Genomic DNA, 144,179 nt, shown 5'->3' with positions numbered 1-144,179 from the left:
ATGAGAGGGATAACGGAAGTGAGTTCCATTACACACCTGCAAACCCATAGATGAATCTGTTTTTCTGTTTTAATGGTGGATTTTGATTTCACTACACCGACCTTCAACCTTAGTTCGAGAGCTACTTAGAGCAGTTATCTGTATTTTCTACCCTTCATCATCATCTTCTTCTCCAGTGATCTAACAAAATTGGAACTTGTTACATAAATTTGCATCAACAACATTAGACACACTTGAAGATGGATTGAAATCAAGAGAAAGGTTATAGGATTGCCAAAAACAACATACCAAAATCTTCAAATTGTTGGAAGTTCCAGTCCAGTACCAATAGCATAACATCATGTACGCCACTGCTTACCAGTCAATTTGTCGATTTGCTGAAAAAGAAAGATTTTGCAAGACATGAAGAACAAAAAGGAAAAACAAAAAATCAGACCATGAAACCCCAGTTCTACTCGTCGACTTGCAACTATGAAAGTATGAAGCACAAATGCAAAACTTAGACCATCATCGATGTTGTAACCTGATCATGCCGCCTCTGGTTCCTTTATGCTCTCACTCAATTTTTCTTTTTGTAGATGTTCTTGATGCTCCGACCAGCAAACACAACCAACTGTGGATCTGGTTAAGTGATTCCATAGTCGTCGTTAACAATTTCTTTTCCGGCGAGACCAATGGGGCAATGGGAGTGGGAAGCAATAAGGGCTTCAGCTACCTGGTAGAGATGTATTAATTTTAACTCCGGCGATGGGTAGTGTGGTGGTGCAGGACACCGAAGATGGTTTTTAGGGAGGAGGGAACACAAATATGGGAAAGGTAAAAAGGAAGGTGTGGGGTGACGTCTAATTAGGGGTGGGGTAAGTTTATCTAATCTTTTAAGTTATATAATAATTAAATTTGAATTTTAAATAAATTAAAAAATATCGTTAAGGGTAAAATAGTCATTTTAAGTCGAGTAGGGACCAAACGCAAAACAAAAACAAAAAATAAGGGTGGTCCGAGTTAAAAAAAAAAGTTTTTAGGGATCAAACACACATATTACCCTAAACCACAGGGACCATCCGTGTACTTTACCCTAGAAAAATAAAGTGTTTTAGATACCAAACTTGATTTTAAAAGATTAAAAGTTTTTAAAAAAATGTTGAACATAATATGATCCAAAATGAGAACATTCAAAATATTTATGATTCAAAAAAATTATGATTCAACACGTTTATGATCTAAAAATATTTTGATTCAAATATTTTATGATATTTAATTATCATATCTTTTATGATTCAAAATTAAATTATTCAAAAAATATAATTATCCAAATGTTGTTATGAACAAAAATTTTATTTAATTAAATATATTATGATTCAAAATCATATGATTAATAATATGATCCAAAAATTTATGATTCAAATTACTATGATCTAAAAATAATATGATCCAAACTAATATAATGCATTATATTATTATGATTCAATTTTTTTTTATAATTGTGAAACATCAAAAACTAGAATCGATGTTTAATTTAGAAAAAGATGAAAAAAATCAAAAACAAAAAACAAAAAGAAACACAATAAACTTCAAAGGGGTAGTAAAAACGTTAAAAACTAAAAAACAATGAACAAAAAAAACAGAAAAAAAACGCAAAAAAATTGAAAAACAAAGTATGTATTTATCTAAAAAAATACATTTAAAAAAAAAACTAAGAAATATAAAATTGCAAAACCGAGTCTGCTTCTATTTTTTTAAATATAAAAAAAAAAACTCATTTAAATGATGTTCAATGAACGTTCGTCGCTCGTAATTATTTCATCGAATCTGTATTAATACGTTTCATGGACGTGCGCCGAATGCAAACGTGTCACGAACTAATAATTGAGTTTGACGCTTGTACCTTTGACGAAATGAGTAGTAGAGAATTGTACTCGCGGTTTCTACCATTTTATGGGTTCCTATCGGATCCGCACTCTCTCTCTCTCTCTCTCTCTCTCTCTCTCTATATATATATATATATATATATATATATATATGTATATACTAGTGGTGGACCCGCGCAAAGCAGCGACGATTAATAATTTGTTTAGACGATATTATTTTTTTACAAAAATATTATGTTCCAAAGATAATACAAATCTAAGTCAATAGAATCCAATTTTGGTGTTATTTACAACATGATACGTGAGATAATTGATAAAAAAGTAGCGGTTCAAAACGACACAAATATGAAATATTTTAGTCGTTCAAACAAAAATAATAGAATTATATAAAAATAGACAAAATATGAAATGTATTTACCGTCCAAATGCTCATCCTTAGCATCAATACATAATACCACAATATCAACTAAATTTATAAAACGTATATTACGTTTTAAATTAGGAAGTATATTAATGAAAATTAAATCTCATCAAAAGTAAAATTAATTAAATTAGAAATTTTATTAATGACAATTAAGTCTCACCAAAAATAAAATGAATTAAATTAGAAATTTTATTAATGACAATTAAGTCTAACCTAAGTTTTGTAACGGAGAAGAAAATAGGGGAAAGAAGAAATATAGTACTTGTGGGCTTCGATCTGTATGGATTAATCTTGTGTTCGATCATCATGGAAGAATTATGATTGATATAGAGATAAATTTTATTTTAATTCTACTTTAATTTGATCGTACTTTAGACCGATTTTGGTTAAGTTTTAGATCATGTTTATTTTATTCTGTTTCAACTATGAAGTTTCAATCTATAAAACCTTTCGATTTAAGTTTAGATCGATAATGGTTACGTTTTCTAAATCTGCTTCGATTTTTCTTCTTATGATCTGTATTGTTAATTTTGATTTTTTAAATTGTAGGTATCCGAGATAAAAAAGATGGACACAATAGCACCACTACCTCTTATCCCTTGATTTTTTAATTTATTTAAATAAACACACACTCAACCTTAACCTTACCCTCTCACCTTATCTTACCTACCCCACAATTTTTCTCTATTTAAAAAATAGTATTTTTACGTAAGACAGAGACCAAATATGTAACAAAAACAAACAGTAGTAACCAAATACATAACAAAAACAAATAGTAGGGACCTTTCGAGTTAAAAAAAATAAATTAGAGACTAAACATACAAATTACCCCAAACCATAGGGACCATTCATGTAATTTACTCTTTTTATAATTACCATACAAAATGATAATATCTTGTACAATATGGCTAGTGTCTTCAAATTAGTCGATTTTTGTCACCTAGATTTACTTAATTTGTTTTTGGATTGCCGCACGTGTTTCTTATAATTCAAAAACACCACTTACTCCTAAAATAATTAACAGGAAAAAAAAAACTTAATCTACATAATGAAAACAAATTTATAATCGAGGGGTTTGAGATAATATTGGATAGGGGCTGCACATAAGACCAAATTCTCGATCTAATTCTCAAAAAATCAAAATCACAAGTCCCTTTACACAAATGAAAACCAAAATTGACCTGCTACTTTAATTAGAAACTTGTTTATGTTGCAAGAAAAGAAATTCTAGATATTTCATCTGTTCAAAACTCATTCAATCATGAAACAAAATCAGCTCCAAAACACAATACCAAATCCAAACTTTAAAAAAAATATATATAACTTCCATCCATTATTGAGCTGAAGGAATCTATATTTAAAAAAAATGGTATAACATGTTTACAATACCTAAATAAATACATAATTGTGATATTTTATATTTATGAGAAGAATGAAAGACACAAATACCTCTATCGATCGTGCCAGTTTTAGCCTGCTTGGAGTAAGAGTAACTGATTTTGGATAAGTAAAAACTACATACTTGCTTGATGCTTCATTTGGAATTGTCCAAGAAAAAGATTTGACCTGAATCTCTCAAGTCCTCATCTAGATTCACTTACTTAATTTCCACCTTATGCCAAACTACCCCCTCTTTCTTCTTCTCGGGGCAGCAACAAGACTGGACATCAACCTTTTGATCACATGTGTTATGACAAAACCCCACAAATATGTGTTTGATTAGTGCATTAAGAAAACAAAAAAATCACACAACTGTAGGGTAAAGAATATAATTGGTAAATCATAAAAGACTGATAATGAAAATTAAATTTTAGCCCCATAAAACAAAAAAGACATTATTAATGGTATTTGTCTTCTTAATTGGATACATACCACACCACGTTGATGAAATTTACATCGTGTCATTTGAATTACATCTGGTCATTGGGTTTTATATGCACAAAACATCAAGTAAAACCGATTGTATACAAGAAAAGAATCAAATGATTCTTAGTAATATAAAACTTCATGAATCAACAACTAAGCCAGGAAACCCAGAAATACAATCTATTTAAGTATGAATTATGTTGACTAAAAAGATGAATAATAGAGTTCAAATGGAATTACAACTACAAGTTATCAACTTACCATGATAGGCCATTGGAGTGCTGCTTGGATCTAGGCCATTTTGTTTCTCTGTAGAATTGTAAAAAGAAATCAAATGCAACATCTAAGCCTTACTCCACCTGTCAACATATTGTTATGTGGTAATATGTACAAGGAAGAAACATCATGAGCAGAGCACATCATTTTTTCATTCCGATGTGTGTGTGTGTGTGTGTGTGTATATATATATATATGCATAATTGAATCGTATGCACCATAATCAAAGACTTACCAACAATCATTTTGTTATTAAAATTAGAGGTCATAACCTAAAGAAAGAAGAAGGAAGAAAAGTTACTTCTTGATGATCATCTCCACAAAAACACCTGAATAAAACATCAAAAGCCCATAAATATCTAATTATTCTCAAAATAAAATGAAATTGAATCTAACACTTGAGGTTTGGTTAAAATTGATAATTTGAGAAACTAAAACAATTAAGATTAGGGTTAGGTTTAAAATTAGGTTTACGAACCTAACGAAGTGAAAAGGTGATTTTAGAGTCTGTTTTTTTGGTGTCATATGAAGAATTCCTCAATTCACACTTAAATGTTGAACTTCTTTCAAAATCTCTTCTAACTTCTCTAATATTCTTCACAAAACAGATAAAGAGATAAACTTTCGTGTGCTTATCTATGAGTTCATGAGCCCATACAAGCAACTTCAAAAAACACACATGAACTCAGATTAGATCTACATCAAAATGAAACCTATCAGAACCAAAAAATAGATAGATAAGGGAAAAGAACCTGATGTGCTTCATCTTCTGAATTTTGAACTAAATTTATTCCAGATGACCAGATTTGTATCATCTTCTACAAAGAGAATATAAAAATCAACAAAAGAGAAGAAACATTTTTCAAACAAAATGATGAACATACTGAGATTTTATATGGCCAGGATAAAATGGAATACATCTTTCGCTCATTCGATTGTAGCAGAAAAAAACCCGGGGGTGGAGGTTGGTGAGCATAGGAAAAAAACCAGGGGTGTAGTGGTCATTGTTTGGTGGTATAGTGTGGTTGTTTGTGGTGATGAACGAAGGAAGGAAGAGCAGGGTGGTTTCTTCCGGTCGTGATGAGAGATTTAGAGAACCTTCAGTGAGTAGATAATTACAAGAGGGTTTTGAAGGATCAAGGGATTTATAGAACCTTTGAACCTGGTGGAAAAGAGATAAAGTAAAGGGGATAGATTTACTTATTATTGTAATATCTCCACCTAAGAAAACTTTACCTCATGCATCTTTCCACCTTCATAGAGATTGTCGTCATGGATTCAAGAAACAAAAACCAAAACGAAACCTTCCTTCAAAATAGAATCAACTTACATTTTCAGTAAAAGTCAAAATATTTGAATTGGGGGGAAATAGTTGAAGAGAAGAGAGATATTTGAGATTGCTGTAAGTCAAAATATTTGAATTGGGGGGGAAATAGTAGAAGAGAAGAGAGATATTTGAGATTGATGCCTGGAAAATTATATAAAGATGCAATATTGGAGATTTATGTGTGAAATAGGTTAACAGTGTGGTTGAGGACTCTTGATTCTAGCGATCTTTGTGTTTTACGGCTATTATTCCTATGGTATGGGAGTAGTAGGGTTTACCACAAAATAGATGAAGCAGAGAGGAGGAAGGGAGATATACGGGATGGAACCCGATATAGGGGCCTAAAAGTTTGGGATTTCAAATTTGAATCTCACAGAAAACGGAGCTCAAAGTATGCAAAGACTGGGTATATGCATAGGAAAATTGTACATTTAGTTTAAAGAGTCGGATTTTTAAGATTATATTATTATTTTATTGATGGTTAGTTGTACTTTAAGCTTAGAGATTTGAACGTCTTAAAAAAATATTATTATTATATTGAATCTATTTATAGAAATAGTGAGATTTCTTTTACAAGTAGTATATATATATATATATATATATATATATATATATATATATATTCGAGTCCCACAGATAGCGCCAAATGATGCGACCTTTGTACGGTACTCCTGGTGGAAGATGCTTTGCTTCGATGTAGTATGCGAGATCACAACAGGAAACAAGGCCGTCGACCGTTCTCCGTGAGGTGATCCCGGAATAACGCTCCGACGGTCAAGTCAGTGAATCATCTGAGAGTGAGTGTAAGAGTCTGAGAGAGATAACTTACTTTCTCGGGCGGTGGAGGAGGCCTTTTATAACAAGGTTTCATGCAAGTTTGTATATGAGACAAGGGCATCATATCTGGTAGGATTGGGCGCGTTGATTGGCTAATCGTGCTCCTATTTCTGTCAGAGCTAGCGATTGGTTCATGTGGTAATGCTTTGAGCTTACTCCTTGTCGCCTGAAGTTGTTGGATTTGTCGTAGAGCTAAGAGTGTCGTGGATTTGACTCTAGCGCGTGCGTTCTGTTGGATAGACGCCCGCGGGTATGAGACTTTGTTGGTGTGGCTGATTTGGAAGATCCAACCGTGCGACCCTCCTCGTGGTGTCTCTGGCGTGACTCTTGGCTCGCGCCGGGGCGCACCATCATATATATATATATATATATATATATATATATAGATATATATATATATATATATATATATATATATATATATATATATATAGGTTCAAATGTTTCTCACATCTATTGTGTGTTAGAATGCACCAATAAGAATTTAGTAAAAATTAAAGTATTATTTAATCAAATAAAGATTGATATTAAATGATTTCCAAAAATATGTATATTAAATGATATTGATAACTATAATTTTTTTTATGTAAACTAATTAAATTTGTCATTAATGTCAGCATAATATTCTTTCAGAATAAATTCGTACCAAAAATAATGAAATTGTATTCTACGATAATGAGAGTGTATTATAGTAGAATACACTCTCATTCTTCATATTCCATGTAATTTTATTATATTGTAAGTGAGTGTCCTGAAACAGAATACAAATCTCTATACTAATAAAAGAGTAATCTTTTTGCCAAGTGTCATAATATTAGAACTCCTAATTAATATGATGCCACTTGTCATTTTATTAATTCTCTATTTTAAATTCATTAAACCTCCTAATTAATGTGATGTTATTTGTCAATCTATTTATTCTTTATTTTAAATTTTAAATTTTATATTATTGTTTTCATTAGTCCACAAATAAAAAGAGTCTAATATATATGATAAATTAATTCCATATATTTATTTGAATCAATAATTATAATTTTACATAACTAATAAAAAAATCTCTTAATTAATAATATATTTAAAATTTTATATAAAATAATTGATTAATAATTTTGAATTTTTTACTATGAATATTTAATTAATTTTGTAACAGTGGTTTCCACGGGTTATAAACTAGTTCATACATAAAAATCTAAAGACGAATTAATTCTGAAAGAATGTTATTAATGACATTAATGACAAATTTAATTAACTTTCATAAGAGAAGAACTATAGTTATGAATATCATTTATAATACATGCAATTATGGAAATCATTTAATATCTATTTTCATTTATAGATGCATTATAACACACAATAAATACAAGAAACACATTAACCTATATATATATATATATATATATATATATATATATACACACACACACATATAGGTTTAGGTTCTATGGAAAACAAAAAACCTAAAAATCATTAAAATGCATAAAAAAATACTTAGAGATCACAAAACTTTTTTTTTAGAATTTTTTTATCAAAAAATCGCAACTTTTAGGTCAAAATCGCTGAATTTTTTTTTTAAAAAAAACCCTTTTTTTTACAAAAAAAAGATTTTTTATTTTTTTTAGCGACATTGTAAAAAATGCTGTGATTTTTTAATAAAAAAAATTCAAAAAAAAGTTTTGTGATGTCTTTGTATTTTTTTTATGCATTTTTATGATTTTTAGGGTTTTTTTGTTTTCCAAATAACCCTTCCCTATATATATATATATATATATATATATATATATATATATATATATATATATATATATATATATATATATAGGGTTAGGTTATTATGTTCTAACTATTTTCTATTGTGTGCATGTAGGATTAATTTTGGAACAATCATTTTAGTTATTTTAAATAATTAATTAATGCATATTACTTGTTGAAGATATAATGTGTGTTAATTAAACATTCAACATTTAATATGCATTAATTACTTTTTTAAAATAACTAAAATGGTTGATCTAGAATCAATCATACATGCATACAATAGATACTAGAAAATTTGAACCTAACACACACACACACACACACTCTCTCTCTCTCTCTCTCTCTATATATATATATATATATATATATATATATATATATATATATATATATATATATATATATATAGGGGAGGGTTCATGCGAAAATGCAAATAATTTGCGAAAACGCGAAAACAAGAAAAATCTATTATAATGTCACCTCAACATAATATTTTGGAAAATAATTCATCCAAACTTTGAAATACATGATGATAATCGATGATAGATGATAAATTGTTTCATATTAGCAAAGTATGATTTTTAACATTTTTATTATGAAAACATGAATTTAAAAATGATTAAGGACGTGAAAAAAAATATAATTATCAAAACCGTCTTTAAATTTATATTACAATAACATCATCCAATGTAAACTTATTATTTTTAACTTATTGCTAATAATTTTTTTTTATAGTACATGTGTTTGACTTTCATAAGATAAGATCTGTTTTTGCGTTTTTGCATGATATTTATATTTTCGCATTAACATATATATATATATATATATATATATATATATATATAATATATATATATATATATATATATATATATATATATAACGGAAGGTTCAATTGAGAAAAAAAAGATTGAAAACAAGGGAGTGAATCTAGGTCACCCATTTCGAATCTGCCGTTTAAACGCTCCAGCATACCGGGCCTACGGAACAGATCATATTCATATATGAATACATATATTCATATATGAATAAGTATAACAGAAGTGATTATTTATATATGAATGTGAAGGCGGTGAGTGCATTGTAGTGGATGTGGCAATTGTTGGTTGTGGAGGTGGTGGTAGCGATGGTGGTTGGTGGTGGCGGCGGTGGTGGTTGGTGGCTTAGGGTGGGGTGAGGTGGTATATTCATATATGAATAAACTTATATTTATATTCATATATAAATATTACTTATCCTTCGTCGGCCCGGTACGCTGGAACGTTTTGCTGCAAAAATAAATGATTGATATGAAATGATTCCACCAATCTTATTATTTTTTTTATTTCTTAATTGAACTTACCTTTCTTTTTCTCTTTAAAAATAAATGATTGATATGGAATGATTCCACAAATCTTATTATTATTATTTTTTTTTATTTCTTAATTGAACTTACTTTTCTCTTTCTCTCTATATATAGAGTCTTTATATATAGAGATAGGTTCAAATGTTTCTCACATCTATTGTATGTAAAATGCACCATCAAGAATTTAGTATTAATTATATGTATATTAAATGTTATCTATACTTATAATTTATTTTATGGAAACTAATTAAATTCGTTATTAATGTCAACAATAATATTCTTTCATAATGAATTCATCTTTAGAAGAATAAGAGTGTATTTCAACAGAATGAGAGTGTATTCGTTCTTCATATTCAATGCAACTTTATTGTATTTTAAGTGAGTGAGTCCTAAAACAAAATATGAATTCATATATAAAATCTAGAAGCAAATTTATTATGAAAGAATGTTATTGCTGACATTTAGGGGTGAGCAAACCCAGACCAAGAAACCGACTAAAACCGAAACCGAAAAAACCGAAACCGAAGCAAAACCGATGGTTCGGGTTTGAATTTTTTAAAAACCGAAAAAGTCGGGTTCGGTTTCGGTTTTTACTCAGAAACCGACCCATTCAACCCGAGAAACCGACCCATACTTAAAACCGACAAACCGCCCCAAGAAACCGACCCATCGAACCCAAGAAACCGACCCATACTTGATTGTTTTTTTGTTGTAATAGACTATTTCGGGCTTTGGTTGTAACTTGTAATAGACTATTTGTTGTAAGACTCATGTTTTTTGAAGTATTTTAACTTAAATTTGGTGTTTTTTGAAATATTTAACTTGTTGCTTCATTTATGGAAAATGAGGTAAAACCTAAAACCTATGGGTTTAAACCCAGAACCCATGAAGGTATGGGTTGAACCCAAGAAACCGAAAAACCGCCCAAACCGATCTTGGAACCCGAGAAACCGAACCGACCAGAAACCGATCCTATTGGGTTCTGAAAACCAGAAACCGACCACTTATGGGTTGGGTTGGCTTTAGGTCCAAAACCGATCCAAACCGACCCATGCACAGCCCTACTGACATCAATGACGAATTTAATTAGTTTCCATAAAAAAAATTATAATTATGGATATCATTTAAAATACAAATAATTATGAAAATCATTTAATATCTATATTTATTTAATTAAATAACTATTTAATTTACTAAATTAATATTGATGCATTTTAATTTTTAGCACACAATAAATGTAATAAACAAAATAACATATATATATATATATATATATATATATATATATATATATATATATATATATATATATATATATATATATATATATACTCTTTCACAAATCATTTTTTTGAACATTTAATGCTAACATTAACTGCTCACTCAATCCTATTGATTGTTTTAGTTTTATCAAACTTTATTATTTCATATATATATATATATATATATATATATATATATATATATATATATATATATATATATATATATATATATATATATATATATATATATATATATATAATGTTAGTGATTCGCTATCTCAAGCTCAAAAACTTAGAGAAGTTCGTGTGTGTTTCAACATTGAACGTCGTTTTTGGTTTCCCCCCAAAGATCATTTTAGTTGATCGGCCTCTCAAGTGGGCTTTTGGGGAAGTGGACTAGCAATCTAGTAACACCGGTGGACGGTTGTGATTGGTGAACCACTATTAATTCATCAAGGTTTGGTTTTCTTTCATTGCTCTTTTTTTTAGGATATATATTTGTGTCGTGGTGGAGTGGATTGTATCTGTCTCTGTCTTTGCATGTGAAATTTATAGACAATTTGATAAGTGTCTCATCATCTCATGTATGAAAGATTTAACGACACTTTTGTGCTGTATTTAATTTTAATCACAATTAATTCTGATTAAACTATGAGAAGTAATTCTTACATAAATGTTTTTTTTTTTTTTTTTTTTTTTTTTTTTTTTTTTTTTCATTTGCAACCATTTATGTTTTATAGACTTTAACAATATAACATTTTAAACAAAAATTGTTGTGTATAAAGAAAAATTACTATCTTGGAAAACTTTTATTAGTTTCTTAAATTGATTGTCTTATTTTCAAAGTCTTTGTAAATTGTATGTTGTTATTTTCTCAAATTTCATTTATAAGTATCGTATAAAATATTTTTAATAATTATAATATTACTCATTTTATTTTTAAAAACTACCATAATAAATAAGAATGATTTTGTCACATGTCATTTTATCCATCATTTTGACATTTGTCATTTTCTAGATTTTTTTTGAATTATTTAATATCCACTTGTCATTTTTATAGTTTTTTTTTCTTTTTTATTCAAATCTCAACTATTAAATGTCACCTCATATTAATTAATTTTATAAATATATTAATTAATATACATAATAACTTTCTATTTGTGAATTCCTCTTTGTATTATTAATATATTAATTAATGTAGATAGTCAATTCCATTTGTGAATTCATATTAATTAATTTTATTAGTATAGATTAATTAAGACCAAATTACATAAATAGTAAATGCGGTTTACAAAAAGGTCACAAACTCGATTGTTACTTATTTTTTTTTTTATGAATATGGTCTTTGTGGTTATTAAAACTTTCTTTTAATAAACCCGTATAATACACGAGTTTCACACCTAGTTTTAAAAATAAATGCATTATAATTTATTTTACCAAATTTAATTGCACGTTTATCTATATACTACTTTATTATTAAGATGTTTAAAGTAAATGAATATATAATTTTTTTACCAAATTTAGTTGCACGTTTATCTTTTCTCAATAGTACTAATATAAAATACGAAAATTATTAATTAAGGTCAACATCATATAAAATATTGCCATCAAATCAAATGCATTCACTAAATAATATGTAAAGTTTGATATCTTATTACTCTCTCCTGAAATAAATATTATTTTTATATTTTTGTTTTATTACTTTAAGTATTTTAACATAGTATGGTCGGTTAAAAGAACATACCTATTTTACCATATAAATATATTTCTTTTTATTCAATTATTTTTATTGGTTAGAATTGTTTTGTTTTTTGAAAAAAAAATATATATAAATAATTAATTATAGGTTGATTTTTGATAAAAAAATATATATAAATTGTTTATTTAGCATCACCCCAAAACTAATACAAAAGAAGATAACATTTCAAATTAAATTTATTCTTTTTTACATGATTACATAACAATAACATAATTACAAAAGTTAAACGTTTTGTACAACTTTTGCACCATCACCACGTGACCATATTTTAATGATACTCATGTAATCCAATAAAAAATAGATATAAGTAATATAAATTAATAATTGATTTGAAATTAAGATATCTTTCCTAAAAAGATTATGCGTTTGAATCTAGGGTTATGGGCATAATATTTTCTAAAAAAGGTTTCGTAGTTGAGTGTTATTGAGTTATGGGCATTTTATTTTTCTAGAAATATTGCATAGTTGACAATCGGGTTATATGGACTTGAATCTTTAAAATTAAGACATTGAATCACAAAAGAACTAAAAATATACAAACATAATAAGGTGAAAGATCTTAAAGATCAGAAAAGAAAAGATATGGCGGTTTCTCTCTCTCATCTTTTTTTCTTGTTTGGTTTCCAAACTGTAACAATAAACAAAGGAAATGAATAGAATACAGACAAGAAACACGAAAGAATCGCCACCAACTGCTCTTCAAAGGGTCCTCCGCGATAACTACATACACACGAATCCACATTCTAAACACCTTATAATAATATATAATTTAGTTATATACTATGCCTATAATTACTCACTATGGGCGGAGATACTTACAGATCCATTTATATCCATCTTCCCCATTTCTCTCACCCACAACACAGCGTTATCCGTAGCCACTTTTTCGTGACAGGTACGTTTAACTGTTCATCTTTTCGATTGTTTTCATTATATCATTCCACATTTCTATTGTACTTTTGATTTCTAAGTTTGAGATCATCGTTTAGGTTTGGACATTAAAACCTTATGGAATTTGGGGGAGATTGTAGACGGAAAACTGTTATATTAGTGAGGGAATTTAGTTATGTGTTTCGTAAATTAATTCTTGAGGGGAAGAGTGAAGTGATGAATAATGAATATATATATAGATTGTGTTACTTTAATTTGTTTACAGACTTGGATGTATAACATAAGCTCGATCATAAGTCATAACTAAGCAAATTCATCAAGTACTAGATCAACATAATTTGAATGCCTTTTTTGTTGCCAGATATTGGTGAGAGAGGGAAAGATGATATGGCAAAGTCTCTTTCTTGGGGTTACGTTTCAGTTCATTTTGGTATTTGGTGCTTATGATCTTAAGAATCTCAACATATGGCCAATGCCTGAATCAGTAGAATATGGCAACACATCTCTTTTTTTAAGCAAGGACTTTCATCTAAAGACTAATGGAAGCAAATATGCTGATGCATCTGGGATCTTGAAGGATGGATTCACTAGGTTACTTGATGTTATCACATCAAACAATGTTATTGAATTCAACTCTAAAGTCGATGATTCTCTCCTTTTACAGGGAATGAACGTGGTTATCCATTCAGAAAGTGATGAGGTATATTTTGCTTTTTCTTTTGGTTCTTTTTTTCTTGATACTTAACATTGACTCTTGATGCCACTTTTGGTTTCTGATATATACAGCTGCAATACGATATAGACGAGTCCTACACATTGTTAATTCATGCAAATGGAAACCAAAATTATGCAGAGATTGAGGTTGGCATTATTATTAATGATTAGTTTGACTTTGACCAAGTTGAAACTTGTAGTAGTATTTCTTCAATGCTTGTATATTAGTAATATTAATAATTGGACAAATCTTTAATGCAGGCAGCTACAGTTTATGGAGCTCTACATGCCCTGCAGGTTTGAAATTATTATTTTTTGAGATCCCTGAATTAAGGTCTTAATGGTCTTTTTGCTTTACTAATTCTTTTGACTTTTGATAATATTAATGACAGACATTCAGCCAATTGTGCCATTTTAACTTTAAATCAAGAAAGCTTGTAGTTACTCAGATACCATGGACCATTACTGATCGACCCCGTTTCTCATATCGAGGCCTCTTAATTGGTGAGTTTTTTTTTTCTTTTTCATTTTTAGGATTAATGATTTTTATTGTTCACCTAACCAATCCAATATGATTATACTGAGTTTTTATTGGCAATGGGGTGCAGATACATCCAGACATTATCAGCCATTACCAATGATTAAAAAAGTAATTGATTCTATGGCTTATGCAAAGCTGGTAAGTCTTACATGTTTTACTAATTTTAGCACAAAAAAGTTACGAGTATTTGAAAAAAAGTTTATAACGTTGTTTTTGTTTGCAGAATGTTTTGCATTGGCACGTTGTGGATACACAGGCTTTTCCTTTGGAGATACCTTCATTTCCAAAGCTGTGGGATGGTGCTTATTCCTCATCAGAACGCTATACAATGGCTGCTGCAGCTGAGATTGTCAGGCAAGTAAATTATCTATTTTTCTTTTATATATAATTAAATTTTAAAAACAAATTTCCATTTCTCTAATTTGCATTTCTTTATTTTTTTTTATCTTTTCCAGTTATGCTAAAAAAAGAGGGATTAATGTGCTTGCCGAGCTTGATGTTCCTGGACATGCTGTATCCTGGTATTTTTTTTTATGTTGATTAATATGATTATTTAATCACCTTTAAAAACACCTGACATTTTTTATGTCATTTTTTTAGGGGAGTTGGTTATCCTGAATTATGGCCATCAAAGAATTGTACAGAGCCACTTGATGTGAGCAATGAGTTCACATTCAAATTGATAAATGGAGTTCTTTCAGATTTCAGCAAGATTTTCACCTACAAATTTGTTCATTTGGGAGGCGATGAAGTTGACACCAGTAAGTTACTTGAGATTTCAACATACAGTTGTATTGTTTTTTTTTTTTTTTTTTTTTAAATATAACAAACAATGTGGTCAGGTTGCTGGAGCTTCACTCCTCGTATAAAAAAATGGTTAGAAAAACAAGGATTTAATGAATCCCAAGCATACGAGTATTTTGTCTTGAGAGCACAAAAGATAGCTGTTTCTCATGGTTATGAAGTTATTAACTGGTGTGTCATCTATCATGCCTTTCTTACATTTTTTTTTATTAAATCAATAAACAAAATTACATATATTTTTTTTTACAGGGAGGAAACGTTCAACAGCTTTGGTAGTAAACTGGACAGAAAAACCGTTGTGCATAACTGGCTTGGAAGTGGTGTTGCGGAGAGAGTGGTTAAAGCTGGATTAAGATGCATTGTAAGCAACCAAGACAGCTGGTATTTAGACCATCTGGATGCCACGTGGCAGCAGTTTTATACAAATGAGCCCCTTACAAATATTACAGAGCCTAAGCTACAAAAACTAGTCCTTGGTGGTGAAGTATGCATGTGGGGTGAACACATTGATGGGTCTGACATTGAACAGACCATTTGGCCACGTGCTGCTGCAGCTGCAGGTATTTACCCACTTCAAATTTATATGTAAATCTTATTCTTGTGTTTGTTTGTGTGCTAATTAATATTATGCATGATCTTTTATTGTTTGTGTATGTGTATGTGATTAAAGAGAGGTTGTGGACAAGTTTTGACAAGCTTGCAAAAAAACCGGAAGATGTGATGACAAGGTTAATGCATTTTAGGTGTTTGCTAAATCAAAGAGGAGTAGCAGCAGCTCCATTGGATGGGCCGGGTCGGGTTGCACCAATAGAACCCGGGTCGTGCTATGTTCAGTAGTTGGGATTAATTAAGGTGGATTTATCAATCATCGTGACAAAAAGGAAAAAAATTATATGTCGATTCTTTGGATAATTGAAATGAAAATTGTAAGTTATGCTGATGATAAAATCTGCCAGAGGGTGTGTATTTAATATATTATCATTATGGGAATGAAATTTCATTATATATAATGTGTTTATTTGGATTATGATGCAAATGTGTTGATTGGGCATGGATGGAGCAAATTGTACAACTTGCTGGTTATTGCTCATAGCAAGAGATATGCATGGTTGAATAACTTTATTTGACGAATCATATATAGCTGCTTTCAAATCTATGGATACAGTAATTGAAATTGTGTTGAAACCCCTTTGTCATTTATGGATTTTTTGACATTATAAGTTTTCGTGCAAAATTGATGATTAATCACATACACAGTTACACCATGATGTTGGTTGTAAAGACTTGCGCAAAGGTGCTCTTAGAGAGTAAGATGTTGATGTTGATGCGTTGTTGATGATGGATTGTTGAGAATGCGTTGTTGATGATGTGCTACTGATGATACACTGCTGTGAATGCAGTTTAAGGTGTATGGCAGGTGTCCATGCACGTCCCTCAAATTTGGAGATTCTAAAAGCAACTACATGACATCTTGTGATTCACTGATTCCATTTAGGGCATAATTATGGATGGGTTTGACTCATCGAAATTAGGGCATCCTTATGTTTGTCTATAAATAAGCACTCTCATCTCATTCAACATTTATGTGTGTGTCTGTATACGTGTGCATATACAAAGAAAATTCAAGAGAACAATCATTGTAAGGTTGAGAACATATTCAATGAAGCAGTTTGCTAGCAAGAGAGATTTCTTTTGTTTGAGAGCTCAAATGAGGTGCAACTTTTTGTGAGTGATTGTAATTGTTCTTGAAAGTTTAATACAATCCTCACTCTCTCATTCGCACGTGGCCGTATGTCACTTTGACCAAACCACGTTAAATATTGTGTTCATATTTTACAGTTTTTCAAAAGTTTTATTTCGTGTGTTTTACAGAATTTATTTACCGTTTGAACGAACCACATTAAATATTGTGTTAAGATTTTACAAATTTTCAGAAGTTTTATTTCGCATGTTTTATTGAATTCAATTAGTGTTTGTCTAAAGTTGCTTAACTTGTATTGATGAATTCCCAACAAACTGCTATCAAAGCTATGACTGAAGATGAGAAAGTTAAGATTGACAAATTCGAATTCACGATTACAAATTCTCAAGAATGCAAATCAAAAGTTATTTATACTAGACGAAACTACATGAATCATTGTCCAGAAAGAAACATATAGTAATGAAGTAGAGGAGTGATACTTATTATGTAACGTCCCAATTTAACAACCAAAATTTTCATTTTTAATTAGAGAAAAACTGCTCATTTTCAAAATACAAGACGAGAAAATCAATAGTTCCAAAGTACATTGTTTAAAATCAGTGTATTATAGTAAACACGAAATCTTCATTGATGCCGATGAATGTGTACTGTTACACCTTCGTCTTTCCACAATCACTGATGGTGCCTGAAAACAATAATAGTTGGGTAAGCACGAAGCTTAGTGAGTTTCCCCAAAATACCCCATACTACACAACATAATAATCAACTAAAGGTTGTCAGCAGCCTTGAGACTATTAACAGTATTGAATAACACATACGACACAACAATATAAACAACTATGGTTTATCAGCAACCCTAGGGATTGTCAGTGGTCCCAGTGGGCTAACAACACGCCTTGTAGATTAACAACACCCTCACGGGTTATCAGTGATCCTGGGGACTATCAATAGTCCTGGAGTATCAGCAACTTAGTTCACATATAGTAACAATCAACAAATGAGACCCAACTTGTCAGCATGCATATACTAACACACAGACAAGTATAGCGATAAGACTCACTACCACCTACTAGAATCCTCACAGCACACTGCTCCGCTACTGGTAAATCTCCATGGAATATGTATCCATAAGTAATCAGATGTGAGATGGCCACCCAAGCAGATGATCCTACTTTAGAGCCACAACCAAACAAGGAACATGCAAGAAAACCTAGATCAAGAGTTCTCAGGCTATCCTACATGGCTACATACGACCCTGAGGCATTCCACTAGAAAATAACTAGCCTACTGCTACTCTAAACAACATACCACTACTACTGCATCCTAACACATAAGGATATGAATATATCTAACAGCTCGATAACCAGCATACCACTATTGCTGTATCCTAACACATAAGGATATGAATATATCTAACAGCTCGATAACCAGCATACCACTATTGTTGCATCCTAACACATAAGGATATGAATATATCTAATAGCTCAATAACCAACCTACTGGTACTCTAACCAGCATACCACTAATGTTGCATCCTAACACATAAGGGTATAAATATATCTAATAGCTCAATAACCAGCATACCACTACTGTTGCATCCTAACACATAAGGATATGAATATATCTAACAACTTACCACAACACAACGACATCCTATACACAAGGATACATATCCAAAACTAGTGGGCCGACATTGGTGTCTTCGACCCACAGGTACAGTGAAGAAAACTTAGCTAAATCGAAGAACCCAGAAACGTTGCGACTCGCTCCCTTTTCTATACTGCTTGCTACCACGAACCTTCTAACACCATGTAACGACCAAAAATTTCAACCAAATTAAAACATTTTATTCCATTCAAAAACCATTACGTTCATACATCTTGTTTTCAAAATAGTTTAAACATCAGAGTATCCCCCAGAACCATGTCACATAAATCATAAAACATGAGGAGCGGTACGATCACGCCTTCGCTTTGCCACGATCTCCTGAAGCACTTGAAACAATAAACCACAACTGTATGCCCGAAAGCTTGGTGAGTTCCCCCAAAGTACCCATACACACATAAACATAGGCATACAGCAAAGAACAACATACTACGGGTCCAATCAACCTTCCGGTTGGAATACCCCTGGCTCTCAACCATCGGATTGGAATGCCTACAATACACGAGCCCAATCATCCTACCGGGATGGAATACTCTCGGCCCACAACCATCGGGTTGGAATTCCCAAACGCCTATACGCACAACAATAACTATTATGGGTCCAATAATCTCATAAGATGGAAGACCCCAGGCCCCTCAACCATTGGGTTGGAATGCCAACCTACTATGAGTCCAATAATCCTACCGGGATGGAATATTCCTGGCCCACAACCATCGGGTTGGAATGCCCCACTCCCTATACATACAATAACTACTACTACTATGGGTCCAATCATCTTGCAAGATGGAATACCCCAGGCCTACAACCATCGGGTTGGAATGCCAACCTACTATGAGTCCAATCATCCTACCGGGATGGAATACTCCTGGCCCACAACCATCGGGTTGGAATGCCCTACACTAGCAAACATGCACACATAACAGGCAACCACAGAATACTCTACAAGACCAACATACTAGGGCCCTATCATCCTATCGGGATGGAATACCCTCTACTACGACTCAACATACATAACCCGCAGGTAACCTCCTACCGGCATACATAAGCAAGACCAACTACAGGTCTATACTCATTACTGCTACCCAACTACCAGGGTGCCGATCCAACATAACTAGCCATCTCTTAATTATCCATTCCTCTAGGATACTAAGCTAACCAGGCATATCCTCATATCATCATCCCATATACCAGGGTACAGGCAAGCATAACATCACACAACATAACAAGCTCTAAAAAACATTTCTAAGGGTCGGCCTTGGTGCCTTAGATCCTTGAGTATAGTGAGGATAACTCACCTTGCAACTGTCGAAATCCTACAAATCTCTGACTACTGACTCACCAGAAATCCCAACTATCACATGCAAATCATCATATTAGAATCCAACATGACTTTCTAGGCCAAAAGCCCACAACACCCATTAAGTCCGTTATCCTCTTATTGGGCCAAGACTCAAAACCAAATCCTGATGTAAAGCCCAATATTGGCCCAATTTACTAAATTGGGCCCACCTTTCCAAACGGGCCTAGATCCAAGGTCCACAATAATTATTGGGTCCAATTTACTCCATCCATATTGTTCAGTCACGGCCCAAGCCCAGTTAGCCCAATAACATCCCAATTACTCAAGGCCCAAAATTGAAAACCCAACAGAGGGCGTACGCTAGGCGTACTCCTCTAGTACACGGGGCGTACGCTCGTCTGTACCAAAAATCCTTCCAGGTGCTTAATGGCTTAAGCACTTAAGCACATATGCTAGATCCAATGGCAAAAAGGGCCTAGGACTCATAAAGTCTCAATCTTTATCCTTTTGGACGTCCATAAATCTCTTAACTCAAGGTCTTAACCCATTAAGACCTTCCTACTTCTTACATGGGACAACCAAAGCCATTGGGACCTCATTTTTCTTACTCAAGACCTCTCCAATGGTCTGAAAGGACATCTCATCTTAACCAAAAAACATCATGCATCAAGATGGGGCTTTTGGGACAAGAAATGGTGTCAAAACTTCACCATACATAGATCTACACAAATAGATGTCAAGCAAGAAGCTTTATACCTTTAGGAGCTCTTGAACCACCAGAAAACTTCAGATCTACACGTTGGCCTTCTTCCTCTACTCACTAGATGCAACATCTTCTTCACAAAGCACTCCAAATTCACTTCAAAAGCTCACACACTCAAGAAGTTGGCTAGGGTTTGGGGGAAACAGCTCTAAACAGTGGAGGCTAGGGTTTGGGAGGGTTATGAGCTCTTAAAGTTGTTTAAATAGCCCCCACACCCGAAATATTAGGGTTTCTAGATGATAGACGTACGCTGGGCGTAAATCCAGTACGTTGGGCGTACGTCGAGGAACTCCGCGTTTCATTTACTCCATTACGTTGGGCGTACCCACGCGTGTCCCAAAGCATGCATGGCCTTTCCTTAACAAACTTTTTTTCCATTAAGTGCCATAAGTGTTAATATCTTCAAAGTTTCATAACCCTTTATTCTAAGTCCATTTCTGACAAACTTTATATCCACGAAAAGGTGGCGAGAAGCCCTACGCTTCTAGCAACACACCCCGACCCGAAGCCTTCTCGAATAAAACCCATTGCCAATAAAAGACCGAAACACCCTTACTCTTGATCTCGGGGATCCATAAATAATTACTTTTAGAATAGGGCGTTACACACCAAAACACGGTAGAATCTTAATCAACAACTCAAATCCTTTAAGTTTGACTCAATGTCAATCTGGTCAAAAAGTCAACAGTCAATGGTCAAGAAAACTCAACTACCAACTGCCTCTCCCAACGTGACCAGATATGGCTCACGTCGTGAGGCACTAAGGGACAAAATAATTGAGACTCTTGATCTTCACGACGTGAAAGGCAGAGTCTCATGTCGTGAGATCAGTTTGAATGACATTTTGTTGCAAAAACTCCTTAACCCATTAAACCACCAATCCATCTTCTCCAGAAGGCTTCCTAACTCCCTAAAGACCATAAAAATTGATGCTTTAAGGTCTTACATGTCCAATGCAAGACTTGAGCTCAAATTAGGGCATTCATGAAGAAAAAGAAGGTCAAAACTAGGGCTGTAAATGAACCGAACGTTCAATGAACTATTCGTGAACCGTTCGGCGGGAAGTTCATTTATGTTCGTTTATTTAATTAATGAACGAACATGAACACAAATTCTCGTTCGTTTAGTTAAACGAACGAACATGAACAATGGTCTCGTTTGTTCAGTTATGTTCGTGAACGTTCGTTTATGTTGTTCGTTTACGTTTGTTTTTGTTTGTTCATATAAGTTCCTTTTATGTTCATATATGTTTATTGTATCTGATTATATTACTATATTATATGTTCATTAATGTTTATATATGCTCGAATTATGTTTGTTTATCTTTGTTCATTTATGTTCATTCGTTTATGTTCGTTTAGCATGTTCACGAACATAAACGAACGAACATGAACAATGCAATTTGTTAAACGAACGAACATGAACAAGAAAACTCGTTTGTTTATCCGTTCGTGTTCGTTTATTTGTTTGACTAACTTAAACAAACGAATATGAACAATCCCCGTTCGTGTTCGTTTGGTTCGTTTACAGCCCTAGTCAAAACCTTAAGTCTCCAAACTTCATATCCATCACATATAAGCACCAAGGGACTAACTTTATGAAATCCTAACACTCTAACCCATCAAACCATGGATAAACATACATAAAACCTTAGATCTAGCAACAAGGAATCATAAAGCTTGAATCTATGTTACTTACAATGGTCCAAAGATGTTGTTAGAATATGCAAATGAAGCTTCTAAGCTAAATCTATGCTCCAATGGTGATCCCTTCTTCCTCAAGCCACCAAAACACCATAAAAAGCTCAAGAATCTCAATGAGAGGCTGGGATTAGGGTTTTTTTTGTGTTTGAGGATGAAGGAGGCTGTTAAGGAACCCTAAAATGAAATTTATTGGGTTTAAATACGAAAGGAACCCTAAAAGATCATGGGCTTGGAATGTAGCACATATCATGTCGTGAGCACATAAGTTTTGTAATTTGATTATACTAGGAAGTCATTAGGGTTATAGTTGTTGTTCATGGCATGTTACATTCAAAGTGTTAAACACATAGATCTTTTAGGTTACATGTGCGCTTAAATGTTAAGTGACTTCCGCAAGCACATAGTTATTGTAATCTATAAAACCCATCAGTGATATCAGAGCCTTGGTATGAATAACATTGTTTGTACATAGAATGAACTTGAACAAAACAAATTTTTTTCTATCAGATTGATCTCACGACATGAGATTTAATGTTAAAGTAAATTCAGAATTTTTGGTTTTTCTTGCTTAATTTGATTTATATGGTTGTTATTTAGTAATTATCTCTTATAATATCTGCCAAAACCGAATTTTGCTTATATTAGATAATTAAATAAAACCCTAAATGTTAGGAGATAATCTTAGACTAGACAATGATTGATTATAAGATTAATGACACAAAAAACACTCTTTTTACATAGAAATTCGATTTTGACACTGTGTTTTTTTTTTGTGTTAATTTTGACACTGTATTTTCCAGTTTGTTACAATTCTGACCACTTGACCGGTGAACCAGGTTGCATGCTGACGTGGCATGATGACGTGTCAGTTTTTGCTGACGTGGCATGCTGACATAATATGCTGACGTGGCAAAATTGATTTTTTTTCCACAAAAAACACTAAGTTTTCACTTTTTTTCGATTTTGACACTAAGTTTAATTTTTTATTTCAATTTTGACACTATGTTTTTTTTGTTCCAATCAAACATCATTTATCAAATTTTGTTCAATTTTGTCTATTTTCCATTTGAAACCGTATAAATATTTTTTTAATACATTTAAACCGTATAAATATGTTTTTTCTTTCATTTAAAAACCATAGTTTTGTATAAATACACTTTTTTACACTCAAACCTTATTTTTATGTATAAATATGTATTAGTTATATAAAAATTGTATTTCATATTAAATATGCAACTTTAAAATGTCTTTGGAGGTTTGGAGGTGTGTAGCCGATCAAAACTCGGATATCAATTTTGCAACCCATCATATTTTTACATCTTATTAGTAGATTATGGTTAGTTTGATTCTCATGATATAACTAATGCTTTGAATGTAAAAAAAAAAAAAAACACATTGTATTTAAATAAAAATGTGGTTTTAAACGAAAAAAATATGTTTATACGGTTTAAAATGTAATAAAAAAATATATTTATACAGTTTCAAATGGAAAATAGACAAAATTGAACAAAATTTGATAAATGATGTTCGATTGGAACAAAAAAAAACATGGTGTCAAAATTGAAATAAAAAATTAAACTTAGTGTCAAAATCAAAAAAAGTGAAAACTTAGTGTTTTTTGTAGAAAAAAAATCAATTTTGACACATCAGCATATCATGTCAGCATGCCACGTCATCAAAACTGACACGTCATCATGCCACGTCAGCATGCAACCTGGTTAACTGGTCAAATGGTCAGAATTGTAACAAATTGGAAAACACAGTGTCAAAATTGACACAAAAAAAAACACGGTGTCAAAATCGAATTTCTGTGTAAAATAAGTATTTTTTGTGCCATTTACCCTTAATATTATCCTTATGGGTCTTGTTATTAATTTAATTAAATGATTAATTAAAAGATAATTAATAAATCCATAATTTGGTTTAAATTTAGTTAAATTAAAGAGTCTAATTTATAAAATATTAAACCTTGTATTTTAAAATGTTTTAAAATACACCCTATACTACACTATATATATCTATATATATATAAAGGTTTAATATATTATATGTATAAGAATAGTCAGTTATATTGCTAGTACGTCTCATCCACAAAACCATGCTATAAAGAGGGTATAAGGAAACAACATATAAAATGGTCGTTGAATGGGTGTCCACTCTCACCTACCGCTCTCCTGTGTGGTAGATGGTCGTTAGCCGAATGGATTTGATAGGACATAATCTCAATAATAATTATAATGATATGAAGTAACTAAACTATTTTATAAAATCTTACTCTTAGTTACTTTAGGAAAAATGTGAAAAGTATGCTAATCCATGAAAAATGCACATCATGTTTTATATGTCGTTAGTGGAGTGTGTGTGGTTAACTTGCACACTAATAGGGACTGTAAAGAGATATGATATGCATCTTGAAAATTTGTCATTGTTCATGGAGTGTGTGTGGTTAACCGGAACATCAATGTGAGATGGTGGTGGTTGTCGAGGCCAACACAAATAATAACCCTAAATATTACACACTAAAATAGTGTATAGTGGTAAAGGGATCGAATCCACGGAGATTGGTTCAATTTATAACTCTATGAAAAATCTCTTTGTAAAATTACTTGTAAAATGACAATAAAAATAAAATGGGGGGTTTTGGTGTTTTGAAATACTTGAAACAAACTAGAATTAACTATGATTTAAATAGACAAATGCAACAAAAATAAGAGTTTGATGTAAAATCAATAAGGGAAAGATGGTTGACTTAAAGTTTCCTCACTTTGACTTTTGATGAACATATCATTAGAATCCAATGGTGCAATACTTTGATTTAAATCCTTAATTTGGCTATAGTAATCCAAGGAGCTTGAGATTACCTAGACTTTTCTTAATTGTTGAAATGGCTAGAGAAGCTCATAACAATTTCCTTAGTCAAAGTCACTAATTCCAAATAGCATGTAATTAGTGAAAGTCAACTAGCATTAAGAACCACAAAGTCACCAAATCCAAGAGGGGTCAAATGCTTTCACCACCATGTTGGAGGAAATGTTTTTATGATTGTGTGAAGCAAAAACAACACAAAAATCATTTGTTGCTTGCTAATTTGAGGATCCTTTACTTAATCAAGAAATTAGCCAACTAATCACCACAAACACATTTAAACTCATGAACTAAAACATACAAGTAGTGATAAGATGTTAAAACACAAAACATTCCCATAAAGATTTAAGAACATGTTCATGGATTCTTCAACATTCAACAAAAGTTCAAAGGATTAACCAAAAGTCAACCAAGATTAGTTTAGCCAAGCATGGCTAAACCCAAAGAAACAAAGTTAGAGAAAATTGTACCAAACATTAAGCAAGAATCAAGAGGTAAAAATATGATGTTCTTCAAGTGTTCTTGGCCTTCAAAAGTCTTCAAAACTCCAGAGAGAATCTCCAAAAATCGGATGTCTAAGAGTCCCAAAATATGGGCACCAACCTTCCTCAAATAGCTCAAAAGAAGAATTTCCGAAACTGCCCCTGCAGAGCCTTGCGCGACCCGCGTGCTGTTGCGCGGGTGGGTTGCGCGGGTGGTCCCTGGATGTAACATCTTTGAGGTTTTGGGCCTCCATAGCTTAGCCCACTTAGCCCAGATCGAATCCAATCACCTCCTAGCCCATTTTCTTCAAGTTTTTCTTCATTTTAAGCCCAATTTGACCTCTCTAAATCCTCCAAAGCTCGTGCACTCTCCCGATTAACAATCTATGCAAGCTTGAATAAACTCCCGTATCTTGCAAATTTAAAGTCTATTTCTCTCCAAGCCTTCAAATAACCATCAAGCTCGCTCCATGCATCATCTCCACAATCACCAAGCCTAACATCATTTTTGTCTACCAAATCTCATCGCTTCCCATACGTCCCGAACACTCCAGCTCCGCTAGACCCGAAAACCTGCAATTATGCTCACAAGATTCGAAAATACCTGAAATAGTCATAAAATAACAAAAGGGAAAATATGCATGGAAATTATCTAAATTATGAATTAAATATGCTAAAATAAACTATAAAAAGAAGTAAACAAAACTAACTATCAGATGGTAAATGACATCAAAGTTGTCAAGTAGGTTTTCATGGTTATTTAGATCTCGTTTATGATCCTCGACATCCCAGTCACAAAAGTGAGAGCATTATCCGAGACTAAACAAGCCATTGATAAGAATCAATGAATCTTAAAAGATCTAGGAGTTTCATAAGATTGGAATTGGTAAAAGCCTTACTTACCTAAAATAGATTCGAAATTGATTATGACATCCCTCTTCAAAGTTCGAATCAAAAATATGGATCCTAGCCTTAATTCAAATTTATAGATTAATAATTAATGATTAAAATTGACTAACTTGAACTCTCCTATATTAAAATATCTTATGAAGATAGAAATGGTCTTCCTCGTTCTTAAGGAAATAGTTTTCCTCAAACTTCTAGAGACGGTCTTCCAATTTCAAGTCGACTGTGAAATTTTTTTCCATTCCTTAGGAAATGATGGAACTAGACATCATCTTTCTTCCACCTCCTCCTCCTATGACTCTCCCAATGTCACATTTTTTCCTCGAGTTGAAAGATACGAGACTACTCAATCCCTATTGGCATGTAAACATCAAGATGAAAACTTTTTGTGTACGCTTGTTCTAAAAAGAAATCGTACATTGGCAAGTTGGATAGATTGGGTGTCATTTCCCAAGGTAGTTTATGGTCTCTGGGATGTTAGGAAGCCTTAAATCTGATCGTGCCCTATTCATAGACTCTTAATACTTATAGGTTCTTATTCATAGTCTCTTAATACATGATGTGATGATCACATTTTAATGGTATTAAAGGAGCTAAAAGAAAGAAGGAAGGTTGAGCAAGGTGAGCTAAATCTTATCATGAGAAATTTATTTTGGTCACATGGTTTAAAGATCATAATATTTGAGCTACTACTAAGGACTCAGGATAATTTAATAGATTGCTATTACTCTTCAGCGATGTCTAGAAACATAGTTTTGATTTTATACATTGTAAGGACAAGTTCCAACTTTTTGTTTATTTTTAATAAAGTGAAATTTTGGTTTATCTGATTGCCTTATTTATATTTCCATGCAATGACATTTATGAAAGTGTTGGTTACATTTCTAATATTGGCAATATTAATTGTGGATTTCATTCTTATAATATCGTGTGTGGTATTGTTGTAATTGACCAAGTGAAAAGAAATTTCAGCACCAACTGGACAGATACTTAGTGTTGTAAAATTCATATTGTATAGTGTATGAGAATCTTGTTCATTGGAAAATTATAACTAATTTATCGATCACATGTTTGTGTGAGGCAAGTGAAGGATTTACGGATCTAGTACATGTTGATATGGACTATTCAGATCCACAACAAAGGATGATAACACTATTCTTCTGACGTTTCAGTAAATATGGTTGTGTTTATAAGATTAAGCATAATTCTAATACTTTGAAAAGATTCAAAGAGTAGCAGAATGAATAAGAAGAATCTATTAAGCAGAAAGATAAAAGATTCTTCGATATGATAACAAAGGAGAATGCTTTCGTATCATGTTTTATGATCATCTTAGTAATTGTGAAATTGTATCACAACTGACTCCTCCAAGAACATCTTAGTGCAAATTGTATGACTAAGAAGAGGAATCGAACATTGTTGGAAATGGTTCGATCATATATGAGTCATACTTTGTTCTAATCAAGTTTGAGAGTCATACTCTAGTAACTACAAATCGTATCTTGAAAATCCTTTCAAAATAAGAAGGTTGAAAACACCTCGAAATATGTGGAGTAAAATGTTTTCTTACTCTAGCACATATAGAATTGGAGTTGTGATGTTCTTTGTTAATCAAGAAACAAAGGATAAACTAAGACCTATTCTATAAAGTGTTTTCTTTTTGGGAATCCACACAAACTTTTGAATGTTTTCTTTAGCTCGTCAATGAATGTTCCTTGAGACAAAACTCGTATGTCAAGAAGTCAGTGGGAATCGTATTGATCACTAGCGTGCGACCTGAGGTTGATAATCTATCGTGATTGGTTGACACATTCTTATTTCTGTTCACTTCTAAGTGAGTTGGCAATGCTTATAAGTTTTATGTTTTTCATTTAACTACAAAAGCAAAAAGCATGTTGGTCAGTGAAAGTACATCGATCAATATGGGTGAGTTGCTAACAACATGGAAGCGTTGGTAGGCCTTCAATCTATTAGAGGGCAAGAAATTTAGAATTGCAAAGGTCAGCCCATGAAGGGAAGCTAAATTTGAATTTGGTTTTGTTCTAAGCATTATCTTATGATTGTAGGTTGCAAATGATAGATTCACATGGATAGGAACGTATACACATTGAAATCTATGTAATAAAGATTCGCTCTAATTCATGAGAATGATTATGAGGAAGTACTTTTACTGATAGATTATACGATATGATAAAGATCAATATAGATGTTGGATGTATTAATTGCATTCTCAAATTCATAATATGATTACGACATCCTTTTTCATATTTGGACTTTTGAGGAACGGAAAGGAATTGTTTGAACTTTCAAAGACTTATAGTTATAAGTTATGAAAGGGTATAAACACACACATATGTTATCCAATAAAGGTGTATAAGCTTAAGAAGTCTTGTTGAAGACTTATCGAAGCATTGCGTAACAAAAATTTGTACTTTAGTAAGAAAGTCAAGAGTATTGATTTCTAGAAGTCCAGTTAATTTTTGGGTACATGTCAAAGCCAAGGTTGTAAAAATCTCTTGACGGTAGCTCGACGGTCGACTGGTGTTAAAGGATTAGTCGGTCTTGGAGGAGATTAATTGAGGATTAATCGGAGACCATAGATTATTAATAAAATATTAAAATTAATTAAATATTAATATATCTTAAGAGAAACAACTACTTCAAAATTAGAAAATAAGAAAAATTGTAATTTGGAAATTTGGAAATACGAAAATATGAACATTTTGGTATATAATATTTGAAAATTTTAAAATTTAAAAATTTTGGAGTAAAAAAACAGTTGGTTTTTTTAAAAAAAAAATTCAAATTTTTTTGACTTTTTTTTTTAATTTTTTTCGACCTTTTTGAATTTTGTTGACTTTTGTTGATCGATTAATCCCGCCAAACTCGATTAGTGCCCTAATCATCGACGGTTGGAGAACGCCAAACGATTAATTCACGATTAATCGTCGATTAATCCCGATTTCTGCAACCATGGTCAAAGCTAGTGGGAGCATAATTGTTATACTACTATTGCATGTTGACAATACTGTTTGTAGGGAACAAAGTTTTTAATTTGCATATTGAAAAGTTTGGGAATTGTTTCGCTACAATAGACTTAAGGGAGAGGGCACTCATTCTTCATTTCGAATCTAAAGGATTAAATCGTATAGAAACTAGTCATAGACATATATGAATATCATGTTGAAATTATTCAACAGAGAAAATTCAATTTACGGAAATATTATAGCATGAGGTTGAACATATATGAAATCCTTATGTGAGACATAATGAATCGAGTCCCATATGGTTCGAATATAGGATCAATTACATATGTTATAATATTCACTTATTTTAATTTTTTTAAATGCTCAGAGCATTATGAGAAAAAGGACAAGAATTTTGTGTGACTAAAGTTGTAAACAACTATTAAGAACATTCTAAGGTTATACCAAAAGATTGGTTGCTTGAGGACAGTTAAAACTATGGTATTAATTTGGATGGACCATAGTGACATAATTCTGGATTGAGATGGTTCTTGATCAGAATTGATGGTCATATGGAAATATGGAAATGTTTCCATTATGGGAGATACTTGAAAAGTCCACATGTGAGTTGGAAACTTTAATGCAAGAGAAGTGTTCAACGAGTGTACCTTGAATTAGAACCTTCATAGCATGGAATTGTTTTGTAGCACCTGGTTCCAGGTACGTAATCCTTGTAATTAATATTTCTTAATTATGCATTTTGTCTTGGACTCGGCGAGTTGAAGGACCGACTCACCGAGTAGAAGCGGGATGAGACGCGGGGTCTGAGCTTTGGACTTGGTGAGTCGGTTCCCGGACTCGGCGAGTAGACACTGTTTGGGAAAAAACCCTAACCCGGGTGTTTGCACCCTATTTAAACACTCTAACTTGGCCTCCTTCGTCCCTAACACTTCCAGAGAGCTGTAGAGCGAAACCCTAGCCCCTATTTTGTTCTTGAGAGTGATTTTGGCTTTGTGAAGAAGGTTTGGAGCTTAGGAGAAGAAGAAAGAAGTTGAAGTGTGCAAAGAGGGGAGGTAGATCCGAAATCTACACTGCGAAACCCTAGCCCCCATTTTGTTCTTGGTTTGTTTTTTTACACTGTATTTTTTTTGTCCCTTTGTTGACTGCCATATGCTATCTCGGCTTTTTCAAGACCAAGTGATCTCTTTTGTTGGTTCAAAGTATGAAAACTTTCTGTAAGTTTTGCTAAGATATGATTTATTTTAGATTTTCATTTCTATTTAATTTTTATGTGTATTAAGTGCTTTACAATGATAGATTTTATGATTTTCTCATTGCCAAAGGTACAAGCACTTGGAAAATAAAACTAGCAGATTGAGAAAAGAATTTGAGAATTTACAGACACTTTTTTCATAAAGCATGCAAACGGAATTGTACACACAGGTGATTATTAGGTTATTATCAGGTGATTATTAGGTTATTATCAAGTGCTAGCATTCTGTGTATAATATATGTATAATTTTCCCATTTTCAAAGTTTATTACTGATTTCATAAGTATAATTATGATTTACAATGTTGGAGTCCTCTTCTTCCTTTTAACTATAGGGTTGTTATGGATTTTAATTAGAGAAGGTGTTGGGTCCGGTATGATTAAAGTGATGATCCTCAATGAACAGGTAACAATTTATTTATTTACTTATTTATTTATTTATTTTTGAGAAAATCAAGATACGGTGTTGTGGAATACTTTCCACGAGTATAGTTTCAGTATATATACTTATTGCATTATAATTTTGGATTTTAAATGTTTTAACATTTTTATTTCTTTTTTCAAATGTATAATCAGCGGCTAACTGTATTCTTTCATCATAATTCTAACATTTTCGTTTATTATTCTTAAAAAAATTGCTTGGGAGCTTGATATTTTAAGTAGTTTGAGTTGTCTTGACCGTTGGAGCTATCTTAATATAGTTTTTTACTTTTACTTTTGAAGTACTAGCTTCATTTTTTTTTATCAAGATGGTTATAACGTCAGGATCTTTTTAATTATAAGGATTCATTATTATTATGTTTTTTTTAGAGTGGCTTGAGCAGTTGAGACAATTTGAGAGAATTTGAATTCTTGAGGTTACCAATCACTCAATAAAGTCTTAACAAGTTAAAGTTGCTTGAAGAAGGTTGCCTTTTTTTAAATCAATATTTTCATAGATAATATTCACATGGAAATGAATATCTCTATTTGATAGTGGAAAAGTCATTGGAGCTTAATTTAAAATTTCTCAATCATAGTTTCTTGGAAACATTTTTTTTATTGATGGACCCATAGAGATAGGTATAATCATAAGATTTACATCCCCATAGTTACAATTAGTGTAACATCCCAAAAATACGAGCTAAAAATTTTCATTTTTAAAACATATACTTTGCAAAACATTAGAAACAAAACATTCACCGATTATATCATTTCATAAAAGATGTCGTGTGTCTGGAAACCATTTTATAAAACATAATAATGTCAGAGTACAAATCCCCAGGAAGATCTCATAGTGCGGAATACAAAGCAGGTATGTGATGTGTCGCTACTGCGCCAGCTCCTTCCCCTTCGAAGAAGAGGTACCTGAAACCAAAAATGTAAACTGTAAGCACGAAGCTTAGTGAGTTCCCCCACTGTACCACATACATATAACCACATAACATACATATATTGTCAGGCATATCTGGGTGCCCGACCTACCCCTTCGGTTCTTTCGACCGGATACTGACTAGCATATCTGGGTGTTGGCCTCCCCTTCGGTCCTCTCGACCGGATACTGACTAGCATATCTGGGTGCTGGTCTCCCCTTCGGTCCTCTCGACCGGATACTGACAAGCATATCTGGGTGCTGGTCTCCCCTTCGGTCCTCTCGACCGGATGCTGGGGACTATTTCACCCCTACGACTACCACATAACACATATCACATAATCTATCTAGCATGGCTGAGCATGACCGCCCCTTCGGCCCTATCGACTTGTAATTTGGGGACTATCTCCCCCTACTGTCACTAGCACATAGCATCATATCATACTAGCACATAAACATATCACATGTAGTAGCAACCCTAGATGAATATCACAGAGACAATCATCTATCATACAACTCCTACTGCTGGGCCAGCATTGTGGCCGTAGACCCACCGCTACTGGAAGGTAACTCACCTCGTAGTAGCCGCTGATCTGCGTGGGAACTGTTTGTCTGCTGCTGCTGCTGCTCCGGAAATCCTCCGGCTGAAATTCCCACCAAACACTCAGTCAAATACTGCTAATAGACCTTAGGGTAAAATGACCATTTACCCCTAACCAAGCCAAGAGTCAAAGTCAAAGTCAACTTCCAGTTGACCCGACTCACCGAGTTGGCTCGCCAACTCGCCGAGTCCCTATCCATTCGATTGACCATAATCCCATCTCTACTCTTCGAGTTAGGCATTGACTCGACGAGTTTTCCTTCTAAACTGATGTCCAATAGTCCTTCATCCTACTCGCCGAGTTGTATGAACAACTCGTCGAGTTCATCTTCATCCGAAGAACACTCTATGCTGAGACTCGCCGAGTTGTATGAACAATCCGCCGAGTCTGTTCTTGAGGCAAGAAGATTGCCTTGGACTCGCCGAGTCAGGGCATTGACTCGCCGAGTTCCTCCATGGGTGAGTCTGGCTTCCGACTCACTGAGTCACCCCCCATGACTCACGACTCTACTCAGCAAACACGAAAAGGGGGAAAACTCGGGGACTCGCGACTCGACTCGCCGAGTCTTTCACATGCAATTACTATATACTCGATTTTGCTTGAATCCAACTCATGCCATACATAGATCTGGGTTCTTAGGGCTTAATTAACACATAAAGTTCCCAACTTTATGTGTAAATAAACACCAATGAAGGTTTTTGGGCTCAAAATGCACTAAAAGAGTAGATCTAGGGCTTGCATGCAATATGGCTCAATAAAGGCAGTAGATCCGAGCTCCTGGAGCTCAATCATGACTAGATCTAAAGGTTAATCAACTTATCACAAACCCTAATTCATAATCAAGCTTGGAAATGGCTCGAGAAGGAATTTAATGGAGCTCTAAGGGACTCTTAGCATGAAAACAGAAGAAAACTGAGTTATCCCTCAAGGAATCTCTGAAATAACACCAAGATGTCTGGCCTCCTTCTTCTCCTCTTGATCTTCTCTCCTTCTTCTCTCAAAATCTTCAAGAAATCACACCAAAGCACTTCAATCTCACAAGGAACGAGGTTAGGACGATATAGGGAGCTCTGAGGGTGAAGGGGGCGAGCTTAGGGGCGCATATGATGGTTTAAATATGGTGCAAACCCTTGAAATTAGGGTTTCATCAGACAGCGAGGACTCGTCGAGTCGCCAACTTAAACGTGCCCAATATCCCGGCTCTACTCGACGATTCGGGCCTACAACTCGCCGAGTCCAAGGCTAAAATGCAAAATAGTTAGATAAATTTTACGTACCAGTAACCAAGTGCTACAATTAGATAGATATTTATCTATTATTAACTAATTTTGTATATATATTCACAAAAGAACCTCCTTGAGTAATTAGGTGTAACACGTATTATGGTAATTATGATATACAAAAGCCGAAAATACCCTTTTTCTCTTGATACTTCTCCAATCTTTTGAAATCCATGTTACCAAATACCCTTTTCTATAGTTGCTTTATTTTTAATTGAAGATCATAAATGAACTTTATAAGCAACATTCTTTCATTCACTATGCACTACTTAACTGCTTATGCTTTCCCATGTCAGGTTATCAATGATCTACTTGATCCAATAGGGCAAAACCTGCATGAGAAGATTGACAGGTTTCTTCATTAACTTAGCATAATTACATATTGCATGATCATGTTATTGGTATTATATCATGTTATAGGGGAAATATTGGAATATCTTACAATTTTGTCCCTAAAAGGATTTTTCTATCATTTTTCCCATTGATACTTAATATTATCTTATAATTTGACACTTTTTCTTATTAATGTAACCTACCTTATCATTTTTTATATGAATTCATATATGTCGTTATAGAATCACATCAGCACATGTAAATTTAGGACAACAATGCTTACATGTAAAAACGACATGTAAATTCTCCAATTGCATGTGTAATATACATGAAATGGCAATTTACTTCAAAAATATGTTGTCATTTGATGTAAATTACATGCTTTTATAAGGCAAGGGTAGAAGTGTCGACCTATTAACAATCTTATATTACAAATAGAAAATAACACATATTGTGTAAAGCATTTGTATGTTGCTTTCAAGTGATTTACACAAATATTCTCATCCATACATCGCAATAATATCCACATAAAACATATCTAAATTTTCATGTGAAGTTCTTACGACATTTTCAAGTATTCATAATAAGTGTCAGAAACTATCCAACATACGAGTTGACATATTGAAGACGTACACTTCTGTAATGAAATAAAGATATTTTTCCTCGAGTTTATTTCTTACTTAAATTCACCATTTTTCCCCTAAAACTGCATTGGTTCACACTTTATGTCCCTACAATGTTGCATCTACGTAAAATGACAGCTTTGCCCCTAAAATCATCTTTGGTAACCCTTTATCCCTGGGTGTTAAAATTCATGTAAAAAGGACATTTTTCCTTTAAAATCACCTTTCATAAGGCTTTAAGTCACTGGCATGGTATATCAAAGGAGCATCAGAATTGCATTTGTATATTTTTTTTTTGTGTGTCAACTTTTGGTCTTAAATTTGGTTTGTAAATACAAGACCCCTGTGATACTGACCTATATTTTTATGGGTTACTTATACTTGTACTCCTGCCTAAACCTCTCTCAATCTTAGGGCTTGTGACCTTTTAAACCCAAATTGTTGTTAATATTAAATTTATTATGCATTATTTGTTAACAGAGTTTTAGATGATACATGAATAAATATTTTTAACTTTGGGTGCTTTTGTCATCAATTGTATTAAGGGAACATAAACGGCTGAAAGCCTTCCTTTGGTTTGTATGTTACTTTGACCTGGATGAAGCTGATTTGATTGAACAATTTATTTCTTAGCTGAAACATTTTTCATGCAAGTAAAATCATCTCATTTTTGTTGCGTCACAAAACCGCTATTACAAAGTCTCAGGTTGACCAGAGCAACAATTTGAGAAGGCATGGAGACGAGAAAGACCTGAATGCATGGCAGTTACATGCGGAATCTATGTTGCATGTATGACAACTTAACAATTTGTGTTAACTACTTAATCAATAACATTGTTTACAATGGAATACCCTTTAACCCCTGCAACGCAGGGGGAAACTTTTCTAGTTATTATTATTATTATCAATCCAATATATTTGGAACAAAAATACATACATCCCATATAATTAACAACATCCACAAGGTGAATTCAATGAATTAAATTAGATGACAAGTATAGGGAATGAAACTTTATCGTTGTAAGATGTTAGTTTAGCATTTAATGGCCTTGGAGTTCAATGGTCATTGTACTCTTCAATGGAAAAAAAATGTTTTTAATTCTTAAATATAAACTATAAATTACATTTTGTAATATTATATTGAACTTTATACGGTTCAAATTCATTGTACGAAAAAAAAATAGCAAATGTATGTATCATTCAACAGATGAAACTCTATCATTGTAAGATGTCAGCTTAACATTTAATGGACTTGGAGTTCAATGGTTATTGAACTCTTTAATGGAAAAAAAAATGTTTTTAATTCTTAAATATAAACTATAAATTACATTTTGTAATATTGTAGAGTTCAATGCATCGGAGGAAAAAAAATGATATAATTATATGGATTGTAGAAAGATGATGTGTCAATATATTAAACTGATCTAGAAAATTAAAATTAATATTGAGCAAAGAAAATAATGTACGGTTGGAGGTTTCACTCCCAATTAAATGAGGAAGATAAATCACAATCTTAAAAAGCAAAGAAAATAATGCACACGACTTCACTCCCAATTAAATTTAAATGAGTAAGATAAATCACAATCTTAAAGAGCAAAGAAAATAATGCACATGACTTCAACCAGAGACATGGATTCTCATTTTCTTGTCATTAATTAGGTCACTTTGGGTTTATATATTATAACAAAACTGAAGAGCTAAAATGAATTATTGGGTTTATATATATTATAATAACAAAACTGAAGAGCTAAAAGGAATTACGTGTAAAACGTTATAATAGATGATTGGATATTAATCAAAGTATATATATATGGAGTATTATGTAAATTGGATTCATATTTGAAGAAGCTGAAAAAACCTTAAGATGGATCAATGGGTGTTCTCCGATCATCGCTACCACTTCCGGCAGCCCTATGTTGCTGATATTGCATGTGTTGTCCAAGACCGCCGGTGGCATCATAAGTACATTTTACATCTAAACCCCTTATCGCCGCCGTGTGCTGATGATCCCTAGGGGGAAAGAACTCTGCAGGGTGGTGGTACAAATGGTGATCTTGACTAATAACATCATTATCGTCGACATTAATCAAGTTGATCCCCAAGTCATGATGGTGGTGGTGGGTTGTGGTAGCTGCCGGAGCAATGAGTCCGTGGGTGGCTGCACCATTCATATGACAAAGATGGTGGTTCTGGTACTTGGACAGCTCCGATTTGGCGGAGGTTAGATCCATCTGAAGCTGCCGGAGTTGGTGTTGGAGCAGGGAGATAACTCCGACACACCCATAGACCGGATCACGGAGGCGCATGTCGGCCTCATAAGCCAGCGTGTTCACCGCATCCTCGCGTTGGTGAGGGTGCAGTTCATTCAGAAGCTTCGTCACGTTGCTTGCTCCGAACACCTTGTGAACATTCGCAAACTTCTGCGGCTGGTCCGCCGGAAAGTAGGGTGCAAATACACACTCCGGTTGGCATTTTCGTCTCAGGAACTTGCACGCCGCACATGGCGAATTCGAAGACGACGCCATTTTTACAGGTTATATATTCGGCCACCACTAGTTTTTTGTGCTATGTCGCGTGGCTGAATATCCAATATACAAACAAAAATTAGTAATTCCGGAAAATGATGGGTTTTCAAACAAGATGAGGTAAGATTACCCAAGAGTTCTTGAATGAGTTATACGATTGTTATGGCTAAGCAAAAACGTAAACTATTGTTTTGTTTGTAGGAGATAAGTTAGATCGTACGTATAAAAGAAGAGCGAAGAGGAAGGGGAAGGTTTGTATAGGTATGAGGGTGTTTAGTTAATAGTCAAACGTAGTTAGGGTAGAAAAGAAGGGTATGGATATTGGATCTTGAAAAGTTTGTTTTTTCAAGACGAGACTTTTGAGGGGTTAGATTTAAAATGGTTCTTGGGAGAAATCAATTATGACTTTCTTGCAAACTTAATTTAATTTAATTTAGTTTCTTAGTAAATAGGTTTTTTTTCGTCGATGTCATTGTTAGATTTAAACAAGTTCTTTGCAAAAGCCAAACCCAACTATAACTACGAAGAATTTACTCAATTTAGAACAATTTTGAGACAAGAAAATGGTTATTGATTAATCTCATTAACGGAGTAGGAGTACTTTGGCAAAATTAGCTTGAAGTAGTTGGAAGACAATATTTTTCATTTGTATAAAAAGATTTGGTATAAATAAATTTTTAAACGTGTAAAATTACATAAAAGTTAAAAGCTAAAAGCTTATAAAATCTATTTTAAGCAACTCTTGAATTATGATTTTTATTAGGCTATTGGGTATGAGCCAGTTAAAAAGTGTTGAGATCATATATGGGATGTCATACCAATGTTATAATACTATGAGCACCGTTTCACTCTTATTTTATGGTAAAGGTGTTGGCGTTATAACATATTGAAAACGGGAGTACTCTTTCTCTCTCTCTCACACACACACATCATGTAATAACATGCGAACATCTCTCTCTCTCTCTCTCAAACACCATGTTATAACATGAGAACACCACCCACATTTTATATTATAACATGTTAGGAGTGTGAGGTGACAAAGTTTGAATGTTATAACATCCACCCTCAACAAGCTCATACCTTGTAGTCTTATTTATTTAAAATAGAAGTTCTAATGTCATATTCTCGAATGAAGTTTTTCTTTTTCTAAAATCCATGTTAAAAGCCCTTAAAAGCTTTAAAAAACTTAGTTACAAATTCGACCCAGACTTAACATTATTATCACCATTTAATCTACAATCTCCACCTTGACATGCTAACCTCAACCAAACTTTTCATTTGAAGTGTCCTTACTTAACTCCAAATTAGACATTAGGTAACCTATGTGTATCTACTTAACCGTCTTTCAATTCAATCAGCTCAAAACCAAGACCTTAAATAACGTAGTTTGGATTTTGTAATATTTCTCTTGATATTGCTTTTCTACAATGTGACATCCCCAAATTTACGGTCTTTTTAAAACTTTTATTTATGGATATTTTAAATCAAATTGATCTTTATAAATATGAAATTTGTCCCATAAAAAATGTGTCCGAAGAAAATATTTTTCATTGATTATTAAAAACTTTGGGATGTCATAAGTGATACAAAACATAAGCATAAACATGTCTTACATCAATATTATTGTAGCCTACGAACTTATTAAATCTCTCGGCAAATAATTATATTATCTATCAATACATTTGTATGCAAAGAAACTGAATGGATCATGTTGTTAAACTTGGTAAGCACATAGGGCTTTCAACACACAATATTATAATCTTTAATTATACAAACGTCAACATTTAAATAACTTTGTTACCTCATTCTCGTTGTTCTCACTTCATAATCCTAGAATGATGATCTTGAGAAATCTTTTCTAAATGATCTTTGACAACAGTCATCTATATTTACCTAAGTGTTTAGACACAGCAGTACGATAGTACTTTGGGTAATCACGACAGAACAATAATAACATGTCAGTACAATAGCACTTTGGATAGACACGACAATACAATAATACTTTGGATAGACACGACAAGCCACGACTTGTTATTTTGCACAAAACCCACTAACATATCACATCTACTATCTCACACAGCCTTATCACATGTTATTATTTATTATTTCACACATTCCTTTACTACCCAATCATACTATTAACTATCATATACGATTAGATCAAGTAACCATCATACTATATTGTACAAATATATTAAATTCAACAAAACAACACACATAGTATTTAAGCATTTAGAATACTTGTATATATGTGTAAGTTGAAAGTAATTATGTACTCACTTGATAAAATTGGGTAACTATTGATATCAGCAGCGCTCCGCTTCGCACTTTCAAAAAGACCTAGACGCATAAAGTACTAAGCCTTAGTCTAGTTTCATAATCCTAGTGATTATAATTACTCAAGTTTAGATTCCACATCAATCGCAATGTCTACTAAAGATCAGTCAAACAGGACAGTTGGGAGGCAAGATCATTTCAGCATATAGCTTTTCTGAAATCTAACAACCAAACCAAAGTGATCATTCTCTCCCGTAAGTAGATCAATCAATATTTTTACTTGAAATTACTGATAAAACTTATTTATAAGTTCATAATAATAATTGTGAACTAAAATATAAGTTACACTTGAAATAAAATAAGTGAAGCTTAACTTACAAATATTTTTGCGAAAACCGGGAAATGGCACGGACAAAACTCCGACCTGGGTACTCCTTCTGGTTGGGCTCTTAGAGTTCCAAAGACTCTACTAAAATATTCTAAAGGCAGGGAAGAAAACCGAACTTGAAAGTTAGAGAGGTATGTAATTGCATACTCTTATCTTTACGTAAATCATCCTATAAAATGGTAGACCTAAAATTTATAGACATACCGAAAATATAAATCTTTCTTAAACAAAGGAAGGAGTAGATGTCCTAGATATCTCATTCCAACCCTTCTTTTTCTATCTTCTTGTGATCAAAGATTGATGCCTCATCTTTCCTCTAAATTTTTGAAAGAGTCAAAGAAGTGTGGTGGGTCCAAGTTTTTTGATAAAAAAATGTCTACTATAGTGATAAATGTTTTGAATGGTATGTATTACAATACCAAAATTTTATATTTATATAGTTTTTCCATTACAAACGCTACAAATATTTTTTTTAGGAAAAATGACTTAAAAATTTAACAAAGCTCCAAAAAGGTATAAAAAAGACCATTGTTTTTTGAGTAAATTACACGAAGGGTCCCTATGGTTTGGGTTAATTTGCGTGCTTAGTCTCTAACTTATTTTTTTTAACTCGGAAGGTGTAACAACCCAAAAATACGACCCAAAAATTTCCTTTAAAACATTACTAAAACTGGATTTATAAAACGTATCATAAGTCAAACATAACGTTCGAGTATTAAATTCAAAACATTGCATCATTATCAGAGTCAAACATTCCCAGGCTAGCTGACTATGGTGTGTGCTCTGCAATCTTCCCGAGCTCCTCTTTTGAAAACCGAGTACCTGAAACCAAAACTGAAAACCGTAAGCACGAAGCTTAGTGAGCTCCCCCAAACTACCACATACCATACAATACACATAAGCAGATACTGGGCCTTGCCCACTGCATCAGACCGAAGTCGGGAACTAGCTGCATCGGACCGAAGTCCGGGACTGACTGGGACCTTGTCCCCTGCATCGGACCAGAGTCCGGAACTGACTGCATCGGACCAAAGTCCGGAACTAACTGCATCGGACCGAAGTCCGGAACTAACTGCATCGAACCGAAGTCCGGAACTAACTGCATCGGACCGAAGTCCGGAACTGACTGATCATGGCATAGCATAAAACATAACAACTATTATAAACACATAAACTGCATACTGCATCGGAACAGAGTCCGGAACACATAACACAAACATGCTTGAATCACAAAGACATCAAGCACTCTAGCTACTGCATCAGACCAAAGTCCGGGACTACTGATAATTAAACGGGCCGGCATTGTGGCCGTAGACCCATTCCTACTGAAGGGAAACTCACCTGAACTGCTGAGCCCTGCTGATAAACCTCTGGCTGCTACTCGACAATCCCCTGACCCGCTGCTCCTCTAGCTCTCCGAGCTATCAATATACATATAACACTTAGTCTGACAGTCAACTAAGTCAACTCTGGTCAAAGTCAACCTTCCAGGTCAACCCTACTCGCCGAGTCTTCCTAAAGACTCGCCGAGTTCATAAGCTCAGGGACTTTCTTATTCGCGACCCGACTCGCCGAGTCAGTCCATGACTCGCCGAGTCCAACTAGTTCCAAGACCTGTCCTGTCCAACTCGCTGAGTCACCACCCGACTCACTGATTCGAGTCTCAACTCAAAGGGTTTAGGGTTTCGCGATCTGACTCGCCGAGCCCAAGAACAGACTCGCCGAGTCCAAGACAATCTTCAACCAACTCGTCGAGTTGTTCATCCAACTCGCCGAGTCCATGCCTAACTTCAACCGACTCGACGAGCTGTTCATCCTACTCGTCGAGTTCCTCCTCATCTTCAAGCTACTCGCCGAGTCCACTCGAAGGACTCGCCGAGTCTATCCAGTCCTCAATCCATGCAGTGGCTTTTCGAGCCAAACAGAACTTCCAACTCATAGATCCATACTTCTAGGGCCTATTCCCCACGTAAAGTGGCAAACTTTACGTGTAGATTGAGAGATCTATGCTCAAAACACACTAAACTAGGGTTTATGGCAAACATGCTTCTTCAACATACCAAGGGCTGATACTTTAGGGGATTCAAGACCAAAACCAACATGGATCTGAGGTAGCAACCCCAGATCTGAACCTCCAACCCGAATTGGTTACAAAACATACCAATAATGACCAAAACTCACACATAAGAATAGATCTAGATGCAAAGGGAGTCCAATCAACAGCTGATTACCTCCAAATGATCTGAAATGCCTTCTCAATCTCGGATCTACAGTCCCTTCTTGCTCTTCCAAGGCTTTTCTTCCTTCTCCAAGCTTATAGTGCTCTCTTCGATGCAAGATCTAGCTCAAAAACGGATATGGCGGCTAGGGTTGATGTTCTGGGGGTAAAGAGGCACTAAAGGAACCCTAGGAAAGAGAATGAGACGCTTAAATAGGCTCTAAGTCTCGGATTTAGGGTTTTCCTCGTTCAGACCCAACTCGTCGAGTCTCCTTGGCCGACTCGCCGAGTCGGTCGCTAACACCTCTACCCGGATCCCGCTCGGACTCGCCGAGTCCCTCCCTGGACTCGCCGAGTCTCTCCTTAAAATGGAGGTCTTCTTTCTTTTCTTGACTTTCCAAACTTTGGGGTGTTACAGAAGGTCCCTACTGTTTGTTTTTGTTACGCGCTTAGTCCCTACTATTTGTTTTTGTTACGCGTTTGATCCATGTCTTACCTAAAAAGACTATTATTTAAATAGTGAAAAATTATGGGATAGGTAAGGTAAGGTGAAGGGTGGGGCTGGGGGTGTGTTTATTTAAATAAATTAAAAAATCAAGGAAACAATAATATTTTTAGGTAAGACAGGGACCAAACGCGTAACAAAAACAAACGGTAGAGACCTTCCGAGTTAAAAAAATAAGTTAGGGACCAAACATGCAAATTACCCTAAACCATAGGGACCATTCATGTAATTTACTCTTGTTTTTTTTCTTTAGTATATAAAGTACCATTAAAGTATATTTTTTTATACACAAAATACACGTCTGTTCAAGTAAAACATTGTGGTAACCGGTTACCTCAAGTAAATAGAAAAATAACTTAAAAAGGTAACGAAGTTTCCATTACAAAGACTAAAAATAGTTTTTCCATTACAAACACTATAAATATTTTTTTAGGAAAAATGACTTAAAAAGGTAATGAAGTTCCAAAAATATACAAAAAAGAAGACCATTGTCTTTTTTTAGTATACAAAATACTATTAAAGTATATTTTTGTACACAAAATACCAACGAAATATACATGTGTTCAAATTGTGGTAACCGGTTACCTCAAGTAAACAGAAAAATAACTTAAAAAGGTAACGAAGTTTCCAAAATATTCAAAAAATATAATTGTTTTTTAGTACAAAAATATCATTGAAGTATATGGTTTATATACAAAATATCAACAAAGTACACATTTTAGTACAAAAAATACCATTGAAGTTTCCAGTTCACACCAGTTCCGTACTCTCTTTCATTCCCTCATGTTGGATTAGTGTCTAAGTCCATAACTATTTTGGTATGTACTTGACCCGATGGTGCATGGTCCTTTTGGGTTGCCTTCACTAAAGCAACTTGACTGGAGAAATAATAGAGAAAGAGGTTATTATGATTTATTAATATGTTATAAGAATAATATATTAAAGGAGAAATCATATTTGTTTAATTAATATTGGTCAATAATTAATTAAGAATTAATTTTGTGATCAAATGTAATTAATTAAACTAGAGGGGCTGAATTGTAATTATGTGATAGTTGCAATATAGGGCAATGGTTATCCTTGTTGAAGGATGGACGAATTCAAGGATAAGGATATCCTTAAAATCGTTCAAGGTCCAAGAGATAGGGATTTTCAAGGCTTATCTTATGGTTGCTTGATGGGCAAGTAACTAGATAAGGATAAGGACTAAAACCCTAATCCCAACCCTATATAAAGACCCCTACGGCCTTAGGATTTCGTACACTTGATCCCTAGAGCATCTAAGGACGAATTCTTATACCTCTCCTCTCTCTTTATACCTTCTCCATTTGCTCTTGGTGTTTGTGAGCCATTAGAGGCACTACACTTGTGGTGCTTGCTTTCAAGACTTTGGGTTTAAAGATTTAAGTTGTTATTACTGATGGGTTTTGGTCATAAGACATCCTATGTGCTCATACAAACCCTAATGCTTGGATCTAGGTTTCTCTATTGTACATGCTTTGAATCCAAGACTACAAACCCTCATTCTAGCATATGGAAATCAATATTAACATATAATTAGGTTTATGATATTACCTTGATTGTTATGTAGCAATAACAATCCCAATTCCTCCTTGAATTGACTTTGGAAGGCTTAGAGTCACAAGTGTCACTCCTCTAATGGCTCACAAACACCATAAGCAAGAGGATGAAGAGGAAAGAGGATGGAGGTTGCCCAAAACGTGTTCTAACCCTAGAAAAGAAGTTTCCCACGTTTTTGAGCCTTAAGGGTTCTATATATAGTGAGGCTATTAGGTTTATCTAACAAGGAAACCCTAATTTGGTTGCTTAAGCCCTAAGCAACCCATAGACTCCTTTAATCAAGCCCTTGAGTTTAATTAATCTCTTTTAGTCACAAAACTAATTACTAATTAATTCTTGACTAATATTAATTAACCAATATGATTTTTCCTTTAATATATTATTCTCATAATATATTAACAAATCATATTTAATCCTTTCTCTCCATAATTCATCCTATCAAGTTGTTTTGGTGAAGGCAACCCAAAAGGACCATGCACCATCGGGTCAAGTACATACCAAAATAGTTATGGACTTAGACACTAATCCAACAATTACAATATAACAACAAGAGGTATGTAATCTAACCTTCTTGGTTAATTTCGAAAATAGCAATCATGATTAGGGTTTTATTATGTGTTCATAATGTTGTGTATCTAATAGTGAAAAACATAGATCCAATGCTAGGGTTGCATGTACACATAGGATTGTTTGTATAAAACCCATCAGTGGTATCAGAGCCTTTGGTTAACTTGTTTTCAATTAGTTTATTCAATTGTATGAACTTGACATATTAGGGTTTATTGCCAATAAACCCTAGGAGGCTAGGGCTTTTCGATATTAGGGTTTGCAAACCCTAATTTGCAAGAGTTTGAATAAGATCTTCAAATCCTTTCCTTAAACCCTTAAATTTCGAAATCTGGGGTTTGTTTTAATCCCTTGATTTTCGAAATTTGGCCTCCTCCCCAAGATAAGATCCTAAATTTTAGGGATTTGGATTATCCCATATCTTGTAATTATCCTCTAATTGTTATATATGGTAATTATAGATTTTGCATTATCCTAACCATAATTTCGAAATCTAGAGAGATAATTAAGGGATTAGGATATCTAAAATGTATAAATGGTAATTATCCTCATGAGTTAGATAATCCCTTATGATTTAATAATTAAATTAATAGTCTAATTCAAGATGAATATTAAATCAAGAGTTTTAATATTTAAAATTTTAATATACATGTCATAAATTCGAAAATTTTAAGAGAGATTAAAACTAAATTGTTTTGAAAAGTTTCAAAACTTGCCCTCAAGTTTTGGAATTTAAATTTTGATTAAAAGTTTAATTTTGATGCATATTTAAATTCTAAACCCAAATGCTTTGAAATGTTTCAAAACTTTCCCTCAAGTTTTGGAATTTAAAAGTTGATTAAAAGTTTAATTTAGGAATGTTAAATTCTAAAATACTAGTATTGTTTTGAAAAGTTCAAATCACACCCTTATAGTTTTATTAATTAATTAAGGTGTATAATTAAAAGAAGTTTAATAAATCCATAAAAGTTTTGGTTTACAATTAAAAGTATAATTGTTATATTTGACCACCTAGTATTTTAAAAGTATAAAATACACCCTTATATATGTATAACTAAATGCTAGTTTTACCGTTAGTAGGCCTCATTCACGAAGTTGGTCTATAAGGGGTGTTTAAGGAAATTGCCTATAAAATGGCGATTGAATGGGTATCCACTCTTTCCCACTGCACTCTTGACTAGTGGAGGGTCGTTAGCTGAACGGGTAGGATAGGACGAAAACTTTCATTATAAGTATAATGAAGTATAAAAGTAACTAAATGTTTTCATATTCCCAATCTTAGTTACTTAGGCAAAAGTGAATTGATGCAATTCCATGAAATTACACTTTGTGCCCTTGCGAAGATGTTAGTGGAGCGTGTGTGGTTTACCGGCACACTAAATGGTTCTAAGCAAAGGTAGCAAAGGGTGACTCAATGTTTGTCATAGTTCGGTGGAGCGTGTGTGGTTTACCGGCACATCGAATAGGTGACTGTAACATGTGAGGGCACCATGTAAGTTTGCATGGTTATTCACACCCGCTTTGTGATCCTCGGCATCCCAGTCACAAACAAGAGGGGCATATCGAGATTTAAACATGTCGTTGAAGCGTTCAATGAATCTCAAAGGATCTAGGAGTTTTCATAGATTTAAAACTTAAATTCTTTTTCGTTTTTTCGTGGTGGAAATTAGTGAATCGTCATTCACTTACCTTCAAATATTCTACAATTTGGGTTACGGCATCCCTCTCACGAGTTGTAGAATATTGTGTTGGGTCCTAGCCGTAGTATCTCATTTGGGTGATTTATTAAGGACTCAATCAATCAACTAACTTGAATTTGTTTTTCTCCCGTTTTGTAGATGTTAAAGTTCGACAACTATGGTCTTCCCAAATACCGTGGAACAAGCATTCCACATGAAGATGGTATTCCACGATTCAATCGACGAACGAGAAATCATGCTTCACTTCCTCCTCCTCCTCCTATTGTTCTCCCCAACCCACAAGATCGAAGAATTGAAAGGTTCAATATCACTAAAGTCCTATTGGAAATGAAACATGAAGATGGTAAACCCGTGTGTGCCCACGTTCTAGGAATGAAATCACACATTGATAGGTTGATAATGTTGGGTGTGTCATTCCCAGATGAGTTGGCTGTGAATTGGGTTTTGCAGTCACTTCATGAATCATATAATGAGTTCAAAAGAAAGTATTATATGATGGATCATGACGACAACCTCAATGACCTAACTTACATGCTCATTGCTGCTGAATCAGAAATGATTTGGCGAAGCAATGGAGCGTATTTGTTGGAAAAGTCAACCGACCATGCTTCCCAGGACGTTCTAGGAGAACCGACCTGCATTTACTACCAAAAGAAAGGGCGTTGGATACAAGTCTGCCCAAAGAGCCTGAAGAGTCCAGAAGATGGGAGAGTCAAAGAGTATGGCTGCACTTCAGGTAAAATCCACTATCTAACTCCATTAAGTTCCTATTCATTAATTCTTAATACATAATGTGATAAGATTGCATTTGAATGTTTTACAGGATCGGTGAAAAGAAATGAAGCTTGGTGAAAGAGCAAGATGAATCTAATCACAAGGAATGGATCTTGATCACATGGACTTGAAGATTAGATAGTTATGATAGAGTTGTTAGAAATTTTTCTTTTGAAATACATAGTTTTCAATGGATTTTGCATTGTAAGGACAAATGTTTTCCGCTGCTTTTATAAATAAAGTAAATTTTCGTTTGACTTATTTATTTATTTATTTATTTATTTATTTATTTCATTGCAATGAAATCGCTATGAAAATTGATGTTTGCATATTTCTACAACAAATGGATATGATTCTTATTTATGGTGTTTATGGAAAAGTCGATAATTTACCAAATAGGGAGAGTTTCTCATCGCCCAAGTTTCAATTGGACAGAAACTTGGAATCATGCAACTTGGTTGCACGATGAATGAGAAATTTCACATTTGGAAATTAGACTAATTCATTGACAAAGTGTCAAGTGAAGGACTTGGAGATCGAATACATAAAGTTGCGTGTTGATCAAGTCCACCATAAGAGTAACAATGATATTCGTCATGATTTACTAAAGGTTTAGTAAATATGATTATGCTTACAAGATTAAGTGTGATTATGAATTGATTGAAAAGGTTTTAAATCAATAAGCAGAACGAATAAGAAGAATCAAGTAGGCAGAAAGATAAAAGTTTATCCATTCTAAGAAGATGGGAGAGTACCTTTTATGCTTTATGATAGGTCTTAATGATTAAGAACCATATCTCAATTGATCCTCTAAATGAGTCTTAGTACAATTGTATGTCTAAGAAGAGGAATCAAGAATTGAAGAAATGGTTAAATCAAAAAGTCAATCATACTTCATTCCAAAACAAGTCTTAAAGTTAAGATTGTGACATTGAGTGGAAAAGTATTAAGAAGGTTTATAACATTCATTAAATGTGGTAAGTTGTGATGTCTTGGATAATACAAAGACCAACTAGGACCAATTTATGAAGTGTTTTGATAAAAGCTACACTAACTCTTCAATATTTGTTCGTCAACAAATGGTTATTGACAAGAGAATCTTATATGTCAAGGAGTCAGTGGGAGTCTTAATGGTTTTGAAAGGTTTCAAGAACAAATCAAATAAACCTTATCGATCATCACTAGCACACGAGTTGAGGTTTACAACCTATCGTGATGACATTATTTTGTTTCTATGCCAATCCAATCGAGTTAATTATGCATGTGAGTCCTATAAGTTCTCATTTTGAACGCATAAAAGGCAAAGCACCTTAATCAATGAAAGGTACATTGATAGGAAAGGGTGAGCTGCTTAACTACTTGGAAGACATGGTGGGCAGCTGTGCTACCATAACGCAAGAAATCAAGATTGTGACAACCCGATATTTCGAGACAATGTAATGTAAAACCAATCAAATTTAGGTCAAAATATAACTTTCCTAAAATCTTATTTGGGTTAAATAAAGTAGTAGGAATCGTATCAAGGTTTTCGTACATATAAAGAACCCTAAAATCCGAGTTATAACGAAGAAGTTATGACCAACCGAAGATTCTCGGCAAAACCGGCAACACCGAATAAACGAAAAACGCGAAGTTTCAATACAATAGTTTTTAGCCTTAAGTATCTAAATGAAAGTTATAGATAACCTCAAACGTGAGCGTACATAAAAAGAACGTCCAAATCTGACTTCGTATGAGGAAGTTATGATTTTTCCAAGATTCGGGTATAGCAGTAGACAGCTAAAAACTCGAAATAGAGCTCGAGATACTTTTGACCAAAACAACCTAAATGAGAATCTAAGGTCTCAACATTAGTAGCGCAATGGCGAAAAGTCTGACGAAAACGGACATCGGATGAAGAAGTTATGGAATTTTAACGGACTTTTCGTGTCCCGGCCCGTTAAAAATAAATAATTAAAAATAAAGTCAGAATTTGCCGATGAAGTCTAAACGAGAGTTGTAGATCATGTTTTTAGCTACGCGTGCATATAAAGAACATCAAAAACGGAGCTCGTACGCGAAAGTTATGGATTTTACAAGTTCGAGGTCCAAAATCCGAGGCTGTCAGGCCCCCACGACGTGGCACAAGCTTGCCGCGACCCGGCAAGTGACTGAGGGCGTCCAATCAATGGAAGAGGATAGGTTTGACTCCCCACGACGTGGCCATCACTTGCCACGACGTGGCACACCCCAAAAATGCCCCTATAAATAGATTTCAAGGGCTCCGAGTTCCATTGCTCAGTTCCCTTCTTTCTCGCGCCGAAACTCTGCGTTTAAGCCCCCGAGACCCTCTCAAAGCCCCGGTTTTCACCTTCAAGTCCCGAAGGAAGGTTTTGTGTTCCCGAGATTTCCGAGATTCCCGAGTATTCCGAGATTTTCCCGCGCTTTCAACTCTTCCTGTCAAAGTTCTGCTCGATTCTTCTCTAGACTATTTCAAATCAACCACTTCAATCAAGTGAGTTCATACCCCTAATCAATATTTTAAATGATTTTAAATGCTTTAATGGGGGGGGGGGAATACAAGTAGAAACAAACATGTTATTGAATCATGATATGTATTTTATAACTATGTTTGTCATTTAACGGATTTCACATGCTACAAAATGTGATGCATGAAATGGTTTTACATCTTAAAAACACATTGTTACCAAATGTTTTACCTTTGAAATGTTTATTAAAATGACATCAAGTCATTGTTAATTGTTGTTCAAAACCCATAAGAGATCTTACAAAACCATTTTTACATTCTTGAACTAAACTATGCATATACGCTTATATTCCCATATATGTATTGATGTTATAGTTTACATCTTTCATTTAGTTTCCCACACCCTTGAGTAGTAAGAGTGTATAAACCTACATGATCAACCAGTTATATTACAGTAAATTATCATAGGGATAATTTGAAGATATCAAACATTACTTCCATTACAAGGAATCACACAAGAGTCAGTTCATTCATGAGTCTTTACTAATACATTACCTGATACATGAGTACCTTTACATATGCTTACATGATACATGAACACGCTTACATGAACACATTACATGAATACCTTTACGTAGATACATCGACCTGTGTATACTTACATGAATATCTGAACCTCGGTTCGTTAGGATGAATTATTAGTACCTTCAATAAATCGTCCTGCCCATCCCAGTTCAACGGGAGTCAGTTACGGGACTAACCATTCCTGGAACCTATTGTTCGCTACAAAGGTTAATTGGACAATCTTCGGATGTTCATTAGGTTATCTATTTCGCTTATAGCAAGGTAGAGTCAGTTACGGGACTAACCATTCCTGGAACCTACTGTTCGCCACAAAGGTTAATTGGACAATCTTAGGATGTTCATTGGGTTGTTATTACGTATATTAGGAGACAGTTACGGGACTAACCATTCTTGGAACCTACTGTTCGCCACAGAGGTTAATTGGACAATCTTCGGATGTTCATTAGGTTATTTACTTCGACTACATCGATGTAAAGTCAGTTACGGGACTAACCATTCCTGGAATCTACTGTTCGTCACAGAGGTTAAATTGAACAATCTTCGGATGTTCATTAGGTTATATCTTTCGCTTTAGCGATGTTGTGTTATCCCCGGGTAACCCAAGAGTAATACTTTCATGGTTATATTTTCCTATTTACTTTATTTTGTGATATATTCACATAAGCGATGAGTTAGACTAAGCACTTTTAGTACTAGTACATGTTAGCACCAGTACCTCCGGCTAACATTTACTTTATTACGTATTTCCTATTACTTTATTTTGTGATATATTCACATAAGCGATGAGTTAGACTAAGCACTTTTAGTACTAGTACATGTTAGCACCAGTACCTCCGGCTAACATTTACTTTATTACGTATTTCCTATTACTTTATTTTGTGATACATTCACATAAACGATGAGTTAGACTAAGCACTTTTAGTACTAGTCATTTCACAGGAAAAACTATCATTTTACAAATAGAACATTCGGGTCTTGGTAGAAGACTACATTTCATACTTATAGAAAATAAGGGTTTTTCTAGGGATTTCATACTTACCTCAACATTCTCATTTAAAGGTTTACATGGCCATCGTAACAGATTTTCACAAACAAGGCAATGACACTTATATACTTATGAATTCACCAGCTTTAAAGCTGATACTCGCTTTCAAAATTAATTGTATCCTCATGTCATCATAGACAGGTACCGATGCAAGGAGAAAGGAAGATGGAGCTTGTTCAAGACTTATCTTTCATTTTGATTTATGCTTTAGTGTTTATCAAAATTTGACAGAATACAATTGTATAATAATTATTTTATTAATGCAATGGATGATGTTGTTGCTTGTTTACTACTTTACATTGTTGTTGATATTATACATGACGTCCTCCGCCCCAGAACGTTTCCGCCGTTCTCGGTTTTGGGGTGTGACAAAGATTAAGAAAGTTCGGTCCATATGAGTTTGAATTTGTCGTAAACTTTGGTTTTAACAAATTCACATGGATAGGAACACATACACCGTTTAAATCTAAGTGTCATAAGATTTCTTCCTTCATGAAAATGATTGTGAGGAAATGCTTTCACTAAGAAAGATTTTAAGAAGATAGTGATTGTAAAATTGCATTCTCGAATTCGATTATGGTTACGGTATCTCTTTCCATAATTTGAATTGTGAGGTTTGGCAATTGTTTACACACACATATGAACTATCTAAGGCAAAGGTGTATAAGTTCAAGAAGCTTTGATAAAGGATTATCAAAGCATTAAGTATTAAAAACATGAACTTAAGAAATTCAATAGGTATTGTTTTTCTGAAAGTTAAGATGTTTATGAATACATGTCGAAACTAGTGGGAGCATAAGTGTTATGTTTTATAATAATCATCATGATAGTGGGAGCATAAATGTTATGATTGTATGATTATTTTGGAAAGTATTGCAAGTTGGCAATATTAATTATAGAAAACAAGAGTTATACCTTGCAAAGTCGTAAGGGTTGTAAAGTTGTTTTGCTATAATTAAGGGAGAGAATATTATGCTTCATTTCAAATCTAAAGGATTAGGTTGAGAAATGTTAATAAATTTAGTCAAGGGTACATAGTGTGTTCTTAAAATTTCGATTATGATTACGACATTCCTCTTCACAATTCGAATTTTGAGAACATAGCAAATAAAACATTATGCGTCGTGTCCCATACACTTCGGGTATAGGATCGATTGCAAATGCTTTGATATTTGACCATTCAAAAATTTTCCAAATGTCGAGCGCATTTAGAGGGAAAAGAGACTAGAATTGGTTTTGACTAAAATAATTAAGCAACTATCAAAGGACAATCCAAAGTTCGACGAGGATTGGTCGCTTGTGAGTAGTTGGAAATATAGTATTGGAAAATATGGAAATGTTTCCATATTGGATGGACAATATCGACATTATCATGAATAGAAAAGATTCTATTAAGAATGAGTTGTCATATGGAAAATATGGAAGCGTGTCCATGTTGGGAATTGAATATTGTAAATCTATGTCTAGATTAGAAACTTTTATGCAAAAGGATGTTCAAAGGAATGTCTTGTAACAATCCCCGATAAAAGGCTTTGTAATATCATTGGCAATAGTCTCTGTGACTTTGGTACAGTGACATTATGAAAGAATAATTGCATAAAATGTTAGAATCTAGCATATTTTATAAGTAACAAGAATTTGATATTCTTACACTTATGAAAAAGGATTTGGAGTTGTGAAATGAGAATGATTGGAAATGTGTTCAATTTGGTCTATTTCACAAAGTAAGAAACCATAGGTAAACATTGTGTGCATGCTAGGAGCATGGGACAAGTGTTGTAATTCAAGTAAGAAGTTGATTACCCGAAACGACAAATAATGAGTAATCGATATGGTGATAAATAAAAGGTGTTTTATTTATACTCAAAGGTTTGAGGCCATATGGGATTAGTATTATTCTTGTGTTTCACATTTGCATGTTTTGACTTCCAGAATAATTGAATTTATTAAGAATAATTGAATTATTCTAACGGGCCACAGTCGTTCATATGTTGGAAGTAGATGAATGAAGACTGTCGTGAATTGGTGTGTGGATTGTCTAAAAGAGTATTAGACATAAGCAAATGGTTGCTGCAACGTTCATGAGTGCTTATGAATATGATTTGAGCATTGGATTAAACCCACGCTCACTTGGATCACTCCATGGATTGTATCACGAGTGATTGGTGAGACGATAACATCTTATATTCTTGAAACCGAGATGTGTGAGTTGTATCTTGTGAATCGGTTGCACATTGATAATATGTAAACGCACTAGTAACTTGGTGTCATAAAACATATTGTTGTGTGTAATTCGGTGCGTGAGTGTCGGCGAGCATTGTATCAAAGTTTATCCGTTCCTTTTATCCAAGATAGGATAAAAGCGATATCTTTGGGCCCTTCGATGGTTTAGTGATGACAAACGTAAATGCTCGGCCGGGCTAGGGCTAATTTGATTTGTTCAATTAGTCAGTCGTCATAAATCGGGAATCGAGATATAGTACAAAGAGAATGATCTGAAATCATATCTCATATGATATCTATAATGGAGGAATATATGATCCATTATCTAAGAACACGCGTATCTGATAAGATCAGAGTTGACAGCGGTTTTGGAAAGCTACGATTGCAGATCAGGATCTGAAGTCATACGTAAAATAGTTGTTAGACTTATCCAAGTGGGAGACTGTTGGATTAGTGTCTAAGTCCATAACTATTTTGGTATGTACTTGACCCGATGGTGCATGGTCCTTTTGGGTTGCCTTCACTAAAGCAACTTGACTGGAGAAATAATAGAGAAAGAGGTTATTATGATTTATTAATATGTTATAAGAATAATATATTAAAGGAGAAATCATATTTGTTTAATTAATATTGGTCAATAATTAATTAAGAATTAATTTTGTGATCAAATGTAATTAATTAAACTAGAGGGGCTGAATTGTAATTATGTGATAGTTGCAATATAGGGCAATGGTTATCCTTGTTGAAGGATGGACGAATTCAAGGATAAGGATATCCTTAAAATCGTTCAAGGTCCAAGAGATAGGGATTTTCAAGGCTTATCTTATGGTTGCTTGATGGGCAAGTAACTAGATAAGGATAAGGACTAAAACCCTAATCCCAACCCTATATAAAGACCCCTAAGGCCTTAGGATTTTGTACACTTGATCCCTAGAGCATCTAAGGACGAATTCTTATACCTCTCCTCTCTCTTTATACCTTCTCCATTTGCTCTTGGTGTGTGTGAGCCATTAGAGGCACTACACTTGTGGTGCTTGCTTTCAAGACTTTGGGTTTAAAGATTTAAGTTGTTATTACAATATAACAACAAGAGGTATGTAATCTAACCTTCTTGGTTAATTTCGAAAATAGCAATCATGATTAGGGTTTTATTATGTGTTCATAATGTTGTGTATCTAATAGTGAAAAACATAGATCCAATGCTAGGGTTGCATATACACATAAGATTGTTTGTATAAAACCCATCACCTCATTCGATCAGTTTGTATCTAAATACAATCATAGAAAAACACATAACTAAGAATCTATCAATTAGGACGCAAGCTGTTCAAGCACTCCAACACAGAAGCTTCTCTCTCTACTTTGACTATAAATCGTCATCAAATCATCTACATGACGTTTGAGTATTCCTGACCATTCTTCTCTCACTGGTCCGGAGAATTAAACACAACTCATACTCTCTACATCCACATTTAGTAATTTTCATAACATAACATCACACATGTTTCTCCTTTGTATCTCTCTTGTGCCACAACACTAATGAACGGCTAACCTTAATGCATAATATGTTTATCTGTATAACGTATATATGTTTTAGGTTTGAGACATATAATGTGATTGGGAAGCAAAAACGTTTAACTAAGGTTATTACCCACTTATTTCTCATGTTACCATAAGAACGATCGAATGAGGCGATGAAAAAAATTACACAACTGTTGTGAACTGATATGATGATGCATGAACTCCGGTAACTGTGTTTTACATAATCTGACAACAACGAAGTTAACAAAAATGCAATATTTTTTGAACATTTTGAAAATTTTGTTACAATTTTAAGTCAATTTTCCATTTATTTAAAGTGTCCGGTTAACACAAGGTTCTATTTGAACACATGTGTAATTCGTTGGTATTCTGTGTACAAATAATATATTTTGATGATATTTTTTGTACTAAAAAAACAATAATGATATTTTTTGAACATTTTAGAAACTGGATAACCTGATGGTTACCTACAAATCTACAATAGTCAGTTCAATAATAGTTTGTATATTAAACAACATTGTATATTTTTGAAACTTCGTTATATTTTTAAATCATTTTTCTTATTTTTCCAATCATATACACATGCATACAGCATACTGTACATCAATATACAGCATACTCTACAATGTATTGATAAATGATAAGACCGTTACTAAAAAAAATCATGCAAAAAAAGGGTGCGACTTGGCGAGGGTGGATGGAGGGGACCATATGGCAATCTTTATGCTTTCATCTTTTTTTGGGGCGAAAATGTTTCTATTTTTACTGATAAAAATATATATTTTAAACAACATATAAAGATAATGTAGACTTATTAGACTATTAGATACAACATAGACTTTAGAGAGAAAAGTTCCCCATCAATCAAGGAAATATGAAGCCACAGTTAGGTTGATGTAATCCGAGGAGAATTAGTGCATAATCATAAACTATACTTGAAGACATCCTAAAAATACTATAGCTCCATAAACGACCACTTAAAGAATATGCAAAATATAATTAGTTAAATATTTAATAACAATAATAATATATAATTATAATTTATAAACATTTTTGTTCAAATATACTATTAAGAAACTTGTGAAAAACTGAAAAATGCTTCAATCGCTTCCCTTATTTGTGAAATACAATATTAATAATATTTTCTCCAAAAACAAATAATTTGACCTAAGAAAGCAGTGCGTATAGCAACGAGGTTGTTCGGAGCGAAACTATACTTCTTTGATATGCTCCGACCAATCGGCCTCGCGCTTCGACAGGTTACTTCCTCTTCGTGCCACAACCTCCATGTCCGGCGGCGGACTTGCTCCGGGACCTTTGTTAATCCATTCCGTTCATTCCGATGCTACAATACAATCCCCAATCTATCGAACTTACATCCAAACCTACGAGCATGTTCTTCTCCTCGGTCTTTTTCATCAAGTTCTAAAGCGAATCAATGTAGATACTTCAACACCGCCGCTTCGGCCTCCACCGCTGCCGTCGAGCAGCTGAATTACGACCGAAGTAACGCTATAGCGGATACCATAGACGCATATTCAGCAATAGAGCTAGCCCTTGATTCTGTTGTTAAGATATTTACTGTGTCGAGTAGCCCTAATTACTTTCTTCCATGGCAAAACAAGTCCCAGCGTGAATCCATGGGTTCAGGTTTGTAATTTTTACAAACTTGTTATCTGTTTCTTTTTTCTATAAATTCATTGCATAATATGTCTACCCAGGCCCTTAAATGTACGTCTGATATATGTTTCCGTATTGATTTCGTTGGCATTTTCATCATCTGAAATTTTGGACTGAACATGAAATTGAGTTTTTCTCGAAACCTGTAGGATTTGTTATATCTGGAAAGAGGATTGTGACAAATGCTCATGTAGTGGCTGATCACACATTTGTACTTGTTAGAAAACATGGTTCTCCTACCAAGTATAGGGCAGAAGTTAAAGCTGTAGGTCATGAATGTGATCTTGCTATTCTTGTTGTTGAGAGTGAGGAATTCTGGGAAGGTATGAAGTTCTTGGAGCTCGGAGACATTCCATTTATGCAAGAAGCTGTTGCTGTTGTTGGATATCCTCAAGGTAAATAAATAGATTACTCATGTTGGCCATATTTATACTTGTATTAAATTAAGTTCTTAACCCCAAAGCTGTTTTCAGGTGGCGACAACATCTCTGTGACAAAAGGGGTAGTCTCAAGAGTTGAACCTACACAGTATGTACATGGAGCCACTCAACTGTTAGCCATACAGATAGATGCAGCCATAAATCCTGGAAATAGTGGAGGGCCTGCAATCATGGGTGACAAGGTTGCTGGAGTGGCATTTCAAAACCTCTCTGGAGCAGAGAATATAGGGTGAGTTCCAATTACATATACTTTTCAACTTTTCTTTCAGTTTTCATTTCATAGAGTATCCATATTTGACATATTGTGTTGTATCTTGCAGTTACATAATTCCTGTGCCTGTGATAAAACATTTTGTTGATGGTGTTGAAGCTAGTGGAAGTTATTCCGGTTTCTGTTCTCTTGGCTTGTCATGCCAGCCTACTGAAAACATTCAACTTCGTGAATATTTCAACATGCGCCCTGAGTTGACCGGGGTTCTTGTGAGTAAGATCAACCCACTTTCAGATGCGTATAGGGTGTTAAAGAAAGACGATATCGTCCTTGCATTTGATGGTGTTCCTATAGCAAATGATGGAACAGGTAAAATCCATATCCCATTCCTTTCGTACATTTGCTATAATTTTCTTTATGAATTTCCTTGTTTTAAAATTCTGTAGTTCCTTTCCGGAATCGGGAGCGAATAACATTTGATCATCTGGTGTCAATGAAGAAACCAAATGAGACTGCTGTGATTAAAGTATTGAGAAATGGTGAAGAGCTTGAGTTGACAGTTACACTTCGTCCAGTAAGTTTTACATATCTTAATAATCTTGTTTGAAAACAATAGAATTACATTTTAATTACATGTCTTCCTGTCTTCCATAATCCATTATGCAGTTGAAGCCACTTGTACCCATCCACCAGTTTGATAAAGTTCCTAGTTATTTTGTATTTGCTGGTTTGGTTTTTATCCCATTGAGTCAACCTTACCTTCATGAACATGGAGAAGACTGGTATAATACATCGCCACGTAGACTTTGTGAACGTGCATTAAGGGAGCTACCTCAAAAGCCTGGAGAAGAGCTTGTTATTTTATCTCAGGTCTTGATGGATGATATCAATGTTGGATATGAGCGTCTTGCTGATTTACAGGTATATGTTATTATTATCCAAGGGTGTTTTAGACTTTTTACTAAATCGTTCGTTGAAAAACTTCTTCTAACATGTTTTTGTGAGCAGGTTAAGAAGGTTAATGGTGTTGATGTTGATAACTTGAAACATTTGTGCCAACTGGTTCAAGAGTGCAAAGAAGAGAAAGTGAGGTTGGATTTGGATGATGAGAGAGTGATAGTTTTGAATTATGAAAGGGCAAGAACAGCTACTTCTCATATCTTAAAGCGACATAGAATACCTTCTGCTATGTCTATTGACCTATTAACCCCCGATACCACAGCTCAGTGAGTTTTGTTTTTTATGTAGTATTTAGGTTTAGATTCTTTTTTCATTGTTAAAGTATTGTTTACCGCAGTTACTCTGATTCATATTTTCGAACCAATAAAATAGGTACATCATGTATTTTAGTATGTATGAATATTGAATGCTGCAACAGTTTTGCTGAATGAGTGTTGAGAAGCGGTTCTGAGATCAGGAAATATCTGTTTGTGTTTTTTGAAACATATGATTCAATTAAAAAAATGACTGGATTCGTGATTGACATGAAAAATGTAAATAATAATAATAATAATAATAATAATAATAATAATAATAAACCTTTTAATGATGGAGGTGATCATTTCAGACATTTATCATAATGAGTTATTTTGGTTTCTATTTATTTCATAATGGGTTAAGCGGGTGAAATAGCACAAAATCGGTTACAATGGAAATGAGTCAAATAATAATATGCTTAAAGTAAGTGTATTCAAATACTTAAACATCTTAAATCGTTATAATAAAATATACGAAATCTTAGATTAATTATTATTCATTCCCAACCAACTCGTTTTGCCTTCAAAAACGTTTTAATTTATTACTCAATCCACCCATTTTCATCTTGACGTAATTACCTTACTAAAAAAACGTATTTCTATTTTCCAAATTCCAAGTGTTGGAACTAATTGTGAGGGCTAATTACAATTACAATATATAATACACTATTGTAGAATCAAGATCAAATAAAAGTAAATATTTGGTAGAATAAGAAATGCATCATTTGTATGTTTTTTTATCAACCAACAAAGTGAATCATTAGATGATGTAAAAATAACACGATTTATAAAAAAAAAATCTCAAAAAAACTTTGATGATTCATTTTTTTTATCGAATCAAGTTTTGATTCACTTTTCAAACACTTTAATGAATTATCGATAAGTTTTTTTTTTGGAATTTTTTTGCAAATCGTATTATTTTTGTATTATATAAAGTTTCATTGCGTTAACTCACCAAAAATCATACAAATGATACACTTCTTATCCTTCTAAAATATTTCTTTTTTACCCGATCTATATCCTACCATTGTAAAAGTAATACATGTCCATTTTTTAGGGTGATGATAAGATTGTTTCCATTTTTTGTATGAGAACAAATTGGAAAAATAGAAAGAATATTGGTTGTGGTTTTCTTTTTTTGTGCTCAAACTTATTATTATTATTATTATTTATTTAGAAAAAATGGTTTATGGAAAAAAAAAAAGTGAAGATAATTAGTTTTCCATTATAAATTTTTTCTGTTTAACCATTTAATTATTAATACAATAAAAAAAATCGTTGGCTATTTCATATGAAATTTCCGTAAAGCAATTTATTAACTTTCTTACATTAAGTGGCTAAAAGAAAATGTTATTTTGGATTGATAAAAAAAATATTGTGTTTTTTCTAGTTAGCCTTAGATATATAATATCTGAATTAACATATTGTCGTTTAAAATGTTATAATTTTTTTATTAAAAATCTAAAATATACTGTAAACAAGATTATCTTGCAGTAATTAAATTATTACTTACATATAGAAATAAATTTAAACTGCCACTTACAAGAAGATAATTAGTTTTTTATAGGGTTAAAAGCAACATTTGTCTATTATACCTTCCCGTTTTTATTATTGTTGCTATCAAAATAAAAAACATTTTTTATTGGTAGAGTTATCTAGATTTTTATAATACATCCTAATGAATATTAAAATGTTATAATTAGATAAATTTTTCAGAAAAAACATAGTCCTATTAAATAATTGAAATACTATAATACAATAATAAAATTTCTTAATAACAAAAAGAAATATACATTAATAAAAATAAAATTAATGCATACTCTAATGCTTCACGCATTTAGCGCCTCTATATATAACCCAAACAGGATTGTGGAAACGCGGGAAGTAACGAGTGTGTTTGGCAAATTTCAAAAGAGCTCATTCATCGTCTCCACTTCACTCCAGCGAATCAGAAATCAAGCCTTTGAACTTCTCTATTTTGTAAGGTAAGTTTTATGTCCTACTTTTTGTCATTCTCATTCAATTGGTATATGATCTGATCGTTGGTTTCCAATGACAGTGAAGCATCAAGCATCGTGACTCGCATTATGTGTACGTTGGTATATGATATGTTCATTAGTTCTGTTTAGTGCTTCACCGGAATTGTTGATTTCCAATGTCTAGTGATTTTTGTCTTATTATTTGTTCACTGTTCTATTTAATGCTCGTATATAGTTTTTCTGGTATGAATTCGAGATGACTCAGACGTTAATTGTTGAACGAAGATCCAAACGATTTCAAAAGTAATATGCCACTCTCATTCGAGATGTAATGATCTGCTTCTGATGTAGATTGTGCAGATGTGTACGTGTATGTATACTGATTTGTTTTTTCGGTTGGAATTTTGTTAGAGTGAGGCTCTTAAGATTACAATTAGAAGGATCGCTGTCGATATATTCGGAAAAGGATTTGTGTAAGAACGTACGCAAACTAGTGCACAATACGTATGCCTTTGTGTTGAATGGAATCCGATCAACTAATTATAGAGTCATTTGGCAAGTACTTTCATGATAGACTTGGTCCCCAATAAATAAGGGTTTCCAATTTTCTTAGAATGATTCCCTAACCTCCTCTAAGTCTTATCATGATTGGATTCTGGAGAGAAATTTGTGTATGTGGTTGCACAGTTGATGTCAGTCTTTCATGCTCGGTTGTGCTCATCTCCATTTTTACCTTCACATTATGCTGCTATAGAACATTCTTTGTCATGTAGACCTTCGTTTTTGCACATCTCATTAGGGAAACAAAGAAAATTGATGGTTGTACAATCTTGTTATTTGTAGACAAAACCATGAGAGTCGTTCTCTGAGCTGACACCTTTCAATGGGCAACTAGCCCCGTATGAAGGAATAATTCTATTAATATGTTTGACCAAGTAAAGTTCTTTTTGTAGATTTGTATGTAGAATCTACTGAAGCAGAAATTGTGATCAGCGATGTCGATAGAAATGTTGGTTTCCATTTGTATTCTGTAGCCATAAAAGTGACAAATGGGAGAAAAACAACATTCCTTGTAAATAATACGAGTATATTTTGGTTTAACCATCAACAATATGCATTTTTTTTGTACTTTTGCATTTCCATGTTATATAATATAGCTAGAAAAAAGTCGAAGCAAAGTATTTTCATTCAACTTGATTTGCAATTTATGTAAGTGGTATTTATTTGTGCATCTACACCTAGATGCAAAAACCTGTTCACATCCAAACATCCCCCTCTCCCTTTATAATAAAAACACTAGAAAATACATATGTGTGTAAGCTGTACTGTTACCTTTTGTTGACATGATTTCTCATGGTTGATGGTTTATGATTGTTCTTATCCAGTCTTTGACAAACACATTTCAAATGGATATGGAAAGGGCTGAAACCATGAGGAAACGTATGAGATCTGTATGTCTTCTTGGAACCTAACTTTTATCATTTCCATTATTTACAGCAAAAGAAGATTAATAATTTGTTCTTGGGTACTACTTTATGATATTCACTCATCAGGTTGAAGAGAAGGAATCACCAGATGTAGTAAATGGAGCAATAGTAGAGGTTGCAGAAGAAGATACAGAGACAAATCCTCCTGTATCTGAACACATGGAGGTTTCTATGAACCAAATTCTTGAAAAGATTGATCAATTTACTCAGCAGGTAACCATATCAAAGATTAATCATCACTAAAATGTTATAACCACATTACACATTCTTGAATGTATGAATTTAACTTTTTTTAAGCTGGGTTTGATTGTTTTACAAAGGTGTCTGAACTTCTTGAATCTGGGAAATCATTCCTCAGAGAATTGACTACTGAATTTGAAGAACGAATGATAGCGTGAGTTGGAACATTTAAATGAAGTTTATGTAAACATTTACAGTTGTTGTATACTTATAATGAAACCTCATGCCCACAGAATACACAAGGAACAGATGGAAAAATGGCAAGAGGAAATCAAAGAACTTCGCCTCCTTGATGCTTCAAATGAGGAAATCAATGCTCTTTTACAGCATGCTCAGGTTTTACTTCACAGTGTTCATAATGACCCCTGAAGGTAGATATTCATATTACATCAATTTAACTCCATATATTACTTTCATATATTCCTTTTGATCTTTACATTTTTTCCCCTTTTCAGTCAGATTGTACTTCCAGTAGGGAACTTATGGTCTCATCATTTCATGAACTAGAAGGAATAAAATAACCAATATACCAGTCTACAAATTACAAAAATGAGGCATGTTTTTTAAATCTTAATCTGAAACACATTAGTCTACTGTGGATATGTCTTTTCTGATTCGATAATTGTTTCTTGAAGCAAAGAAATCATCTCTTGCGACATATTGTCATGCCATCACCAACTGGCACCTTAAAAACAAAACCCCAAACAAAAATATTAGTCCCAAAGTTTGCACTAATGAAGTATAAAGCAAGTCAAATGCTGCATTTTATTTTTGTATGACATCAGACATACCATACTAATGGTAACACGCTCGTCGTCCATTAAAGCTTTGTTGAAACTTCTTATGCTCTCTGTTTTCTTATCATTAACCTGTACACAATTAAAGAAGGAACATAGCATAAGATTTCTAAACATCAAACTTATAGTCATGATGCTTGTGTTTATACTTTATATACAATAAGGAAAACCATTACCATGGGATCAGCAACTTTTCCATGCCAAAGCACATTATCAATTACTATAACACCACCTACTCTCACCTACAAAATCAACATATAAAACTTAAGACAATGTGAAGCTATAAATAAACTTAAAGAGAGTGAGAGTGAGAGTGAGAGTTTATGTTGCTAACCAATTTAAGCAGCAACTCAAAGTATTCTTGATACATTCTTTTCTCAGCATCAACAAAAGCAAAATCATAGCTACAACCCTCCCCATTCTCTAGCATTGAGTTTAGGGTATCGACAGCTAATCCGTGTCTTACATCCACCTAATATAATACATAAATACTCCATATGTTAGGAAAGGAAAGGAAATATAGAAAAAAGAAAGATTACCTTGTGGGAAACTCTGGCTTGTTGATAATACTTTTTTGCAACTTGGAGCGAGTTGATGTCCCTCTCACAAGCAACTAGGATTCCTGATTCTGGTAGGACTAATGCAACAGCCAATGATGAGTATCCCTACGTACAACATTAGATTAGAGGCCAAAAGGAGGAGAGTTAAAATAATTTTAAAAAAAAAATGAAACTGCTTACGGTATAGACCCCAACTTCAATGCATCTGTTAGCCCCAAGAATCTGGACAAGCATTGCAAGTAGTTGCGCTTGATCAGGGGATACCTGCATTTGACTCCCACGCATTGTTGCAGTCTCCTCTCTAAGCTGTCGAAGAATCTGTAAAGCAAAAAAAAAAAAAAAATCGTTTGTTTAGTTTTTTTTTCTTGCAAGTGGAAGTGATATATATATAATAAGTTTTGTTGGAATAGTGGGAGATGAGAGAGAGGTTATTACGGGTGGTTCTCTAACGTTGGTGAGCAAGTAGTCGTATAGGGTTTGAGTGACACTGATAACTTGTTTATTGCCGTAATTGTGATCAGTGGCAATGGTGATTGACACATCAGTTGAGCAACTGGTTGTGAAGAGGAATGAGTTTCGACGTCTAGGCCTCCTTGCAAAGGCGAAGGCAGTGTAGAAGCGGGCAGGGGCAAAACTCAATAATCGGGGGAACGCGGTTGTTTCCAAGTTTGTAATACGCATCATCATCATACCGAATTTGATTTTTTTTTCGACCTACCAAAAATCACCCATATCAATACCTCACCTTCTTACAGTCTTACCCACCGGAGACTGGTTATGGATGCCAATATTGTATAACAAAAACCATTAACGGATTTAGTTTTGAAAAAAAGTGAATTGTGGAAGGAAAGAAACTTAATGCCCTCAAATCAAAATATGTAACCGACAGGATAACATCTATACAAAAAACCCAGTAATTGAGTGAAACAAAAAAAAAATCGAGCGGGTACGTAGCAAAATTACCTTGAAATAATCAACTATCTCATTCAATAGGAGAACCAAACTGAAGAAACGGAAACTTCAAACTTCAGAGTTGCGGGTTTATTGATGGACATTCACGAATTGCAGAAGCTCATTAGTGGATTTTTTTTTTGAACATGATGAAAGCCAAGAGTATAATCTGCGTTTTACTCTAGTGTTAAGAATTCTTGAGTAAATTACAGAAATCGGCCTTGTGGTTTTCTCTATTTTGCAGATTTGGTCCAATCTTTGAGAAGTTAATACATCTCATACTTGTGGTTTGGAGAAATTAAACTGTTGGCTTCTCTTGTCAAACGTTGTTAAAAGACCAATATACCCTTTATTTTTTATTTCATAAACTATAGGGACTAATCATGCAATAAACAAATAAAAAACCCTAAATGCTAACCCGTTGTTTCACTCTAGCTTTTGGTCTGACTAACAACTTATCGTCTAACCATCGTCAATTATATCCAAAAATCAACATGCATAAGGAAGGAAATCATATCAGTATTTGTTCCCCTTCACTTTTCTTTTATCCTCGTCCTCTGCATCGCACCATCACTACCATATGTTGCCATCGTAATGTCACCAGCATTTGCAATTGTATGCATGCGTTATCGCCGATTGTTGCCATTGCAACCATGGATGTAGGCGGTTGTTGTGGGTTTGATATGATTCTTGCAGGTGGTTGTAGGTTTATTCTTTTCAAAAACTCAACCACAAGCATTTTTTTTTGTTTTATTTTTGCTTTTTTTACAGGTATTTAACAAAGCTTTTCTAACAATGTAAAATAGAAGAATCATTATTTTTTTAAACTAGAGGGATCAAAGGTTGGACCAAACCACTGGAGAAATGTAACTTACTCAAATATATATATATATGAATAATTTGGAAAACCTATGAAATTATCTTAAATAGGGACTAAACCTACAAATTCATATCAACCATGGGTCAAAACTGTAATTTATTCTTTTCTGAACTGGTTCAAAATTATAATAAATGCAATTTAAATACATCAACCAAAAATTAAATTATTATATTTTTTTACAAACTACAAATAGAGTAAATCACACAAATAGTCCTTGTGGTTTGGGGTATGCGTGTTTGTCTGTTGTCGAAAACCACCTTCAATATTGGAAATCACATTTGTTGTCGAAAACCAACCTTGACATCATAAACCATACTTAGCTTTGTTCCTCGTTTTCGTGAGAATGTAACAGATCTGCCATAGAAAGAGCTATAATGACCCTCATTCTTCCCATGAGAAACAACATGGCAGAGATGTGACAAAAGTTGGGTTTTTTTACAGATTTGTCGTTGTAAACCACCTTCGCCGCTAGAAACCAATTGCACCGTCGTTTCTTTTTTCTTCCGAAATGTAACATATCTACAATAGGAGGAGCTACAACAACCCTCTTTCTTCACCAGAGAAACAAACAACATGGAAGAGCTTTAGGCGACATGTAAATCTGCAAACTCGCCGACATGTAGTTATACAGACTAGCCAGCTTGTGAATCGAATTTTTTGATGATGATACAGTGGTGATTTTTGGTAGTTTTGTGAAGTCTTCGGAGCTGGGAAAAGGTTGGGGAAAGAAGAAGGGTGAGGTGGGGAATGGAGGGAGGGGAATAATGTAAGACCATTTTACTTTTAATAAAATTATAGATAATTAAATTAAATTAATTGATTAAGAAATAACTTATTAAGCATAAAATAGTTTTTTTAAATATGATAAGGACCAAAGATGCAACAAAAACATATATTGAGAACGTAAAAAAAAGTTAAGGATCAAATGCGCAAACTATCCCTAACCATAGGAGCCATTTGTGTAATTTGCTCTTAAAATAAAGAAAATGTAAACCACAAGTACCAAAATTGTAATTTAACATTAAGAAGTAACCATACAATGTTAAACAAAGGTTCATCATATTAACTAAGTTTGTGATTTCATCTAAAAGCTTCTTTTTTTAACTTATTGACTTCTTGAAAAGTCAATAAGTTAAAGAAAATGTTTAGATATTTAATAAGAACTTTTAAAACAACTTTTGGTTTAGCCTTTAAAAATAAGTTTTGAAGAAGTTACAATTTGTGACTTCTTAGAATGACTTATGACCTATTAGAATAAAAAACAAGCAAAAGTCAATAAATTAGTCAAATACTTTTTAACTTATTGACTTTTATCACTAAAAAGTTAATCCAATTTTTTTTTTTTAAATCTCATTTTCCAACATCAATAGGTCAATAAGTCCTTTTAGATAAAAGTCATTTTTAACTTCAAAATGAAATCGCAAACACCTTCTAAATCATTCAAGACAAAATGGGATAGTCGTCAATGCTTTTAACAGAGCATGCCATTGATTAACTATTCTACCATACCATCATACTAAAAATGTTTAAAATAGCAAAATACTAAGAAGAGATAATCAATATCAATGGTTTGCAAAGCAATAGATAAATACCAAAGTTAAAACCCAAACAACACTCCATTAACTTCAAACTACACCCCATGTATTTGTGATTCCTCCCTGCTCCTCTAGCATGCCCACTTCCTCCTTGCCCTTTACAACTCCTGGAGTTGTGTCCTCTATTATTGCATTTGATACATGTGACATTGATGCACTTCCTAAAAAGTTTAGTTGCAGACTGACTAGCTTGGGTAGCAGTCTCATCCTCACCCCTCTTCTTCTTAGGTCTTCCCACTTGGACATATAGTCATAATACATCAGCGAACATTATATGTTGTGTAAATACTAAGATAATGATCATTGCTTCTTCTATAGGCAAATGGATCATGGTTGTCAACACAAACTCTTAACGGCAATAAAATAATCAGGAACAAAACGCATATAAATCTGCGTATTTTATGTTTTGGATGACAGCACATCATTGTTTGTTTTTGTGGATATCCCCCCAAATCTACAGATGCTTATTGGAAACCTTGACACCTTAGAAAAAATATATCAAACACCTGAACAAAAAACTAGTTTTTCCTGGTCATTAAAAAATAAAAGCGTACCATTATTCATTATTGTTTTAAAACAGGATTGTACTTGTATGAGGGGTTAACGTAATAGATATTTTTTAACATATTCACAAATGTACATACACACATCTTAGATTTTCCTTGCCTTACATATATTAAAGACATTTTTAAAGTACACAAGCCATCATCATCACACTTTTGTTTTCATCAGAGCATGTCATACACATCTACACCATCTTGCAAGAAAACTAGAGTATGCAAGCAAGACAAAGGAAGGGAACCCATGTCAAGCCTAACTCACCAATAAACAATAATATATGTAAGCAACAGCAGCAAGACATATGAGAAATATAAGGAAGGTTTGTAAACAAACACAGATTATTCGAATCAATTCATCAGAGAGCATATCATAAAAATTTTGACAAGGACAGCAGAAAAGTACACAAACAAACAAACAACCAAACAAACACACATCAAGTTTTAAGCAAAGACATTAAGACAGTAGAGCAGTCATGAATCACATCTATTCCTCCTCTTCTGCCTCCTCCAGCCACTTCACAAATGGCTCCAATGCCTTCACAAAGCTTTGCCTATCAAAAACCAAACCCCCAATATGAGCAAATAAAAAAATAAAAAAAATAAAAAATAAAAAAAAAAAAAAAAACATACAATACATACCTTCCCTTTGGATTGGTTCCTTTACGGAACCAATGAAGGATAGTGTCTTCAGCAAGAACATCTTGGTCATAAAGGGATCTCACAATCTCAGGAAACAGCTTCATCAGTTTTGTATCTTCATAACACTGCACTTGAACCTTGTAAAGCAGCTCCAGCTCAAGCTTTCCACTTGTACAGAATGTGTTCAGCAGCTTAGCCCATGTTTTCACCTGTGCATAACATAACATAACCCCAATCATCATCATCATTACATACATGATTACATTACAATTTACATGATCACATTACCTGGCGCAGAGCCAAATTAGCATTCTGCTGTTGATTCTTCCCTGACCACTGAACAGCATCCATCAGAACATCCCACAGAATCCTCACTACCTCAATCTCAGGCAATTTAGCATCCTTCACATGCTGTTTCACTGTTTCAATCACTTCTGATATATCAACTTCCTCTGATATCTGAGTTGTCAATGCTGTTTTCATTTCCTTCACCTTCACCTCAAAGATCTTCTTGTCATTATATTCAACCAAAGCACCCATGCCTGCTTTACTGCATCATACACATTCAACATACCTTTTCTTATACAAAACTACCCTTTTACCCCTCAACAACAAATAGAAGAAGAAAAAAAAAAGTACTTACGTGAAATGCTCAGAGAAAGCTTCAGCGGATCGCTTCCCAGAGGGAAAGAACTCAAGCAGATTGTCCTCCATTTTGCCACGTTTCAAGATGGAGATGAGATCATCAAGGGGATTATCGATAAGATATTCCTTGAAGAAGTCTGTGATGAAAGTAAGAACGAGTCCTTTCCCAACTAGGTTATCCTTAAGAAGTGGCTGAAACACTGTCTCTGGTGGGAGACCAGAGAGCTTCTGTGAGAAGGCAAGTGCTGTGAAAATGGCAAGCTTAATCCTTTCATTGTCCTCAAAAAACTCAAGGGACTGAAGGAACCTTCGCATAACATTTTCAAGATTCTTAATCAGAAAAGGCCTTCGCCTTAAAATCTTCTGAATGTAGATTACAGATGGCAATATCACTTCACGCTTTGCCTCACAGTCTAGAATTGAGTAAGTGTGCCTCTCCCCCTCATCAGGCTTTGTTGTTCCAGGTTGAGTACGCCCTCCAGTGAACACAACCTGAAAACACAAACATGCATGCATATCAACAAATGACACAAATAACCCTACAAAAGAGCAACTGAAACAAGCTTCTTACCTCAAAGAAAGTGTCACCATATCTGCTGAAGTTAAGGTCTGAAGATTCAATGCACTTAGCAATTAATTCCTGCAGATTTTGTAAAGTATAAGAGTCGATAATGATGATGATGATGATAAAAGCTATGATGTGATGATATAAATGAATACTAACCAGATCACCAGCATTATCCAGATAAATCTGGACCACTGCATCCGCAAATGCTGCAGGGTCCAGAGGGGCTGCAATATTCCGTTTGCGGGTCTTGATCCGCTGACCACTGTAAGTACACATGACATAAATAATAAATAAATAATTATAAACTCTTGAATATTTATTTACACAGGCATTATGAACAAAATGGAAACTTTATAGAAAAATAAATTAGCAGATTAACAAAGATTGCATCTTGTTCAGAAATTTGAACCAGTTATTCAAAAAGTTAGATGCAACCAACATTTACCCCACCAGATAGGTCAAAGTTCAAATTAGGACTATAAAGGGGGGAAATGTCAAAAGTGCATTAAACACACTTCAAATAGTCATGTATGAATAAACCCTTAACGGGATAGAATAGAATACGATCTTTATTGAAATCACTTTACCTAGGTCGATTTGGAATATCAAATAAAGGATGATAAAGCAATAAAAACTTTGATACGTATCTATATAGCAAGAAGACTTACCCTAGAGTGGGCTTCTCCTTCGAGCTGCAAAAATACAAAACCAAATATCAATTCAAGATCCAGTTATATAAAAGATAAAAGAAATTGCATGGAAAAGGTAAACAACGGTGTATTGCAAGAAACCAAAAACGCCAAAAAATTAAACCTATTAACCTGGTATCTAGCACATTAAATAGCGTAAATCATGAAAAACTTATGTAAACAAACATTGGTTCAACAAAAAGATCAGTAATTTCAAATCTTTAAGGATTTAAAACGCATACAAACACACACACACACACATACACAATCGAATCTACGAAACCCTTTAAGTTCCGCTTCCACACAGAACCAATCACGAGATATCATAAAAGCTTATTTTATTTTGACCGATTTAAAACACAAGAACCGAAGAACAGATCTGAAAATCTAAAAAAGGGGGCGAAAATACCAAAAAGACGAATTAATTGAAAGAAAATCTGTCGAATGAAAAAGAGATAGAAGAGACATTAATAGGTCTAACAAATGATACCTCATAAACCAAGTCGGAGTTGAATCGAAGAACAGGCGAGTCTCTGCTACGACTCTCGGCGTTTGGGAATCGAAACAGAGAGAAATAGAGAGAGAAAATGGAGAGAGAAAGAAAGAGGAAGAAAGGAGGTGGGGGACTTGGGGAGATATTTATTTTGGAGGAAGAGAGGGTTGTAGTAGTCTGTCTGTCTTATATACAAAGCACGCACCCACCCATTTCACTTTTTTTCATTTTCTTTTTAATTCATGTGCATCATTTTACATTTTAGGTCTAACTCTACCTTTTCTTTTTATTTTTTTTATTTTTTGTGACATTCTATTTCAAATATATTATTATATCTTTCGTTTTTTTATTTAAAAAAGTCTATCCAATTATTCTATATAAGGTCTTCCGGTATTGAGGCATACTCATGCGTCTTAATCGTGGAGGAGTTTCCACTAATAAACACCACCCTAATACATAATGGTTGTCTTGTGGAGTGGGTGCATCCACAGAAGGTCACGGAAGTGTTTGAGCTTGATTGTGTCTATCCCTCTCTTCATTCTCTCTCTTGTTCACTACAAGTCCACTAGTGAACACCACCCCCAGGCTAGTGGGTATGTTGTGGAATGGATGTCTTGATGATGTGGCATGTCTCTCACGCGTATCCATACCGGATAGCCCAAATCTATTGATACTATTAGAATGTATTGATACTATTAGAATGTACTGTTTATCTAACAATTTTGGTATTACTTAATTGTCTCTAGTTTTACATTTGCTACGTCTAATTATCTGATTTTTAAACAATACTAGAAAAAACTATTTTGAAATGTTCATCCATAAGCCTTCTCCATATTATCATGTTCTAAAATAACAGTTTAGTTCCTCATTTCCTTGTGTATGTTTTGCACCATTCATGTATATAATATAATCGTTTTTCTTAATTACTTTTTTACAAGGACAAAATATAATAAAAATATGAATAAGACTAAAAAACAAAGTTGGACTAAAATTTATATTAAAAAGCAATACATTTCTTAAGGACAATATTATTATTTTTAACAAATATATATATATATATATATATATATATTATATAACAACTAAAAGCCGGTTATTATAGCTTTATTTGTAGTTTTATTTGTAGTATTTGATAAAACTAATTGAAAGTTTTTAAAACACAAAAAATGACTTATATTAAACATGTCATTGATTTATAAAAAAAATTGTAGTTAGGTCGATTTGCAAAACTATAAAAGAAAAAAAAAAGTTTTTTTTCGTTGAACATTACTTAAAGGGATAATGACTTGAAAGGGTAACGAACTTTCGACTTTTATCACATTTACAGCCGGTCATAAGGGTAAAATGTGAACAGTTTCAATAGTTCAATGGCAAATAGATAACGAAAAAAAATTTAGTGACTAAATATGAACAAAATCGAAAGTTCATTCCCCTCTAAAAAGTTCAATGACTAAATGTGAACAAACTTTCTCTTGTATTATGTTTTAGCAAATTATTTATTTTTGTTAAATTATAGCAACATTTGTTGATGAAGAAATCTATGAAATAAAAAAAAAAAACAGAACCCTAAAAATATATTTAAAAAAAACAAAAAACTAAAACCGAAATAAAAAACCAATGGTTTAACATTTTCCAAAATAAAAAATCAAAATTTCCAATCTGATTTTGGTTTTACAAAAAAATGAACCATTCTCACTGATGTGAATTATGACCATTAGTTTGGCATACGGAATTTGTGACATCCCATGAATATGTAGTTACAATATCGTCTGAACTCGTAATTCATAGTAAGGGGTTAGAGTATCATCGCATGAATATGTAGTTACAACATCGTCTGAACTCGTAATTCATCACCTACAGGTTATGGGCCTGCTGGTGTTTCCACTGAGTTGTCTAGAATAGTCCGTGGTCGCCATCTATACTCTGATAGATGACTACATCGCCACATTGTCGGTTAAGGTTATGGTATCTCCTTTCATCCTACATCACATATTCATCATCATCGATTTACCTAATTATCATCACCTTTCTATCATCACTTATATCTCATCATTTTATTTCATCACACACCAACTATTTCATCTACCCATGTTTCATCCACAACATATTTGTAGATATAAAATAAATATACCGTTTAAATCTTTTAAAACATGTATAAAATCGTTCATCCAGCATAAACAACAAGTATTCAAATAATATGCATATATAGCACGTAATTTATATAAAATACTTCATATCTATGTGTAAAATAAAAATAACTATATATACCATAAAAATCCCATAAATGCTTCCTAACTTCGAACCCCAAGGTTTACTCTACTAAAGCTTCATATTCTCGGCTCTCTGGACCTAGAAGGGTCCAGATCTATCACACCAAAAAAGCTCAAGATAGCTCTTCCTTTCACTCTACACACTCAAGCTCGCTAGGGTTCTCACTTATGGGAAAGGTAGTCGCAATTGAAGGTCATAAGTGCCTTTAAATATGGCTCGGCCCAAAGATTTAGGGTTTCTGCCAACAACACGGACTCGTCGAGTCGCCTCACCGACTCGTCGAGTCCATTCATTAATCCGAGTCATCAGTCGCGACCTTAGTCGACGAGTTGAGGCGTCAATTCGTCGAGTCTCTCTTCTTAACTCAAAAGAAAAATACTTAAATTATGATACTTGGAAATCCGAATGTTACATTTTGTTTTTTTATTTCATAGATTTCTTCATCAACAAATGTTGCTACAATTAAACAAAAATAAATAATTTGCTAAAACATAATACAATAGGAAGTTTGTTCACATTTAGTCATTGAACTTTTTAGAGGGAAACAAACTTTCGATTTTGTTCACATTTAGTCACTAAACTTTTTTTCGTTATCTATTTGCCATTAAACTATTGAAACTGTTCACATTTTACCCTTATGACCGGTGTTACCGGTCATAAGGGTAAAATGTGAACAGTTTCAATAGTTCAATGGCAAATAGATAACGAAAAAAAGTTTAGTGACTAAATATGACAAAAATCGAAAGTTCGTTACCCTTTCAAGTCATTATCCCTTACTTAAAATAGTTTCTTGATTTTGAGCTTTTTGTTTTAGCTAAAAGCTCTTAACTTTTATTTTTTTTTAAAAGCTAAATACACACCCATGTTATATGTGATGTGAAACACACCTTATGAATTTGTAACACCAAAATTGGATCAATAAAAATTAATATGAGGATGACAAAGATTAAAAATGGCAAACACAAGCAAAAACGAAAGAGAAAGAGAGTAAGAGTATGAGTAAATTAGCATGGATTAAACTCTATGTGCTTATTTACAAATAAATATGCATGATCCGTACGTACAACATTACATGACAACCTCTAACAAGCATTAAATGTGTGTGTTTGCTACATGATTCATCTATTCAACTCCAGTCCATGTTATAACTCTACCAAAACAACATAACTAATTAATTTACTCTCTTGAGACCATACACAAAGTAACAAAAGATCTAAAGTAACCACAATCAACTTCTCCTCCTCCTCCTTTAAAATTCTGATTTCAAAAGCTTGGAACGTGGAAATACATTTATGTTTTCAAACGGATCTGTCTGTTCCACATGGATGTAATCCTTTGTCTTTAAAACCTGCAATAAAATATACATTTGTATTTATTTTTTTCTTTATAATCCTATATGATGATACAATACGTTATACATACCAGTGTTTCAAAGAACATTCTTGAAGCTTCCCTGCGTGTTTTTCCAGCTAGCAGGTTGTTCACACCAAGCAAATTCCTTCCACGCTCTCCTTCCTTGTCAAACATAATCTGAAGGTATTTTGCAACAGCCCTACCATACCCATATATATATATATATATATATATATATATATATATATATATATATATATTCTTAAAATAAATATAAATATGTATGCAAACCTTATCAACAAATACTATAAACAATAACTAACATGTTGATATACATTCACATACCTTGTACGCGAAGACCATCCAGTGTTGTCAAGCATCTTTGTTTCTTCCCCATCAGGCATGTAATCATCAGCTGCTTCTCCAGCCTCGTCATCATCCACGTCATCAAAATTCAGAAAATCTGAACAAACACAATAATAGTAAGGATATATGATGACACTCAGACACTCTGAAATAAAGGAAACTGATGCAAACCTGTATCATTTGCAACTCCAGAATACATATGATCCTGCTCCAACAACCCCCACCCAAAATAACAACTTTCAATACATCATTCTTTATATAAAGAGTGTACCTAAAACTCGCAAAAATGATAAATAAATAAATAAATAACTTCTCTTACATCATCAGCATCAACCCTGTTATCGGTAGGGATATCTTCTAGATTCAATGAAGTAGTAGTAACATCATGACCTGCCTTTTCTCTTTCATCCAATAAAATGTCTTCCAACACCTGATTGTCTACAGCATCATATGCTGCAACTGCTTCACCAAAGACATCACCATTGGAGACCGAGTTGTTCTCTTCCTCATTGTTCCTGATTTCAGTGTCAATGTGTGGATTTAAGCCATCAGTCTCAGAAGAGAATGCAGTGGAAGCATCTAAAACAGCTTCTTGTCTTTCTTCTCTAACCGACTCATCATCAACCTTTCTTTCAGAAGCAACGTTGCTTTCAATAGAATGATTAATATTTATATCCACCTCAGCAGCAGACTGTACATCTATTCTTTCATATGTACCGAAACCTGGTGGTGGGCCCATTAGCAGAGGAGCAACCATCTGGCTGCTCTTTTCAACCTCAAACGGTGCTGCTGCTGCTGACGTGTCATTTGTATCACTTGGGACCACATCAGCATGTGTCAGTGATTCAGATTCAACCTCGGTATGCATAACAGAAACTCCAACATCAGCATCTTGAAAGCTATTGCCATCGATCTCCATTGCAGTAGCATGATCCAAAATATCATGTTCTGGACCAAAGAGTTCGGTAAAATCTCCAGTTGTATGCATCTGTTCTTGATTCTCATAATAATCTAAATTTCTGGTATTGTTATCAATATCATGTGTGCTGTTGTCAAATGGTTGTGCTTCAGAAACATCTTTATCTTCCCTAACAACAGGATCAAAATTATCCTCCTCTCTGTTTTCTTTAGGAACACCGATTGGTTGTGATTCACAAACATCTTTACCTTTCGTAACAGCAGAATCAAAGTTATCTTCATCTCTATTTTCTTTAGGAACATCGATTGGTTGTGATTCAGAATCAAAGTTATCTTCATCTCTATTTTCTTTAGGAACATCGATTGGCTGTGATTCAGAATCAAAGTTATCTCCATCTCTATTTTCTTTGGGAACATCGATTGGCTGTGATTCAGAAACATCTTTATCTTTCATAACAACAGGATCAAAGTTATCCTCATCTCTGTCTTCTTTGGGAACATCCACTGGTTGTGCTTCTTCAGAAACATCAATTATCATGGGAACAGGATCAAAGCTATCATCATGATCTTTGTTTTCTTTAGGAACATCTGGTTCAACAGAGACACCCGTGTTTTCAGTCGCCATTTCCGGTTGTATGTCCTTTTCATCATTTTGGGAAATTGATTTTTGGTCTGTTACACCTTCTAAAGAAGCATTATCATATTGGGAGACAACAATTTTACTTATATCATACAACTGACGCTGCAAAGAAGTCAATTTGATTGACATTCCTGTAAAATTTAACACAATGTCAGTCAACAGAAACATAATATTTTCTGATATTGTCCACAAACAACTCACCCGTAATTATGGATCTACCAAAAAGTTCATCTTCCCAGAACTGTTTCTCAATCATTGAAATTTCAGCATGAGTGCAAGGAGCTTTCTTTCTTAATCTCCGAATGTCTTCTGTGTTTGTCAATTGCTGACGTATTGTGCTGTTTCAAAAGGATTAAAAAAAAAAAAAAAAAAAAAAAAAAAAACTTTTTCAGTGATGACATAGAAGAAGGAAAAGAATATTGAGCATTCAACATGTTATATTAAGAATGTAAACATACTCGCCATGCAAAACCATGTTATCATCCATGAGCACCTTCCTTTTTGATACCCCAGTTTTGGTTGTTGCTCCTGCAGTCTTGGGTGCAGATTGCCGCCTTCTTTTTGTAGATGGTGCCTCGGTGGGAGGAGTAGGAGTGGGCTTCATTTTTAATATTGAAGTGTTTCTTCCCACTGCAACAAAAACAAATCTCCTTGTTCTTATTTAAAAACTAAACTAAAAGTTCAATACAAACTTCAAAATAGTATTCTGCATACCTAATATCGATGACAACAAATCATCATCCCGAAAAGATTCTTTCGTGGTATTTGTGGTGTAAAAACTGGAAGATTCATTTAAATTGAAATTCAAACTCTGAGCTGACATTGAGCTTTCTGTGATACTGCGTTTTCTTCCTGAATACCTATTATTGGTTCCAGTATCACCTCCATAACCTGGTGGTGCTATGATGGGTGTGGTTTCTGGTAGCATGTTCATGTTCATGTTGTTGGGTACATGTTGTGAAAAAGAGAGCAGTTTCTCAGGGGCAGGGAAGTTGGCTGTGTAGCTGTTGCTGTTATTTACATAAACCTCTCTTTCATTTACACTGTCCAACTGTCTGTTTGATATGCTAATGCTAGATGTGAATGTGCTTTGATGTATGGGTGTAGTATTTTCTCTTTCTGGGACCTCTATTATATCATGCCCTTGTGAAAAAGAGAGCACTTTCTCAGGGGGAGGGAAGTTTGATGTGTAGCTGTTGGTATTATAAACCTGAACATCTCTTTCAATTACATTGTCCACCTGTCTGTTTGGTAGTATGCTAGATGCTACCTGGACTACTGTATTACTTGGACCAACTTCAGCATGATATGTTTCCTGCAAGTTTCTTTCCAATGGTTCAGTTGCATTTGCATGTGGTACTACTTCCCCTAGAAAATGATCATACACATTTGATGTTAGATTAAATAGAGAACACTCAAATTGTAACTTCAAGCATAATAAGCTCATTTCACAAACCTTGCACCAAAATGGGAGCACTGGGGTGTTCCTGTTCCTGTTCCTCCCTCCTAGATGTTGAGGGCAAGGGCAGGGAAGTAAATTCAGATGGTGGAAGAGAACTGGTAGGCTGGAATGCATTCTCATGATTCGAAAGAGTGACACATGGCCTCAGACCCATAAAGTCAAAACTTGGCATGCTGTCATGAGTTGACTGAACTGGAATTGTGGAATCTTTAGGTTGCATAAAAGCCTGATCTTGGGGAGTCACAAGGGTGTGTTGTTCATCAGAGGGTTCAGTGTTTAATTCCAATTCCATGGTAGGGTGGAATGCATTCTCATGATTGACTGCATTGTTTGACATGCCTTGATGTTCTTCTACATAGTTTTCACAGTTATCATCTACAGTCTGAACTTCAGGCTCCTGGTGTGTGGCATTTTTATTAAGCAAATTCACCAATTTGACAGGATCATCAACCACAGAAACAACAGTTTCAGACACCTCTGCTATTGGAGACATTGACCTAACTTGGTCAGCCATATGTGATTCTGTAAAAGGTGTGGAACCAGGATCATACATCGACATCTGTTCTGTTGTCACAATGTATGGTAGTGATTTCTCAAGTGACATCTGTTCTGCTGATGTCACATTGTGTGGTGGTGATTGCTCAAGTGACATCTGTTCAGTTGTCACAACGTGTGGTGGTGATTTCTCAAGTGACATCTGTTCTGTTGATGTCACATTGTGTGGTGGTGATTGCTCAAGTGACATCTGTTCTGTTGTTGCAATGTGTGGTGGTGATTTCTCAAGTGGCTCGAATTGAGCATGATGTTGCTCACTGGAGTCATTTTCTAAATTCTCCTTCACAGCAAATACTGTTATGGGATGATTTTCTGGTTCTTGATGATCATCATATGCAGAAGTTTCTTGAATGTTGGACAAATTTGGTTCTTCCCATAGTCCAGGAGTACATGGAGCATGTGCATACTCAACTGGATCATTATCTCCATCATACTCATCTATATGCTGATATGGAAGAAAAAATAAAACACAAGATGATTTTAAAATTTTAGATTTGAAAGTAGCATGGAAATAATTCAATGTTCTTTTATGGACCTGATTCATAATATCGCCAGCTGGCATATCCTCGGGAATAGTCGGGGTATCCTGATTATGATCATACTTGAACAATGCATCAACCTGGGCAGATGCCTGAGGATCAACACTGAGATTGAAAGATGTGTTTATGTTAGAGCTTAGAACATTCGTATTTGATATCGATATAAATTTTGATTGTTTTGACAAATGCTTTTTAATGATATACTCTTCTGTAAATACTAAATAATAGTATTCATTTTTAATTTGTATATATAGTAAAACAGATTAATTAGTCAAAAGATATTAAATATGTAATATTTTAATATGGTTAAGGGGGGTAAAATCTAATATTGTTAAAACAAGGGGGCAAATGTAAAAGGAACTATTCCAATAACCACTTAGAGTATAATAAGATGTCATCCTATCAAATAAGTGATCAAGTCCAATAGGAATAAGTCGTCACTAAGTAGTTTTGAAATAGTGATAAGTAATTCTCCAAACTGCCATTGGGGATGTTCTTCTCTTAGCTAAACAAAAATGGCATGACATACTTAGAATTTTTTTAACTTAATTATTATCTTAAGCTATAAATTCCCATTCACATTTCATCCCTTCCAACATAATCATTTGGATTGCAAAACTGGTAAAATATAGAAGATCACAACTTAGGATTACAAAAGTAGAATATTGTAATGTTGATGTGTGTGTGTGTGTGTATATATATATATATATATATATATATATAGAGAGAGAGAGAGAGAGCATACTCTGAATTCGATGTACCAGTAGCATCTTCTGCAGATGCAGCCTTCTCCACCAATAGTTCCTGCTTGTACATACAACTCAAATCTATCAACAATATATATATATATATATATATATATATATATATATATATATATATATAATACAAGTGTATTCTTAGATAGAAAGCTTTCAGCATCCATGAACAAGAATACAAACTTAAATTTGACACAGATCCAATGAGGAGGAGGAATATATTTACCTCGTCAAGGTCCAAACCATATGCATCACCATCACCAAATCTCTCTATAAACATAAACAAATTACAGGGTTAAGAATCAGTACACAAACAAACGACTGCAACTGCATGATGAAAGAATGTAAACATCGTTTAGCAACAGACAAATATACCTACCATCAAGTCCAAAGTTAGATGTAGAGTAAACAACACCATCCATAGTATCTTGAAGTGTGATCTGTTCCTTTGAGCTAATGTGATGATCAACATAATTACTGCAGAATATTCATATCAGCAAGCAAACATCAGATCATTAACTTAACTACAGGACCAAAATGGATGGATATTGATTATTATTGAGAAACTAACCCCTGATAAATCTCACTGTCTGGCAGCTCAAAATCATCTAGATCAAAAGTCTCTGGCAAGGTGATGGAGTGATATGGAGCAGTGGATTCTTCAGGTGGTAAGTCAACAGCAGTGGACCGAAAAGCTTGCTTTACTTTAAGCAAAGCCTCACTGCAATCATCAAAAAGGTAATTTACCTTTCTTGAGTATATCCTAACCACACCAAGCAAAAGATGGCTGGACAACCGGAGTGCAATTGGCATCTCAGGGAAAAGAATCGAGTCTGTCAAAAGTCAAAACCAACCACAATTTATTAACAACTCATTGACTGCTAAACCATGAGATTTCTGTTTGTAAACTATCTAACCAAAAACTGTTTCCAATAAATAAGCCAAACTCAACGAAGATATGCCATGCGTATACCAGAAAAGAATATTAAATACAGGTTTCATGGCAAGTAATTACTAAAATCACTCTTGGTTCTAAGAATACCCCTTCGTGCGAGAAGATAACAGAATTCCAACAGAAAATTTGGGCATAAACAAAAATATATAGATATATTACCTACAGAGAAGCCAATATCAGTATCTGCAACCTGATTTTTGCGGAGCTTCCTCTCCAGATGTGCTGCAATCCATATTGTCCCTAAAGGACCTTTTTTTGCTAATATAAACTGTGAATAAAACATCTTTCCTTTAAGATTTCATAAAATACTTCCTCCTCCTCTACGACAAACCCTAGCTTCAATCAGTAACTAAATATTCCCCAAATTTCGCGAAAGATATCCACTAAAAGTACCAATTTCTTTCCCCGGCTTCAATCAGGACCCAAGTCGGAAGTTTGATAACCCATATCACCATCGACTGACAAACTCCAAATACTGTGTCAAATTAAAATTGGCCCAAACTGAAAACCCTCTTCTCTGAAAAGAATCCAAGGTTCAGGCAGGAATCAGATCCAAAGAGACTTGAATATTACGACATGGTGGTCGAACAACCAGCTAACTGCTGCAATTTGAAGTGAAATCAAAGGGTTTTTAAAAGTTGTTAGAAGTTATTTTGGAGTTTTAGATGGGGGAAGCGTGAAGCGCATTTACTTCTAGAAAGAGATTTGAATGAAATTTATGGAGAGAGAAGGGTCAAAGAGTGTGCCTGTGTGTGTCGGAAAGTCTTGTGTTCATTGGATATGGTAATTCCTACAGGTGAATGGGATAAGCCCGCGGCGCTCGGAGACAGGCCATGTTGTTTTTGCTCGTTCGGGTGTTACCGCCTCGCCCCCAGCCTAGCCGGTTCTTTTTACTTTAATTGTTAGGAGCAATGCTACAGGAACCAACAGCATTCTCTCTTTGACACGTAGGAAGCGACATCATTTTTACCATACAAAGTGTGGTTCTTTACCACATTCAAACCAGCGAGTGAAAACCATAGTAAAGAAAGAAAGAGATGAAAGAAAAGGGAAGAGGAAGAAAGACACATGAATAAAGAGAGAGAAAGGAGAATAAAAAGAGAGAAGGAGAGTGCGACACTTTTTGGGAGAGGCGCACCCAAAACCACATAGAAGAGACGGTGTTCATGCCTATGTGGCATTGAGTGCGGCCTAAACCGCATTCCGCTCCCTTACGCCTTATGTTTTTCAAAGTTTTAACCGGATGACGGTGAGCCGTGTCATTGGTGCGGGTTGGAATGGTCGGTAATTTAAGGAAAAATGAGGTGTTCATGTTTTTTTCTTGAGATGTTTGTTAAACTTTTTTTCGTACTTGACGTGTTAATGTCTTTTTTTGGTGCTATTGTTGTTTGAATTGAATAGTTGAATAGATTGAGGAAAAGTTATTGTTAATGTTGGTTGTGTTTGTATGTAAGTTGATAATTGTAGGATAGTTGTTTTCATTCGTTTATTTGGTGGTCATATTAAAATTTTTTAGTATGAGGGTAGTTTGGAAAGTGACTATACTAATTTTGTAGTATTCCCAGAGTCAGGTTTGAGTGTGGGTATAGATTATTTTCCTATATTGAGAAAAAGTTATTGTTAAGATTGGTTGTGTTTGTATGGAAATTGATAATTGTGAGATAATTGTTTTCATTTGTTTATTTGATGGTCATATTAAAGTTTTTTATTATGAGAGTAATTTGGGAAGTGACTATATTAATTTTGTAGTATTTCAAGAGTCAGGTTTGAGTGTGGGTATATATGTATGATTATAATAATCTATCTTTTTTTTAATTGTTCTTTTTGCCAATAATAAGTATTAAGCAGTAAAGGTTTTTTTAGTTCTTTTTATATTTTTTGTTTGCTGAGGTATAAAGTTAACTCGTAAGTCAAAATAAAATTGAGACACAATTAATCAAACAAACTCTTTTATTAAAAGAAAAATCACTCAAAACTTTTATGTTACAGTTGTGATTTTTAATCCTAAAACTCAGTTATATATATATATATATATATATATATATATATATATATATATATATATATATATATATATATATATATATATGGTTAGGTTCATTGGAGACCACCTATATTTTGTGAGACCGTGAAACGCATTTTTTTTATTTTTTTAGTTAATTCAAGTTCCGAAAATAATATTTAAAAAAAGAATTTTTGGATTTTTCCATTTATTTTGCATTTTAAAATTATTTTTTAGAATATGTACAGTGTAATATTCTATTAGAATATTTCACGTATTTTTCAAAAAAAATGGAATTTATTTTTATTTTTTTTATTTTTTTAGTTAATTAAAGTTCCGAAAAATAATATATAAAAAAAAAAGAATTTTTAGATTTTTCCATTATTCTGCATTTTAAAATTATTTTTTAGAATATGTCAGTGTAATATTCTATTAGAATATTTCACGTATTTTTCAAAAAAAATGGAATTTATTTTTATTTTTTTTATTTTTTTAGTTAATTCAAGTTCCGAAAATAATATTTAAAAAAATAATTTTTAGATTTTTTCATTTATTATGCATTTTAAAATTATTTTTTAGAATATGTCAGTGTAATGTTCTATTAGAATATTTCACGTATTTTTCAAAAAAAGGAATTTTTTTTATTTTTTTTATTTTTTTTTATTTTTTTTAGTTAATTCAAGTTCCGAAAATAATATTTAAAAAAAGAATTTTTGGATTTTTCTATTTATTTTGCATTTTAAAATTATTTTTTAGAATATGTACAGTGTAATATTCTATTAGAATATTTCACGTATTTTTCAAAAAAAATGGAATTTATTTTTATTTTTTTTATTTTTTTTAGTTAATTAAAGTTTCGAAAAATAATATATAAAAAAAAAAGAATTTTTAGATTTTTCCATTTATTCTGCATTTTAAAATTATTTTTTAGAATATGTCAGTGTAATATTCTATTAGAATATTTCACGTATTTTTCAAAAAAAATGGAATTTATTTTTATTTTTTTATTTTTTTATTTTTTTAGTTAATTCAAGTTCCGAAAATAATATTTAAAAAAATAATTTTTAGATTTTTTCATTTATTATGCATTTTTAAATTATTTTTTAGAATATGTCAGTGTAATATTCTATTAGAATATTTCACGTATTTTTCAAAAAAAGGAATTTTTTTATTTTTTTTATTTTTTTTTATTTATTTTTTATTTTTTTTAGTTAATTCAAGTTCCGAAAATAATATTTAAAAAAAGAATTTTTGGATTTTTCCATTTATTTTGCATTTTAAAATTATTTTTAGATTTGGTCTCACGGTCTCACAAAATTAGAATGGTCTCAAATAAACCTGAACCTATATATATATATATATATATATATATATATATATATATATATATATATATATATAAAGAGAGAGAGAGAGAGAGAGAGATCTAATGACTGAATTGTATTAGATTGTAATTAGGAAACTAAGAACCAACTTGTAAAATAGTTTCCTAAAACTATATTGCCTAAATTAGATTGTTTGATCCTTAAACTTAAGATTCCAACAATCATCCCATAATATCTAAGTCCTTCTAAAGACGTCTTCAATCCCGATCAAACTCCGCATTTCCTTGAACTTGGTTCGAGCTAATGGTTTAGTAAGAATGTCAGCCTTTTGTTCCTCACCGGGAATGTACTCCACCTCCACTTGTTCATTTTCAACACAATTACAAACAAAGTGAAACCTTGTGTAAATGTGTTTACTCCTTCCATGGAAAACGGGATTCTTCGTTAGTTTGATAGCCAACTTGTTATTAACTCTAAGAATCACTTTTCTCTTGCGTTTTGTTCATGATTTCTCCGAGCAAATCTTGAAGCCATATTGCTTGACATGCGGTCGTCGTGGCTGCCATGAACTCCGCCTCGCAAGATGATAAGGCAACGGTATCTTGCTTTTGCAAACACCATGTAATTAGAGATGACCCGTAGTAGAAAGTGTGATTGGTTGTGCTTTTTTCGTCATTCCGGTCAACATTGTGACTACTATCATTATAACCAATGAGTTGGCTTTCTCTCATCCTCTCGTACTTGATATCGTATCCTATTGTTCCTCACAAGTATCGTATGATATGCTTAACTGCAACATTGTGTGATTCTTTTGGACTTTGCATGTATCGGCTAACAACTCCAACCGCATATGTCATATCAGGTCTTGTTTGCAAGAGATATCTAAGGTATCCTACCACATTTCAATATCGTGTCAGGTCGATTTCGGGTTCATCTTCGGCCTTTGACAATTTATTTCCCGGTTCCATTGGAATGTGGGTCAGATTGCAATCATGTAAACCTGTTTCTTTTAGAATGCATTGAGCATATGCTTCTTGGTTTATAGTAATCTCTGATTCCTCTTGATTAACTTCAATGCCAAAGGAATAAGTCAATCTTCCAAGATTCGACATCTCAAAGTTCTTGAACATCTCTAATTTGAACCTCTTGATCATGCTCAAATTTGTACCTATGACAAATAAATCATCAACATAAATTGCTAAAATTAGCAAGTCATATCCTTCACTTTTCTAGTATGCCGATGGTTCTTTCATGCACTTCTGAAATTTAATACTCTTCAAAATCCCATCAAGCTTCGTGTTCCATGCTCGAGGTGTTTGTCTTAGGTCATACAGTGCTTTTGGAAGTCGATATATATTATGTTTGTTGCCTTTCTTTATATAGTCTTCCGGTTGTGATACGTAAACGGTTTCCTTCAATTCTCCATGTAAGAACATCGTTTTAACATCTAAGTAGTGAAGCTCCTACCTACGAGTAGCAACTAAGGCTATAAGAAATCGGATGATTTCGATTTGAGATACCGGAGCAAATACTTATTGAAAATCAATATCGGGTTGTTGCACGTAACCTTTAGCAACTAATCTTGCCATGTATTTGTTAATAGTGTCGTCTGCATTTTTCTTCGATGAACACCCATTTGAGTCCAATTGACTTCACCCTCATAGGCTTGTTCACGGGAGTCTAAGTATTATTTTTGTTTATTGAATTAATTTCCACATTCATTGCTTTAACCTGCTTTGGTTATTTATTCGCTTCTTCAACCGATATCAGCTCGTCATTGGTTGTTAGAAGAAGTTCTTCGAGATTATCAAGATCAAACTCAGAATCTTGAAATTGTCTTGGAGGTACTCTTGTTCTCGAGGGCATTTGGTTTGAGCTCCTTGTTGATCATTATTATTGACTGGACTTGGTTGTCCGTTATCTTATACTTCCGCTCTGTCTCCAATCTCTTGATCTGATTCAATCGGTTTCACTGGGTCATTGTTTACCTCGTTTCCTAGATTGTTGCTCGTCTCGCCTTCTGGTAGTCTCATGGTATTATAAATGAGCCGATTATTCACTGTTGGTTTATGATTTTTTAATTCAATCCCATCATTTGGTTTCATCAAAAATAAAATCCATACTCACGATTATTTTTTTTGTGTCGTCGGGTTAAATAACCGATAAACTTGCGTACCCAGTTCTAAACCAACATGCACTAGTGGTCTTGATCTTGCATCAAACTTCTTTAGATTAACCTGTTTCACTTTTGCATGTGCTAGACACCCAAATATACGAACATTTTCTAAATTTGGTTTTTTTATACAATTTTTCGCATGGAGTTATATCACCAATGACTCTTGTATAAACGCGATTGATTAGATTTGTAGAGTGATTTACCGTTTCTCCCCATAATTAGTTTGGACATGCATTGCCTTCATTATACTTCGTGTCATGTCCATAAGTGTTCGGTTTCTTCGTTCCACAATTTCGTTTTGTTGTGGAAAGTATGGGGCAGTAAGGTAACGTTTGAACCTGTTTTGATCATAAAAAGAATTAAACTCGAGATAAGTAAACTCACCTCCTTGATCACTTCTAAACACCTTCAAAGGCTTTCCAATTTCATTCTACACCTAGGCTTTGAATTTTTTGAAGTGTGTAAATGTGACATCCCCAATTTCACGGTCAAAAAAGACCGATTTGTTTATTCTTTGTTTTAAAATCAGAGTAATCTTTTAAAGAAAACAGTTGCGGAATTTGTTCCCAAACAAAATATGATAAAACTTTATCAAAACATTTCTCAAAGAGAATGTACTTTTCATTGATAATAAAACATCGGGATGTCATGTTCCGATACAGACCAAAAAGCATAAACCGTATAGTTAAACCTTACAGCAGTTATTTACAACTACTGGTCTATAATCCAAAATCTCTTGTCGAGTCAACCAACTTATACTATTGTGCCATTACCTGTAATGCAAAGAAAATTGTGTGGGTCAGGCTTGGGAGTCTGGTGAGCATATAGGGTTTTCTACCCACAATAATATAATTATTATATTTAATCATCAATCAATAAATCAATCCAAATTACCCATTCCCATTATCTCCTTTATTTCTTAAGGATTTACCCTAAGAATCAACTATCATTTATTCATTTATTCCTAAGGATTGACCTAAGAAATTGACACAAAGTCCACCACTGCCAAGGTCCTCAAATTACAACTGGTAAACACTTAGTTCAACATACTTAACGAACACCTAGTTCTAACACTCATAGTGAACACTTAATTCAAAACATCCGGTGAATACTTAGTTCTAAAGCACCTAGTGAACACACTCAGTTCAACAACACCAAGTAAACAAATCTAATTCAAAAATACTTAATCAACACATTGAGTTCAAAAATACCAAGTGAACACATAGAGTTCAAAAATACCTAACGAACACATAAAGTTCAAAAACACCAAGTGAACACATAGAGTTCAAAAACACCAAGTGAACACATAGAGTTCAAAAATACCTAATGAACACATTGAGTTCAAAAACACTTATTATTTCGTCTCACATCAACTATTTTCATCTACCCATGTTCTACCCAACATATTTGTAGATGCATACACATATACAATTTAAATCTTTTAAAACCTGTATAAAACATTAATTCAACATCCATCTCAAATAAACAAACAATGTATAAACACATATCACGTACTTCATAGCAAATGCTTCATATCTATGTGTTAGAAGAAAGTAACTACACACTCACTCGATAATACGATGATCGGACAACACTACGGCTCTAAATGTAGTATTCTTTGGTGAAACCGGGATGCTTCCTTGAAAATCGGGCCTCTCGCGGGCAGAGTTTCGACTCAGAAACTTCACTTCTCGGGATCTTCGAGGTTCCAGGACTTGCTTCGGGTGTCGAGATTGATACCGGGGCTACGGGGGTACAACTTGACAAGAAAAAAGGAAGAATAAGGGAGTGAAAGGAAAGAAATGAGCAACCAATTCGGCTGGACTCACATCCTATTTATAGGAGGGGTCTAGCCTCCGAATGCAGTACGTTCCCTAAATGAATGCAGCGCGTTCCGCCGTGTGTCATGGCTTACGAACTTCGAAAGTGATGACTATGTGACTAGAGGGCAACGTGGCCAATCTGAAGCCAAGCAAAACGAACGTGGGGCGTTCCCCTTCTGAACGCGGGGAGTTCCCTCCGGATAAGCTTCGGAATGCATGCCTAGAACTTCAAAAATTCATATATTTCGCATACGAGCTCCGTTTTCGATGTTCTTTATATCCACGCGTAGGTGAGATTATACTCTACAACTTTCGTTACTCCTTCAACTAATTTTGACTTTAATTTTTATTATATTGTTTTTAGTAGGCTGGGACAGGAAAAATCAGTTATAAACTCATAACTTCTTCATTTGACGTTCGTTTTCGTCTATCTTTTTACCGTCGAACTACTATCGACGAGATATTCGATTCTCGTTTAGATTGTTTCAGCTAGAAACCATTCGATCTCATATTCGAATTTTGGGTTGCATATCGCTAAGTTGAAACTTCGAAAAATCATAATTTCCTCATACGAAGTCAGATTTAGACGTTATTTTTATGCACACTCTCGGTTTAATGTATTTTATGACTTACGTATGAATCACTTAGGCCAAATACCACTCGATCGTAAATTCACTATTTACGTCGTGTTGTGTCGTGTTGGTTCTGTCGCGAAACTTCGACAGGTCATAACTTATTCGTTATAACTCGGATTTCGGCATTCTTCATATATCTGAAACTGTCACAACTAGAAATTTTGTGTCTTGTAATCACAACACTCAAGTAAAATGTTGAATCAAAAACTTAAGAGCATGTAAGATACTTACTTCATGGCAACAAAATTTCAATCAAGTACACCATACAAGCATTTCAAATAGTCAACAAGTAATTGGAAACCCTAGAAGTTCTTGTGTAGGTCCATTTTGGACTAGGACTTCCTTATTGGGCCCAATGGGCCAATAAGCTTCCAACTTGACTATCTTGGGCTTAGAACCTTAAATGGGCTCTAATTGGACCCACTTTCATTTCCAACATTTTGGGCCATATTGGGCCTATAATGAAATAAATCAATTATATGAACTACTATGGACCATAATTAACCTAATCTAGCCTAATAAAGCATAAAAATCACACTTGTATTTTATAAGGCCAACAACCATTCAACCTAACTCTAATATGGGCTTAGGGGCAAAAAGCCCAAAAATCCTTTCTCTCCTCTCTCTATTCTCGGCCCAAGACAAGCCCAAAAGAAAAGGAAGAGTTGACTTATTTCATGACACCTCATTTTTGTCCTTAGGTTTTCCATGCAACACACATATCTCCATGTAACAATCTTGTCAAGCTTCTCACTCCTCCCCTCCCTTCTTGTTTCGGCTGAGAGCACACACACACACACACCTCACAAAAACACTCTCTAAATTACTCAAGAATCACCCACTCTCTCCATCCAAGATCTTGAAAACTTGGCTAGAAGCTTAAGGGTCTTCATAAAGCGATTCATCATCTAAGGTAAGTTAATGGCTAACTTATGATCTAACTCCCTTCACTTCATAAAAATCTCTTCTAAATTCATTCAATCTTGTGATCTTGCACCTTAGAAGCTCCTAAACTCGAGATCTTCAAGGAAAGGTTGCTAGGGCCGAAAATCACCTCATTTCTTTGCATCTCTTCTCCAAAACCGAAACCACACCCAAAGGTGAGCTTCATACCCCCTATTTTTCGGTTTTTATAAGTTTTGTGGGGGGAGAATACAAGCAAATGTGTAGATCTATGAGTATATGTATGCTTTGTGTGATTTCTATGTTTATTTACATGTTCTTATGTGATTATGGTGTTGGATCTAGTAAAAAAGGAACTCAAAACCGAGATCTACATTATGTTGAATGAAATAAGTATAAATCATATTATTTCATACAAATCAACTCTAGAAAAATAACCAAGTTGGTTAATATGAACTCCTTTGGGCTAAAATCCCATTTTTGGACTTTAAATGTTAAAAATATAAAGTTAAAGGGCCCAAAATGTCAAAATACAAATTCTGATGGTTGAGATGAGTTAAAACAGTTTCAAAAATGTATTTTCTGGAAAATTACCCTTTTGAAGGACTAAAATGGAAATTTTTAAACCTAATGCGCCAAAAATGCACTTTTCGGCCCAACAAGGCCCAAATTGCGAGATTTTCAAACTAGGGGGGCTGAATCTGTATTTTTCTGTAAAACAGAGGACTACTAGTGCTCCAAGTCCATTTCAAGGGTTAAAAATACTTTTCATATTCAAAAGGGACTAAAGATGCAAAAAAATTCTATTTTGGGCCAAAAATGTAAAAATTGCAAAAATTGAGGTTTCAGCCGAGAAAACTTCATCTTGAGGGACTAAAACTGTTTTTCAAATAAACTTGAGCTGAAAAATACCCCTTTCAATAAGTTTTGATACTAAAGTGTCAAGAAAAATGGTTTAAGGACTAACGGAAGTTCTTTTATACAAAGGGCCAAAATTGAAAATTTATCCAAAAGAAAGGGGTTGCAAAAGAAAAATTCTAGTGATTTTAAACAATAAATCTGTTAGGATGGAATACTAGTACCACGACTATCGACGAAATATAACACACCTTCAACACCCAAAATCGTTATCAAACGAACTGATTCGGTCTCGAATCAATAACGAATCCGAACTTAATAACACGACGCTACTTTAATACACACGCGGAAATTTCGGGAAGTCAATACACACGTGGGAATACACTAGGCGTCGATACACCATCTTTGGGCCCGAAAGTTTCAAATCGTGCTTGTTGGGCCTAGCTAGCCCAATGACATGATCTTTAGGCCCGAAGGAAACTCGCTTACATGTAGTTGGGTCTTATATGACCTAATTCCGTGTAAAAGGACTTTCAATGGCTTTTGTGCTGTTGGGCCCCAAGGGTCCTTTGGTACTGCTAGCGAAGTCGAGAATTCACCAATGCGAGTCGGGCTAAGAGCCCTTCGCATTCACGATAGCCTTGAACGACTTATGGAAATATCAGGGGGATTCGTACCCTCTTTTCCTCCTCGGTTGTGGGGCTATGAGAAGTCAGGGTGGTTGGATTAAGTGAATAGTACGAACGACGCCTAAGGGATCGGTTGTATAGTTGTAAACTAGTCATTTTCATTAATGTGTGTTTATAACAATTCACAATCCATAATTAATCCAATGTCACCGGGACTCATCGAATACACACGTCGCAACGAAATAACAAAATATAAAACGCTTAATTCAAAGTATTAGGAAAACATCGGGTTTTCCTAGGGTTTTCAATTCATACACCTACAAGATGCATACCAAGTTTAACAAATTCTTTTTTTTTTTTTTTACATTTATAGAAACAAACAAGCATACTTACGGATCTTCACACTTTTTATACTATGCTCTTTTCAGAAAATATCGGATTTTCCGGTGGTTTTCAAAACAATACAAAACATTATATTTCAAACATTACTTATGAACTCACCAACATTTCATATGTTGACGTTTTTCAAAATACTTGTATTCTCAGGTAACAAGTAAATCGAAAGGGAAAAATGTACTCAGTAATGTCTTGCTGTTTGTTTAATTAGTATCGAACAATTTACTTTTGGGCATGTAATGTTATGGATCAATGTACTGAATGTAAACGCTACCAGTTGTAATATTTCAATGCTTGGTGATGTATGATGTTATGTTTCATGTATATTCATTATGATGGTATTCAATTGAGTCACAACAGCCCTCGGACGTTTCCGCCGTCTGGTTCGAGGGTGTGACATAAACCCTTGTCACGACCACTACAACTTAGTTAAGATTATTCATTCTAAATAATCTTTTATCAAAAAGTCAATTTTGATGTTTATCGTCTCTAAATTGACTAGCCCGAATCTGTGGGCGTTACAGTAAACGCCTCACTATTTTATTTCATGAGATAAACCCACATAAATCGTTAAAAATCATCAATTAGTGTGAAGACATATCGATTTTGACCCTTGGTTTCCGGCGTGACCGGACCGCATAAATCATCATAAACTAATTCCAATGGTTGTTTTGCTTTGTATGTCGTCATAGTCGGGAATTACTTTCTTGTTTGCTTGTCCACCAAGCAAGATTCACACGATTGATTCTCATGATCAAATTGGGGTAACCCTTTGACTAGATCCTTCTTGGACATCTTTTTCATTTACTTGAAATTGATATGTCCAAGTCTTGCATGTCATCTCCACTTGTCTTCACTTAATATCGAATAAAAGCAAATAGGTACTTCAATTTGTAATTTTATTTTATAAAGGCGGTTTGGAGTTCTTTGTACTTTCATTAATAAACAATTATTGACACCGTACATGGTCAAATAGTTGTTTTTCATTCGAATATCTTACCCGACTTCGGTTGCTTGTCCGAGACTAATAACATTGTTCTTGAGATCCGGTATGTAGTAATCTTTATCATCAGCCGTTGTTGACCCCACTTGACTTGGAAAAGTATAACACATTTTCCCTTGATTTTTACACAAGAATTATCTATGAATTTAACCCTCCCGGCTATGCATTCATCAAGTTTGGAGAAAAATAACAGGTTTCCTGTCACGTGATTGCTCGCCCCGTTATTCAAATACCACACATCGTTATATTGTGAGTCGTATCGAGACGGTATCACCTTTTCTTCATTTAAAAATACGGTATTGTGTAAAAATACGGTCTTGTCATATTCGGCAATATTACTTTCTTGTAATTTTTGGAGTCAGTACGGACATTGAGACGTGAAGTGGCCTGGTTTATCGCACCGGTAACATATAATTTTGGATCGGTCTTTTTTTGGTTTGCGGTTTGGATCATAATTGGAATTGGGCTTCCCACCGGTAACATCATTATCTCTTCAAGACCTCTTCCCTCATCAACCTCCATCTCCCAAATCATCCATTGCAAACTGTAATCCTCTACGTGATCCTTTTGAGCTTAAGAGTGTATTTTGGTGTTATTGGAGTAAGGAGAAGGAAGTGGAATCATATAGGAAGCTGAATGCAACGTAGATTAATGAGTATCTCACCCTCAAGCATTATTTGAAGGTATAAAGTTTGAAACTTTATGAGTTATTTGCTTAGATCTTGCTAGCTTAGAGTTTTTGTTCACTTTTGGCCCCATAAGCTTGATGTTCATGAGTATGGATTACTCTAACCAGAAGAGTTGCCTTTTCAGACGTTTTTAGGTGCTAGGAACCATAAAAATGTGATATTGGTCCTTTTATCCCTTCCACGCAAGAGTTATGATGTATTAATGGATTATTAAGTTAGAGTTTTAGCTTTTGGACCCTTTTCTAGTCATGTAATGTCATAAAGGCGGAAACTTTATGACCTAGAACGATCTTTTGGGTCTTTAGATAAAAAGTCTTTAAGGAATAAGGACTTAATGAGAAGAATTAGATCCAGGTGAAGTACACTGAGCATACCAAGAGGTATGTTGCACGTATTGGGATAAGGCCTCGTGGTTTGAAAGGATTGTGACTATGCCCAACGTAGTAGTCGAGGTGGACTGAAGGCCCGGTGCGGGCGAACCAGCCACACTGTAGACTCGAGATGCATGGTTGTTTTGTATTTGATATATGATATGGTTTTGGTATTATGAAGTTGGTATTTTGGGGTGACCGTAGGAAGGCGAAGGCGTGATCGTACACTTTCCTCGGTTTATGTTTATGATTTATGGGAACTCTGATATGAAACTGTTTGGAAACCTTTTTGTAATAACTATTGTTATTTTAAATGTTTTTGAAAAGTTTTAAATTGGCTGGAATTTTATGGGTGTTACACACCAATACCGGACAGTAGGTTATGTATCCTGGTATATAGGATGTTGCTATGTTGTAGTGATATGTTATATCTGTATGATTATCTGTTTGCTAGTTATATGTTTATTTGTTGCATATGTCGATATAGTGAGGTTTGGGTTGAGACAATGTTGTTTTGTGCGGAAGCCCGCAAACTTGGCAGCAAGCCATACATAAGATACGGGTCGAATAGGCAAGCTAGACTTATGTTGTGGGCTCGGGAGAAATCCAGACATGAGTTGTGGGTCGGATAGGCAACCCAAACTTATGCTGTGGGCTCGGGTGTAATCCAACCCGATGGTAATGGACCCAATATGCATGTTGTTATATGTTTGTGTGGTGGTATTTTGGGGAACTCACTAACCTTTGACTTACAGTTTGAGTGTTATGTTTTAGGTACTTCTAATGATCGGGGGAAATCAAAGGCGTGATCGTACACATCGTTCGATGACATGTTTTGGAGATTTTGTGATACATTGATTTTAGGATATTGTATTTGATACTTGGTTTCTTATGAATTGGGTTTTGATTGAAACAATTATTTTACCTTAATTGGAAAGTGAAAAATTTACTATGATTTTTGGGATGTTATATAAACAATCTCTAATGGACGAAAAAACATCTCAGGTGATCACAACATGATATATAGTTTGAACATTTATATACACTACACAAATTTCATCTAATAAAGAGACTATGTAATCAAACTCAAAGTTCATGGCGTTTTCCAGTTTTCATGTTTTAATTAGAGTAACAACAACTCACACTTGTTTATTCCAAGTCTTTTTATTTTTATTTTTTATTTTTTTTAACATCACGTGATACTAAATGAATTTAAAAACATAATACAACACATGACACTAAAAGATTGAGCAAGGTTCTAAAAATCACTAGGCGGTAGTTGGATGGTTAACTGGGTCAAACGACTAATTTTTCTAAACGGAGAATAATTGACGCCAAGACGGGGACCCTTAATTGTATTAGAAATTATTTTAAAAAAATTAAACACTACCTACTACCTATATAGTATTAAAAGTAATAAATATGTCATTTTTATGATTATTTACGTATTTGTTAGAATATGTATAACTTATTCTAAAAAAATCTTTTTATTTTAATATATATATATATATATATATATATATATATATATATATATATATATTCTGAATTTTTTTGGTTGAAAATAATTCATTTTGGATTTTCTTTTTCAAAATCCCTGTTTACACTTTCATTTTTCATATATTTTTTTTATGTTGTTCAATTTTATAAGTTCATATATTATCTCGTTTTAGTGATGAAATAAAAACTAAAGTGATAAAAACAGATTGTAAGAATAAATATATAACACATTATCTTTAATTTATTTTATTTTTGAATATATTTATATTATTTATTTTGAATATACATAATGCATCCCATGTATAAACAAATTTACATGTGCTTTCCTTAATTTAACATATTGTTTTTTATTCGGATTCTTCTTTTTTTAACACACACACACATATATATATATATATATATATATATATATATATATATATATATATATATATATATAGAGAGAGAGAGAGAGAGAGAGATATGTTTCTTTGATTTTCATCATTTTCATTTTCAAATAAGTTATTGCTTTGGATTGGATTTTGGGCCAACTCAATATTGATTGATTATGCTAGATAGTGTTTTTTTTTTCGCATTGCTAACAAGAGTTGTATTGTTTATTAAAAAAAGGTTTGTTGACATACTTTTAGTTTGGTATGGCCCGTAATACATCTCGTATCATGCATTTGTTATTATCGTCAGTTTGTACGTTGGGCATTATGTTAAATTTTGTGTACAAAAATTGTATCTAACACCTTAAGACCCGCTAAGTTGATGTAATAACAAATCAAAATCTATTGGATGTTAAATCATGTAAAAAATTTTATTAAATATACTAACCGTTTACCGGCGTCAAACGACGGGTGCAAATAATTTGTTTCGGAAGATAGTTTTAATGCGGCAATTAGTTTCATTTAGGTTTGAGGTAGTTCCTTACGGCCTTTTAGCGGACTGTTTTGTGTTAGATAGTTTATTTTAACGGATAGTTTCTAGGTAGGTGTTTGGATCATTTCAACAAACATTGTACATGAATATAAAGATAACGAACCATTATCTAGGCATACGACATCGAAAGGTTAAACACGACTGGGGAGCAGTGGCGTCGTCTAGGTTTTCATATAAAAGATCGATGGTGGTGGTTGTGGAGCAATGACAAATCTGTGGTCCTGGTTGTTGGTAGGGGTGGAATTGATACGATACCAAGTTTTTTTCCTCCAAACCATGTACCATACCAATTATAGTTGACATAAACCTACCAATACCGTACCAACGATACTTGGTACCAACTTAGCGGGTTACCAACAAATTTGGTTGGTACATATTGGTATTAGTACATACCAAAATATTTAAATAATATCTATATTTGAAGAGTTTGAGACTATAATATATATAAGACTTCACATTATAATCATCACTAAATGGTTAGAGAGTTTCCCAAATATGAACGTGAGTTGAAGTAGTGGTCGTCGCTTGTTTTAGTAAATCTTTTTAGTGTCATGTACATTCATTAACCCAATGTTAGTAGTTTCTTTTACTATCATGTTTCGTTCAAAAAATAATCAATATCAATAGAATTATATTAGTAACTCCGAGTATTACTTGTTAGTTGTCACTCCTAATTAAAACTTGAAAATGTAAGAATTGATATATATATATATATATATATATATATATATAGGTTGGTATGGTACAACCGTTGTATTCAAAATTTTGTACCGTTATCGTACCAATACTACTTAATTGACATGGTATTACCATCCAAACATATTGGCTACCAAACATGTTGGCTACCGATTTTATTGGTTCGGTTGGTAACATGTTGGTTGGTTCTTCGTAACACATATTTGTCAGCCCTAGTTGTTGGTGGATGTGGGATTTTGTAGTTAGGGTTTCCAGGAAACAAATTTGGGTGAGGGAGTGCAACAAAGTATAGGAGGCAGAGAAAATGTGGTGGAGATTGGATTTTATGGTTAGTAAACAAATAAATATAATCAATACACATAGTATATAACATAAATAAAATGTTCCTCAAGATTGTATCTCCAAATCATTTATAATAGGCTTAGGTAACAAATCAATAACCGTCACAACTAGCATTTTAGGGCTAGGAAACTCTGTCTACGTGTAATTCACTATTGGTGTATCTTGTAACTCTATGTATGATGTTATACAAGTTATTCATTCAAAAACGACAATTCGAATCAAAACTCACTCGTGCAAACTCAACCTAATTCAATACACTACATTCGCTCAACTTTGGGTTGTAACCCTAACTTTCCGATTCAAAACATGTTTATATTTTTAATTTAAGTTAGATATAAGTGGCCTTTAAGATGTTAAAAAAAATAAAAACGTGAAATGTATAAGATTGTTTTAATGTTAAAATAACGTAAAATTAATAATATTACAAGCAATTCACAGTCTTTTTCCTTGATGTGTTTTTGTTATTTTTTGTAATGATTAATTATTAGTCGTTTTGAGGAGATTAGCATTAAATGATTGTACGTAATGTTATATTTTTTGTATCTCTTAAATTTCAAGAAATGACGAATATGTTTAATATAATAGAATAGATGTTTATATTTTTAATTTAAGTTAGATATAAGTGGTCTTTAAGATGTTAAAAAAATAAAAAGGTGAAATATATAAGATTGTTTTAATGTTAAAATAATGTAAAATTAATAATATTACAAGCAATTCATGATCTTTTTTCCATGATGAGTTTTTGTTATCTTTGGTAATGATTAATTAGTAGTCGTTTTGAGGAGATTAAGATTAAATGATTGTACGTAATGTTATATTTTTTGTATCTCTTAAATATCAAGAAATGACAAATATGTTTAATATAATAGAATAGATAGTTCCACTAAATACTAGACGTAAGAATTATTATTATTATGTAGATTTACAAAAAAACTCACCCACCAAATAAAAAAATTGTTTTGATGATATAAAAAAATCTTGTTATTATTATAACTTTTTCTTTTATTTATTGCTGTAACATTTTTAATTTCTATATTTTCGGTAATTAAATACAAAATTAAGAAACGATACAATTTACATTAAAATAAAAATGACAATAATAAATGTTATATATAGTAGTTATAATAAAATAAAAGGGGCGAATTGAAAATATAACACGAATCAGTAAAATAAATATAAACGGCTAAAATAGTCAACGAATGTCATGTCAGATAGGGGCATCATAGCAAATTACGGTGTGAATAAAATCCCCAACAAGCGACCACAACTTCATGTACTCATGTTCACTTTTAGCCTTTTAGGTTAGACTACCAATTTTGAATTTTCACGGTTTTACTTCTCGCCTTCTTGTTCCCACTTCTAACACCAAAATTACCATTCCCCTTATTCTTCTCCAATCAGCAATTGCAAGTTATCAATCGACAATCACAAGTTTTGGTATATATCAATACCAACGTGTACCAACCGATTTTTTGGTTGCCGAATAAGTTGGTGCTAAACATATTTGGTATGGTACAGGTAGTTAAATTCTTTTGCCAACTATAGTTAGAGCATCCATAATTGGGGGGTTTAATGAAAGAGTTGAATGAGGTGTCATGCCTACTTGTCATTCAATGGATACAACTCCACCATTGTGAAATGCCACATTGGCATTCAATGAATTTGAAATTCAATGACCATTAAACTCTTCAATGAAAAAAAAAGTATTTAAATCTTTAAATAAATATTTTTTTAATATGTTTCATTAAACTTATAGAGTTTAATGTATTGTGGAATAAAAATAAGTAAAGTTGTATGAAATAGTGAATGATGATGTGAATGCATTGTGGATGCCCTTAGTACGGTATATTGTTTAGAGGAAAAAACTTGACACCGTATCAATTCCACCCCAAATCACCACATATGCCCACCTATTGAACAATTGAAAATCATAAACCATCAACATCTTCATAGAAAAATCAGACAACCACCGTGAATCAAGAAAAGAAAAAAAAAGGGAAGAAGAGAGAAAGAGATTCTTTATGTTTCTTGGCTGAAAATTAGAAAAATATGAGAAAAAGAAATAGGGTTTATTATAGATGTAGGGGGGAGGGGGGTTGGTATTCTTAATGGACTAAAGATTTAAGTTTTGGCTAAACTTAAGTGGGCTGAAGTTTCTATTGGGTTAAGGTTTTTAGTTGGGTTGATTTGTAGAGTACTGAAAACCCATTGAAAGAAGATGAGTTTTTCTCCTATTTATTTTGAATTTGATTTTAAAATGTTTGTTTAATTTTTATGATTTATTATGTTTTAGATATGTGTGATTAGTAAAATTATTATGTTTTGGTTAAACGAGAGTTTCTTAATATTGTTGGTTTTGGCCTGAAATAGTTTTGACAATTAGAACAGTTATATTTTTTTGTGCGTCTAAAACATAGCGTTCTTTTTTAAAAAGAGAAATAAATCCATTTTTTTTTTCGTCTCTATTACTATCGTGCCTTTGTCCATTTGGTCGCCTGCTTTGGTTAGGCCTTCCAACGACGCGTTTCCTTCTATATCATCTTCTTCTCCGCTTCAGGTGCAATCTCTCTTTATTTCCCCCAACATCACTCATGCAAGAATCTCGAATCTTACTCCCCCAAATTCATCATACCATCCACTTTCCACATCGATCTCCGCGAACATTATTATGAAAAACCCCAATTTCAGGTTGGGATCTGTTTCATCTAGCTCCGTAAACTCCCAAAATCTTATCATTCCCAATTCGCAAGTATGATTCAATGCGATTGATTGACTCTTAAGCGAGAGAATAGTCAAGCCCGTACGATTACAATATATATGTGAAAAAGTTCCGTTTCCTTTTTTGGTTTACTAGGGTTAAGTTGATCGTCGTGTGTTTTCAATTTGAGATCTGGATGATAGAGTTTGAATCCAGGTGCTGATAAAGGATTTGATCGAGGAATGATGGATATGGATAATAATGGTGAAGCGGGTTGTCTTGACCCTGAATTGTTACAGCTGAATGAAGTGTCTCCTCTGGCTATTAAATCAAATCCTTATGTTGCTGAGAAACTGTTCGAGCAATGGCTCTCTCTTCCAGAAACCACTCCTTTAGTAAGTACTGTAATCATAATATTTCTTTTGTGCAAGAAAATCGCTCCTATTATACCGTTATCTTAATAGTTCTTTATCATCAGTTGCTGATGGTTAGATTGGTTTCTGTCAGATGTAGCTAGATTAAGATGGCAAAGTGGTAGTTAATAAATGTTGAAATTGATGTTCTTCATCAGTTATAACTTACCTATCCCAAATTAGGGTTGGCATCTGGCATCGAATGTTTACCTTGGGCACATTGTCCATGGGTTGAATGATTCATTTAAATGGAAGAACAGCTCAATATGATATAGGAAAAGTAACTATCACATCAATAGCATATATACACAATTTGTATCATGATCATCACTTTCATTAGTTATAGACTTATAGTTTGTTGGATAAATAAGAAAACCATTCATGATTTTTCCTCTGTGAATATATAGGTAAAATCTTTAGTTAACAATGCAAAGGCTGGTGTTCCATTGAATGTGCCTGGATCAACTAACAGCCCTAAGGCTACTTCCGGCTCTTCAATACCTTCCATGTTTCCAGCTGGCAGTACACCTCCACTCTCACCAAGAAGTTCATCTGGTTCTGGTTCTCCTCGTATTACAAAACATAGGGCGGGCCCATCAGTTTTAGGTTCTCCTTTGAGATTATTGAGTGAGCCAGCAAAAGAGTTAATACCTCAGGTTTGAATTTGATAGCAAAAAATCAATTCTTATTTTGATCTGTTTTGTTTTAACTTTTAATGCTCTAGTTTTGAGTTTTGACTCAAGTACATGGTAATGGTTGCAGTTTTACTTTCAAAATGGTCGTCCACCACCAAATGAACTAAAAGAACGATGTTTGTTTCAATGCAACCAATTTTTCTATGGTCATATGGAAGGGCTACAATTGCATGGTGAGGCATCTCCCTAATTGTAATTATGCATATTATATCATGATGAATCATCAGTTTACCTTTTCAATGGGTATATGTGTAGTTCAATTGTGCTAATTTTGAATTGAATCAACAGATTTCAAACCAATTACAAAGGAAATTTGCAAGCTGCCATCTTTTTTCTCTACCGCTCTTTACAAAAAGATTGATGTTAATGGCATTGGTGTGACCAGGTATATTCTTATCTATGCCTTTATGAGTAGTTAATCTGAATTTCTGGAAATCCATATGAAGTGGTTGTGTAATGAATGCATAAGGGTCATATTAAAAAAAAAATGATAAGGAGGACTTTTAACCCCCTCAGAGCATCTTATCTGTTCATTTATATGTGAATCCTGTCCTTATCCCTATGAGTAATACTGCCAAACTTTATGCCTTTGTTTTTGCCCCTCAGTATATATATTAGCAATGTGGTGAAAATGAAATGACATAACATTTAAGAATCATAAGGTAATTTAGAGAAATATTACTTAATTCTGGTATTGCTACAATAAAATCTTGAGCATGCTGAATATATTGCATATATATTCGTACTTTGGTGGTAACTGCCTGTTTGAGTCACACTTCTCTTAGAATAACTATTATTATTGTTTACTGTTTCTAACATGATGAAGTATAAACACAAAGGGAAAAGAAAACCATGATCCACTGGTGTAATACCCCAAATTTGAAAAAGACGGCAAGTTGAAAATTTCTTAGGCACATATAGCAATACCTAGAAATACAATCATCAAGATGCTAACACACAAAGTCATGTATCAGCTAGGATCATGTATCACATATTAACATGCTTTACACCAAATAAACATCTTTATGCAAATCATGAATAGATCTTATTTAAACACATTTCGCATAAAACATCATTTTGGTGTGTATATATATGTTGTCCTGAGTTGCTTTTGGAAGTTTACATCGACATGATCCATTGATAAAAGGAATCTGTGATAGAACATTGGTTTTCAAATATTTTCATGTAGAAGCTTATGTGTTATGACTGATATTGTGACATTTAGTTTTTATATTCGTAAGTTTGTCTAAAACTAAAACATGGCTGGCTACACTGCAGGGATGCATTTGTTGAGTATTGGGTCCATAGCAACATGTTGACAAAAGATATAGCTACCCAAATATTTACAATTTTGAAGCAGCCTGATTTGAGATATCTAACTCACGTATTCCTCCTTACTCAAACTCCATAATTGTCAACTGTACTTTATTTAGATAGTGGAAATGCGAATGCGATTTTTGTGAGTTCAAATAGGAATATGACAAGCTTCCTCCAAAACTGATGTTACAATTTTGAATTTTGCAATAGGAGGACTTCAAACCCATACTTCGTGAGCTTTTAGCAAGTCATCCAGGTCTGGAGTTCTTACAAAACACACCTGAGTTTCAGGAGAGATATGGTATGTTGTTATTTAGATGCAATGCAATGAATAGTTTTTCTTTTTGTCCTATGTACATTTTTTATGAATCGTTTCTTATTAAAAAAAAAGTATAATAATAGCATTGAATTGATGATTAACATATATGTATTTTTGTTGGGATGAGCAGCTGAAACGGTAATATACCGCATATTTTACTATGTGAATAGAGGGGGTAATGGTCGTCTGACCCTCAGGGAGCTCAAACGTGGAAATCTAATTGCTGCAATGCTGCATGCAGATGAAGAAGAAGACATAAACAAAGTTTTGAGGTATAATAGATTTTACAACTCAACTTTTATCATAATAAGCTTGTAAGTGAAATTAATGTGATTTGATTTTGTTTCCACAGATATTTCTCTTACGAGCATTTCTATGTAATATATTGCAAATTCTGGGAGCTGGACACAGATCATGATTTTTTGATTGATAAAGAGAACCTTATAAGATATGGCAACCATGCATTGACCTACAGGATTGTTGACAGAATATTTTCCCAGGTATTTAGTCATATTTTCTTTAATTTATTTTTATTATATAAATTTTAAAACACAACCATGAATCACCAGGTTCCAAGAAAGTTTACGAGTAAGGTTGAAGGGAAAATGGGATATGAGGATTTTGTTTACTTCATTTTGTCCGAAGAGGATAAGTCATCTGAGCCAAGCCTTGAGTACTGGTATTTTTTTAAAAAGAAAAAAAAAAGAAAAGTTAGTTTTGTAGGAGTGAGTGGCATAAGAAATATAAAAAAATGGGATTTGATTTGATTTGATAGGTTCAAGTGCATAGACTTGGATGGAAACGGGGCAGTGACAAGGAATGAGATGCAATTCTTCTATGAGGAACAGTTGCATCGCATGGAATGCATGGCTCAAGAGCCTGTTCTTTTTGAGGACATTTTATGTCAGATAGTTGACATGGTTGGACCAAAGGTATGCTTACTTGGTAACTATATCTGATGCTTTAGTTTATTGTTCTTATTAAATAAAAAATAAAAAAAAAAACGATTTTGAGTTGCAGGATGAGGGGTATTTTACACTTGGGGACCTAAAAGGAAGCAAACTTTCTGGCAGTGTTTTCAATATCTTGTTTAATCTGAACAAGTTCATGGCGTATGAAAGTCGCGACCCCTTCCTCATTCGTCAGGTAGGTATCAATCAATCAATCAATCATCAATGATGTTAAAATTGTTTAAAAGAAAACATAATAATAATAAATGAACGCAACAGGAACGTGAGAATCCGACATTGACAGAGTGGGATCGGTTTGCACATCGGGAATATATACGGCTTTCAATGGAGGAAGATGCTGAAGATGCGTCTAATGGTAGTGCAGATGTATGGGATGAATCCCTTGAAGCCCCCTTTTAACTTTTAAGCTAAGCTTACCAACCTCCCTCCTCTCCTCTCTCTGTTTCACTTGAGAATTGAGACTTGAGACTTGAGACATTCTTTAATTTAAGCAGCAGGCAGAAGCAGAGAAGGCTGCAAAGCTTTTGAGTTTTCAGTCAGTCAGTCAGTCAGTGTGTCCGTGTCCGTGTCTGTGTATGATGAAAGCTGAAAAGCTGCAAATCGATCGATCCATTGCACACAGAAGAAGTATACAAAAGGGGGTGGGGATTCCAGATGAAACCAGTCAGGTGATATATATAATAGAGAGAGAGAGAGAGACAGATATAATTTCAACTTTGAAGCATTTCAGTATTCTTCTGGAAACATTTTCCCGTGAATCAAACTGCACTTGTCCCAAAGATGTTCATGTTCATAGATAGCATCTTGAATCTTCATCATCATCATATATATTATTATGTGCATTAACATTTTCTAAAGACCCATCAACTGCCGTGTTTCATCTCATCACATGTACCTTTGTTTAATTTTCAATCCTCCTCCTGTTGTTGTGGTGGCTGGACATATTGAATTTTCTGTATGTAGTAATCTCTTTCTTTGTTAATGCACTTGTTCATACAATGTCACTAGCTTCTGGATTTCATCTTCATCTTTTAAGCTGCTACTTTGTCTTTTTCTGCATTTTGTGTTTATCTAAGTTTCTTTTCTTTAACCAAATGATGCTTCTGATACACTTTTGTCTATCATGGGACCGGAATCCTCAACCAGTTGGCTGAATGACACATTTTCAACATGTTTGATGCCCATTAGACCACATGCCCTTTGATATAAGTACATGATTAGTGACTAAAATATGTCGAAACAAAACCTTTTCATCATCGAAACTAAAAAACATCTCCACAAAAGACTTTTCTTCCTAAATTCCATCTTTCAATACAAGGATTCCAACTTGGTATTTATTTCAACTCCTCTATCCAAGTCTAAATAACAACAATCGAAATCATCAATCATTTTTCAATTACCATATAAAAAATAGAGATGTTATATGGTCTTTCCTCGAACATGTCTAATCCGGGGATGAGCATGGAATGGACCGATTATTGAAATGGGTGAAAAAACAATGAATACCGAATCGAACTAACATTATCGGTACCGTACCGGGAATGGTATCGGTTTCCGGTACTAACAATGTTACCGTGGGTATTGAATCCTGAATTTTGTAAGTACCGAATACCGTCTCATTAAATTTAGTACCGGTTCGAATACAATACGAAATCAAGATTTGATACTAAGTGCTTATCCCTAGTATAATCTTTCATAACTTTTGTCAAAAAAACCACCATTAGAGCCTTTTCATTGAAAAATGTTTATCATAAGTAACTTAAGTCCAGTGTATGATTTAGCAATTAATCTTTTATTTAAAGAAATGTATTAAGGCAATTTTTATGGTAAGATACATAATTTTAAAACTAATATTGAAGAGTTTTCTCATTTTAATGATTTTATTGATGACGTCTTTCTCTTTGACGTGCCTATGAGAGGATACAACCGATCTTTTAGTTGAACCGGTCTAGAGATCGGTTTACGGTTCAACCACCGGTTATTAATGAACAATTGAGAAGCAAAATGTTTCCAAGTTGAGAAGATCAGTGCCAGACTAGGACTTGTATTTGGTGTACGTCGAAGTCGTGTCCAATAGTGGGGTGCGTCGTTGACCTTCGAGTTGTGTATACTTCGGATAACCTGATTGAGTTGTTCATTTTGCTTTGAAAATGGGTTGTTTTTAACGGGCGAGTGAAATCCAACTATATAAGTCCACTAAACTTGTTCAAACGGTTTTTTACCGGTTCTATCATACTGGTTCAACTCGGTTTAAAAAAAAAACGTATAGCTCAGTCTAATTTAGAAATCGACATAAACCGGTCGTTACTGAACCACTTTCGTTTCCGATTCTCAGCCCGATCAATATGAACCTGTTTTTAAAACATTAGATACAAATACACAAAAATAAGTGCAAACATGGAGAAAATGAGCAATATATATATATATATATATATATATATATATATATATATATATATATATATATATATATATATATATATATCGTACGACTTTGTTGACTTGCTTCTTAGTCTTTTAGAAACTGCATTGAATAGAGTGATGTATGATCATCGCCCTATTATGTTGAAACAATTAGTAGATGACAATGGACCTATTCCTTTCAAGATGTATAACCCTTAGATAGAATGAGATGATTTTGATGAAACGATGAAGGAAGCATGATGTAACAAGGTGGGTTCGACTTCTACTAGCAAACACTTGGTGTTTAAAGGGAGACTCAAACATCTAAAGCAAGTGTTAAAAGTGAAGTAAATATTGAAAAGAATGGAAAAGCAAGTGTCAAAGAAGAGTTGGTTACTCGCCAGTTAGTTTAATTGGCATGCAATACAAGTTATAGCCAAACTTTTGGCTAACTGACTTGCTAGGGTGGTAGACAATATTATGAGTATTTAGTAGTCGACTTTTGTTAAAGGTATGCAAATTTTAGACGATTTTCTTATGGTGAATGAGATTATCGACATATATAAGAAACATAAAAAAGAATGTTTTTGAAGATTATTTTTTATAGTCATATGACTTGTTGAGTTAGGACTATTTATTTCGGATCATGTATTTTTTGGGCATTGGGCATAACTGTATATGTTGGATTAGAGGGTGTTTATTTGTCGGCTAAGGCCTTAGTACTTCTTAACGGGAGTCCATAAAAAAAGTTTGATCCTTTATGTTTTATCTTTATATTCTTATCATGGAGAGTCTTCCGATGACTATAAATGACGAGCTCGAATGTGAGAATATCTAATCTTTCTATTTCCCATTTAGTTTATGCAGATGATGTTTTAGGTGCTGTTTGCTTTTTTGAAACAAAAATTCATAAAGTCTGCAGACCATCTCTGTAACCCTCTGCAGTAGAAGAGGTGGACCAAACGGCTGCAAATTGTAATAAGAAACGTGTTTATTTTTTTAACATCTGCATGCTGCTGCAAATATTAAAAAATTAAAATAAACTGACTTTATAATCCAAAAATAGTTTTTTAATACCGAAAATTTAATACGTATGACGTTTCGGCAAAAATTTATGATATTTCAGCAAAAAATAATGAAATTTTAACAAAAAATAAAGATATTTTAATATAAAATAATGATATTTCATCAACAAATTATTATTATTCAATATAACAAAAAAAAGGAAAAAAAATTCAACAAGAATAAACAAAAATAAAACGAAAAAAAATGTGAGATAAGATTTCAGCAATATATAATCAATATTTTAGCAAGAAAAAAAGAAAAAGAAGAGGTTGGAAGAGGCAAAACAAATGATACGCCAAGAAGAACACATACAAATGTTTTTTAATCCGAAAACTTCTGAAAAACAAACAGTTGCAAGATGAAAAATATTACGTGTGTGCTGCGCCGTGCAACAATAAGATGTCTGAAGATGTTTTTTTTTCAAAAAACAAACAACACCTCATTGATGTGAGAATGGATTACTGAAAATATAAACAATATTATGACACGATTGAATTGCTTTTACTTTGTGTTGGGCTTTATGATGAATTTATATAAATCAAACTTGTATAGATATGGGTTGAGTTCGATAAGATCTTCCATGTTTGGTGAGTTTGCTAGTTACTCCTAGGAATGTTGGTATTTACATATTTGAGTATTTTCATAGGCATGACAAGAATCTAAGATCGACAAGTGATTATTTACATTTTTTGAGGAAACTTCAAAACTACATTATAATTTTTTACGTGGACATTGTTTTTGAAGATTTTACCCAACAAAATATATATTTTTCTTTGTTCACATGTAAAACATGCATATTCCCATATCAAATATGTATTTTCTTTTTTCTTAAAAACTAATTGGTATGGTGAAAATGAGAATTCATGGTTATTTTCAAAAACTTTTTTAATTTTTTTTTCTTAAATCTTGGAAATCGGTAAATGAGATTATTTTGATTTATTATTTTTTTTAATATATCATTGACTATATTTGAAAAACTTATATAGCAAAGGTTTTATTTATTTACACATTAGTCTATTTTCAAAATACATCCTTGTTTTTTCATATTTTTTTAAACTTTTATAATTGTTTTTGGCACCACCATATAATGACTAGGCTAAAATATACTTTGACTAAAGTGTACTTAACAACATCCTAAAACAAACCATTAAATCATCAATAAACTAAAATATACTTCGACAAGTGATTATTTACATTTTTTGAGGAAACTTCAAAACTACATTATAATTTTTTACGTGGACATTGTTTTTGAAGATTTTACCCAACAAAATATATATTTTTCTTTGTTCACATGTAAAACATGCATATTCCCATATCAAATATGTATTTTCTTTTTTCTTAAAAACTAATTGGTATGGTGAAAATGAGAATTCATGGTTATTTTCAAAAACTTTTTTAATTTTTTTTTCTTAAATCTTGGAAATCGGTAAATGAGATTATTTTGATTTATTATTTTTTTTAATATATCATTGACTATATTTGAAAAACTTATATAGCAAAGGTTTTATTTATTTACACATTAGTCTATTTTCAAAATACATCCTTGTTTTTTCATATTTTTTTAAACTTTTATAATTGTTTTTGGCACCACCATATAATGACTAGGCTAAAATATACTTTGACTAAAGTGTACTTAACAACATCCTAAAACAAACCATTAAATCATCAATAAACTATTTTTGTAGCCTAATCAACTACCACGCTAAAGTAAAATCTTGTAAGCATATTATGACTATATATATGTATATTATTTTATGTTAATTTATGTTGCTAAAACAGAAATATGGTATATATGAATTATGACTATATGTATATTATTTTATGTTCAATTCAGTTTGACTAATTTGTGGTCCATGATTAATAATATTAATAATTACCTTTTATAGTTTTAAACTTCTAATAAAGAAATTGAAATAAGTTCTTAATAATGATCGAGGACCACTTTTATTATATTTTTGTCTCGTCAAATTGTTAATTTGATCGAATTAAAAGTTAAAACCTGAACCCTAACCGATTGTCACTCAAACTCGCCGGAAAGAATGGTGTACACGGCGGTCGCAGTCAAGTGAAAGAAAAAGGAGTATTTTTTTGTTGTCTGAATTTAACCAGTCAACAGCTATTGATCGTCTTTGTTTTCAGAAATTCCAAACCAAAAGCCGTCAATTCCTTCTTCCTTCCTCATTCCTCCGCCTGCTGCCCCCGGCTACTAGTTCACCACTCCCAATCACCTTAACAACTCCTTCTTCGGGAATTCAACTAACAGATATAAGTGGGCTTATAGTTGGTTGCTCTCCGTTTTGTAGAGTCTCAAAGTATTGTAGCCATAAATTGAAACCAATATTCGTTGGTTCCAGGGTGTCGCGCTTTCGATTCTCATTTATCCTCTCGTCGAATAAGTCAACAAGGTATAACCATTTTCATGCGTGATGCTTTTTGTCTTAGTCAACCTGTTCAAGTTTTGGTGCCTTTTCATATTGAAACTTGATATGGATTTTGCTTTTAAACTTTATAGAGCTAATGGTTGTTAAAAGAAATTCTACAGCTGTTTTAATTTATTTATCAAAAACCACAATCACCCATATGTGCAAGCATCGAATCTGCAAACAAAACTAGTTATCCTTTTTAAAAGCAAAAACCCTATATACTCATACTATCGCAGCCCCAGTTTCTTCCTACTTTGTCAATGGACTCTGGAAGTTCTCAACTTTAGCAACTGAATTAAGTATTACAACATCATTACGGCTCTATTTTCTACTGTTGATAGCTGAATCTTGAAAGTTAAAAGTTTGAAAGGTAAGTAGATTTGAAGCCCTATTAATCGTGAATTTTGTTTTGTGTACTTTGATTTGGTAAACTGTGTGAGTGTTTAGTATGAGGTGTCAAAAGATAGTAGAAGACTAGAAGTTGTATTTTACTGTATAGGATCTGTTTATGTTTGGAATATAATCATATCTGCACCAATGATACTTGTTATGTGATTTCTTACTTACATTCAACTTTGTAGCAGATAAACTTCTCTTAGTCAGAGTTGGAACCTTATACTTTTGATCAAAATCTATCTGTGAAAGCAAAGATGAAGGTTGTAGGGTTAGTCAGTGGTGGCAAAGACAGCTGCTTTGCAATGATGAAGTGTCTCCAATATGGCCATGAGGTAGGATTGCTTAATAACCACTTTATATCCACATGAAGGAAGCAGTTATTAGTGTCTATGTTGTTATGAGAACATACAACATGGAGTGAATTTTACTTAAACATGTGATGCTTCTACTGTAGGTTGTTGCATTGGCAAACTTATTGCCTGCTAACGATTCTGTAGATGAGCTTGATAGCTACATGTATCAAACTGTAAGCTTCTCTATTTCATAAAACACAAGAACAATTCATGATAATATGATTAGTTAGTATATGTGCTAAACTAATTGGTTGATGTTTATTTTACTTTTACATACTTGATATGTCTCAGGTTGGTCATCAGATTGTTGTAAGTTATGCGAATTGCATGGGAGTGCCTTTGTTTAGAAGAAGAATACAAGGATCCACCAGGCAAGCTATTTAATCACAACTCTTCTAAAAGATTAAACTTTTTTTTTAAAAAAAAAATCTTTGTATGTATATAATAGGCGTCATGACCTTAGCTACAACATGACTACTGGTGATGAAGTAGAAGACATGTTTATTTTGTTAAAAGAAGTCAAAAAGCAGATTCCTTCTGTTACAGCAGTCTCATCTGGTGCAATTGCTTCTGATTATCAAAGATTACGGGTAGAAAATGTTTGTTCAAGATTAGGGCTCATATCTCTTGCATATTTATGGAAGTTGGATCAATCATTGCTCCTACAGCAAATGGTACGTTGATTAAGTTATATTATTAAAATCTCTTCAAATGTTCTTCACCTCTACTAAACATTTCTTTTTCTTTTGTGGGCCCAACCAGATTGAAACTGGGATTGTTGCCATCACAGTAAAGGTTGCAGCTATTGGTTTAGATCCTTCAAAGCACTTGGGAAAAGAAATGTCATACCTATGGTCACACCTTCTTAAGTTAAATGAGTATGTCTTTTTTTTTTTTTTTTTTTCATACAAACAAGTTTCATTTTTTTTCCTTTTCTTTGTGAACTAAGTTTTTTCTTGGCAGGTTATATGGAAGTAACGTATGTGGTGAAGGGGGAGAATATGAAACATTGACACTTGATTGTCCCCTGTTTAAAGTAAGTCTTTTTCTCTTAAACTGCAAAATAGAACCTTAATTGTTCTCATGTTTCTGTTTTCACGTTTTGATTTATTCCAGTATGCTCGAATTGTTCTAGATGAATTCCAACTTGTACTTCATGATTCGAATTCCATAGCTCCTGTGGGAATCCTTCACCCCGTGTCATTCCATTGTGAAGATAAACCAAAATCTGATTCTGTGAGTGACACTAACAGTAACAGTAACGGTTTTTGTTTGGAGAATATGGGGTCTGTAATTGAAGTACAAAGTGAATCTCTAGAAACAGTGGAAAACAAATGTCATCCATCTCATTCTCATGTTCCCTTGGATTTATCTCAACTTGAAACACGTAAACTTCATACTTCAAGAACTAGAAAAGACAACACTTTCTCCATATCTTGTTGGCTGCAAGACTCAGAAACTTCAGTAGGTAAGTTATAATGAAAATTATGAAGTTTTATTTTATATGTTGAATGTATTTTATATTGTTCACGTCTGTTAATGTTATGACAGATCTTAAGGAGGATCTGAAGATGATTTTACTGAAGATTGAATCAGAGGTTAATGAAGCTGGTTTTTCATGGGAGAATGTGGTTTACATTCATCTGTATATCTCAGATATGAACATGTTTGGTATTGCAAATGAAACATATGTGAATTTTATAACTCAAGAAAAATGTCGATTTGGTGTCCCATCCCGTAGTACAATTGAGCTTCCTTTGTCAGAAGCTGGTCTAGGAAGGGCATATGTGGAAATTCTGGTAACAAATGATCAAAGTAAAAAAGTTCTTCATGTGCAAAGCATCTCTTCGTGGGCCCCTAGTTGTATCGGACCATATAGCCAGGTAATAACAATTTACAAATGTCTGATTATTTTAATCAAATGTCTAAAATACCCTTCTTGTGTAGGCGACATTGCATAAAGAGATACTCCACATGGCTGGTCAATTAGGGTTTGACCCTCCAACCATGACATTATGTGGTGGGGGCCCCATTGGTGAATTAGAACAAGCTCTTGTAAATAGTGAAGCTATTGCAAAATCATTCAACTGTTCAATAATGACATCAGCCATACTGTTTGTCATTTACTGTTCCAAGTCTACTTCAAAATTGGACAGAATCAGTCTCCAAGAAAAGCAGAATTCATTCCTTAATCAGACAAAGCGATTGCTCAATCCAGTTTTCTTGTATGTTCTTGTCCCTGATCTCCCAAAAAGGTACTCAAATTTACAAAAAAAACCCTTCTACTTTCATCGTTATACGGATTTCAGCCATTTAACTATGTTGTTGTGATGTTGTTGTAGAGCTTTTGTGGAAGTGAAGCCCATGCTCTTTGTTGAGGATAATAATAATACTGAAACTGAGGAAGTTGTTAATGATCTGAAATATGAAGAGAATCATTTTGATTCGTGTTTTAAACCAGAAAAATGGCATGATGAATGTGTTCAGACGTGTCTTGTACATGACAGAATATGTGCAGTTGTTTTATCCATTACAAGTGAAAATTTCAACAACTGTTTTAATGTTGACAATGCTGAGGAGAAAATGGGAAAAGTTGCAAAATTTTGCATATATCGTCTTGATAAAGTCCTCTCACAGAACTACTCTTGGGACGATGTAACGGTTAGTGTCTATGTATGTATGTATGTATGTATGTATGTGATTCTTATACAACATTGGTTACTTTGGTTTGCAGAATTTGAGAATTTACTTTCCAACAAGTTCCAACATTTCCCATGAAAAGTTATCACTCATGTTCAAAACTAGATTTGATGAATTTGCTGAAACAACAAAAAGATTGAAGATTTGTAATGAACCCATCTTCAATATTGTGCCTGTGATTGGGGCAGGGAGTTGTGCAACTTCCATGGATGATATAATCACATGTGAGCTACTTGCTAGAAAATCTTGATAGATATTAATTATGATATGCTATATCAATTTTCTTTTTGTTCTATATGAAGGGGAAAATTATAGCTATTGTGAGGGTTATTTATGTGAAAATTCACATTTTATAATTACTAGAAGTAATGTAATGTGTGGTATTTTAAGCTTGGAAAATGTTACCACGAACACCAAAAGATCCACGGATTATCTGGTTGTAGATTGATTAGTGAGTAGTTGAAATTGTGGCGTTTATCACATTTTTGTTTCTTGATAATTGAAAAAAATTCCTAATTATATGTATATCGTTGTTTGATGAGGCGTGTTTTATATCTGATTATAATAAGAGATATTGTTTCTTTTGGAAACTAAGAGGGTATTTGGCTTAGCTTTTTAGAAGCCAAAAGTCCTTTTAGGAAAAGATAGCAAGCAAAAGATGTTTGACAAATGCATTTTAGAAGTTACTTTTGGATTTGGATACAAGTAAAAATGAACTTTTTGGAAAAGTCAGGAAAACCTGACTTTTTGTGACTTTTCCAAAAAAGACTTTTGCCCCCTGAAAAGCTAAGCCAAACACCCCCTAAGAGTATAAGGTATGGGTAATGTTGCATCTCGTTGTTGCCGAGGTGGAGCATACTCAACGCCGTTAAGAAGCATCAACACTACCCCCTTCTTGTTGTATCTAGTTGTGTTGCTTCTTGTTGTGGCCATGACTAGATGCAACGTGATTTTCTATTGGTTGCCCAAATTCTCTCTTTCTATCTCTCTTCTCTTAACAAGGTGTTATAACATCATGAACACCACCCCCTCTTCTTGTCATAACACCACTTCAAGTTGCCCGTACCATATGCTCTAAGGTAAATATCTTCAACCGCGCCTACTTATTTGTCTGTGGCATATGGTTCATTTATACGCAATAGTCGATACAATACAATAATCTGTTATTTATAATAATTTGAATGACTTGTTACCTAAATTTGTTCGTTGTGTCAAATCATTTATCACATATGGATTGAGCTAGCGATTGAAAAAACCGAACCTTAATCGGTTGGAATCAATTATTAGTATTTGGTCCGGTTTTTTCGGTTCGTAGTATAATATTTGTGGCAAATTTATGTTTTATATTTTTTTTTTTGTAGAATTTGACAAATCTCAAGGAACATTTATAAAAAATAACACATACATTTAAGAAAATATAACACATTTACATAAATATTAATTTATAGAAATAGTACAATTTATGCATAGAATATCTTTCCCAAAAATAATCAATTAATCGTATTTCTCTGTCTAAAAGGCATTTGAGTTGAAAAAAGAATTCAAAAAAAAAAAAAGAGAGTAAATTACACGAATGGTCCCTATGGTTTGTGGTAATTTGTACGTTTGGTTCCTAACTTATTTTTTTAACTCGGAAGGTCCCTACAGTTTGTGTTTGTTGCATGCTTGGTCCCTGTCTTACCTAAAAAATACTATTTTGCCATTGATTTTTTAATTTATTTAAATAAAATAAGGTATGTAATGTGAGGTGGAAGTGGAGTTAGGAGTGTGTTTATTTAAATAAATTAAAAAATCAATGACAAAATAGTCTTTTTAGATAAGATAGGGACCAAACATGCAACAAAAACAAATTGTAGGAATCTTCTGAGTTAAAAAAATAAGTTAGAGACCAAACATGCAAATTATCATAAACCATAGGGACCATTCGTGTAATTTACTCAAAAAAAAAAGAAAAGAAATAGCAAATATTAATAGTTATCACTAATCAGGAAGGAAATAAGTAACTTTTAAAACAGTTAAAAAAATATGCACAAAGACAACTAAAACACGTCCTATTTTTGACAACCAAAATTTTCATTTTTAATTTAGATAAAACATTACATTTATATAACCCAAGTTAAGAAAACTAATTGTTCCAAGGTATGTTATTTAAAATCAGAGTAATTTAGTGAACGTGAAGTCTCCGTTGCTACTGATGAATGTGTACAATCACGCCTTCGTCTTCCCACAACCACCGATGGTTCCTGAAAACATAAACAACTGAGTTAGCACAGAACTTAATGAGTTCCCCCAAAATACCACACACCACAAAACATATACAAGCATGCATATTGGGTCCACAACCATCAGATTGGATTCCCCCGGATTTGTTGGCTTGTTGCCTCAACCACACCGCTCCTCTCGAACATCAGTGCCTACGACTTACAGCCAACCTGCACCTGGTATCTTGGCCTACAACATACAACAGGACCACGTCAACCTCACCCGCTACAATATGTCGACATATAAACAAACAATAGATCAAATAGGCACATAAGTACAAACATCTATCAATCTACATGTCAAATAGTTCACTAACACCTACTAGGCCCCTCACAATGCACTGGTCTATCACTGGCAAATCTCCAAGAACACATAACCATATGTAACCAGAGGTGAGATAGACACTTAAACAAATGACCATACTCTAGAACTACAACCACACAAGGAACAGACAAGAACCCTTTATTTATTGATTAATTTAGTGGGTGGGTGGGCATATCTTTTGTGATGCAATTGTGATGTAAAGACAAAGTAGTAGTCTTTTTATTATGTTTTTTTTCTTAAACTGTATACCGTACCAATTATAATTGGTATAAAAAATATTATACCACTACCTTACCAAGTATAGTTGGTACATATTTGTTTGGCTACCAATAAGTTCGGATGGTACAGGTTGGTAATGATATATACCAACATGTATGATGTTTTTTTTTTAAATGAGAACTTTTTTTTTAGCATTATGAAACGTGAATGAAGGTTTTGTGAATAAAATTTTTGTAATTGTTACGATTGAAAGTTTGATCCAAAAGGATTTTATTAACTTCTAACATGAGTGTGGAGGAAAAATGGGACATGCAAACATGAATTTAAAATTTAAAATATACTAATACAGTAAGTGCTAATATCAAAGCTCTTAAAATCTTAAACACATCTGCCGCTCTAACCCTCTGACGTACTGGCGCGACATGCCTGTTATAATCATAAATGATTATATAACGTCACACGTTCCTTTCTCCTCCGCCTACATCCCCACCACCACAACCGCCACCGCCACCACCACTACCACCACCTCTGACACCAACTGACCCAACCACTGTCACTTCTGTCACTTATACCACTGTCGCCTCTATCACCACCACCTCTTCTGCCACCAACTGTCATAATCAATTACTCAGTCTGGGAACATACAGATATGTATAATCATTTATGATTAGATATATATGTATAAACATGCATAAACATATATGATTATACCTCTTTCTCATATAATCATCTATGATCAGGCATACTCTGCTGCTGCCGGTACGCTAGAGCGTTAGAGCGGTCAATGAGAAATATGTGACTGAGGTTGAATCTCAAGATCTCTATTTTTTTAAATATCAAGTTAATTGTATTACTGTGATATTCAAAATTTTGTACCACTACCATACCATGATTAGTCAATTGGTATGCTACTACCAACCAAACATGTTGGCTACCAAACATATTGGTTACAAATATTATTGATTTGATTAGTAACATATTGGCTGGCTTTTTGTGATACATTTTTGCCGGCCTAGTTTTATCAACCTCACTCGGTTTTCAAATTTTGGGTTTTAGCCTTCATGCTCAAAGTCATCCCACATCGCTAAGGGGTGGCCGTGGAACATCACGCCCCTTCATGCTTATATAATGATATTTCATGCCTTCATTGTTTTATAGTTTTCGATAAGTATAGTCGCCATTAAAATCACTGTAGAGCTTCTTTAAGCTCTTAAATATTGTAAAGACTCTAAAGATAGAGTGGAACCAACAAGCCTTATAGGTTGTGGCGCCAGGGCTGGTCCATGAATATTTTGGGCCTGGGGCGAGAAGAAAAAAAGGGCCCCCGAAAGCCACAAATGTAACAAATATTTGAAAAAAAACATACCATTTTACTAAAACTATATATATATATATATATATATATATATATATATATATATATATATATATATATAGCCACAACAATTACAAAAAACAACTCATTTTAAGAAAATTATTTCTTCTAGCCTTGGTAAATGCAAAATCATCTACAACACTATTACGATCAATTCAATCTAACATGTATAAAATTGTGCCTTTGTGGATGCCTATTATCACCGGAAGTTGCAAAATAATATCAATAACAAATCATAAATTTGTAAAATAAAATAACTTTAAAATCTGTTAACTAACAATTCTAATTAACATAATACATTATCAAGTCTAGAAATCTGCTAGTTTGAAGTTGAAACAAAAATCAGAAAAAACAAATTAGAAGCTTTAAATACAAACAGATAACAAGAAACGAAAACAAAAAACATAAACTAAAAAAAAAATAAGAATCAAATATTAAAATCAGAAGCTTTAATACAAAACCTTAATTGGTATCTGTTATTCACTTCAGATTTCAGAGTTAAGCACGAAAAGGAAGATAAAAACATCATTTTAACACATAAGGTAGGCGAAATCAGAGTTCAGCACGAGAGAATCAGACTCTAACTCAGTATAAGCAATAGAAAATCGATGAATTGATCAAGAGAGAAATCAGAAACAAAAATCCGACGTTAAGTGTAACACCCTAAATTTGGTATGACATGAAACCCTCAATAATTTATATTTTTGCATAATTGGTCCCTTGAGTATGTTGGGCGTACCTATGAGTACGTTTAGCGTACTCTGCATGAAGGATCGCGGAGGAGCCTTACATACGCTGGGCGTACGTAAGGGTACACCGGGCATACGCAACAGAGGGCTAAAACCCTAAATCTCGGAGTTATCCCCTATTTAAACATCTTTTAGCCTCTTAGAACAAACCCTATCAGCTTCTTGAGTCTCTTTTCGTCTACCTTCAGCTGTGATATTGTGTGTGAGAGTTTTGAGCTTAAGGAGAGGGTTCTTGGTGGCCATTTTAGAGTTCTTTCCAGAAGAGGAAGTGATCAAGCAAGCTTGATTCAGTTTTGTGCTTCAAGGATCTGCATCTTGGTCATCTTGCAAAGCTCTTGGAGGTAAAAAGCTTGCACCTTTCCATTTAAATCTCTAGATCTAGCTCGGGTTTTCTAGCTTTGTCTCTTTGGTTGATTTTGGACATCCATTTGTTAGTTAAGCAACTCCAGAAGGTGGGAATGACATATATGAGGTCCCTTGGTCCTTTAATATCATAAAAATGGAGTCTTGATGGGAGTTTTGGCCTCATGCATAGGTTAAAGACCTTGGAAAGGTCTTAATGGAGGTGTTGGGTCTATATGAGGAATGCAAAGGCATAATGTAACGTCCCAAAAATACAGGCCAAAAATTTTATTTTTAAATTAAGTGGTTAACAAAACTTTAGTAGTAAAACATCATCCGAACATATCAATTCATAAAACATATCTCGTGTTTGAAAACCAAAGCATGAAAACAATCATAATGTCAGAGTACAATCCCAGAACATCTCATAATGCGGAAAAACCAATGTGTGTGCGTATGATGTGCCGCTACCGTGCCAGCTCTTTCCCCTTCACTGAAGAGGTACCTGAAAACAAAACTGTAAACTGTAAGCACAAAGCTTAGTGAGTTCCCCCATCGTACCACATACCATACAATCATATCACATACATACTGTCAGTCATTTCTGGGGTGCTCGATCTACCCGGTACGACCATTCTGGGGTGCCGACCTACCCGTGTCAAGCCATTCTAGGGCGCTGACCTACCCATGTCGAGCTATTCCGGGGTGCTGAATACCCTTCGGTCCTAACAACCGAACCTTGGGGACTATTTCACCCCTACCAATACTATCACACATATCATAACATAATCTATCGTCATACATATTTGGGGTGTCCGACCTACCCTTCGGTCCTAACGACCGAATCTCGGGGACCTTTCCCCCTTCTACTACCTTTATCTCATATAACATATCATGCTATCAGCTAAACATATCATAATATACTGTTAGGCATATTTGGGGTGCCTAACCTACCCTTTCGGTCCTAACAACCGAACTCTATCACGATCACATATCCTATCACGCTAGCATATAACATATCAGGTAGTAGCAACACAAATGAATATCACAAAGACAAACATCTAACATACGATCCCTACTGGTGGGCCGACATTGTGGCCGTAGACCCACCGCTACTAGAAGGTAACTCACCTCGAAAAGTAGTTGCTGAAGTCTGCTTGCTAGACATCTGACTGCTGCACCGGTAATCCTCCAGCTATAAATCCATAAACATAGATTAGTCATTCATAAATACATAACTAGAAATCGTACCAGGAATCCGGTGTTACACATAAAGTTGCCAACTTTATGCCTTAGGACATCTTAATAGACTTAGATCTGGCTTTTGGACGTAAAGGAACCGAGTATTAAGCACTGAATGGAGAAAGTGCTTAATCTGGTAGTACGTTGGGCGTAACCCAGTGTACGCTAAGCGTAGTCCCAAGACCCCAGTATGCTACGTGTACCAGGATGGTACCCAAGCGTACTTATCTCAGTTGGGCTGAATCTGTTTTGGGTCTCACTTGGTTATTGGATTTGATTACCTTATGTGAATTATGGGCCACTTCATCTGTTATGGGCCATGGATATATTGGTTGGGCCTTATTGGGACAATAGGCCCATTAATGATTTTGGACTTTGATTTTGGGCCCATTAGCAAGGGAAGGATAATTGGGCCTCATGGAAGGTTTTAGAGTTTGGGTTTTCCTTTGATTAATCTAAGGTCCTAACATTGATTAATATTATTTGTCCAAAACGGGAGGTTACAGACTGTTAGGAAAGCAGCTTTTGTATTCAGCAAACAAAGGTGAGTCTTCTCACCATACCCATAGGTCTAAGGCACCAAGGCCGACCCATTATGTGATTATGATATAGGTGTTAGTCATTCTGTGATTTGATATGATATGTGATTGTGTGTTTTGCATGAAGACCCCGAGGGGAGCCCGTGACATTAGATGTAAGACCATGTGGGGTAGCCCATTGCAGTCCTAGGTAAAGACCATGTGGGGAAGCCCATGACATTGGATGTAAGACCATGTAGGGTAGCACATGGCAGTCCTAGGAAAAGACCATGTGGGGCAGCCCATGACACTCTTACATGTTTTATGTATGCATGGCTTATGTGATATGTGTGTAGCTTTAATAGCTAACATGATATATGTATGTGGGTTGTGTGTGGTGTGCTCTGGTGTAATTGATTTTGAAACACGTAAACATATACTTTGGTGTAACTTTTTCAATTATATTTATGATGGTTGTATTTACTTTGAGCACTATTATACATGTTGTTGTGATACTGTACATGAAGTCCTCCACCCCTGGACGTTTCCGCCATCCTTGGTTTGGGGGTGTGAAAGATTGGTATCAGAGCATTGTTTATAGTGAACTCAGTATATCGAACCACATAAGATATACAAACTATAAATACATTGGGACCGAAAGTCTCTGATTTAAAGTTTTCAAAACAACTATACTTTTAGAAACAAATAATTCCTCGGTAAAAGTAGGAGCATGTGCACACACACTAGGGTCAGTATCACGGTGGGATGGGACAAAAGTAGCGATTGTTGAACAATACGAGTAGGCTTGGGGATGTATAGTCAGGTCTGGGAATGACATAGCCTGATCAACTATGTCTCACCCAGAAATGATTATCATATGCCCAAGAATGGTCATAGGTGTTGCAACAAGTCTAAAAACTTACCAACACTACCACAATGAAATACCATAGGGGTATTTGGTGTTATTATAATTACTTATTTGAGAACTAAATAGATTTTTACCAATAGGTCAATAATTGCCTAGTGGATACATTAAAATTATATGTATCCAGGACGTCATAGACTTAGAATCTGTGGGTCTTTGCTTTACTTCCTGTTCTCGTTGGATTGGGGATTTAGAGTTAGGATCGCTTATTCGAAGGTCTATCCTGTCCCAAATACATATGACTAGTATGCACTAAACAATATATTGAAGTACCTGGTAAAGATCATCTTATAATTATCTAATTAGTACGTCTACTTAGTTATTTCTTATATCCCCATTTCTCGTGAAGATATTATGGCTAAATTCCTTCCCCACGACGACCCGTACTACCCTAACCACAACAATACTGAATGGCTCGGAGAGGAGCCATAGAGTGATTACCGAATCCCTTTGATGGTTACCAAGCTGAAGGCTTTGCTGATGGTCCTGACCCCAACCCTGAAGTGGAAAACCTACCCTGATGGCCCTTGTTCCGAATCCTAACCCTCGTCCGGTTGTTCAAAGCCCAACGCCTCCTTGGGTAGAATGCTTGGAAACCTGGAACGAAGAACACGACCAACCTAGGTTGTTGAATGGAGACATACGAATCCTTCAGAATCCGGAGACTACACTATTCAAGGGAACCGTAGCAATGCCCAAAATCTTCCTTACGTTAATGAGATGTAGACCTATTTTCCTCGAACCCTATATTACAAACAATTTACATATGGTAACTCCAAGAAATTCTTAATATATATCAAGTGATTTTAGAAGGAGAGACCACCCCGGAACTGCCTGCAAATATTAGTACGTGTTTCTAACACCGACGTTTAAATTCCAAATTTCTTTATTTGATTAAGTCTAACATCGATTTAAGCATGCATAGTAGTAATGCCAAAGATTAAACTGAGGGCATAAACAATAGGAAATTCCAAGGTCGTCATAAGACCATTCTATAAACTTGCTTCGACTCCGCAATGGGACTGTATCATAGGGATGTAGGTCAAACTTCCGAGAACATGCTTCCACTCTATAGGTGAGCGGTCGAAATACATCTAGGTTCAATGTTAGCCCTGACTAGGAACTCTAATTCATTAAGAAGGATTACTAAGTTATTTGTTATGATTTCCTCGCTTAGACATTCCCCAGTTATATATAACGAATACCTGGTAGATAATAGAATGTGAGAATTCTGACTTAGTTTCTTTTCCTCGTTGGGATGTGAAACTGAAATAGAATCACACATTTTACTATCCGCCCAGTATTGGTTATATCATAATGTGTATAAGCTAAGTTTTCATGTATAATAACTCGTCTCTTAGTCATAATCAAAATAATGTAGAGCCGACCTTAGTCATTTTCAAACTCCTTGCCTGATTTCGAATTTCGGGACGAAATTCCCTCTAACGGGGGGATGATGTGACAACCGTCAATTTTCAGTCAAGTCAAAGTCAACGATAGTCAACAAGTCAAACCGGTCCACTCATCTTGCCGTAAGTGCTAGAGCTTATGATAAGTAACTCCTAAACAACTCTCTATTCTAACGAGAGATCCTAAATCAAAAAGTGCGTACACCTAGATCTCCTTAACCTAAAACTGAGGTACGTGGCGAGCCAAACCGATAAAACAATGTCGCATACTCATCGGGAGTATGCAAGATCCTTAAACAGGGCTTAACGAGGTTTACGGACCTTGCAGTACGTAGCCGGACACTCAAAAAGGTCACCAATGAAACCTCTCTCAATCGTTTTCACTCTATCTCTTCTTATGTCAAATCTCTCCCAAATCTCTCTCAGTATGTGAAATCTCTCCCACATATCTCTTTGTATGTGAAATCTCTCCAAGTATGTCAAATCTCTCCCAAATCTCTCTAAGTATGTGAAATCTCTCCCACATATCTCTTTGTATGTGAAATCTCTCCAAGTATGTCAAATCTCTCCCAAATCTCTCTCAGTATGTGAAATCTCTCCCATATATCTCTTTGTATGTGAAATCTCTCCAAGTATGTCAAATCTCTCCCAAATCTCTCTAAGTATGTGAAATCTCTCCCACATATCTCTTTGTATGTGAAATCTCTCCAAGTATGTCAAATCTCTCCCAAATCTCTCTCAGTATGTGAAATCTCTCCCACATATCTCCTTGTATGTGAAATCTCTCCAAGTATGTCAAATCTCTCCCAAATCTCTCTCAGTATGTGAAATCTCTCCCACATATCTCTTTGTATGTGAAATCTCTCCAAGAATGTCAAATCTCTCCCAAATCTCTCTAAGTATGTGAAATCTCTCCCTCATATCTCTTTGTATGTGAAATCTCCCCAAGTATGTCAAATCTCTCCCAAATCTCTCTGAGTATGTGGAATCTCTCTCAAATCTCTCTCGAAATCTCTCCCCAACTTTCTATAATCACCCGGGGCATCCCGACCCTCGAATTTGGCGAAAATACCCCAAGAACGGAAGTCTACGCGAAAAACGGACTTAAGGAAACGAACCCTCCGAACCGAAAGTACTATTCATGAACCGAACCGAAAGCACTATTCATGAGGGTCCGAACCGAGAGTACTGTTCATTATCCGAACCGAGGTGTTGACTAATGAGCCGAACCGAGACTACTGTTCATCCGAACCGAACCACGCAAAGAAGGAAGGTCTGAACCGAACCTCGCATAGAAAGGAAAATCCGAACCGAAAGTACTGTTCATTACTGTTCACAACAGTCCCTTCGGTTCTAGCCTCACTTCGGACCGAACCCCCTGACTTTCGCATCTGACTCCGCATCGGACCGAGCCTTCGGACGAACCCCGCCTTCGCTCCTTCTCCTGGCTCGCGCCTTCGCTTCCGAGACTAGCACCTCCCCTGACCGAACCTCGGCCGAGATCTGAAGGGTCTCGCTGGAAAGTTCATTTTTCACCCGTTTTCGAGTAATTTTGCGTTTTAAGCCCGTTTTTAATTATTTTAACATGGGATTTTCACCCAAAACTTTATTTTAAATTATAAGACTCCTAAATTAATGATTTAATCACATTTTAAGGATAAACCTTATCCAAATAAGAGTAGGTAAAGTACAAAGGTAGAGTGTTGACTTTACCTTATTTTATGACGCAAGCAACCCCCATACCCACTCCATGACCACCCACACTCCTTTCCACCATACCTTGTACCTTTTACCTCCCTCACAAGCCATCCCCACGTTTTTGAGAGCTGGATAATCATCCTCTCTCCTCATTTTCTCTCATTTGCTCTCAATTCACAAGAAGATCAAACTCTTTTCTCTCTCACTTTCTCTCTCTAGAAATTCGAGATTCAAGGGCTGATCTTGAGTCTTTCCTCCACATTTGGTAAGCATAATCCATTCTCTTTATGATTATCTCAATTATTTCCACTCAAATCATGGATATCTTACACAAACTCCAATATATTTGTGTTAGAGCTTTGAATCTTCAAGTGATTCTTCAAGTGTTCTTGGGTTGAACACTTCTCTTCTTCAACACTTACCTACTGAAAACACTTAAGGTGAGTTCATACCCCTACATTTCATGTTTTCTCAAGTTTTTAGGGGGGGAATACAAGTTAAAACACTAAGAACATAACTACATTTTTCTAACAGCTTTCATCAGAAAAGTTTCACTCCATTCACGGACTGTTTTGGACATCTTAAATATTTTTGTTTTCAAAACTGTTTTAGGTGCATGTATTTTCACTTCTTAGCTTTTAAAATGACTACTTGCACATCTCCATACGATTTTTATACAATTTATGGTGATTTTTACAAAACTTCCTATCATTTCAAACATCAATCCGGACCAGTCTGTGATTATGGACTTTTTCACCCAAGTTAGAGGTCATTAAAAATTATAATAAAAATTATGAACAAACTAGACTCATTTTCCAAACTCTCAGAAGTTACAGAACCTGATTTGGACATTTTATGATTTTTCTACAATTTTTCCAATATCAGTTACAGAAAAGGTTATTAACAGAAAAACATTATAAACTTCATTTCACCTTGTAACATGTTGAGCAAGGTATACATCGTTATGTGATTATGTGTAGTTGCAATATATGACAAATTTTATATCCTTACATAGACATACATCAGAAAACAAATGGAATTACACCTCCACAAGCATGGGAAATATATAAATGACATTACGAGGCTATATCCATTATAAATATAAACATTGGTAAATTATGACAAGAAGGGCCTATGCTCACTACCCTTACAAACAATTGAGAAACTATAATAGGTATAGTTTAGGGTTACTTATATAACAAACACATTATTTAAGGTTTTACACATACAAAAGATTTATTGCCACTATGGACAATTTAGATAAACTATAATAAGTATAGTTAAGCCATTATACCCCCCGTAAACGAACGCGTTAGTTATAATCGGTATAGTTATGGTAAATACATATTATAAACAAAGTAATAAACTATAATAGGTATAGTTTATGTTTCATCTACCCTAGGAACTTAATTACAAGAAAGGAAATCACCACCACTTTTGATAAGCTATTCATATGCATAGTTCAGGTTCCCTAATCCCTATCACTCCCCGGTGAACTATGATATGTATAGGTTACACTCACCATCACCACCACTTTTGATAAGCTATTCATATGCATAGTTCAGGTTCCCTAATCCCTATCACTCCCCGGTGAACTATGATATGTATAGGTTACACTCACCATCACCACCATTTTTGATAAGCTATTCATATGCATAGTTCAGGTTCCCTAATCCCTATCACTCCCCGGTGAACTATGATATGTATAGGTTACACTCACCATCACCATCACTTTTGATAAGCTATTCATATGCATAGTTCAGGTTCACTAATCCCTATCACTCCCCGGTGAACTATGATATGTATAGGTTACACTCACCATCACCACCACTTTTGATAAGCTATTCATATGCATAGTTCAGGTTCCCTAATCCCTATCACTCCCCGGTGAACTATGATATGTATAGGTTACACTCACCATCACCATCACTTTTGATAAGCTATTCATATGCATAGTTCAGGTTCACTAATCCCTATCACTCCCCGGTGAACTATGATATGTATAGGTTACACTCACCATCACCACCACTTTTGATAAGCTATTCATATGCATAGTTCAGGTTCCCTAATCCCTATTACTCCCCGGTGAACTATGATATGTATAGGTTATATTCACAATAGATTTTCGTATTTTTAGACTTCAACTATAATCGTTGAGCGTATATGCTTGAGTCATACAGGAATTTAGTCTGGATTGGCTTGGAATTGGTGGTGCCCGCCTCATCTCCTGTTCCTCGTTTGGTTGTGGACCTGGGGCGGACCCATTATATTCGATGTTTTATCTAACCTAAATCTTATATAACTTATATACGCTGGACAATTATAGGGGAAATCTACGGGTCAATCTAGGATACATCGACACATCATATAGGTTATATTCACCATCACTTTTGATAAGCTATCATATGCATAGTTCAGGTTCACTAATCTCTATTACTCCCCGGTGAACTATGGTATGTATAGGTTATATTCACATTAAAGGTTCGCATTGTTAGACTTCAACTATAATCATTGAGCGCATATGCTTGAGTCATACAAGAATTTAGTCTGGATTGGCTTAGAATTGGTGGTGCCCGCCTCATCTCCTGTTCCTCGTTTGGTTGTGGACCTAGGGCGGACCCATTACATTCGACGTTTTATCTAACTTAAATCTTCTATAACTTATATACGTTGGATGATTATAGAGGAAATCTACGGGTCAATCTAGGGTTCATCAACACATCATATAAGAATATTCTGTTTACACCTAACTAAGAAAATATTGGATTTTCTGGATACATATCCTATCGCTTTTAAAAAGGAAAACGGTTTCTACTCCAAACAAAACTCTTATGAACTCACCAACTTAATTGTTGACACTTTTCAAAACTACTTGTATTCTCAGGAAATCAGTGAAACAGGAAAACTTCAGCGCTTTGAGGATGGGACGTTAAACCGTCAACAATTTATTTTTATCATCACAATGTAATTGATTTTGAAACATGTAAACATATACTTTGGTGTAACTTTTTCAATTATATTTATGATGGTTGTATTTACTTTGAGCACTATTATACATGTTGTTGTGATACTGTACATGAAGTCCTCCACCCCTGGACGTTTCCGCCATCCTTGGTTTGGGGGTGTGACAGAACCGGATTATCATATTAATGGGCCCGTTTTCAGGTTTGGTTTTTATCAATAATCGGGTTTCGGGTTTGGACCGGACCGTACCCGAATTAAATGATTTAACCCGGACCGGACCGGAAAACCAAAAATTATTTTCTTTTTTAGATCGACAAACAGTAAGCGAGAATTACCAAAATAAAAAAATGTTGTCCGATTGAATTGATTCGGCCTCTCCTGTGGATCACATTATAGTGTTAGTTTTTTTTGGTTTCGGCCTCTTCTCTTGATCATATTATAGTGTCGATTTTTTTTTTCTTGAAAAACCAAAAGTTATTTCCTACTACATTTTTTATTAATAAAAATAGTGCAGTTTTTTTTAAATAATGGCGTATTTTTAATAAAAATAATGTTGTTAAGTGTAATTTTTTTATAAAAATAGTGCAGTTATATATATATATATATATATATATATATATATATATATATATATATATATATATATATATATATATATATAGTGATGTTAAGTGCAAATTTTTTATATATAAATAGTGTAGGTTTTTTTTTAATAAAATAGTGTGTCTTTTTACTAACGTTTTTATTTGTTTGCATACACCTTATTTGCACGTATTCTAATTAGAGTCTCGCATCGTGTATTCATCATCTTTTATGTATTTTTTTAGTTGAATTGTGCAAACAATAAAGATATGAATGATGAATGTTACGTAATAAGATTATAATTTGAAATACTATGTTAGAGAGTGACATGACAAACAAAACCTGAAACCGTAAACAACAAACATACGAAACCTAGTTTGATACAAGATTGGACCGAAACCGTAAACAACACTACTAAAGTCTAATTCGGTCCAAAACCTGAATCCCGGTTTAGTACCCGGAACCGGACCGGACCAAACCCGGACCCGCTACATCCAAAAATAGTCCGGTTTTTGGGTAAAGTAATTCACGATTTTCGGTATTCAAGCCAATCCGGTCTGGGTTCAGCCCGTTGCTCGTCCCTAAAGAATACCGGTCCTGGCCTTGTTGTTCAAAAAAAATATATGTATCTTTTGAGCTGATTTCAAATTGGGTTAATTTGGGCTTATTAGTAAATTACATATAAATAAAATTTATATATATGCATTGCATATCCCATAAAATTTAGACCCTTAGAGCAATGGGCCTTGGCGGTTGCCCGGGTCGGGCCACCTTCTGGACCCCGCCGTCGCGCTGAGAAAAACTTATCCGACGCCGCCGATGCTCCTGGCTACGGCCTTGCCGTCCTGCGACTCGTTGCTGAACATTCCGTTGACGATCAGATCCGCCATTGCGCTGCTATTAACTTTAAGAACCATCTTAAAACCCGGTGGGTCCCCTCATCTCCTACCCCTATTCCCGATGGTGAAAAAGAGCGGATCAAGACTCTTATAGTTCCTCTCATGCTCTCCACCACCCCAAAAATCCAGGCTCAGCTTAGCGAAGCCCTAGCTGTGATTGGCAACCATGATTTCCCTAAGTTATGGCCGGCTTTGCTTCCTGAACTAAATTCCAGTCTTGAAACGGCGATCAAGGTGAACGATTTTGCTTCTGTTAACGGTATTCTCGCTCCTCTTAATTCTTTGTTTAAGAAATTCCGGTATTAGTTTAAGAGCAATCCCATTCTTCTTGATTTGAAATACTGCGTGGATAACTTTGCTGCACCGTTATTGAGTACTGTGGAGAGCATTTTGATGAAGATAAATGCTGCTTCTGTTGCAACCCTCCGACAGTTGCTTGAAGCACAAAGGCTCTACTGTAGGATATTCTATTCCCTTAATTTTTTGGATGTGCCTGAAAAATTCGAGGATGATGTGGATAAATGGATGGATGTGTTTAAGAATTATCAGAGGTACCCAGGTATAGAGGATGGTGGTGATGCAGACTGTCTTTCTGTTGTTGATGAGCTACGAGCAGCAGTATGTGAAATCATAAGCCATTATATGGAGAAAGAGGAGGAACTTTTGGTAAAGCACTTAAGTTTGGAGGCTTTTGTAGTTCGATCAGCATCTCCAAGCTGTGAAAGGTTGACTGTAACCGGCATCAAGTTTTTGACCATTGCTAGCAAGAACATTAACCATGAATTGTTTGCTGGCGATGAGACATTGCAGCAGATTAGTCAGAGTATTGTTATTCCAAATGTGATGTTAAGTGATGAAGATGAAGAGCTGTTTGAGATGAATTATGTGGAGTTTATAAGGAGAGACATGGAAGGGAATGACCTTGATACAAGAAGGAGAATGGCGTTTGAGCTTATCAAGGGTATTGCAGGAAAATACAAAAACAAAATCACCAACAGGGTCTCAATACAGATACACAATTGCTTGGCACTGTATGCTAAAAACCCAGGTGCTAACTGGAAGTATAAAGATTGTGCTATGCTATCTACTTGGTTGTCTCTCTTGCCACAAAAAATGCATCCGATTCCGATGATCTTGTTGATGTTGAAAGCTTCTTCAGATCATATATTGTCCCAGAGTTACAGTGGCAACAAGGTGTGAATTCTTTCCCAATGTTGAAGGCAGCTGCATTGAAATTGTTGACTATGTTTCGATTCATAATTCCTAAACCTGTAGCCATGGCTCTTGTTGGTTCAGATGTTAATGTGGTTCACTCTTATGCTGCCAGCTGTATCGAGAAGCAAGCTTTTACCTGTGAAAGACAAAGACAATAAACAAGCAAGATACACATCATTGGACATGGGTTCTGTTGTCCCAGCTTTGATGAGAAATCTTTTTGGTGCATTAAAGAAGCCTGATTCAGAGGAGAATGAGGTGTATCATGTGTGCTCTTTCAGATGACTGATGATAATATATCACCTGAGTTGGCCTCATCCTCATACTGCACTGCTGAGTTGAACACGGTTCTAAAACGGGTCTGTTACAACCCTAAAAACCACCCAGTGTTTAACCATATTATCTATTCGAGGCTTGTGAGAAGAGCATGTGAAAACAACCCATGTCTTGTTCCCGATTTTGAATCCTGGCTTAGATGATCTTGGTTGATGAAGTAACCGAGTTTGTTCCTTACATGTTCCAGTTGTCAGCTCAACTTTTGGATTTAAATAATAGATCTCCTAATCCTATCCCCAAACACTACATGCGCATATTCTGATTGGTGGAAAAATGTCTGCACATGTCCCGACTCTCATATGTTTGCTTCACTCGTATCTTCAAGAAGCACCTGATGAGGGTAGATCAAGAGGTGTGCTTGAAATATTCAAAAAAACTTGTGTCTTCACACACCACAGAACAACAAGGATTTCATACTCTTAACGCAGTGATTGAGAATGTTGACAGATATGTTTCTCTGGCTAATCAAGCTGCAATTCCTACAATCTTGCCATACTATAGTATCAGTATTGAATCAACAATCATCAAGGTAAGTAAGATGTTAACCTCTTAAAATGTCAGCAGACATTCTGTTAATCTGTTACTACATACCAGGTATAATAATCTGATTTCTTATTTTAACCTTTGTATTTTTTGAAATAGGTCATGCATCAAGTCACAAGTGAATAATAAATACTTTTGCTTTACTCTTTCATCTTTATTTTGCTATTTTTTTTTTCATTGGAAGTGGAATTTCAGTCAGACTACCTTTCACAAACATTGGAGATACCGACTTAATAATTTTTTTGATGGCATAATTCCGATAAAGCACAGGTGGTCATCAGGTGTGTGTATGTAAAACAGGGTGTTGCAAATGACAATCATCATTATATTTTATAGCATTTTATTTTTTGCATTAGATGAAGGAAGGCTGATTGATATGAATCGAGTTGGGAGATAGATGTGACCGGGTCTACCAGCAAAGCAGGAAGAAATCTCAAGTAATTTCTTATTGGTTATTTTATTTGGAAGTTTCCTATTTTAATAGATAGGGCTAAATAAATAGGGGTAGGGGCAGCCAAGTTTTGATGTCAGTTTTGTTGGAGAATTCCTCAGCAGGGCCCCTCATTGTTTTCTTTTCAAGCATTAAGTTAAGATCGTTTCCTATCACTGATCTCTCTCTTTTTTTTTTTTTTTTAAAGATTTACTCATGAGGGTATAACTGTCTATTGCATCACTGCAGATTTATTGCTTATTTTATATTCACTTTTGGTTGGTTGGTTGATTTTAATAAACAAAAGCAACCAACTTAGATATTTTGATGTCATTAGTGTTTTATTATAATAATGTGATGAAACTTTTCACTTTTACACTGATATGTATGCATTATTGTTGAAGCAAGCATGTTTTGCTGATTTTGAATTAAAAAAAAAAAAATGAAAATAGGATGCTATAATGAATTAGTAAATACGAGTACATTTTTACATGTGTATATAAAGCAAGCAATATACAAGCATGCAATGTAAAGATGATGATACCTTTGAAAAATCTATCCAACCATATATAATATTTGGGGTCCATCACATGTTACTTATGTTTACTTATCTTATACTGTTATAGCACTGTAGTTTGAGTTATTATCTCATTAGGTAGGAACTAGGAAGGATAGATCCCTATTATTAAAGCTTGACAAACATGTCCAATTATATTTATAGCAGTAAAATAGGTTTCTAGATGTTTTAATTATTGTGTAGATTTTTAAAGTGAATAGGTTGCAGCAGAAGGCTGATTAATGCTACAAGGACAAATACACATTCAATTATTTTGGGGGATGCTTAAAAGTGTTTTAGGCAATTTGTTTGAAATTGTCTAATTATAATCCAACAGAATTTTGAATTAATTAACAACTGCATTTTGACTCTAATGTTTGATTTATTTGGTACGCTTAAATCTGATTTCTGTTTGCATTTTTTTGTAGAATTATAAGAATCTAATGCATGAATATTCTTGTCTTGTGACATCAACATGAACAAGGTAAGGACCTGGCCCTATATTTAAGTAGTAAAAACATCTTAGTACATTGCTATTAGGGTATAATATATATATATATATATATATATATATATATATATATATATATATATATATATAATATATTGTATATACGGATGAAAATAGTAAAGTGTGTTGCTATTAAGAATAAATAATTGTAATAAAATTGCTATTAGTTGTAAAGAAATATAAGTACATTGCCATTATTAATTTAGTTATTGCTATTATCAGTAAAAACTAAGTATGTTGTGATTATGAGTAAAAACATTTAAATGCATATATTTGCTATGGTTAAAAAATAAAGTACATCGTCTATTTTGGTGAAAAAAAAAGTACAATATGTTTTTATTTTCATGCGATTTGCTTTTGTAAACGCTTCTGAAAATGATAATTTATTTTAATATCAACTTAAAAACAACGTTTAATCTTTGAGGGGCATATTAACAGAATGTATGTTAATTCGTGCTCTCTACCCTTTAGACACTATTATTTAAGTTATACACAAGCCACAAGTGGAGACCAAAAGCTACAACAACTTGTACAAATTCTAACCCTAAACTATCGAATATCACCAAAACCGATCCTTGTTAACGCTCAAATACCCAGCCATTACCTTTCCACCAGTGTTTCTCATTCCATCTATGAGAAAACACCATGTGGAACCCAAAGCTCCAATGAAGTAATCAGCTTCAGTAGCCATTAAAAAGTTAACAAGTGGATAATTTGTGCTGGTTTCTCGACCCAGGCTTGCTTCATATACTGCCATTGTCATGTTTCCCACTTGACGTCTCACATTATTCGAGTAGTAAAACTTCCAATTTCCATACAATTTTGTCTTATCAATCACTTCCTTCATCTCACTCGAAAGCCAAATCCGGTTCAAATCAGGGAACCGATGTCTGATCCGGTTAGCAAGACGCATGTATTCTTCAAACTGAACCACCTTCATTTCACACGCTTTGTCCCCCATCCTCACGTGCACACTCAACAATGGCCTCGGTGTCCATGGCTCGTGGTTTGACCATACGTATTCTTCAATTCCAGATCTAGAACCTTTCATGTCATCCTGTCATCAAGATTTTGTTTCCATGAAAAAAAGAGGGTAAAATGGTAATTTCATACACAAGTAAAACCAACCTGTCTGGATTCTGACACGTGCACTGAATGAACTAACTCCGCAGCTTCCCATCCGAATGCAGAGTGACGTGCTACATTTAGTAAACCACATGTGTACTCTGTTTGGAACCGCATAAGGTAGCGCAAAGCCTGAATAATCAAGTACAAATATTCTGAGATTCATCTTTATTAATTATTATTATATGGCGACAAAATATTTCATAATTAATTAATTACCTGTGCTCGCCACCATCTCCAGTCCATTTTCCGATGGTAGCCGATTAATTTCCCGTTTATTTCTGTTGTTGGCTGCATGTAACTCCAAGGACTACCCCATACTCTGTAATATACTAATATATAAGCTTTCACTAATTAATCAATTCAAACTTGTTCGTATCTATGATGGTAATTAATTAATTAATTATTATTGGAACTAGTAAAAAAAAACATAAAATTACCGTGGGATTGGAGCGGTCCATATCTGCTTTGTTGTGTAGTTTTCTTTTACAGTAATAATTCCCTTCTCCCATGCTTCTTTCACGTTCATGAGTTCAAAAGCTCGATCCCTACACTCCTGTGATGTCTCGGGGAAAAAGTAGCATGACCAACTCGACCTTGATGCACCTAACAACATAATAAGATTCTATGATACCCAAATGAGAAATTACTACCCCAAGACAAGACATGATACAACATATGTTTGTTAATATATATGGACAAGACATGACATAGGTTGTACTACATTTGACAACATAAAAACACGTGCAGTATATAAGTTTGTCTACCTTTACAACCATCATGATCGGCTCGATTATAGTAGTTTGTGACAAGGACCCTTTTCTCATTAATGGCGATTGCGAGAAGCCCACACATCCCAGCAAATTGCGCTCCCATACCAAATCCTGGTATTCTCTCCCAATCAGAAACAAGAAACCTCACATTTGGATCGCTACAATTCACCGGATGTTGGTGCACCCATATATCGCGTTGCACTTCCCTTGTTAGTGGATAATTGTCCTCGTCTGATCCTTTGATCTGCAATAAACCGTCAATAAATAGTTTATATAAGTAAAACATGCAAACTGTTAAGTGGGCCCATATTAATTGACAGCCGATATTACAAAATTGTTATAACAAACACGTACCCATGGAGGGTAAGCACCTTTGGAGTTGATTTGATGACCATTGTACCCTTGTTGCTCATCTTTTGTTGATAATGGATAGCTACTCAAGAAACCTTTCCACATTGTCCATGGTGGTAATTCCCCATTTTCGGTATGTTTATCAACAAGTCGATTCGCTTCACTAGTAGACTTACAGTTCTCCAAATGAGGAGGTCTATGCACCTTAGATCCATCGGTTGCTGTATTTTGTGAGAAGAGATCTTCACCGGTGTTTGACTTGTTCAATATTGCACTCCAAGCTGAGTAGATTGACTTGATTGGGTCATTGACTCGGACCGCAATAATGTTTTGTGATATCAACATTTTTTCTACGGCTTGCGGTTTAGAATCACTTTCTCGACCAGTAAATGCATCTGCAAAATAATAGACCAATGTCAACTATAATTTAAAAATTAGAACATATGCCAAAGTTGAGGTCCAACTGTAAACACTTTTAAAAGAGAGGGTTCATTTTGTAAATTATATTTCTTTGGGACGTCCATTAGGGACAATTTTTATTTATTTATTTATTTTTTTTACTTCATGAGCTTATGGGTGTACATATATAGCTCTACATAGTTGTACTTTTTCACTTAATTTGTGTAGAATAACTTAATGAATTAAGCCGAAAAGCATGACTTAAGTTGCAACAAGATATATAATTGCTGTCCAACTGCAAGCACCTTAAAAATATAAGGGTTCATTTTGTAAAATTTTAAATTTTGCCAATAATGGCTAAACCACAATACGCCATTCTAGTCGCTATCCCTTGTCTCAATGATGGAAAAGGGTCGGGTAGTTTTCCAGAGTTGAAATTTATTATTCCAGAGCACTATTGCTATAGAGACTTGTACACCATGTTTTAGAAGTCGTAAAGTTCACTTGAATTTTGGATTTAAACAAAGAAAAAAGATAGCAACATATTGGTGGGTGTCTTTCTCAAGAAGACATGCTTACACAGAGGAATCACAAAAAGCTTATTAAAGCCAGCCATATAAAAGAGATCACAGGGTTCACGCAAACTCGATTCAATATATCAAGGTTGAAGTATCGTTTTCAATAATTGAAGTGTCATATGAAAATGAGTAAAAAAATTGAAACTTGAATACCTTTTAAAACTTCTGTAATAAAAAATAATTAATCTTCAAGGTAATACCTACTTTACTTTTGCTTCAATCACACCCTTATGGACTACTCATTTGTACATTTTTGACTTGTGAAATTTATGTTGATCTTTAAACTATTTATTATAACCCATAAATGTCATAATTCAATTATCCAAATTCCAACCTAACAAAAACCACCATTTTTCTAACATAAAACTAATACTGGTCGTATTTTAAACTATACAAAACACGAGTACATTACGTAATACATAGAATGAGATTAAAAGAAAAAAGATTAATACGTGATCCAAAAATAGCCCATTTGAGTGTTTACTACTTGAAAAGGGCGACAACACAAACAAAAGATCCACAAAGGAGGAACGCCTTTTTTTCTGGTAAGGTCAATTGAGTAGTATCCGAAATGTAGGGTTTAAAGCTCCTAAAATTAGAATTATGGAATTTTTTTTAATTTAATTATATTCAAGAATAATGATAATTTGTTAAATGATACAAAACAGAAACAGAAAAAGAAAAAAAAAAAAAAAAAAAAAAAAAAAAAAAAAAAAAAAACTTACTGAGAAAATAGGAGGTGGAAGTGGAATTGGGGGCAGCTGCAAAGTCGAAGGAAGTGAGGGCAGCAAGAAAGAGAGAAGTGAGGCATACTCCACACAGAAATCCAATCACACATATTTGGCATGACAATGAATTCCCCATTTGTAGAGCCTTCAATGACACCATTCTTTCCAAGGATTTCCCATTTCCATTCCCATTCCCGTCCATTGCTCTATGATTATTTATATTATCATCTGCAAAATTTAACACCACATATATATACATTTTATTTGTAAAAATAATAGAGATATTGGGGTTTATGTTAACTGAAAATATCTGCAAAAACTGAATTAAATGCTTTCGAATTAAAAGAGTAAACAATTCCAAACACAGTTCAGAAAAGAAAATCGGGAATATTGTATTTACAGAATGAAAAAATAAATATTGAGCTTTAAGAATTTTCAAACATAATACAGAATATTATTGGGATTATAGAGTGACATATATCTTCCTCTGAATTCAAGAACTCATGAAAATTTCAATTCTTCTTCTAAAATAAATGAAAAGAAAAAAACTATGTTAAAATTACTACAGCAATACAGCATGTAGTGATAATTCAGAAATTACTAAAATCTTGTAAAATTCAATAAAAAGATGGAGGAATGCAAGAAATATATACGTACATATACAATTGTGTGTGTGTGTGTGAGTGAAACTTACCACATAGAAACTCAAAATTGATTAAAGAGTGACAATATCTTCGTCAAAATTCAAGGTTTCTGCTTCTCTCTCTGTAGATGTATGTAAGTCTATGTTTATGTTTGTATGTGTCTTTCTGTGAGATAGAACAAGTGAAGAGTCTGGTGTGTGTGGAGGAAGAAAAGATTAGGTGTTGTCATGTGTAGGTAAGGGAATATGTTCTTCAAAATGCAATAATGTGGGACCCTTTTATTTTTTTTTCCTTTACACTCTAACATCACATTCATAACCCATCTTTACTCTATCTTTACAACCCCAAAGAATCAACTTGGTAATAAACATTTTGTATTTTTTTTTAACATAGTTAAATATATCGTTACGTCTTCTTCACTTCTTGTTATTATATCTTATATATATGGATCATATTATTACCTGATTTAAGTTTTTATAGCCAAAGACTTTTTTGATTAAAAATTATCGACTAAAAAATAAACACCATGGAATTCTAGGTTTATTAGGACATTTTCAATATGGGTTTGCTATATATATATATATATATATATATATATATATATATATATATATATATATATATATATATTGGCTTTGAAAGGGTCAGTAGTTAATGTCAGTGTCTTGTAATTACTTGTAAGTTGTGCCATAAATTTTGTATATTTAGTTTGAAGTTACAAAACTTACCGTAATCTCCGCATTAAATAGCTAGTATACAGACATGTGTTTTAGATGATGTTATCATGTAATTTTTTTTTTGGAAACGGTGGTGGAGTATTAAAAAACCACTGCCAAAAGTTATCATGTAATATACATATGTTTTTTTATTTACCAAAAATACAACCATTGACTTAATACCAAATTAAAGTTATGGGCATGTATTAAAGGGACATCATAAAATGAACATTGTGTGGGATGTCTACTCGAAATAACCATTTTTATACACATCACTAAAATTACTACTTATTTTACAATCAGTCAATACCAAATACATTTTTATAAAACAGTAGAACTTTTTTTTTCCTTCATAAATCTATTTCACATACGGTCCTGCTAATGTGGTGCATCAAACACCAGAAAACATATAGGTTGAGTATGTTGCTTATGTGGTGACTCTTAATATTATGTATAAACCATATGAATCAGGTGGTCGTGAGTTTTTTCTTCCATAAAATGAAAAGGTGATAATGAGATTATATGTCAGGTTGATAAACATGAACTGTTTATTGAGATTTGAGATGTTTTTCCCTTTGTTGATGACACAAATCTATATCCATATAGGGAGTCATTAGACTACCGTATGTCTTAATCTAAATTTAATAAAATAAATTTGATGATGAAGAATGTGATGAGCTTAAACTCCTCATTTTTGCATCTATTTCTTTATTAGAGCAGTTTGTTGATATTTTTCTGCCCGTTCCAAAAAAAAAATTATAAAATATTTGTATAGGTAACCGTAAGTATGTAACTTAAATACTATTCAAGTAGGGGTGACAATTGATGACACGACACGAAAAAAAATACACGACACGAAACGAAATTGGGACGAAACTAAAATTCGAATTCGTGTTCGTGTCAAGTGTAAAAAACACGAAGTCGTGTCGTATGGTGTTCGTGTTCAAAATTTGAATCGAAATTGACACGATTTAGCATTTGTTTGTCGTGTTTTTCGAGTTTTTCGTGTTTGTCGTGTTATATATCATTAAGTATTAATTAAATATACTAATTTTTATTTTATTTTATCTTTGTTGTGTCTTGTCGTGTTTGTCTTTTTTTAATCGGTTTGTTTTCGTGTTAGTTAAAAAAAACACGACATCTTGTCGTGTCGTGTTCGTGTTACTTAAAACTTTGTCGTGTCGTGTCGTACAAAAACACGATACGATGGCCCGATTTGCCACCCCTATATTCAAGTCACTGCGAATATCTTTCAAATTCCAAATATACTCTGAAAATACCCAAATTTCCCACTGAGTGGTCTGGGTTTGAAAAAGATTTCGAGATTGAGAATAAAAAAAATGTTCTAAATTCACAGAAGCCTAAATAGTTAGGGACTATTTTTGCTATTTCACAATCACAATCCCCCCATTATGAAATTATACTCAATTTGTTGTATAAAGGAAAAAAAAATATTAGAAAATTTTAGTGTATTTGTGAATTTAGTTTTAATAAATTATCATTTTTAAGTTTAATAAAAGGATATAATGCTATTGTTTTTTTTTGGAACCGGCAGAATTTATTAAAACCACGGCCAAAAGGAAAAAGACCGGGCATAAAAGAAAAAACAAAAACAAAACTTACAAAATGTCAAAAGGGGAACAAACCCAACATTCTCATCTACAATTTCCAAAATTACACCTATATTTCAGCAAACTAAAACCCATAGAAATCACATTATCCGACAACTTTGAAGAGTTCACTTGGATTCTGTTAAGCCAAACGTCGTTCCTTGCTTTCCACATACATCATATAAACTCATAGCAGATAGCAAGAAATATTTTTCTCTTTTTTGGACAGTTCCCCCATAAGTAGCAAAATTAACAAAATCTGAAATCGAAAGGAACCTTTGAATAGGAACGTCACACCAATTGAAAATCCAGCGAAGAGAATCAAAAGCAATCGGACAGTCAAAGAGAATATGATCCGCAGTGTCCACACCACTAAAACACATTTGACAGGAAATAGAAGACATGTTGATATCTCTCCTGAAAAGAGCTATTGCAGTAGGAATACGCCCCATACAAGCCCTCCAAACAAAGGTAATGCACTTGATAGGAACAAAGTGAAGCCAAACCGTAGGATTATTTTTATTGGGATAGTCAATTTACTATCAATGAGGGCCCTAAGATCGCATATTGTATACATGTTATTTACTTTTTTTTAAAGATTGATCAATTATCACATATTTCGGCGCAAACAAGTTTCTATTATTATGGGCGTATTTTGTAGGCATTGTCATAGGTTCATGAAACTTGTGACCAACGCTTTCAATAATAATTAATAACCATTGTTGGTAAAATGGATGGTCCAATGGGGAGTTGGCTGGTAGGGCAAAATAGTAAATGTATGATTACAAAAACTATTATGATTGGAATATTTTTTTTAATAAAAATAACTTAGAAGGTTATACACACTTGAATGTATTTAGGCAACCACTACACGGTTCGACTTATTTTATTTTTAATTTTATATGTGATGAATATAAATATGACCAAAAGAATAGTTTTCATTTAAATGAATTGAAATTATCTTTCAACTAATAAAAACACACCTCTAGTTATCCTTGTAATATGATATCATTGAATACGAATATGGATGGTTAATCACGATGTATGGTTTTCTTCTCATTCGTATTGAGTGTCCAAGTTAGGATTATAGAGTGACGAACATGGACAAAAAAAATCATGTCGTTTTTGATTTTATAGTTAGTCAGTTTTAGTTTCATTTAAATTTTTATTGCATATTTGAGTATTTCTTATTTGTAATTCGGAAACCTTAAATTTTAAAACATGTACCGCTTTAATGTTTGGTGGAGAAATATTCCACAATATCAACGAGATTTATTGCAAAACTGATAGTTACTTTTATATATAAAAAAAATGATCATTTTGTTAGACACTACCTATAAAAGTGGTAATTTTTGTGTTTTTCTCTTTAGTTTTCGTCAATCCAATAATTATTTTGTTATTTAACACACAATGTTTGTTAAAATCATAGTATCATGGTCAATGAAGCGTACTATTACAAAATAAAATATCGTAATTAATCTAACATATTACCCACAAACAAATATTCAAACAAACATTATTTGTATAATACGTACCTAATTGTTTTGTAGCAACACTGACATATTATATAGAAAGTCACGAGCCACGTAACACAATAAAATAAGGGTAAAATAAGTAAGCAAATTGAATATTAGAAACCTTATTTCCAAAAGATTTCATTGAGAAGTTTTAATACGACTTGTTGGTGTGCATGATTGTCTGAATACAGTCACACGAGTAATTGCGGCGTGTTTATTAAAGAACACGTGTTACTCAGAAACTAGTTTACCGGCCATGACGACGGTCATCACCGTCCTGTGAACCACATAATTATCATATTACACGAAGGACGATTACGAGTCTATGACATATCGTATCGTAGGCAGGGGCGGACGTAGGAATACACAGTAGGTGTTGCCGAGATTGAAATAGGTGTTGCTGATGTAGAAAAATAAGGTAAAAAAATCAAAAAATCAAAAAATTTTCCACTACGGACAAAAAAAAGTAGGTGTTGCCGGTGCCACACCGGGACACCTACTAGGTCCGCCCCTGATCGTAGGTTAATCGGTCGAAGTGCATGTTTATCACACCTAACGGTGATAAAATGTTATCGTGGTGGTGCGGTAGATACGATACGACACCGTCCAGAAATGGAGGTGTAGTAAGGCCACCAAACAAGATACCAACATCACACATTTTTTTTAATGCTTTTTTAAGGGGTAATTTTCATTTTTTTCCCTTTATCATAATAAATAAACACTTACACTCTAATTTCAAATCACAAAACAAACATCAAACACTTCTATATACTTTTATATTTATAATTCGAAAATATTTTTATCGCCATCTGTTTTGTCGGATATGTTATCGTTGCGGGAAGTGGTTTTTATCAGGGATGTTACGTAAACAACACTCACTTATCCACAAGAAAATGAAGACGACAGTTCACATTTAGAACCTATAAATCCTCTTTTACTGAGAAATCGTGAAGCGGGACATAACCAATTTGTGAATGACTACGTTAATGATGATGTTGTCTACGCTGAAAAATTCAAACGTCGGTTTCAGATGAGGAAAAAATTATTTCTACGCATTGTTGATGATATAAAAATTGATTTCCATATTTTCCACAGATGATTGATGTAAGAGATCAGAAAAGTTTCTTTATAATTCAAAAATGTACAACTATAATTTGTCAACTAGCATTTGACATGAGACCGGTCTCATGAGATGAATATTTGAGGATGCCAAAGAGAACAACACGAGAATATCTATACAAGTTTGCTAAAGATGTGATTATCATCTGTCGTGGTCGTCATTTATGCAAGCCTATAAATAGCGACATCCACCAACTGCACATGACACATAAAAACAAGTATGAGTTCCATGGAATGCTTAGTAGTATTGATTGTATGCATTGTGGTGGTCAATGTGCCCTTAATGTGTGACACGTGAGGTGATCAAAAGTATCCAACAATAAATTTAGAAGCAATGATGTCCTATGATCTTTGAATATGACATGAATTTTTTTGGTGCATCAAGTTTAAACAATGACATCAATTTTCCGGGCCAATCGCCAATATTCAATGCTATCTACCTTGGGAAACCGTATGATGTATCGTTTCAAGCAAATATGACATCAAAAAAATGTGGGTATTACCTTACTGATGAGATATATCATGAGTTAGCCACATTTGTGAAATCATTCTCATGTCCAAATGAAAAAAAAAACCATTAAGGTTTAATTTAGTCCAAGAATTAGCCACGAAGGATATCGAGCGAGCCAAGAGATGCATGATCATTCAAGCGCAAAAGAATACGTAACTTGATGTATACATGTATCATATTGCATAATATGATTATAAAAGATGATAAGAAGGTGATTGGTCGCACAATGAAAATGAGAATTTATTAACATTCGAAGGAGTGGGTATCGGTACACCGAAATACATGATGAACAGAAGGGAAATATATGATCAAGCTGGACACCACAACCTTCGTGCTGCTATGGTGGAACATGTCTTCAATTCTCAAATAAATCTCGTTGTTGACGATTTTTACGGTAATTTGTTCAATGATACAGATTACGAATCAGACAAGTTTGTAGATGATTCGAATGAGGATTGTGATGGTGATATGACCGATGATGATTAGGCGTGACATTCTATTTTACTATGTTTCGATTATGTTTTTTTAGTATGTATTTTTTTAATTAATGAAATAATTTTCTTTTATTAACTTTATTTAATTAAAAAAGGGAAAAAAAATATGTTAAGGTGTTGTATCAATCATAACAGAATTGTTGGGTGAGAGAAGGGTGATGTGAAAATGATGTGGTGTTGACATTGGATTCCACTAGGATGCTAAGATATGATATAATACCCATCGGCCTTGAAAAGGCTTTAATATTAGTTTAACATTTAATCTTAGAAACCAATTTCTAAAACGACAAACAAGGTTGCACAAGATGTAGACATGTAAATGATAAACCGTTCCTATTGTAGCACCTGGTTCCTGGTACGTAAATCTTATTTGAGTATTTCTCTTCTTTTAGCCTTGGACTCGGCGAGTCACAGGTCCGACTCGCCGAGTAGATGCGGGACCCGGGACACGTTTAAGTTGTCGACTCGGCGAGTCCATATCCTGGACTCGGCGAGTCACATCTGTTGGATGAAACCCTAAGTTTCAGGGGTTTGCACCCTATTTAAACAACATATCCGCCCCAACCTCGCCCCCATTCACCCTCAAAGCCCTGTATCTCTCTCTATCCGTGCTTCCTTGTGAGTTTGAAGTGTTTTTGTGGTATTCTTGAAGTTTTTGAGGGAAAAAGAAGAGGGAATCAAGAAGAGGAGAAGGAGGCCAAGCATCTCTGTGTCATTCCAACGTTTCCCCTAAGGTATAGCTCGTTTCCCCTCTGTTTTTAAGCTTATTGTCCCTTATAGCTCCATTAAAGTCCTTTTTGAGCCACTTCCAAGATTGTGTATGCTTGAGGGTTCGTAATAAGTTGATTGGCCTTTAGATCTAGGCAAGATTGAGCTCCAGGAGCTCAGATCTGTTAGCTTTATGGACCCATGTTGCTTGTTCACCCTAGATCTACCCTTTTGAGGCATTTTGAACCCTAAAATCCATATTGGTGAATATCTACACGTAAAGTTGGAAACTTTACGTGAACTTTACGTGTGATTCGTGTCCTAGAAGTCCAGATCTGTGAATGGCATGGACTGGAATCGAGCAAATCTGTGTATTTAGTGGGTGCATGGCAACGACTCGGCGAGTCATTCATGTGA

At 34.0% G+C, this 144,179-nt stretch overlaps 10 protein-coding genes and 1 pseudogene across 15 annotated transcripts; 6 read left to right on the top strand and 5 right to left on the bottom strand.

Annotated features, from left to right (window-relative positions):
* The first annotated feature begins 13,419 nt into the window (after window positions 1-13,419).
* On the top strand, window positions 13,420-16,696 carry HEXO3 (beta-hexosaminidase 3). The gene is made up of 12 exons (XM_079026418.1): window positions 13,420-13,614; window positions 13,972-14,310; window positions 14,397-14,471; window positions 14,586-14,621; window positions 14,717-14,828; window positions 14,933-15,003; window positions 15,089-15,219; window positions 15,321-15,386; window positions 15,466-15,626; window positions 15,708-15,840; window positions 15,919-16,229; window positions 16,340-16,696. The coding sequence occupies exons 2-12, from the start codon at window positions 13,993-13,995 to the stop codon at window positions 16,504-16,506; spliced, it is 1,581 nt and encodes a 526-aa protein (XP_078882544.1). The 5' UTR covers window positions 13,420-13,614; window positions 13,972-13,992; the 3' UTR covers window positions 16,507-16,696.
* A 20,485-nt stretch (window positions 16,697-37,181) lies between these two features.
* On the bottom strand, window positions 37,182-38,352 carry LOC145090732 (protein ASYMMETRIC LEAVES 2-like). Its single transcript, XM_079028830.1, has one exon. The coding sequence runs from the start codon at window positions 38,004-38,006 to the stop codon at window positions 37,341-37,343; it is 666 nt and encodes a 221-aa protein (XP_078884956.1). The 5' UTR covers window positions 38,007-38,352; the 3' UTR covers window positions 37,182-37,340.
* Window positions 38,353-57,032: 18,680 nt separating this feature from the next.
* On the top strand, window positions 57,033-59,630 carry LOC145088181 (protease Do-like 10, mitochondrial). Its single transcript, XM_079026417.1, has 7 exons — window positions 57,033-57,528; window positions 57,708-57,953; window positions 58,032-58,227; window positions 58,319-58,578; window positions 58,656-58,783; window positions 58,876-59,130; window positions 59,218-59,630. The coding sequence occupies exons 1-7, from the start codon at window positions 57,105-57,107 to the stop codon at window positions 59,437-59,439; spliced, it is 1,731 nt and encodes a 576-aa protein (XP_078882543.1). The 5' UTR covers window positions 57,033-57,104; the 3' UTR covers window positions 59,440-59,630.
* Window positions 59,631-61,344: 1,714 nt separating this feature from the next.
* Window positions 61,345-63,751, top strand: LOC145088180 (knotted 1-binding protein). Its single transcript, XM_079026416.1, has 7 exons — window positions 61,345-61,450; window positions 61,525-61,556; window positions 62,830-62,895; window positions 62,998-63,144; window positions 63,252-63,325; window positions 63,405-63,542; window positions 63,627-63,751. Exons 3-6 carry the CDS (start codon window positions 62,851-62,853, stop codon window positions 63,538-63,540), a joined length of 402 nt encoding a protein of 133 aa, XP_078882542.1. The 5' UTR covers window positions 61,345-61,450; window positions 61,525-61,556; window positions 62,830-62,850; the 3' UTR covers window positions 63,541-63,542; window positions 63,627-63,751.
* LOC145088179 (uncharacterized) lies at window positions 63,556-65,644 on the bottom strand. Its single transcript, XM_079026415.1, has 8 exons — window positions 65,492-65,644; window positions 64,964-65,242; window positions 64,709-64,846; window positions 64,508-64,633; window positions 64,303-64,440; window positions 64,145-64,210; window positions 63,963-64,040; window positions 63,556-63,856 (listed from the first exon to the last, which is right to left on the bottom strand). The coding sequence occupies exons 2-8, from the start codon at window positions 65,216-65,218 to the stop codon at window positions 63,815-63,817; spliced, it is 843 nt and encodes a 280-aa protein (XP_078882541.1). The 5' UTR covers window positions 65,219-65,242; window positions 65,492-65,644; the 3' UTR covers window positions 63,556-63,814.
* A 3,191-nt stretch (window positions 65,645-68,835) lies between these two features.
* Window positions 68,836-71,718, bottom strand: LOC145088178 (uncharacterized). The gene is made up of 8 exons (XM_079026414.1): window positions 71,546-71,718; window positions 71,035-71,058; window positions 70,523-70,628; window positions 70,370-70,438; window positions 69,797-70,290; window positions 69,442-69,703; window positions 69,154-69,362; window positions 68,836-69,065 (listed from the first exon to the last, which is right to left on the bottom strand). Exons 1-8 carry the CDS (start codon window positions 71,548-71,550, stop codon window positions 68,999-69,001), a joined length of 1,236 nt encoding a protein of 411 aa, XP_078882540.1. The 5' UTR covers window positions 71,551-71,718; the 3' UTR covers window positions 68,836-68,998.
* Window positions 71,719-74,815: 3,097 nt separating this feature from the next.
* Window positions 74,816-82,201, bottom strand: LOC145088177 (sister chromatid cohesion 1 protein 4-like). 2 transcript variants are annotated; one of them, XR_013700997.1, is made up of 15 exons: window positions 81,525-82,201; window positions 80,982-81,243; window positions 80,790-80,887; window positions 80,637-80,680; window positions 80,398-80,456; window positions 79,649-79,757; window positions 78,553-79,558; window positions 77,811-78,464; window positions 77,555-77,726; window positions 77,298-77,434; window positions 75,858-77,227; window positions 75,710-75,743; window positions 75,518-75,635; window positions 75,242-75,349; window positions 74,816-75,167 (listed from the first exon to the last, which is right to left on the bottom strand). XR_013700997.1 is itself a non-coding variant. In XM_079026412.1 (15 exons), exons 1-15 carry the CDS (start codon window positions 81,646-81,648, stop codon window positions 75,069-75,071), a joined length of 4,416 nt encoding a protein of 1,471 aa, XP_078882538.1. In that variant the 5' UTR covers window positions 81,649-82,197; the 3' UTR covers window positions 74,816-75,068. The 2 variants fall into 2 exon arrangements, 1 of the variants encoding a protein (XP_078882538.1); XM_079026412.1 differs by having other exon boundaries at window positions 75,242-75,371; window positions 81,525-82,197.
* Window positions 82,202-100,106: 17,905 nt separating this feature from the next.
* LOC145088176 (serine/threonine protein phosphatase 2A regulatory subunit B''beta-like) lies at window positions 100,107-105,109 on the top strand. Its single transcript, XM_079026411.1, has 12 exons — window positions 100,107-100,730; window positions 101,156-101,404; window positions 101,511-101,616; window positions 101,732-101,828; window positions 102,722-102,827; window positions 102,971-103,061; window positions 103,210-103,351; window positions 103,432-103,579; window positions 103,649-103,758; window positions 103,855-104,011; window positions 104,100-104,225; window positions 104,309-105,109. The coding sequence occupies exons 1-12, from the start codon at window positions 100,578-100,580 to the stop codon at window positions 104,447-104,449; spliced, it is 1,626 nt and encodes a 541-aa protein (XP_078882537.1). The 5' UTR covers window positions 100,107-100,577; the 3' UTR covers window positions 104,450-105,109.
* A 4,374-nt stretch (window positions 105,110-109,483) lies between these two features.
* Window positions 109,484-113,915, top strand: LOC145088174 (endoribonuclease). Of its 4 annotated transcripts, none has more exons than XM_079026407.1 (12): window positions 109,484-109,923; window positions 110,526-110,669; window positions 110,792-110,863; window positions 110,982-111,061; window positions 111,139-111,364; window positions 111,453-111,568; window positions 111,654-111,726; window positions 111,807-112,158; window positions 112,242-112,573; window positions 112,638-112,945; window positions 113,033-113,351; window positions 113,425-113,915. In XM_079026407.1, the coding sequence occupies exons 2-12, from the start codon at window positions 110,592-110,594 to the stop codon at window positions 113,638-113,640; spliced, it is 2,172 nt and encodes a 723-aa protein (XP_078882533.1). In that variant the 5' UTR covers window positions 109,484-109,923; window positions 110,526-110,591; the 3' UTR covers window positions 113,641-113,915. The 4 variants fall into 4 exon arrangements, with proteins under 4 accessions (XP_078882533.1, XP_078882535.1, XP_078882536.1 ...); XM_079026409.1 differs by having other exon boundaries at window positions 110,523-110,669; XM_079026410.1 differs by lacking the exon at window positions 109,484-109,923 and adding an exon at window positions 109,984-110,311 and having other exon boundaries at window positions 110,523-110,669.
* Window positions 113,916-122,362: 8,447 nt separating this feature from the next.
* On the top strand, window positions 122,363-131,750 carry LOC145089969 (exportin-2 pseudogene; annotated as a pseudogene). Its single transcript, XR_013701420.1, has 4 exons — window positions 122,363-122,421; window positions 128,727-130,978; window positions 131,092-131,273; window positions 131,349-131,750. The product of XR_013701420.1 is annotated as an exportin-2 pseudogene (transcript).
* A 1,106-nt stretch (window positions 131,751-132,856) lies between these two features.
* Window positions 132,857-137,311, bottom strand: LOC145088173 (uncharacterized). The gene is made up of 8 exons (XM_079026406.1): window positions 137,138-137,311; window positions 136,441-136,671; window positions 134,742-135,133; window positions 134,382-134,631; window positions 134,055-134,220; window positions 133,834-133,936; window positions 133,618-133,746; window positions 132,857-133,546 (listed from the first exon to the last, which is right to left on the bottom strand). Exons 2-8 carry the CDS (start codon window positions 136,643-136,645, stop codon window positions 133,049-133,051), a joined length of 1,743 nt encoding a protein of 580 aa, XP_078882532.1. The 5' UTR covers window positions 136,646-136,671; window positions 137,138-137,311; the 3' UTR covers window positions 132,857-133,048.
* Between the last annotated feature and the right edge of the window lie 6,868 nt (window positions 137,312-144,179).

Source organism: Lactuca serriola, chromosome 2 (genome assembly GCF_051521515.1).
Source record: "Lactuca serriola cultivar US96UC23 chromosome 2, Lser_US96UC23_V15, whole genome shotgun sequence".
NCBI lineage: Eukaryota > Viridiplantae > Streptophyta > Magnoliopsida > Asterales > Asteraceae > Lactuca > Lactuca serriola.
Note: the sequence above shows the minus strand (reverse complement) of the source record. Positions and strands in the feature narration are given on the sequence as shown.

Coding starts and splice junctions, on each gene's coding strand:
- HEXO3 (XM_079026418.1), top strand. CDS start 13,993: ATGATATGGCAAAGTCTCTTTCTTGGGGTTACGTTTCAGTTCATTTTG. Junction 14,829..14,932: donor ATATCGAGGCCTCTTAATTG/GTGAGTTTTTTT, acceptor AATGGGGTGCAG/ATACATCCAGACATTATCAG. Junction 15,627..15,707: donor AGGCGATGAAGTTGACACCA/GTAAGTTACTTG, acceptor CAATGTGGTCAG/GTTGCTGGAGCTTCACTCCT.
- LOC145090732 (XM_079028830.1), bottom strand. CDS start 38,006: ATGGCGTCGTCTTCGAATTCGCCATGTGCGGCGTGCAAGTTCCTGAGA.
- LOC145088181 (XM_079026417.1), top strand. CDS start 57,105: ATGCTCCGACCAATCGGCCTCGCGCTTCGACAGGTTACTTCCTCTTCG. Junction 57,954..58,031: donor TGTTGTTGGATATCCTCAAG/GTAAATAAATAG, acceptor AGCTGTTTTCAG/GTGGCGACAACATCTCTGTG. Junction 58,784..58,875: donor TGACAGTTACACTTCGTCCA/GTAAGTTTTACA, acceptor TCCATTATGCAG/TTGAAGCCACTTGTACCCAT.
- LOC145088180 (XM_079026416.1), top strand. CDS start 62,851: ATGGATATGGAAAGGGCTGAAACCATGAGGAAACGTATGAGATCT. Junction 63,145..63,251: donor TTGATCAATTTACTCAGCAG/GTAACCATATCA, acceptor TGTTTTACAAAG/GTGTCTGAACTTCTTGAATC. Junction 63,326..63,404: donor TTTGAAGAACGAATGATAGC/GTGAGTTGGAAC, acceptor TCATGCCCACAG/AATACACAAGGAACAGATGG.
- LOC145088179 (XM_079026415.1), bottom strand. CDS start 65,218: ATGATGATGATGCGTATTACAAACTTGGAAACAACCGCGTTCCCCCGA. Junction 64,634..64,708: donor TTGAAGTTGGGGTCTATACC/GTAAGCAGTTTC, acceptor TGTTGTACGTAG/GGATACTCATCATTGGCTGT. Junction 63,857..63,962: donor AGCGTGTTACCATTAGTATG/GTATGTCTGATG, acceptor TTTGTTTTTAAG/GTGCCAGTTGGTGATGGCAT.
- LOC145088178 (XM_079026414.1), bottom strand. Junction 70,629..71,034: donor AAGGAGAAGCCCACTCTAGG/GTAAGTCTTCTT, acceptor GTGTACTTACAG/TGGTCAGCGGATCAAGACCC. Junction 70,291..70,369: donor ATGGTGACACTTTCTTTGAG/GTAAGAAGCTTG, acceptor TTGTGTTTTCAG/GTTGTGTTCACTGGAGGGCG.
- LOC145088177 (XM_079026412.1), bottom strand. CDS start 81,648: ATGTTTTATTCACAGTTTATATTAGCAAAAAAAGGTCCTTTAGGGACA. Junction 80,681..80,789: donor ATCTAACTTTGGACTTGATG/GTAGGTATATTT, acceptor TTATGTTTATAG/AGAGATTTGGTGATGGTGAT. Junction 79,559..79,648: donor CTGGCGATATTATGAATCAG/GTCCATAAAAGA, acceptor CTTCCATATCAG/CATATAGATGAGTATGATGG.
- LOC145088176 (XM_079026411.1), top strand. CDS start 100,578: ATGATGGATATGGATAATAATGGTGAAGCGGGTTGTCTTGACCCTGAA. Junction 100,731..101,155: donor TTCCAGAAACCACTCCTTTA/GTAAGTACTGTA, acceptor GTGAATATATAG/GTAAAATCTTTAGTTAACAA. Junction 103,062..103,209: donor TGAGTTTCAGGAGAGATATG/GTATGTTGTTAT, acceptor TGGGATGAGCAG/CTGAAACGGTAATATACCGC.
- LOC145088174 (XM_079026407.1), top strand. CDS start 110,592: ATGAAGGTTGTAGGGTTAGTCAGTGGTGGCAAAGACAGCTGCTTTGCA. Junction 111,727..111,806: donor TTGATTGTCCCCTGTTTAAA/GTAAGTCTTTTT, acceptor GATTTATTCCAG/TATGCTCGAATTGTTCTAGA. Junction 112,574..112,637: donor GTATCGGACCATATAGCCAG/GTAATAACAATT, acceptor CTTCTTGTGTAG/GCGACATTGCATAAAGAGAT.
- LOC145088173 (XM_079026406.1), bottom strand. CDS start 136,645: ATGGACGGGAATGGGAATGGAAATGGGAAATCCTTGGAAAGAATGGTG. Junction 133,937..134,054: donor TGGACCGCTCCAATCCCACG/GTAATTTTATGT, acceptor AGTATATTACAG/AGTATGGGGTAGTCCTTGGA. Junction 133,747..133,833: donor GGAGATGGTGGCGAGCACAG/GTAATTAATTAA, acceptor TTGATTATTCAG/GCTTTGCGCTACCTTATGCG.